This window comes from Glycine soja, unplaced genomic scaffold (genome assembly GCF_004193775.1).
Source record: "Glycine soja cultivar W05 unplaced genomic scaffold, ASM419377v2 tig00104729_1_pilon, whole genome shotgun sequence".
Classification (NCBI taxonomy): Eukaryota; Viridiplantae; Streptophyta; class Magnoliopsida; order Fabales; family Fabaceae; genus Glycine; species Glycine soja.
The window spans coordinates 42,650-186,828 of NW_021144463.1; the positions used below are offsets into that span (position 1 = coordinate 42,650).

The window sequence follows — 144,179 nt, forward strand, 5'->3', positions numbered from 1 at the left end:
TTCAAGTGAATCCCAGATACCAGGAGGGTTGAACGAATTTGCTCTGCCCTATTTCCCCTATTTATAGGGGAAAAGAGGGAGGTGGTTGCCGCCCAGCTCGCCCAGGCGAGTTGGGTTGCTTCCACCAGAAGGCACCGCCTTCTGTTGGAACACCCTGGAAGGTCCAGGTGGGCCTGGTTGTTATTTGCACACCCCTATTTACTAAATACAGCCCCCTTTGCCCTTTTTTGCTGATTCTTTTTCTGTAACGTTACGGAACTTTACGAATTATGTAACGATACTTGTTTTCTTTCCGTAATGTCACGAAACTCTACGGATTACGCAACCATCCCCTCTTTGACTTCTGGAATGTTACGGAACTTTATGGATAGCGCAATAATGCTTCCTTTCGACTCCCGACATGTCACGAAACTTCACGGATTGCCTAACGATGGGTGTCAAGTACCTCAAAGCGATCAAGCGAAGGTCGCATCCCACCAAACAAATGGTCCCCGGACGAAATTAGGGTATGACATTAGGCAATATATGTATATACATCAAGCATGGCCAACAAAAACATATCATCCAATGAAACATACCCCCCCCCCCCTTCACACTTATTCCCAAAACAATTCCAAAGCTCCAGAATTCCTTAATGGTAGGGTGAAATCATGGTTTTTCACTTAAGGCTTGTAATGAGCTTCAAAACAAAGAAAAGGGAACATAGGCTCAAAGGGGCTAGCAAGAAGTATCAACAAGAGTAAAACCAAGGCTATTGTGAAAGCAATCAATGGGGCAAAACATCGAATAAAATAGATGATGATGGCTCAAATTCTCACCAAGGGTAAATCTATCACTTTCAATTCGAGCTTTCAAAACTAACTCGACATGTAGAGAAAAACAAGGATTCAATTCACAAAATGCCAAGAAACTCCTATTTCAAAAACAATTACCCATTACCTGTACATAACCTATAATTCAAAGAGAACATGCAATGTTGTACACAAAACATAAAACCAAAATAACAAAATTAACCTAGAGAAAAAAAACTAATAAAATTAAACTAGAATACCCAACAAAATTAAAGAACAATCTCCCCCCCCCCCCCCTCACACTTAAACAACACATTGTCCTCAATGTAGCACAATCATAAGATCAAGAACAATCAATAAATTTGGACAAGTGCAATAAAAGTAAAGAAGGAGACAGAAAAAGAAAACTCCCTAAGACATGGCGGAAGAGAAGTAGGGTGAAGTAAGGAGGTCTCCTCCACCACTACATCCACTAAGGAGGGATTTGTGAGGAATGGTTTCAGCCAGTGTCCATTGACCTTGAAGCCCTTGTCTGTGGATTCACTTTTGATCTCAATTGTACCATAAGGAAAAACATTAGTCACCACAAAAGGACTAATCCACTTTGACCTCAACTTACCACTCATGAGTCCGAGCCTAGAGTTATACAATAAAACTTGTTCTCCAACCACAAAGTCCTTCTTAGCTATCAAACTATCATGGAACTTCTTGGTCTTCTCCTTGTCGAATTTGGAATTCTCATAGGCTTCTAAATGGATCTCATCTAGCTCACTTAGTTGCAACTTCCTTTCCTCTCCAGCCTGATCAATAGAGAAGTTGAAGGGTCTTTATAACCCAATAGGCTTTGTGCTCTATCTCTACAGGAAGATGACATGCCTTGCCAAAGACAACCCGATAAGGAGACATTCCTATGGGTGCTTTGTAGGCAGTCCTATGCGCCCAAAGAGCATCATCCAGCCTGGTGCTCCAATCCTTTCTGTTCAGGTGCACAATCTTCCAGATTTGTCAGGAATGGTTTCAATCGGTGTCCATTGACCTTGAAGCCCTTATCTGTGGATTAACTTTTGATCTCAACTGTACCATAAGGAAAAACATTAGTCACCACAAAAGGACCAATTCACTTTGACCTCAACTTACCACTCATGAGTCCGAGCCTAGAGTTATACAATAAAACTTGTTGTCCAACCACGAAGTCCTTCTTAGCTATCAAACTATCATGGAACTTCTTGGTCTTCTCCTTGTAGAATTTGGAATTCTCATAGGCTTCTAAACGGATTTCATCTAGCTCACTTAGTTGCAACTTCCTATCCTCTCCAGCCTGATCAATGGAAAAGTTGCAGGTCTTTACAGCCCAGTAGGCTTTGCGCTCTATCCCTACAGGAAGATGACACGCCTTGCCAAAGACAACCCGATAAGGAGACATTCCTATGGGTGCTTTGTAGGCAGTCCTATGTGCCCAAAGAGCATCATCCAGCCTGGTGCTCCAGTCCTTTCTGTTAGGCTGCATAATCTTCTCCAAGATCCTTTTTATCTCCCTGTTTGAAATCTCAGCCTGCCCATTAGTTTGGGGTGGTATGGAGTTGAAATTTTATGCACGACCCCATACTTTTTGAGCAAGGCATACATGGATCTATTACAAAAATGGGTGCCTTGATCACTAACGATGGCTCTAGGGACTCCAAACCTGCAAAACATATTAGATCTAACAAAATCCACAACAACCTTAGCATCGTTAGTTCTGGTGGGTTTGGCTTCCACCCATTTTGAAACATAATCAACAGCAAGGAGAATATAAACAAAACCAAAAGAGACAGGGAAAGGCCCCATAAAATCTATACCCCAGACATCAAACACCTCATAGAATAACATGGGTTGTTGAGGCATTTTCTGTCTCCATGAAGGTGAGTCGCCTGCTCTCTGACAAGGCTCACAAGTGCTACAGATTCTTCACGCATCCTTGAAGATGGTGGGCCAATAGAAACCGCAGTCAAGCACCTTGCAAGCTGTCCTCTATATGCTAAGATGGCCACCTGGTGCGGAAGAATGACAGAATTGCAGGACCGAGTCGATCTCATGGTATGGAATGCATCTCCTAATAAGCTGGCCACTGCTCCACAAATAGGGGTCATCCCAAATATAATGTTTAGCATCGCTCTTAATTTTATCATTTTGGGCTTTAGATGCTAAGGGAGGAAAAAGAGAAGCAACCAAATAATTCACAATATTAGTAAACCAGGGAGTGGGGAAGGAATCAGAAATACTATACAAAACGTACAAATGGTCATCCGGAAAATCATCCCGAATGGGTGTGTCCTCAGACACACGCTCAATCCTACTCAGATGATCAGCCACGAGGTTCTGCGCACCACTCCGATCATGGATCTCTAAATCAAACTCTTGGAGCCAAAGCATCGACTTGATCAATCTAGGCTTTGATTCAGCCTTCTTCAATAGGTACTTCATAGTTGCATGGTCAGTAAAAACAATAACACGAGTACCAAGTAAATATGAATGAAATTTTTCAAGAGCAAAAACTATCGCTAATAGCTCCTTCTCTGTGGTAGTGTAATTTGCTTGAGCAGCATCCAATGTTCTAGAGGCGTAGTAGATCACCTGAGGCAGCTTATCAATCTTTTGAGCAAGGACAGCCCCCAATGCGTGATTGGATGCATCGCAAATTAGCTCAAATGGGGCTGTCCAATCAAGTGCCTGAATGATAGGGGTTGTAGTCACCGCATACTTGAGGCAATCAAAAGCCTCTTTGTATTGGTCATCAAAATCAAACTCCACCTCCTTCATGAAGTGACATTTTTCAAAATTCAGCACAAGGTTAGTTTCAATGCATCTATTAAGAACTGTATCCAGACTATCCACACATACATCAAAAGAGGAACCATAAACAGTAAAATCATCCATAAACACATCTATGCAAGTCTCTAAAAAATCACTGAAAATGCTAAGCATACACTGCCGGAAGGTACCAGGGGCATTGCATAGGCCAAAGGGCATCCTCCTATAGGCAAAAGTGCCAAAGGGACAGGTGAACATGGTCTTTTCTTGATCCTCAAAAGCAATATGAATTTGTAAATAACCATAAAAGCCATCAAGAAAATAGTAATGAGACTTACCTGCCAAGCGCTCAAGCATTTGATCAATGAAAGGCAGGGGAAAATGATCTTTTTTGGTTACCTAGTTCAGTCTCCTATAATCAATGCAGACTCGCCAGCTGTTCTGCACTTTTGTGGGGATAAGCTCATCCTTTTCATTCTTGATCACTGTGAGGCCTGTCTTCTTAGGAACCACTTGGACTGGACTCACCCACTGGTTGTCAGAAATGGGGTAGATGATTCTAGCTTGTAAAAGCTTGGTCACTTCCTTTTTCACCACATCTAGAATGACGTGGTTGAGTCACCGCTGTGGCTGCCTCACTGGCTTAGCTCCATCCTCTAAAAGTATCCTATGCATGCAGGTAGATGGGCTAATACCAGGAATGTCTGCTAAAGTCCACCCAATGGCCTTCTTGTGCTTTTTGAGCACTAGCAACAACTTCTCCTCCTGCTCAGCAGCAAGGGAGGCAGAGATGATGACTGGAAATTTTTCCTTGTCCTCCAAGTAAGCATACTTGAAGTTTGCTGGTAAGGGCTTCAACTCTGGTGTGGGTGGTGGCTGAACAGTGGGAGGAACCAGGGTAGGAGAAGAAGAAGGTTCCTCAGCCTATACCTCATAAAGCAAGTAAGAAGTATATGTACTTCCTGCAACATGGTTAGTGCATTCTGACTCTAAAAAATCAACATCAAGAGGTACAACACCCAGAAAATCAGAACCAGACTCAAATTCAGATTCATTCTTAGCATAAAAATCAGATACATGATCAAATTCAAACTCAGATTCAAATTTAATGCATAAGGAATGACAAGTATGCAGATCAGATAAAAATGGATGTTTCCTACCATGAAGAACAGAATCAAAATCAAACATATAATCATCAACAATCTGATCAATTATCTCAGCACAAAAAACAGAATGATCCTTAGATGGATGTTTCATGGCATCAAGAATGTTAAAATGAGCAACAATATCACTAAATTCCATAGACAATGTGCCAGCATAAACATCTATCTTGGTTCGGGCTATTTTCATAAATGGCCTGCCTAAAATAATTGGAATTGAAGCATGGGAAAATCCCTCTTCCATATTAAGAACATAAAAATCAACGGGAAAAATAAGCTCACCAACCCGAACTAGTACATCCTCTATGAAACCTGTGGGGTAAGCAACACTTCTATTTTCCAAATGAATCACTACATTTGTAGATTGCAAAGGTCCAAGAGATAAAGAATTGAAAATGGACAGAGGCATGACACTAACTGATGCTCCTAGATCTAGCATGGCATTCTCAAATTTATTGTTCCCAATAATGCAAGGTATACAGAAAGTACATGGGTCCTTACATTTCTCAAGAATGTGAGGAATAGATTTACCTATCAATGTTGACACATTTCTACCCATGCTAATCCTTTCATTACCCTTGAACTTCCTTTTGTGGGTGCACAGCTCCTTTAGAAACTTGGCATATCTTGGAATCTGCTTGATGGCATCCAGCAGAGGTATGTTCACCTCTACTTTCCTGAAGGTCTCAAAGATCTCCTTTTCCGCTTCTTTCATCTTTTTGTTTGGAATTGCTCTAGGTGGGAATGGAAGAGAGATAGGAGGCTGTTGTAAGTCAGAATTTCTAGAAGAAGGTCCACCTGCATGAAAATTTTTGTTAGGAAGCTTTCTCTTTTGTGCAACTATCTTATCCTCTTTTTCAGTTGTAGAATGAAGCTTGACAGGTTCAGGTGCAGGTGCTGCTACTGATGGAGGCACTTGAATTTGGTTGCCAGAACTCAAGGTTATGGCACTCACATTTTTTGGATTCTACACAGTTTGTGAAGGCAATTTGTTAGAATTTTGGGACTGAGCTTGATTCATCTGAGTAGCCATCTACTCCATCTGATTTGTCAAACTCTGAATGGAAGCTCTTGTCTTTTGTGCAACTATCTCATCCTCTTTTTCAAGTGTAGAATGAAGCTTGACAGGTTCGGGTACAGGTGCTGCTACTGTTGGAGGCACTTTGAATTTGGTTGCCAGACCTCAAGGTTATGGCACTTACATTTTTCGGATTATGCACAGTTTGTGAAGGCAATTTGTCAGAATTTTGGGACTGAGCTTGATTCATCTGAGTAGCCATCTGCCCCATTTGATTTGTCAGACTATGAATGAAAGCTCTTGTCTCTTGCTGAAATTGCATATTCTGGATGGTCATTTGCCTCACTAACTCTTCTAAGGAAGGTTGAGGAGGGGCCTCAGTCGCTTGTTGTCTTTGTGGTGACTGCTGCTGTATTGGAGGAGGAACATATGGCTTGCTTAGACCAGCAACATTCTGAAAAGGAGGGACAGCCTGTTGTTGTTGTGTTGGAGGACTTGTCCATCTCAGATTTGGATGACTCCTCCAACCTGGATTGTATCTATTGCTTGAAAGGTCATAATTATTCTGTTGTTGTTGGTTTTGTTGCTGAGGAGGTCTATTATAAATGTTTGCAGCATAAGCTTCAGGTTGCTCATTGACTCCAAATTGCTGCAAAGAAGGACAGAGATATGTATGGTGATCTGCAGAAGAACATAGACCACAGACTCTTGCAACAGGTGCAGATTTCTGATTCATGGCAAGCTGGGTTACTAGGTTAACCAAGGCATCAAGTTTTCCTTCAAGCTTTTTATTTTTAGTAGATGAAGATGAATTTGTGGCTACCTCATGGACTCCTCTAAGGACAATAGCATGCTTTCTTGCACTGAATTGTTGGGAGTTGGAAGCCATCTTCTCAATCAAATTCCTAGCTTCAGCAAGGGTCATATCACCAAGATCTTCACCATTGGTAGTATCAATCATACTCCTCTCCATGTTGCTAAGTCCCTCATAGAAATATTGAAGAAGGAGTTGCTTAGAAATCTGGTGGTGGGGACAACTTGCACACAATTTCTTGAATCTTTCCCAGTACTCATACAAGCTTTCTCCACTAAGTTGCCTGATGCCTAAAATGTCTTTTCTGATGGCAGTGGTCCTAGATGCAGGGAAGAATTTCTCCAAGAACACCCTCTTAAGGTCATCCCAGCTGAAAATGGACCTGGGAGCAAGGTAGTATAGCCAATCTTTTGCCACTCTCTCCAGAGAATGAGGAAAAACCTTTAGAAAGATATGATCTTCTTGGACATCAGGGGGCTTCATGGTGGAACAAACAATATGGAACTCCTTAAGATGTTTATGAGGATCTTCACCTGCAAGACCATGAAACTTGGGCAGCAAATGTATTAGTCCAGTCTTGAGAACATATGGAACACCCTCACCAGGATATTGAATGTACAAGCTTTCATAAGTGAAATCAGGTGCAGCCATCTCCCTTAGAGTCCTCTCACGAGGTGGAGGTTGAGCCATGTTCTCAGTATAAAAATTAGTAGTGGAATGCTCAAAATCAGAATATTCAGAATCACCCTGAACATAATGCTCAAAATGCATAGAATGACCAGGATGCACACTATCCCTAACTAATCTATGAAAGGTTCTATCTATTTAAGGATCAAAGGGTTGTAAATCACCTGGATTGCCCCTAGTCATGCACTATATGCAGCAAATAATGTGTTTCTCAACAGCACCTAACAAGGGGGTAAAACTACAGCTATACTCAAACGATATCAAAATGAGCTGAAATTTTGTGAGGAACACCCTAAAATCATAAAAAGATAGCACAAAAATTTTCAAACAAAAATTCAAAGTCTAACTATGGAAACTACCTAAGCAAAGTTTAGAAAAATAAGACAATAATACTAAAAAAATAAAAAATAAAACTTAGTAAACGGCTGATTTTTGGAGTTTGGGAGACGACAACTAGCGTCACAGTATGGGAAATTTTTTTCTATCCCAAATGCATATACAATAATAGTTATTCTGATACCCAGAGCAAAAGTTATGGCCGTTTTAAGCTTCGCTAAAAACAAGTTCCAAAAATTTTTGTCTCTCTCAAATAATGTCACACCAAATGCTCCTGGTATTTTTCGCACAAAATATGGATCAAAAGAAGCTACCACACAAAAATTCAGCCAAAATTAACAACTCTAACTATCAAAACAAAAATCATTAATTAAATTGCAAAATTCGTCGCTAATCATTGTTCAGCACTGTTCACAGCAAAACAAAAGGCTGAATCAGTCGCTAAAACAGTCGCTAAACAGGGAATGCAACTGAATTGCAAAACAAAATAAGATAACTAAACACTATTATGAACCTTTGGCCCACTGCTCCCCGGCAACGGCACCAAATTGGATCGAGGTCGTACCCGAATCAAATAAACATTAAAAATGCAGTATCTAGGAAGTGATCCTAGGTCATCTCCCAACAAGCAATTGCAACCAAACGTTCATAACAGATTGTAATAAAACGGTAACGAATTGGGGGGGTTGTTTGTTTTGTAAATTAAACAGCAAGTAAATTTTAATTATAAAATATCAGAATTAAAACACGTTGTTTCCCCTTGATTCACAAGCAAGTCTCTTATCCTAGGTTACGAGGATTTATCCTTTATCAGTTCAACCACTTAATCCAACCCTAAATTAAATTACTAAGCGAAATTTAACATAAGGCATTCATTATGTGATTAACCAACACATACACCAATTAGTCATGAACGAAACTGATCATTAAGCATGAACGTAAATTAAGCACAGAGACAATTAATCAAGCACTAAGCATACATGGATTAATAGCAACAAATATAGAGTAATTGGTGAAGAGGAAAATTGAGCAGAATGCAATAGTAATAATAAAACCTCAAAGAGAGTTGTGCTTAATCCTTAAGAGAAAACAATGCTGGAGACTTAGTGATGCAATCCTACCCCGCAAGGGCATTGGATAGAAGACTCCAAGTAGATTGGGCCAGAGATCCAAGGGAAGGCCCTAGGGTTCTCATGAGCCTTAGGGTAGATTTTGAGCCCATGGGCTAAGTATGAGCCCGCTTATCTTTGTAAATATTAGAATAGGTTTTTCCTTTGTTTGGGCCTTGTATTTTGGCCATTCTAGTAGTATAGGGTTTTAGCCTTGTATTTCGAGGTATTTTGAGTAGTCTTTTGTAGTAGAGATTTTTTTTGTATTTTCATGTATTTTGCCATAGGGGTGAGCTTAGTTATTATAGGGGGTGTGTGGCTAAGCTCTAGCTTCTCATCTCAATGAGGTGAGCTTAGCTATTAGAGAGGTGTGTATAGCTAAGCTCTAGCTTCTTTAGGAATCTTCTTAAGGAAGCTTCTCAAGGAGGTGAGCTTAGTTATGAGAGGGGTGTGTGTAGCTAAGCTCTAGCTTCTCAAGGAAGTTTTCTCAAAGAAGTTTCTCAAGGAAGTTTTCTCAAGAAATCTTCTCAAGGAAGCTACCTAGTCTATAAATAGAAGCATGTGTAACACTTGTTGTAACTTTGATGAATGAGAGTCTTGTGAGACACAACTCAAAGTTCAACTTCTCTCCCTTTTTCTTCCTTCAATTTCGTGCTCCCCCCTCTCTCTTTCTCTTCCTCTTTCTTTTCCTCCATTGAAGCATCCTTCCCAGCTTTTTATCCAAGGCTCATCTTGGTGGTGAAGCTCCTTCTTCCATGGCTTATTCCCTAGTGGATGGCGCCTCCTCTCACCTCTTCTCCTTTGTCTTCCGCTGCATATCCATGGTGGAAAATCACCATTAAAGGACCTCATTGAAGCTCAAAGTTCCAGCCTCCATAGAAGCCCCACAAGCAAGCTTCTATCAAGTGGTAATTAGAGCACAAGAGCTTCAAGTAGGTGCTCCTTAAACCTCCATTAATTTTTTGCTTTACCTTCTCTTCCATCGTTGTTTCTTCATTTTTCTCCATGTATCTCCTCACATGTCTTGTGCTAAATGTTGCTAACATGATTCTTTAGAGTTTCCACCGATTAAAGTTGCTATCGAAGCTAGATTTGATTTTCTATGGTTCAAATTGTTTGTTCTTGTTCTTGAACCATGAATTGTGTTGAGTTTAGGTTCCTTTGAGTTTTGTCTTGTTATTTTTTGTGGCTAAAACCTAAACCATAAAATTCTTACAAAAACATTAAAGTAGAAGAAAACCTCAAAAATCTAGAGTGACTTGTTCACCTATTGTAGTTTTGTCATAGAAGTCATGTCTAGTCATGAAACTTGTCACATAAGATTTCTTATGTTGTGCTGAATTTTATTTTTCTTGTTTCTTTGTCTAACTCATTTTTTCATGAGTGTATCAAATTCTTTTATCCTATTAGTTGATTTGAGTCAAATCTTTCATGTTAATCCTTAACATGATCATGCAAAATTCTTAGAGAGTCTTTGATTGTGAACCTTTTCTTTAACTTTTAAGTTTCCTTATGATTGTGTCTATTGTGAATTTGAGTTTTGATGATTAAATTGCTGGCTGAAATGTTGATCCTAAGTGAATATTGAACTCCTAAAACCGTGGTAAAAAATCCTAGTGAGTTCAACATACGTAGGAAGGTTGAAAGTAAGCCCAAGGCAATCAATATACCATGCTTAAAAAAAATCGCTGGTGCTGGCAGCTTGGATATACAAACTTGTAAAAATTACTGAGAATTGGTTACTTCGAATTTTGAGCTGAAATGTTTACTGAATTTTCTAGACATCTGGAGAAAAGTTATACAAAAAGAGTCAAGTGACTTGGAGAAAATTAAAAAATAATAAAAATCATACAAGTTGGCAGAAAAAAAAATAGTATCCAGAAAAAAAAAAGTGAAAGGAAAGTGTGCTTGTTGTTTTGGCTCATAATTTATTCTATAATTGGTGCCTATTTTATGCCAATCTTAGTTCCTAAATTTCAATTGAAAATTAGTGTGAAAACAAGTTCCAAAGCTAGAGGTTTGTTGAGTCTTTTTTTTTCAGTTTTTTTTACTCTACTCTAGAGCCATTCTAAGTTTCTCTTTGAGTCCTAACTTGCTTCTATGTCTTTTTCATTGTTTTAATTGTTGAATAATCGTTGAAAAATTGTCTTGTTAAAACCCCATTGGTTTAGCTTTCATTTCTTTTTCTTTTTAGTCTTTGGTTATTGCTTGTCTCTTTGTTTCCTTATTTGTGAGTTGCCATATAGGGAATTGGAAAGGAGGATTGGTGCCATCCCTTGAAGAATTTGAGTCAAGAAGCAAGGGGCCAACCACCTTAAGAGCTATTGGACTAAGAAACACTCCAAATTGAGTGAATCACCAAAGAGAGAACAACCACCAAAATTGAGGACCGTTTTGTAATTTTGTAATTTGCAATTTACTTACCTTCATTGCTTTCAAGTTTTGTAACAAAAAGACCTTTCATTGGAAGTGTGTTAGGAGCCTCCAATAGGTTACCAAACTTCCATTTGTGTGTAATAATTTTATGCAATTTTTCCTTAGAATAGTGAGTGTTTTGTTGGGAACCTTGAACGTGGTCATCCAAACACTCTTAGGATTCGCCTATTTTACATTTCTTGCTTACTTTCATAGCTTACTTCCTTTACCTTCCATTGTCAAACTGCCTAGATAGCTTTCCTTTTACCAATTAGTGTTTTACCTTATCTTTCACACCTCTTTTAGTGTTTATTTGGCTAGTTTCAACCATAGTTTCTTTTACCTTTTGTTTTCAAACCTCCAACAAGAAAGAGCCACAACTTAGGAACCAACATGAGTCATCATTCATCTAGTGTTAATGGCAAGGGTACTAGTCATAAAGACCCTTTATCTAGAATCTTAGATGAGTTGAGTTCCCTCAAGTTATGGAAAGAAAAACAAGAGAGAAAAGAAAAAGGAAAAAAAAGAGTGGAAGAAATAAGTCAAGATGAAAGAAAGAAAATAAGAGAGGAAGAAAGAAGAAAAATAATGAAAGAAATGAAAAGAGAAAAACATGCCTCCTATAGTAGTCATAACTCTTGCAAGAGCCTAAGTGAAGAACTTCGTGACTATTACGAAGGAAGGCATAGGTCACATCTTAGACCTCACTCCCATAGAAGAGAAAAGGAAAGAAAGCCTCAAGAGGCTAACATTAACCTCCCATACTTCCATGGGAAGGACAATGTAGAGGCTAACTTAGATTGAGAAATAAGGGTAGAGCAACAACTTAAAAAGAAGTCTACTTTAAAATCTTATGGCTCTCACTCTTATCCAAAGAAAGACCAAGGTCAAGGCATCTTAGGGGTGACACCTTCTAATCCCAAAGATGATGAGGGGAAGACAATAGAAAAGCAAGCCCCTAAGGCTAGTATGCAAGAGAAAACTAGCTCTATAAAGTGCTTTAAATGTCTTGGAAGAGGACACATTACTTCTCAATGCCCCACCACAAAAACCATGATTATGAGGGGCCAAGACATTTATAGTAGCCAAGATGAGGCTACTACTTCACCTTCCTCTAGTGAAAGTGAAGAAGCAAAAGGGGAAGAATCTAGTGAAGAAATCTACACCCAAGAAGAAGGACAACCATTAGTGGTTAAAGAGAAGTGTAAGGAGGTAAGTGTCTCCTCCAAGAGTTTAGCTAAGAAGGAAACTCATTTTACAAAAAAGACAAACATTAAAGAAACTTTCCCTCTTAGACAACCTCCACATTTTCTCTTTTGCAAAAAGACACTTGCTAGCATTGCCACACCTCTTGGGCTTGAGTTTATTCCTCAAGTAAAGAAGTTGTTGGATGAGGGTTTGGTTCGCAAGAGCTTAAATCCTTGTGCTTTGTTGGTGCCCAAAATAGGTATTATTAGGCACCAAGTCCCTAAAATAGGTGATATGATGAATGTTTTGAGTGGTGCAACCCTCTTTTGTAAAATCACTCATACACCTAACATCTTCATGGTGTGTGTACATAGAGACCCATTAGGTAGGTTTGTTCTTATTTTTGGTTTTAATACAAACTTAGGTACTCATATGGGAAACCTTAGGTTTCTCATACTTTTTGGTAGGAATAATCCACATGAAAATACATAAAAAGGTATGTTTTATTGCATTACTTTTCTTAATTTTTCATATAGTGATCAAGGGGTTCCCATGAACCCTAAGAGAATAAAGGTCATTCCTGAGTGGCCCACTCCACCAAGTATAAGAAAAATTTGGGGCTTCCATGACTTAACAAACTTTTATAAAAGGTTTGTCCCATATTTTTCTATACTTGTAGCACCACTCATTGAGTTGGTGAGGAACCATGTTCCTTCATGGAAAGATGTCCATGAAAGGGGTTTTCAGACCTTACCTTACTTCAACATACCAAACACCACTAATACATATGTTTTTTTTCTTTTTACAGGTGTGGAGGGAAGGAGCCCAGAGTATGAAGAACCTCAAGATTTGAGGTCAAATCCTTTCCAAGGTGGAGGGAATGATGCAATCCTACCCCGCAAGGGCATTGGATAAAAGACTCCAAGTAGATTGGACCAGAGATCCAAGGGAAGGCCCTAGGGTTCTCATGAGCCTTAGGGTAGATTTTGAGTCCATGGGCTAAGTATGAGCCCGCTTATCTTTGTAAATATTAGAATAGGTTTTTCCTTTGTTTGGGCCTTGTATTTTGGCCATTCTAGTAGTATAGGGTTTTAGCATTGTATTTCGAGGTATTTTGAGTAGTCTTTGTAGTAGGGATTTTTTTTTTGTATTTTCATGTATTTTGCCATGGGGGTGAGCTTAGTTATTATAGGGGGTGTGTAGCTAAGCTCTAGCTTCTCATCTCAATGAGGTGAGCTTAGCTATTAGAGAGGTGTGTGTAGCTAAGCTCTAGCTTCTTTAGGAATCTTCTTAAGGAAGCTTCTCAAGGAGGTGATCTTAGTTATGAGAGGGGTGTGTGTAGCTAAGCTCTAGTTTCTCAAGGAAGTTTTCTCAAAGAAGTTTCTCAAGGAAGTTTTCTCAAGAAATCTTCTCAAGGAAGCTACCTAGTCTATAAATAGAAGCATGTGTAACACTTGTTGTAACTTTGATGAATGGGAGTCTTGTGAGACACAACTCAAAATTCAACTTCTCTCCCTTTTTCTTCCTTCAATTTCGTGCTCCCCCCTCTCTCTTTCTCTCCCTCTTTCTTTTCCTCCATTGAAGCATCCTTCCAAGCTTTTTATCCAAGGCTCATCTTGGTGGTGAAGCTCCTTCTTCCATGGCTTATTCCCTAGTGGATGGCGCCTCCTCTCACCTCTTCTCCTTTGTCTTCCGCTGCATCTCCATGGTGGAAAATCACCATTAAAGGACCTCATTGAAGCTCAAAGATCCAACCTCCATAGAAGCCCCACAAGCAAGCTTCCATCACTTAGCCCGCCATTAATCAATAGCAAACGAAATTGTAGTAGAAAACAAAGAAAACTAAAATTATTCTCCAAAACAAAAAAACTAAAACGAAAGAGAGAGAGCCTAAAACTAGAACCTTGGTGTTGTTATATAGTTCTCAGCCTCAAAGCTTACAAATCTGTTTTAAGTCCAAGCCCATAAATAAAACAGAATCTAGATAAGATAAGATAAGATAAAATCTAGATGAAATAATATCTAGATGAAATAAAATCTGGATAAGATAAGATAAGATCTAGATAAAATAATATCTAGATGAGATAAAATCTAGATATGATAAGATAAAATCTAGATGAAATAATATCTAGATGAGATAAAATCTAGATAAGATAAGATTTGGTAGAATAAAATTGTCTGCTCTCTTCAAGTCCAAGCCCAATTCCGGATTCAAGCCCAATTACTTATAATTCTCCTGAAATTAAATTAAAAACACAAAATCAATCCAGTAGGCCCAAATGATAAAAATGCATAATTAATTTGACAATTAAGTCTAATCAGTAATTAAAATCGTGACAAAAAGGGTTAAGAAATATGAGAAAATGATGACACATTACCTGCCTCCATGGGAACTATATCACAATTAACTTCATCCTTATATGTCCCAATGGAGAAAGGTACCTTCACTTGTTGGTTAACTATCATTTCCCCTTGCTCATTGAGCCATTGAAGTTTATAAGGTTTTTGGGTGGGGAATGATAGTGAGGTTCAACTTGGAAACTAATCTTGTGCTACAACAATTGCAACAAGATCCACTATTCACAATGAGAGAACAAGTTTTATCTAAAATTTTGCATCTTGTATGAAAGATGTTCTCTTTTTGGGATTGAGATAGATCACAAGATTGACCTCCAAGGATCCTTCTAACCATTAAGAGGTCACCTTCTTCATGGGGGTAGACTTCCTCACTAGACTCTTCACCCCTTACATCATCTTCACTTCCACTAGAGGAAGGGGAAGAAGTAGTCTCCTCTTGACTACTATAAATGTCTTGACCCCTCATAATCATGGTTTTCTTTGTGGGGCATTGAGAGGCAATTTAACCTCTCCCAAGACATTTAAAGCATTTAATGTTGCTAGTCCTTTCTTGGGAACTAGTCTTAGGGGTGGATTTCTCTATGGTCTTACCCCTATCTTCCTTAGGTTTTGAAGGTGCAGCCCCCAAAATTCCTTGGGCTTGGTCCTTCCTTGGATAAGAGTGAAAGCCATAAGATTTTGAAGAAGGCTTTCTTTTAAGTTGTTGCTCCACTCTTATACAAAGTTGTACTAGCTCATCTAGGTCCCTATATGGAAGGAGTTCAAACTTATCCCTCACTTCCATATTAAGCCCACTAATGAACCTAGCTATGCTTGTTCTTTCCTCCTCCCTAAGCCCACTAATGAACCTAGCTATGCTTGTTCTTTTCTAAGCCTTTGGATCTTGTCCATAAGCTCCCTTTCATAGTAGGAAGGAATGTGCCTCTTCCTAAGGGCACCCTTAAGATCATTCCAATACTCTACTAGAGGATCCCCATGAATCCTTCGTTCCCTAACAAGGGAAATCCACCAATAGAGGGAATACCCTTGAAAGCTATGGGTAGCCAATGGAACTTTTCTCTCTTCGCTAATATGATGGCAAGCAAAGAGTTGTTCAACCTTCATTTCCCAATCTAAGTAGGCCTCAACATTATCTTTTCCATCGAAATATGGGAGGCTAATGTTAACCTCTTCAGGCCTTCTATCCTTTTCTTTTCTTTGGTAATGATGTTTAGTATGTGAACTATGGCGCCCTCTATAATAGTCGCTAAGTTCTTCACTTAAACTCTTGCAAGATTCATGACTACTATAGGAGGCATGTTTTTCTCTTTTCATTTCTTTCATTATTTTTCTTCTTTCTTCCTCTCTTATTTTCTCTCTTTCATCTTGACTTATTTTTTCCACTCTTTTTTTACCTTTTTCTTTTCTCTCTTGTTTTTCTTTCCACAACTTAAGGGATCTCAACTCATCTAATATCTTATACAAGGGGTCCTTAGGAGTAGAACCCTCACCATTAACACTAGATGAAGAATGAAGACTCATGTTGGTTTCTAAGTGATGGTTCTTTCTTGTTGGGGGTTTGAAAAAAAGGTAAAAGAAAATATGGTTGAAACTAGCCAAAATAAACACTAAAAGAGGTGTGAAAGATAAGGTAAAAACTAATTGGTAAAAGGCAAGCTATCTAGGCGGTTTGACAATGGAGGGTAAAGGAAATAAGCTATGAAAGTAAGCAAGAAATTAAAGTGCAAGAAATGCAAACTAGGCAGATCCTAACCTAAGAGTGTTTGGATGACCTCATTTATGGTTCCCAACAAAACACTAACTATCCTAAGGGAAAATTGCCTAAAATTATTACACACAAATGGAAGTAGGGTGACCTATTGGAGGCTCCCAACTTACTTCCAATGAAAGGCCTTTTTGTTACAAAGTTTGAAAGCAAAGAAAATTGCCAATTACAAATTACAAAAAAAAAAGTCCTCAATTTTGGTGGCTTTTCTTTCTTTTGTGTTTCACTCAATTTGGAGTGCTTCTTATTCCAATAGCTCTTAAGGTGGTTGGCCCCTTGCTTCTTGACTCAAATTCTTCAAGGGATGACACCAATCCTCCTTTCCAATTCCCTATATGGCAACTCACAAACAAGGAAACAAAGAGACAAACAATAACCAAAGACCAAAAAATGAGATGAAAGCTAAACAAAAAGAGTTTTGAAACGACAAATTTTTAAGTATGATTCAACGATTAAAGCAATGAAAAGCACATAAAAGCAAGGTAGGACTCAAAGAGAAACTTAGAATGGCTCTAGAGTAGAGTAAAAAAAAACTAAAAAAAAAGACTCAAGAAGCCTCTAGTTTTGGTATTTGTATTCACAATAATTTTCAATTGAAATTTAAGAACTAGGATTGGTATAAAATAGGCACCAATTATAGAACAAATTTTGAGCCAAAACAACAAGCACACTTCCCTTTCACTTTTTTTTACTTGGACACTGATTTTTCTGCCAACTTGTGTGATTTTTCTTATTTTTCCTTTAATCCAAATCGCTTGGTTATTTTTTTTATAATTTTTTTCCAGATGTCTAGAATATTCAGTAAAAATTTCAGCTAAAAAAACGTAGTGACCAATTCCCAGTAATTTATACAAGTTTGTATGTTCAAGGTGCCAGCACCAGCAATTTCAACCTAGAAATCAAGAGTAGTGTTTATGTTGCTTAAGGCTTAGATAGTTACAATTTGTGTTTGCTTATGCTCAATTATCTTGAATAACACAATTCAAGAGAGCTTAAGACTTATTTGATTCACAAATCCAGCCACAACTCAGCACCACAACTCAACTTCATCATAGGCATCATGTAGGAATCTTAGAAAACAAAAAAGAGTTCAACAACAAGACTACTTCTTGGAATTGATTTAGAACATGTTATGAACTAAATAACATGCATGAATTAGACTCAAAATTCAAAAGATAGGCTAAGAATGACAAGAATACATGAACAAATGTATCTAGAATTCAATAAACAAAATAAAAATTCAACACAAACTTAGAGCATAATGTGACAATTACTATGACTAAACATGACTCTAAGACAACATGGATTAAGTGATTTACACTTAGATTTTTGTGTTTTTTTTTTCTAATCAATATTTTGTAAGAAAATTTAGATCTAAAGGTTCAGCACAAGAATATTATGAATGAGAAATGATAGAACCTAAAATCAACACAAAAACATGATTCAAGAGTAGATCTACAAAATTTGAACCATAGAAATGCAAGAACAAGTGTAGATATAAGATTTAATCGATTTTTTTTAATCTACTCTAAACAGCACCAAACCACAATAAAATGGAGGATGTACATGGATAATAAGATGAAGAACAAGGAATTAAAGAGAATTCACCGAACAAAAAGATAGAGGAAGCAAAAGAACATCACCTAGATGAAGATGCTCTGATACCACATGATGTAAACTCCATTGGAGCTTCTAGGCCTAGGATCTTCTTCATCAATGGATTCCTTTGCTTCTTGGAATATGAATGGCAGCGGAATGGAGAAGGAAGAGAGAGAGGAGATGCCAATTCAAGGAGAAGATGAGTCTAGAAGAAGCTCACCACCATAGGAGGCCATGGATAAGAGCTTGGAGGAAGAAGGAGATGAATGAAGGGAGAGGGAGAGAAGAGCACGAAATTTTGTGCTCTAAAAGAGCTCTGAAATCTGAAGTTTAATTTTCAAATGATCAAATTTCAAAAAAATGCACACACATGACCTCTATTTATAACCTAAGTGTCACACAAAATTGGAGGGAAATTTGAATTTCAATTCAAATTTCACTTGAATTTGAAATTGAATTTGTAGAGCCAAACTTTGGAGCCAAAATTTCACTAATTATGATTAGTGAATTTTATTTATTGTTTAGCCCACTAATCCAAGATCAATTCCAAGATTCTCCACTAAGTGTGCTTAGGTGTCATGAGGCATGTAAAGCATGAAGGACATGCATAAAGTGTGACTATATGATGTGGCAATGGGGTGTAGTAAGCAAATGCTCACCTCCCCCTCTAAAATTTAATTGGATTGGGCTACTACCAATTCAATTAAATTTATTTTCAACCACACACATCAAATATTCACTTAGTGCATGTGAAATTACAAAACTACCCCTAATACAAAAACTAGTCTAGGTGCCCTAAAATACAAGGGCTGAAAAATCCTATATTTCTAGGGTACCCTACCTACATTATGGAGCCCTAAATACAAGGACCAAAATTAATGAAACCTTAATCTAATATGTACAACGAAAAGTGGGCTCATACTTAGCCCATGGGCTCGAAATCTACCCTAAGGCTCATGAGAACCCTAGGGCCTTCTCTTGCATCTTTGGCCCAATCTTCTTGGAGTCTTCTATCCAATGTCCTTGAGGGTAGGATTGCATCAAGATGGTTCAAGGAAATTTTCCCTAAATTTGGGGGAGTTAACCGCGATGTAAAGTGGAAGGCAAAGCACATCAGCACACACAACAAATAAGTTGTGTTAAAAAAAAATAAAAAAAATAAAAAAGAAGAGGAAAAAAAAAAAGCAATCAAAGAAAGTGTGTGTTGTTGTAATAAGGTCAAATACAAGTTAAAGTGAAAGGCTAGTGAATAAGCTAATTGTATTGAAAAGACTACTTGGATAAGTTTGGGATTTGTGCTCTCTTAGAATCCAAGCCTTTCAATCCTAGAAAAACCAATTATTTTTGTAGCCAAGCCTCACTACAAGCTTGTGAAAGTCCTTCTGATTCTGTTTATGCATTTCTGACTTTATGGCTTGAGATGAAGTTCAAAGATTGGACCTCTTGCTAGTTGTTGTTGATGAATAACTTAAACACTTGTGCTTGAGTGAAACAGTAGCCGTGAGACTGTGGTTTAAGCTATCTTCCTTGATATCTGTCTTATGCCTAACTTCAATTAATTGTGGACATACATCATGTTCTTCTCTTTGAATAACTACATGCTTTGTGAAAGACAAGTGATGAGGGCATTTTGCTTCATTCTATTATCATGCAATCAATAGTTTTTGTTACATACACCTTTGTACATAGTCATTGCATATTCTTGTCACTTGGGGACCAGCGAGCAGTTCTTTATTTGCTTGAGGACAAGCAAAATTGTAAATTTGGGGGAGTTGTTAGTCGATGAATATGACTAACTTTTGTGTAATAAATTTGTGCAAATTGTATCTAAGTCCTCCCATTTATGGTTATTTTGTAGTGTTGTAATTACTTTTTGTTAAATATAGGTAATAAGTACTTAGTACTCCCATTTTGTGTATTTAATAATCATTTCCTTTCAATTTTAGGTTAATTAGGCAAGTTTATGAAGTGCTGATTTTTAGCTTCTCGCTAAGCCAATCTTTCGGTTTAGCGAGCCATCTGCTGAGCGCACCACTCTTGCGGCTGAGTGCGAGGAAGAATCTGGAAGAAGGATGAGCTGGACACATGCACTAAGCGAGAGCTCATCCTGCTAAGCACACCACTTGCATGCATCCGCTAAGCGAGAAGACGGACGCTAAGCCGAAATTCACTTATGCACTCTAAGCGAGCCAGAGTTGCGCTAAGCGCGCAAGCACCAACAAGGCCACCTATTTGAGCCTCAAATCAGAAATGGAAGGGGAGTTTGGGTTTTTTCCTTGAGCTTCTGTGTTTTTAGAGATTTCTAGAGAAAGAAAGGTCCTAGTTCCAGAGAGTTTTTAGAGCTTTTGTTGTGCGAAGACTGGCAGAGAACTGAGCTTGAAGAGGAAGCCATCCTGAGAGCATGAGATGAGTCTATGAGTGATTGTGAGGTTCTAGAGGTGGAGGAGACATCCCCACTACTTGTATTTCTTCAATCCTTCATTTTTCTCTTCTCTTTCTTGTAAAGGAAGCTTCCCAGATATGGAGAGCTAAATCCTCTGTTGATTCTTCCTCATAAGTACTTAATGTAAATACCTATATATCTATTTAATGATGTTTTATGTGTTCTCTATGTTATCAGTACGTCATTTCAGTGTACTTTTGCCTTGATCATGTACATGCATGCTTTGTTAGGATCATTCAATAGTGGAAACTGGTCTGATTCTTAGAACTTGATAGGACAGGGCAAGTTTATCATATTATCACGAGGGATCGGGGTACGGTAACCTAGTTGTTTGTATGTTTGTCTTAATGCGGTTCTGGTCGAGTTTAGTCCAACAACAGGAACCTGAGGTCGATGCTTGATCAGGGTTAGGCTAGACTATCACGAGGGATCAGAGTTTAGCATTTCAGGAGACACCATAGAACACATGAGCATTGTTAAGTAGAAAATATCCTTATAGCATCGGCATCTAATAGGAAGACCAACATGTTGTCTACTTGTCTTTACACATCATTACTCACGTGATTTTCCTTTTTAATAGTTAGTTTACATACCTGTTCATACTCCACACATATCTTTTCATACTAGACACCTATTCAATGAATATAGTTTTACCAAGTAACACAAGTTCCCCGAGAGTTTGATACTCGGTTCTTACCGTTTTATTCTACTTGCGCGATTCGATGCACTTGTCGGGCTCGACTAGTAATCGATTACAAACATTGAGTAATTGATTACAAGATTTAAAATTCAAATTTCAAAACCCTTTTGAAAAACTCATTTGAAAACTTGTCTTCTGGTAATCGATTACCATGATTTTGTGGAATATGTCTCCAATGAGCAAGGCTTCCAACTCCAAGAATCCAAAGCATCCCTTTGTACATGAGAATTTTCTAAACAGCTTTGTAATTGAAAAATAAGTTGTTTCTCCCACTTGAAAGTGTCTCTCCTCCATTGTAGCTTCCAACACCACATCGCATCCCTCCACTCATCGAAATCCCCTACAACTCCCTTTTTTTGTTCCGAGATTAGGAATAATATAAGGAACATAAATGCTAACTCATCTTATTCACCCACTCGTCTTTCCAAAATCTTATTATATCCTCATTCCCTATTTTTCATTCAATCCCATCTTGGAACCACCTAGAACTACTTCTTCTTCCACACACTTTCTTTAAGTCTATCCACCATATACAATCCAGCAAAAAAGCTCACTCAAGACCTTTCCATCTCTACTTCCCTATAAGTGTCTATCGCAACCTATCTCACGACGGGACGACGAAGGCAAAATGGATAAGCCAAAGCATTCGTCTCTATTAGTCGGTCAATACGACTAACTTTTGTGTAAAAAACTATTGTAAATTGTATACAACTCCTCCCATGTATAGTTGTTTCTGGTAGTATTGTAATTACTTTTTGATAATTTAGGTAGTAGGTACTTTGTATCCCAGTTTTGTGTATTTAATGATCATTCCACTTCAATTTCAGGTTAAATAGGCAAGATTGGTGAAGTGCAGATTTCTTGAACTCGCTAAGCCACTCATCTTCTGGCTAAGCGCATCATCCGCTAAGCGCCCCAACTGATGGCTAAGCGCATGGAAAATTCTGGAAGAAGAATGAGTTGTATAGAGGTGCTGAGTGAAAGCCAACTCGCTAAGCGCACCATCTTCACCTTCAGGCTGAGCGAGTATGGCTGGCGCTAAGCCAGAAGTCACTTACGTGTGCTAAGCAAGCTCATCTTCTGCTAAGCGTGCGCCACCGACAGGATTGCCTATTTACGCTGAAATCACAATTTCTGAGGGTGAGTTGGGTTTTTTGAGAGTTTTTGACTGTGGAGAGACTGGAAGAGAGCTGAGCTTGACAAGGAAGCCACCTTGCTGAGCTTTGGAGGAGATTTTGAGAGATTAAGAGGTTTCTAGAGGTGGAGGAGACATCCCCACTACTTGTATTTCTTCTATCTTTCATCCTTTCTTCTCATTGTTGTAAAGGAAGTTTCCCTGCTATGGAAAGCTAAATCCTCAGTTGGTTCTTCCTATGGGGTACTTGATGTAAATATTTGTATATCTATCTAATGATGTCTTATGTGTTCACTGTGCTATCAATACTTAATTCTAGTGTGCCTTTGCCTTGATCATGCACTTGCAAGCTTAGTTAGGGTCACTCAACATTGGGAAATGGTTTGATCTTTAGAACTTGATAGAACAGGGCTATCTTTAGAATAGGACTATTCGTTGCGGTAGAGGTTGGGCTAAGCGAGCCTAGTTGCTAAGCCCATATAACTTAGTCAAATTTTGTAAGTGTTGCTCGCGCTAAGCGTCGCCCCCGTGGGCTAAGCGCTATTCGTTGCGGCATGCATAAGGCTTAGCCAGCACTGCTCGCTAAGCCATTGTTTGAAATAAAAGTGCTCTGGGCTAAGCGAGTGCCTATCTCGCTAAGCCTATTATGCAAAGAAAATTTTTTTGTCATGACTGGCTAAGCGCAACCCTGTTGTGCTAAGCCAAGGTGTTATTTTTCCTAAGGCGAGCTAAGCGAGCTGCGTCTCACTAAGCGCACGTTGCCAATTTTAGTTTTTATTTTGTTTCAATTTTGATAACTTCTAGTCTAATAAACTAATGGGTTCTTTTTATTGTATATGGCATCCAGGAAGAGGAAGAGCACTACTTCCAGACCTCAAGCTTAGTACGATACCAGGCGATTCCATTCTTTGGATGCTTGGAATAGATACACCGATAACATTCTTGGCCAGAATATCCTTCTGGAGAAAAATGTGCAGATTTATCATACTAAGTTTGACGAGTTTAAAGTGGAATTGGAGAGGCGTAATCTACACAAATGCCTCGCCAATCTCCAAGATGGAAGCATAGATGTAGCTGTGGTGAAGGATTTTTATGCTAATTTATACACCACAGAGGATCAATCACCCAAGCAAGCCAGAGTACGAGGACACCTGATCAAAATAGATGCAGACAGCCTGAATGAGTTCCTTCAGACTCCAGTGGTATTAGAGGAGGGGGAATCTTTACCCACCTACACTAGATTTTGCAGGTTGAGGACTAATCCTCAGGAGATTGAAGCCAGGCTCTGTATTCCCCACAAGTGGTTTGTTTTGAATGCTGAGGGCCAGCCATGGAAGCTTCTCAGAAAAGATCTGATGACACTGGCCCAGACATGGAGTGTCTTCTCTTACTCTAACCTAGCTTCCACATCCCATACCTCATATTTAAATATAGATAGAGCTAGGTTGGTCTATGGCTTGGTGACCAACATGGACATGAACATCGGAGCCCTTATCTCAGGTCAGATTTCTTCTATTGCTCAGAGTAACTCCTCTAGGCTCGGATTTCCAGCCTTGATCACTGCCCTATGTAGAGCTAGAGGAGTTACCTCTGATAGTCTGACCTATGAGAGCCTGAGCCTGGCCATTAACTTGGCCTACATTAAGAAAAATTGTTGGAATGCGGATGATCTAATAGTAAACTTCAGAGGGGCAAGGAAGTCAAGGGTTCGACCAGCTGATGTTCCTTCTTCTTCTTCTACTCTACCAGCTCCTTCCACTTCTGCTACTCCTACACCAGCTCCTCCAGGCTCATCTACCCAGGACTCTTAGAGCTTTGAGTCCATGCTTCAGAGTCTTCATCAAGGACAGATTTTATTAATGCAGAGCTTGCAGGTTGTAGCTCCTCCATGATCCATTCTGACAATGGAGCAGTTTTTAGAGAAGATATCCTGGCCAGGAACCTTGCCTTCTTTTGTGAGGAAAGATGGAGGTCCCAGTGCTCAGGTACCTCAGCAGGTACAGGATGCATCTTCAGAGGCCACCATCCCTGAGCCATTCATTTTTTAGGCAAGCAAGTCACAGGTAAGGCAGGAGGTTGCTACTCCAGAGAGATCACCATAGATTTCAGCAGATCCACCCTCTCCAGTGGTGGATCAATCTTCTCTTTAGAAGCCAGTAGACCCTCCTACATCAGTGCATGAGATGCCATCAAATCCTTCTACTCCATTACTTGATATTCTAGAGAACCCTGCCACACCAGCCCTGGGACTGATGACCATTCCTCCAGCCACTCCTGTGCTACATTTGACAGATGAGGAGGATACTCAGGATCAAGAAACCCAGCAGGATGACCAGTCACTGGAGTTTTAAATTCATGTTCTTGTTTTTTTATAAATATTATAATTATGATGCTTTTATACACTTGTTTTTTTGTGTGATATGGGTTTATATTTATGTTTACATACTTTTTGATTATGGATAGTAGTATGCATGTCTTGAAGCATACTGAACAGTTTGACTTGATTATCTGAGTATGCAGTGCAAACATAATTATTTTTTTTGTGAAATTGGTGTTGTGAATTGATTGCATGAAAGGGTGAAGCATATGCTGAAATCATGAGTTTTGAATGAGCATGTATGTTAGATGACAAAGAACAAGAAAGTAGGCTCGCAATTAGAAATGTTACTCAGTAGACAGATTGATTGAGAAAGAAAATCTTGAACCATAACCCAGTGAGAGTGTGAACTTAATTATTGAGAGAACGACTAGCATAGAGCAATGACTTTTGTATCAATCTCTGAATTTTAGAATGAAATGCATAAATGTGGATATGATGAAGGCCATTATTGTTGTATATACAAGCCACTTGACCAAAAGCTTACCTGTTTATCAATGATGATATCATTTTCACCCATCTTTGGGCTGAATTGTAATTGTCAAATTCAACCTTGAGCTTTGAAATATCATCTCCATTTACCTTACTTTGGTTTTAGGAGAGCACATTGGTTTAAGACAATTTTGCCCCGAATTTGGGGGAGTTTGTTGGATGGATAACTTTAAAGGTAAGAAACTACAGCACACACAGCAAATTAATAAAATGTTATGTGTTTTAAAAAAAAAGACAAAAAAGAGAAATTCAAATAAGTGTGTGTGCTGTTAAAACAAAGTCAAGTGAAAGGCTGGTGAATGGGCTAAGTGGATTAAAAAGACAAATTGGGTAAGTCTAGGATATGTGCTCTCTTAGAACTCAAGCTTTTGCATCCTAGAAAAACCAATATTTTTGTAGCACAGCCTCATTACAAGCCAATAAAAGTCCTTCTGATTCAATTTGTGTATTTCTGACTTTATGGCATGAGATGAAGTAAAAAGATTGGACCTCTTGTTAGTTGTTATTTCTAAATAGCTTAAACACTTGTGCATGAGTGATACAGTGGCCGTGAGACTTTGGTTAAGCATCTTTTCATGAAATTTGTCTCTTGCCTAGCTTCATTTAGTTGTGTTTCTTACTAACATGTTCTCTTCTCTGAAAAATTGCATGCCTTGTGAAAAGCAATTGATAAAGACATTATGTTTCATTTGTTATCATATGATTAATATTTTGTGAACCACACACCTTTGTACATAATCACTACATGTTTTGATCACTTGGGGACCAATGAGCTATTCTTTATTTGCTTGAGGAAAAGCAAAACTGTAAATTTGGGAGAGTTTGTTAGTCGGTCAATACGACTAACTTTTGTGTAAAAAACTGTTGTAAATTGTATACAACTCCTCCCATGTATAGTTATTTCTAGTAGTATTGTAATTACTTTTTGATAATTTAGGTAATAGGTATTTGTATCCCAGTTCTGTGTATTTAATGATCATTTCACTTCAATTTCAGGTAAAATAGGCAAGATTGGTGAACTGCAGATTTCATGAACTCGCTAAGCCACTCATCTTCTGGCTAAGCGCATCATCCGCTAAGCGCCCCAACTGATGGCTAAGTGCATGAACAATTATGGAAGAAGGATGAGCTGTATAGAGGCGCTGAGCGAAAGCCAACTCGCTAAGCGCACCGTCCTCACCTTTAGGTTGAGCGAGTGTGACTGGCGCTAAGCCAGAAGTCACTTATGTGCACTAAGCGAGCTCATCTTCCGCAAAGCACACGTCCACCGACAAGATTGCCTATTTAAGCTGAAATCACAATTTCTGAGGGTGAGTTGAGTTTTTTGAGAGTTTTTGACTGTGGAGAGACTGGGAGAGAGCTGAGCTTGACAAGGAAGCCATCTTGCTGAGCTTTGGAGGAGATTTTGAGAGATTGTGAGGTTTCTAGAGGTGGAGGAGACATCCCCACTACTTGTATTTCTTCTATCTTTCATCTTCTCTTCTCATTGTTGTAAAGGAAGCTTCCCTACTATGGAAAACTAAATCCTCAGTTGGTTCTTCCTATGGGGTACTTGATGTAAATATTTGTATATCTATCTAATGATGTCTTATGTGTTCACTGTGCTATCAATACTTAATTCTAGTGTGCCTTTGCCTTGATCATGCACTTGCATGCTTAGTTAGGGTCACTCAACATTGGGAAATGGTTTGATCCATAGAACTTGATAGGACGGGGCTAGCTTATCATATTTTCACGAGACATCGGGGTACGGTGTAACATCCTGGAAATTTCTACCCGGAATTTTTTGAAAACAATGTATTTTAAATGATTATATATATGTAAGTATTATTCAGTGTATATGCATATATGTTCTTGATAGAAGTAGGAATAGTGGGGGCAAGATATGCGGGTTAGGCTAATTAAGGAAGAGAAATCCATAACTAGGAGGTTATGGGTTAGTTCTTAATTAATTAGTCTAAAAATCATTGTTTTGCGTGCGACTTAAAACTTAACAAAACCAACCTCTAAACCACGCTCGGGGTTTTATTCTGAGCGTTTTGGTATATATATTGCCTACTTTCGAAAACTGGCCCCGACGGACGCAGAGAAACGTGAGGAACTGGAACCAGAGAAATGGCACGCAAACCGAGGTAGGATTTTAGCGTTTCAAAGGTCAGATTTTTCTCACTTTCTGTGGCTGTGTATGAGTCACAATCAAAAGAGAAAGTGGGCCCTTTTTGCTCCACTCAAATGGAGACATGTGGCATAGCTTAAATAAAATAATAGGAAAAGAGAAAACTTTTTTTTAAAACCAAAAAGTTGTATTCTCTCTCCTCACTCAGCCCCAAAATTTCAGAAGCCTTTTTCCTCTCTCTCTCACGTTGCCATTCTCTTCTCCTTCATTCTCCATTGAAGCTCCAAACAAAGCTTCAACCTTTGGTGCCCATTTCTGCTCCAAATCGTGAAAGGAGGGCATTTTCGGAGTCGCGAAGCGCATCTCTACGTGTGAGACTTTGAAATTTCAGGTTTGGGTAGACTTCTTTCCCTCTTGAATTTCGTGGATATGGGGTTTTGGGAGATATGATGGGTAGTCTTGCTAGGTTTCTGCTTCGTGATAGTTATTTGTGAAGAAATTTGTTGAAAGCATGTTGAACTTGCCATGTTTGGATGAGTTAAGCTTACCCATTCAGTTTTAGGGTTTTTATGATGATGCTTGTGATGTTTATGTGCTGAAATTGCTTATGGAAAACTGTTAGAGATGAAGGGTAGAGTTAACCTAGGGTTAGAAAGTGAGAATGTGGTGTTATGGGTGGAAAAAGAGTGAGGCTTTGAGAGTTGGAAGGTTAAATCTGGATTCTGTGATAAATGGAGGTTAAAATGAGTTAATCCTAGCTTGAAATGTCATTTAGGACTTATGAGAAAGCTTGGGTTGTGCTAGAGAGAAAAACAAATGACCAAAGTGAACAAAGAGCCATTTCTAGGGTAAATTTGGGTGTTGAGGAGTCAAATTTTGATTCGGTGAAATTTTAGGTGTAAATCCAGTTGGCACAAGTTTAAATTGATGTTATGGACTTGTGTGAGGTGAGAGTTTGCTTCAAATTTACCTCATTCTCAATTTCACTTCTCAAACCTAGAAAATCCATTAAATTGAGGGGTATTGGACACCTAGATTTTGTGTTGCTGTGTTTTGAAGCTTGACTTTGGTTTAGACATGATTGATACATGATTTGGGACTTGTAGGATTTGATTTGGGCAAGATTGGATGAGGGGAAGTGTGGTTTTCGAAATCTGCACTTTATGCAGAATTTTGTTGTGAAATTGTGCAGCAGAATTTTGCATAAGTGCAGAAAAATGCTATGTTTTGCTGGTTATGGAAAGAGTAGTGCAGAATCTGTTCTGGATGTTTGCTAGCAGATCCCAACGGTCAAAATGTATGCATATGTACTAGAGACTTCCAGTAAAATTTTCGAGTCGCTCCAACGGTTAACGAATTGGAACGAAGGAAATGTTACTGGGGTCTTTAAGTGGGAAAAGCTGTGATTTTGGTTGGTGTTTTGGGCAGAGTTTTCTGCCTTTGCCCTGTTTTCTTGGCTGTGATAGTTTGTGTTGTTTGAATGTTGAATTACTTGGATGTTGGGGAAGCTTGGGAGGATTGATGTGGACCCGGTGTTGAGAGAAACGAGGATATGGGCTACGTGGGAGTACGTGAGCTCAGTTGGAGGTGGGCAACAGGGGATGGTGGGTTTATGCGCGATTTGTGGATGTGGAAAACTTGTTGTGCACCATCGCCCGACCGCCACCTAGTACCACATGTGATGGGTACCCCATAATCCTACAAGCTTGAGATGAGGAAGTGTAGAAGAGTGAAACTTCCTGCTTTTATTTCGTTGACCACAGAGTGGTACCTGGAGATATGTCGCGGGGGTCAGGAGACCTTGGGGACGTCAGGTGGGGTGCTATTGCCCAAAACCAAGCTTGAACAATCCCGACCCAACCCGGGCATAGTCAGTCAGTGAGAACCTGTGATGTACCTAAACAGGCGAGCTCCTGGCAGTCAACAGATAAAAGGAACAAAACCACAAAGCAAGGAGGCTTGTGTGGTGGCTGGCCAGCTGTGAACTTTGATTGATATATGGGATATGGGCTCTGGTAATCGATTACCAAGGGTGGGTAATCGATTACAAGGCTTAAAAATGAAGACAGGAGGCTAAGATGGTCTCTGGTAATCGATTACCACGGGGTGTAATCGATTACCAGGCTTGAAAACGAGGTCAGAAAGCTATGAGGGCTTCTGGTAATCGATTACCAAGGGGGTGTAATCGATTACCAGGCTTAGAAATGAAGGTAGCAGGTTGTGGAGGCCTCTGGTAATCGATTACCAGTCTGTGTAATCGATTACACAGAGGAATGGGTCACTGGTAATCGATTACCAGGTATGTGTAATCGATTACACAGTGCCTTTTTCAGGTTTTCATGTCCTGAAGCTGTGTGATTCGAGTTTGGCCTCTGGTAATTGATTACCAAGGCTGTGTAATCGATTACCAGGGATGAAAAACCTTGAGATACCCCTTTTACTTGCATGTAGTGGTTAAGAGAAGCATTGTGCGGCGGCATAGTTAGATTCTTGTGAAAGAGTCTACCCCTTTCTTTTCTTTCTTGTAGATCGTGATGGCGGCGCAGCTAATCCATGATCGAGTGGAGATGGAGTGCCTAGAGGGAGCTTGGGAGACCCTCGAAGGCAACACGAGGTGCCGATTTCGGGGCACGATTCTATTTACGGCTACTTCATTGGTGCATCCAGACGAACCCGCGCGTACGCTTCAGCGCACTGTGGAGTGGATACTACCCACGCCTACACCATATCGTCTAGTGGAGCCAGTCCAAGTGATCGAGGTGACGTCATCCGAGGAAGACCCCGAGGAGGATCTTGAGGAGCTACCTCTTGAGCCTGCTGTGGATGCTCTTGACTTTCTAGAGGGTGATGAGGATCCCCTTCCTGAGGTGGATTCTCCCGAGGACGTCATGTCGGCATTTGAGGCAGACTCTACGGAGGATAGTGGCCCTGGAGAGATGGCAATCAGCGGAGGCTCTTCATCCTAGTGGACAGCTCTTCGGACTAGTTTTATATACTTTTTGAGGGTGGGTGTATCTAGGACTGACTGTTAGGTTTACTCTTTTGTTTTGTATGGGTAGACCTGTTGTATAGGAATTTGATAATTGTATACATGTGGCTGAAGCCACCACTGTGGACACCTTTGCTCTGGATGACACTATGTATTTTGTAAAACTCTCATATTTTGGACAGCTTTAAATGATGAATGTGTTTATGATCAATCTTGTTACTCGAAAAGAAAGCATTAGCAAATTTATTTGTAAAAGAGTTTATCGACCGTATTTTATTCTTTTATTTTCACGTGACGACCTAAAGTAATAGCTGGTACATTCTTCCTTTTGAAACAGCAAAATAGTTTAGAGATTATGAGCGGTAAGAAAGAAATGACTCCGAATAGAGTTGTGAACTGGCCATTCAGGACTCTATAGTGAGGATTTTCCTTCTAAACCTAGTTATGGTGAAAAGAGAAAGGAATGAAAAAGAAAAAGAAGAAAAAAAAATTACCATGGTTTTGTTAATTAAATCATTACTATTAAACCAATCATTATTTTGGGGACGCCACATACGGTAACCTAGATTTTGTTATGTTATGTCTTAATGTGATTCTAGTTAAGTAGTCCAACAAGAGGGATTTGAAGACGACGCTTGATTAGGATTAGGCTAAACATGCACGAGACATCAGGTTTTAGTAGTCCAGGAGACAACATAGAACAGAGGAATATTGTTAGGTAGAGAACATCCTTAATAACATTAGTCCACCCTGTAGGAAGACCAACAAGTTGTCTATCTGTCTTCCCACACCACTACTCACGTGATTTACTTTTGAATAGTTTAGTTTGCATACTTGTCCATACTAGACACCAAACTTTCATCCAAAGACACTTATTTACTGAATCACAGCTTTACCAAGTAAAACAAGTTCCCTGAGAGTTTGATACTTGGTATTCACTTACCGTTTTATACTACTTGCGCGATCCGGTGCACTTGCCGGCCGTCGAACAGTCTCCAAGGGAGAAAATGAGCGGATTCACCACCAATGTTTATTCAAGGAAAACGTTAGAAAACCTAAAAAAACAGGTCTGCGAATTTTGAAAATAAGGCGGTTCGGGAGTTGTTTATGCATAGGGAAGGTATTAGCACCCCACGCGCCCGTCAGAAGGGATGGCAGCCTTTAATCGAGTGTGTGCAACGTGACTTCAGAATTATTTACTTTTCCCTTTTTATATTTTTTTAGGGGGTCGACAAGGGTGTTGCCCTTGCTCCTACAATTCCTCAGGTGCGATGAGAAATTTAGACCAACGTAGTTATTTAAGTCTGAAAGCTTGTGTCTTGAGTTGGTTTTATGCTTTAGAAAGATTCATTTTAATTACGAACAAAGAGTTGTTTAAGGCGTTGGACCTTGAAACGATGTTTTAAATTTTGAAAAGCAGAGAGAATCGTTAAGGCATTGGACCTTGGAATGATCTCTAGTGATATTTGATGAAATGAAGTTGGTTATGAGTTGGTTTTATCTTGGTTTTGTTTATTGACTTTCAATCTTTTTAAGGACAATTTTACTGCACTAGTGATCGGTTAAGATTGATCTTTACAAAGAAAAAGAGATTGTCGATGATAGACGAAGAAGATGAATGTGCACATAATAACAAGGAAGACCCCTAAGGGTACATAGATCACATTCAAGTCTTAAAATAAAACTAACCGACGGTCGCACGAAGAACACCAAACAAGGAACGATGTAGGGATCGGTCACAGTCGTGATTCGGTAGCGCCTCGGCTTTGTTTCCTCTTCTTTCTTCTTCTTCTTTCTCTCTTCTCTCAATTCTCTCAACTTTTGAGCCATGGACCCCTTAAAACACCCCTAGGAAGCCTATTTATAGGCAAAGGGTCACTTTGGGGCAATTACAGCTCGCCCAGGCGAGCTGAAACTTAACCCTGAAGAAGTGAGCTCACCCAAGCGAGCTGGTTTCTTCACCATGAAGCTATTTGGTGGCTCAGGCGAGCCATAGGCTAGCCTGGGCGAGCTAGGGTCTAGGAAAACTAAGGAAAAGACCCTTTTGCCCCATTTTTTTTTTGTATTTTTTGCATTTTTAATCAAAACACTGAATGATCATCTACTTCGCACTATAACTGGCATTCAACGTCATAAGTCGACTAGCAAGGATCAAAAGATCAACGAACGATAGTCCCCGGATGAAATTAGGGTATTACAGTGTCTCATTAAACCTATATAAGTTTTTCACTCCCAAACCTCCCATCTCCTTACTTTTACAAATATCCTCCCAATGTCCCCATGGGATTTTTTTACTCTCATCATCCCCTCCCCACAAGAACCTTATTTGGATTTCCACAAGAATTTTCCACATTTCTTTTGGCATTTTATAAAAGGAGAAGTAAAAAAACATAGAGATGACAACACATAATTGATTAGGCAAATCCTTCCCACAAAAGAAATATGGTTGTGTTTCCAAATAGACAATTTCTTAGAGAAATTTTGAATAACGGGTTGCAACATCTCCTTCCTCCTTGGATTTTCCCCAATGGGTAAGCCAAAATATGTGAATGGTAGATTAAGACCCTTGTGACATTTAAATTCTTGTGTGGGGCTCCCTTTCACCAACATCGATGCCCAAGAAGACTCTAGACATCCCTTTATCCACATAATTCACCTCTCTTAGAAACTTAATCTATGAAACATGTAAAGAAGAAAATCCCATGCTACGGAATCGTATGCCTTTTCAAAATCAACCTTGAAAAGAAAGCTAGGTTTTTCCTCCTTTTTGCATCATCTACTACTTCATTTGCCATGAACACACTTTGTAAAAGTTGTCTCCCCTCGAGGAAGGCACTTTGGCACAGATCTATTACCTTCCCAAGTACTTCCTCATCCTATTTGCTAGGACCTTTGCCAAAATTTTATATAAACATCCCTCCAACGATATAGGTCTAAATTGGCCTAAACTTTAGGCGAAATCACACTTAGCTACCAAAGCTATGAAGGAAGAGTTAATACCTCTTGGAAGTCACACATGAATCTCAAAATATCTTCAGCTACTCTCAAAACTCCTTGATAAAGTAAAAGTTGAAACAGTTGGGATTGGGAGTACTCTTTGAACCATCACAACCCTAAATAGCTTTTTACACCTCTTCTTCCTCAAACACCGCCTCTAACAAAGAATTATCTTCTATTAAGATTTGTTTGAAAGCAACTCCATCAACCTTGGGTCTATATAAATTGTCCTCCTTGAATCTTTTTTCAAAAAAAACATTCTCCACTTCCTCTTTTACTCTCCCCGGGTCTTCCACCCCCTCCTCATCAACATCCATACCTTTCAACAAACTCTTCCTTCTTCTCCAATTTATTATAGAGCGAAATAGCTTTGAATTGCAATCTCCCTCCTTGATCCATCTCACCCTTGACTTTTTAAGAAGCAAAGATTCATTGAATTTTTCGACCTTCCAAAGATCTTCTTGAAGTTGGAGTCTCCTCTTGGAACTTTCCTCATCCAAGCTTCCAAGTTCTTCCAAAATGTCTAGCTCATTCATTTCTTTCACTATTAATTGTTGCTTCCTTTGTGTCATACCAAACTCCTCCAAATTCCATTTTCTCAAGGAAACTTTAACCCCTTTTAATTTCTCTTTAAACACATATGCTCCTCCCCCTCTACATTTTGGCTCCTCCAGGCTTCCATCACAATCTCTTTAAGGCCACCATCATCAAACCAACCATTGAGGACCTTAAATGGTTTAATTCCGCAATCAATAAGGTTGTCCTTAACCAAAATCAAACAATGATTTGAGAGGATAAGACATTCTGAACTAGCAAAACTCTCCACCAATTTCGTCCCAAGTCACACATATATATAGGCCTTTGATGGCCATTCAAAATCCAAATGATAAGATGTGACTGTTGGCTATATTCCTTGAAAATCCTCTCTGGTAATCGATTACACAGTTATTTTTCTTGAATAGTTGTGACTCTTCATTTAAAATTTGAATTCCCAACGTTCAGAGTCTCTGGTAATCGATTACATATGATGTGTAATCGATTACACACTTTCATGTGCCTTGGTAATCATTACATGTATTGGTAATCGATTACATGTGCCTTGGATGACTTGAAACCTTTTCATTTTGAGGAAAGTCTTGATCTTGAAGAAATATTGAATAAAGGCTTTGTTTGTTGAAACAATCTTGTATTAATCTTGAAGCAAATGAGCCTTGTTTGATTCTTCTTTTGACATCATCAAAAATCATGTATACATACATTCACACTTTCGACAACTCACTTAGCGAGACATGCGCGCTAAGCGCAATTCCAACCCGAGAAGGAAATTCGCTTAGCGAGACAAGCACGTTAAGCGCAATTCCAACCCGAGGAGGTAATTTGCTCAAGCGCGTTAACCCTTTCTTTTGTGGTTTCTTTGAGGTAACCATGATTTCTATGCCTTTCTCCGAGTTAGTTTGAGTTTTTATTAGTATCTCTTGTGATTTGGGCACTCTAATAGGATGTTTTTACGCTTCCTTTGAAAAATCCTTGAAAATGAGACGTTGTAAAAGTTACCATTTTATAAAATTGATGTTGTTTTCGTGACTTTCGTTGAGCCCCGATCATATTGGCGAGATCGGAATTTCAAAATGACGTCTTTGTGATGTAGACCCCAAAACACCCCTTAGCCCCTTTTTAAGTTGACAAGGGTATTCGATCCTAGATGTTGATATTAACCTTGTTTTTAAAATCTATACTAAATTGTCTTCGATTTGGTATATCAAGCACTGCGTTTGGACCGACGGATGTGAATAGGAGAGACCTCCGAGCAACGCTGAAAGGAGCTGACGAAGAGATATCAATAAGTAAGAGGAGTTTATTTTGGTTTACCGCTTTGATATCGTAGTTGAGGTCAGGGAACCCAACTATGAGGATGTATGTTTGTCCCTGTTGCATCCTGGTTTTCAAGAAAAATTGTGTTTTTGACTAATGGGATGTGGTTTATTTGTTATTGATGATTGAAATTGTGAATGATATTGTTGTTGTATGAGACTTATGTTGTTTGAGGACCTAAATAATGAGTGTGAATCCCATGCATGAAACTTATATGTATATATGTGGAATGCGATTACTAATGATATTGATGTCTATGGTAATGATGATATAAGATGATGTTAATGTTTATGGTAATGTTAATATGAAATGATATTGATAATGATGATGATATTATTAGATGATGTCGATGTTGATAATATCATCGAGATAAGATGATGTTGATGTTGATAATATCATTGAGATGAGATGATGTTAATGTTGATGATGATATTGAGATAAGATGATGTTGATGTGATAATAACATTAACATGGGATGATGTTGATGTTGATAATGTCATTGTGATGGATGTATGTTGTGTATGTACATGGGGGATACAATGACCAAGTTGGATATCCCTGGTGGGGGAAATAGAGTGGTTAAAGAGTTTTAAGCATCCATGGTAAGAGAAGGGCATGACTTAGAATATTTAATTATCTACAGTCAGTGCATTGATGGTGCCAATGTTTCATACTTCATACTGCATGGAAATAGTATAAACTTTGTCAGTAAGTACTTGTAGTTTTTCATGAGGAAAAATACTTGTAGTTGGGGGCATGTCACTCAGTTTGGATCTTCCTTGAGACTCAAGCTGATCACCATGGGGAAGAAGTTGCCTGTGCACGACAGGGTGACCTCGACACTTGTTGCCTAGTTTTCCTAAGTGAGAGTGTCGCATGGATACGCTTAGGCTATTTCTTGACGAATGGTACCACATTACATTTGAGAGTTGAGGTCAGATGCATGCATCATATTGAGCATAATTGATTGGATTTGCGGAAAAGTTGATGACTAGTTGTTAAGTATATGTTGAACTGATGGATTATTGAGTATGATTTTGATTATTGATATAGTTTCCTGGCTAATTATTGTCTTCTTATACTTATTGATCTCTTTTATAATAAACTCACCCTTGAAATTTTGTACCATGTGGTTGGTACCTGTGATGATCATGAACCTTCGTTCGTGGGAGCAAATGAACAATAGTAGATGATATGGAGGAAGGTTCTTTTGTCAGAGTTGCCAAGCCAATGTGATGACGTTGGAATTATTTTGAGAGAGAATTGTGGTTTGTTATCAATTCCGTAGTTGGTTCCTTGATTCTATTTTGATTTGGACGTGTAAATTATAGACTTAGATACATTTATAAACTAAATTACTTTCTTTCTTGTAAATGATGTGTAATGGTTTAATACATACATACATATATATATATATATATTGCGAAAAATTTACCCCCGTTTTTCATAATCAAATTAATGGAGTTTCCACTTAAAAATTAAAATTACGTGTTTTAGAGTTATTGATATCATAGCAATGGTGCGGGTTGTTTCATTCCCCAGCCAACACTCCAACCATTCTCTTGATATTAGAACTCTATCAATCTGGCTTTTAGCTTTTCTATTCGATCGGTACCATGTGAAGTTTCTCCCTACCATCGAGATGTTAATGAGCTTCGTCTCTTCAATGAATTGATTGAACTCTATTATCTCTCTAGCTACTTGTGGATTGGCACTTATACCTTGTCTTTCTTCACTCCTTTGAACAATATTGAAATCCCCAAAGCACACCACTAGGGCACAATGATCTTTGTTTATACTCTTTCAACTTTTCCCAGAGCCTCTTATTCCCTTCCAAGTCACATGGTGAATATATATATCATTAATGTGATTTCTCAATCCCCTTCTTTCCATACTCGTTATAAAGCAAGAAATCTAAAGCCACTTACCGAATTATTTAGGTGAAAAGCCTCTGTACTCCACAAGCAAAGCATCCCTCCCGCCATATTTAAAGATAGGGACATCACCAAAGCTACTTCAAAGTCACCCCATAAAGTGTAACATAATTCCTTATGTAGCACTTCTTTTTAGTTTCTTGTAAAATAATAATTGTACCTCCTCTTTTTGTATCAACTCTTGCACCTCCTTCACCCTTAGCCTTCCTCCAAGGCCTCAAATGTTGAAAGTCATTATCTTCATAAACACTTTTTATTGTTCCCCTTCCTTTTATGGCCATATGTATCCTTTTTTAATATAACATCTCTATGCTCCAGGTTAGCAAGTTATTGTACCATAATTTCCTCCTTCCCAATCAAAGACACCCCTAAACCAATCCCCATATCCACTATATTCCTTGCTTCTGAAACATCATTCTTTCTCCAAAAATACTTTTACTATTTCTATCAGACCCTTTCAACATAGAGTTACTAGAAAGATTCACACCTTGTGTTGCACTATTCTTCCTCATCTTCACACTGCTATTTTTTAGACTTCCATCCTTCCTCCCTTCTGAGTTGTTCGCCCCATTTGATAAGTCAGACTAGCTTTGTTTCAAGCTCCCCTTAAAACCCATAACTGACTTAGAACCTCTCCCCAAGTCATTTTTACTAATCTCCCCCTGTGAATTTTGGGAAGAATTACTTGAACCACCTCTTAAAAATATTTGAAACTTGTTAGAAACAAGGAAGTCCTCTATTAAGCATGCCTTAGGTTTGGAAGGATTTAATTTGTTCACCTTTTCAATTGTAAGGCCCACCCTTTTTTCAACTTTGAGACTTCCTTGTAGGGCCAAACTATTACTTTCTACCTCTTTAGCTTTGGGCCCATAATAATATTTGTTTCCCCCTTCCAACGATCAAGTTGGTTGACTCCACTTTTGAATTCATAAAAACATCCCTCTAGTCCATGATAGCCTTCTTCAAATCTTTCTTTCTATTTGTGCCCCTCTTATCAGATGACTTGAGTAGCTCTAGGTTATGCCCTTCCATGCTACCTTCTGGTTGTTGTACTTCATCCGCTGAATTTTACTACCTTTTGCACTCACCACTCTCTTTCACCATCCTTGCTTTACTGTCCTATGGCTTTTCTACCAAAAAAGGAAGAGCAACATTGTTTGACTCTTCCTTCTTTGTATTGTCACTAGCCATATTCTCCTATTAATGACCAACAGATTTTGTAGCGTCTCTTCCTCCTGTTGCTTCCCTGGTTGCCAAAAACCTCCATTGCGCTACTATCCTGCATCTTCTTCATTACCAAGTTCCTCAGCATTGTCAAGAGAGAATTTCGACATATGCGATCTAATATCCATTCCTACTTTGCTTCCACATATACTATCGTCTTCTCCATCTGATTTGCTTACCCGCCAACTGTATCTACAATGTTTAACCTTCAAGATACTTTCCTCCAACATACTCACAGAACAAACTTTATCATTTATCATAATATACTCAGCTGCCGAGATGCTCTTGAAGGATGGAGTAGACACAAAGAGATGTGCATAGTTCACTCGAGAAAGCATTTTTGTTTCTTCATTAGTGATGTGCCATCATTTTCTTCTATTTTCTAAACCCTTTTTGCACCATTTTAATTATTGATTGGTCTTAATTGTCAATTAATTAGGCAGTTTTATTATTTGGGCTCATTTAGCTAATTTGATGTTTTTAATCTAATTTCAGGAATTAATGAAACATTGGGCTTAATCCGGATTTTGGTTGTGGACTTGAAGAGGGCAAATAAAGAAGCGCTTACCTTAGTTAATTTCTAATTAGGAAATTTTGCAAATTTATTTTATGTTGTTCAGTGTTTATTTCGTTTTGGGCCAGAGTATTGTAATAGGGCACAGTGACTTTGAGTGACTCTTTTTAAATAGCTGCCTTGGGATTCGTGCAAGGCATTCTGTTATGTTATTTTCATTATTCAGAGTTTGGGTTTTAGGTTTTCACGTTTTTCTGTTCCCTTGTTACGATTTTCGTTCTTAATGCAAATTTCCGTTTTCTGCTTCTAATTACGAATTCATTCTTGCTTCTTCTTCTACTTTCATTTACGTTTCCGTCTCATTTACGTTTCTGTTCATTTACGTTTCTGCTTCATGTTTGATTTGCATTTTCTGTTTGAATCCATGGAAGGCTAGATTTTCTGGTGTTGTTTCCTTTTGAAGGTGAAGCCCAACTCTCTTTGAGGTTTCTCTTGTAATGTGGTTTCCTGGCAGTTTTCCCTTCACCAGTTATCCCAAATTCGTGAATATTAATCAGTGCACGCTTCGTGTTCGATTAATTGCCTCTGAGCCTAACTTGCGTTCATGCTTAATGGACGAAGGGCTAACTGGTGTATGTGGTGCCTAATCACGTATTGACAACCCTAAGTTGATTTTCGCTTAGTAAATTGAAATAGGGTTGGATTAAGTGGTTGACTGTTAGGGACGAATTCTCCATAACCCAGGATAAGAGAATGACTTTTGAATCAAAGGAAACAACCCGTTTTTAATATTAGTAGTTTCGTATTCCAGTTTACTTGTTCTACTCTTTAATCACAAAACAAACAACCCCCCCCCCAATCGTTACTGTTACTGCAAGTATATTATGAACAATTGGTGTGTCACTGCTCGTTGGGAAACGACCTAGGATCACTTCCTAGTTACTGCATTTTCATGTTTATTTGATTCGGATACGGCCTCGATCAAAGTTGGCGCCGTTGCTGGGGAGCAGTGTCCAAAGGTTCATAATAGTTAGCTAGTGTTGTGTGTTTAATCCTTTCGTGTTTTATGTTTAAATTGTTAGTATTGTGTTAGTATGTGTGTTAGTGTTGTTTAGTGTCCTGGTATTTTGTTTAATGTGTGTTCTGTTTTAGTTTTCCCATTAAGCGTTTCCCCTGTTTCAGTCTTGGGTGTTTTGCTGTGAAGATTGTGCTTGCGGCAAAACAGAGTAGTAGTAGAAATCAATTAGAGACGGATTTTAGCGACCACCCATGCTGAATTATTTGAGATTTTTTGTTTTAGTAGCTAGGGTTGTTATTTTTGGCTGAATTTTGTTGTGGTAACTTCTTTTAATCCATATTTTGTGGGAAAAATAGCTAGAGCCTTTAGTTTGGTCAGATTTGAAAGTTCCAAAAAACTAGCAAATTTTGTGTTTGTCAAAACTTCAAACGGCCATAACTTTTGCTCTGGTTATCAGAAACGCAATTATTATATAGGCCGGCTGAGGTCTCCATCGTCCAAAAAAGCGATTCTGTCAAAAGTTTTTTATTTTTCAAGTTTAATTCACTTATTTTTCTTAACTTACCATTTTTAGCTTTCATAGTTAGACTTTGAATTTTTGTCTGAAATTTTTTGTGCTATCTTCTCATCATTTTATAAGGTTGCTCACAAAATCTCAAGTCATTTGGATATCATTTGAGGGTAGCTGTAGTTCAAACCTACACCTTTATTTACATGATAAGGCAACTAGTTGTGTGCATGCTGAATGTAGTGTATAACTAGAGGCAATCCATCTGACTTACAACCCTTTGATCCTGAGATAGATAGGACATTTCATAGATTAGTTAGGCATCATTTTATACCTTTTGATCATTCTGAGCATTCCATTACTGGTGAATCTGTGCATTCTGTTATTGGTGATTTTGAACATCCTGATCTTGAGCATTATAATTTTGAGCATTCTGATTCTGAGCATTCTAATTTTGCACATTCTGAGAACATGGCACAGCCTCCACCCCGTGAGAGGACTCTAAGGGAAATGGCTGCACCTGATTTCACCTACGAAAGCTTGTGCATCCAATACCCTGATGAGGATGTCCCATATGTTCTTAAAACTGGACTGATTCATTTGCTTCCAAAGTTTCATGGCCTTGCAGGTGAAGACCCGCACAAACATTTGAAGGAATTTCATATTGTCTGCTCCACCATGAAACCCCCAGATGTCCAAGAGGATCACATATTTCTGAAGGCTTTTCCTCATTCATTAGAGGGAGTGGCAAAGGACTGGCTGTATTATCTTGCTCCAAGGTCCATCACGAGCTGGGATGACCTTAAGAGAGTATTCTTAGAAAAAAATTTCCCTGCTTCCAGGACCACAACCATCAGGAAAGATATCTCAGGTATTAGACAACTCAGTGGAGAGAGCCTGTATGAGTACTGGGAGCGATTTAAGGAACTATGTGCCACTTGCCCTCACCATTAGATTTCGGAGCAGCTTCTTCTCCAATATTTTTATGAAGGACTCAACAATATGGAGAGAAGTATGATAGATGCTGCCAGTGGTGGAGCCCTTGGAGACATGACTCCTGCTGAAGCCAGAAATTTAATTAAGAAGATGGCTTCCAACTCCCAACAGTTTAGCGCCAGAAATGATGCCATAGTCATTAGAGGAGTGCATGAGGTAGCTACAAGCCCATCTGCATCATCTGAAACTAAGAAGCTTGAAGGCAAACTGGATGCATTGGTTAACTTGGTAACCCAGCTGGCCTTGAATCAGAAATATGTACCTATCGCAAGGGTTTGTGGTTTGTGCTCCTCTGCTGACCACCATACAGACCTTTGCCCTTCCATGCAGCAACCTGGAGCAATTGAGCAGCCTGAAGCTTATGCTGCAAATATTTACAATAGACCTCCTCAACCTCAGCAGCAAAATCAACCACAACAGAACAATTATGACCTCTCCAGCAACAGATACAACCCTGGATGGAGGAATCACCCTAATCTCAGATGGTCCAGCCCTCAGCAACAACAATAGCAGCCTGCTCCTTCCTTCCAAAATGTTGCTGGCCCAAGCAGACCATACATTCCTCCACCAATCCAACAACAGCAACAACCCCAGAAACAACCAACAGTTGAGGCCCCTCCACAACCTTCCCTCGAAGAACTTGTGAGGCAAATGACTATGCAGAACATGCAATTTCAGCAAGAGACCAGAGCCTCCATTCAGAGCTTAACCAATCAGATGGGACAATTGGCTACCCAATTGAATCAACAACAGTCCCAGAATTCTGACAAGCTGCCTTCTCAAGTTGTCCAAAATCCCAAAAATGTCAGTGCCATTTCATTGAGGTCGGGAAAGCAGTGTCAAGGACCTCAACCCGTAGCACCTTCCTCATCTGCAAATGAACCTGCCAAACTTCACTCTACTCCAGAAAAAGGTGATGATAAAAATTTACCTAACAATTTCTGTGCAGGTGAATCTTCTTCCACAGGTAATTCTGATTTGCAGAAGCAGCACATTCCCCCTCTTCAGTTCCCTCCAAGAGCAGTTTCTAACAAAAAATGGAAGAGGCAGAGAAAGAGATCTTGGAAACGTTTAGAAAAGTAGAGGTAAACATACCTCTGTTGGATGCAATAAAGCAAATTCCAAGATATGCCAAATTCTTGAAGGAGTTGTGCATTAATAAGCGGAAGCTTAAAGGAAGTGAACAAATTAGCATGGGCAGAAATGTCTCCGCATTGATTGGTAAATCTGTTCCTCAAATTCCTGAAAAATGCAAAGATCCAGGTACATTCAACATACCTTGTATTATAGGGAATAGTAAGTTTGACAATGCCATGCTAGACCTAGGAGCTTCTATTAGTGTTATGCCTCTTTCTATTTTTAATTCTCTATCTCTAGGTCCCTTACAGTCAACTGATGTGGTAATTCATTTAGCTAATAGAAGTGTTGCCTACCGTGTTGGTTTCATAGAAGATGTCTTAGTTAGAGTTGGTGAACTGATTTTCCCTGTTGATTTTTATATTTTGAATATGGAAGATGGATTTTCTCAAGGATCAGTTCCCATCATTCTAGGCAGACCCTTTATGAAAACTGCTAGAACTAAGATAGATGTTTATGCAGGCACACTATCCATGGAGTTTGGTGATATAACTGTTCATTTTAATATTATGGATGCTATGAAATACCCATCTGAAGATCTTTCTGTATTTCGTGCTGAAATAATTGACCATGTTGTTGATGAATACATGACTGATCTTTATTCTAATCTGCATGCCTCTCACTCTTCATGCATTGAGTCTGAAATTGTACTTGATCATATGTCTGAATTTGATGCTGAGAGTGAATATGAGAGTGATATTGATTGCATGTCTGGTGGTGGTGTTTTACCTCTCGAGATTGATTTTATAGAGTCAGATAGGACTAACCATGTTTCAGGAAGTACACATACCTCTGACTTTCTTTATGAGGTAAAGGCTGAGAAACCATCTCCTTCTACCACTGTCCAGCCGACCACACCAGAATTGAAGCCTCAGCCATCAAATTTAAAATACGCTTACTTGGATGATAGCAAGAGTTTTCCAGTGATTATATTTGCCTCCCTTGCTGATGAGCAAGAGGAGAAGTTGTTGTTAGTCCTCAAGAAGCATAAGAAGGCTATAGGCTGGACCCTGGCGGACATTCCTGGTATTAGCCCATCCACATGTATGCATCGAATAAATTTAGAGGATGGAGCTAAACCAATAAGACAGCCACAGAGAAGACTCAACCCGGTGATTCTTGATGTAGTGAAGAAGGAGATAACCAAGCTTTTGCAAGCTGAAATCATTTATCCTATCTCCGATAGCCAATGGGTGAGTCCCGTCCAGGTAGTCCCGAAGAAGACCGGCCTCACAGTGATAAAAAATGAGAAGGAAGAGTTGATTCCTACTCGGGTGCAGAACAGTTGGAGAGTCTGCATTGACTACAGGAGGCTGAACCAGGTTACCAAAAAGGACCATTTTCCCCTGCCATTCATTGATCAGATGCTTGAACGCCTGGCAGGTAAATCTCACTACTGTTTCCTTGATGGTTTTTCTGGTTATATGCAAATTACTATTACTCCTGAGGATCAGGAAAAAACCACATTCACCTGCCCCTTCGGCACTTTTGCTTATAGGAGGATGCCTTTCGGCTTGTGCAATGCCCCTGGTACCTTCCAACGGTGCATGATTAGTATTTTCAGTGATTTTTTAGAAAATTGCATAGAGGTGTTTATGGATGATTTCACTGTATATGGATCCTCTTTTGATGGTTGTTTGGATAGTTTAGAAAAAGTTTTAAATAGATGCATTGAAACTAACCTTGTTCTAAATTTTGAAAAATGTCATTTTATGGTTGAGCAAGGTATAGTTTTAGGGCACATTATTTCCAATAAAGGTATTGAAGTAGATCCTGCAAAAAATTTTGTTATTTCACAATTGCCTTACCCCTCTTGTGTGCGAGAGGTGCGATCTTTTCTTGGTCATGCAGGGTTCTACAGGCGCTTTATAAGGGATTTTAGCAAAGTGGCCCTTCCGCTGTCCAACTTGTTGCAAAAGGAGGTGGAGTTTGACTTTAATGACAGATGCAAAGAGGCTTTTGATTGCCTCAAAAGAGCGCTGACTACCACCCCCATCATCCAGGCACCCGATTGGACAGCCCCTTTTAAGCTTATGTGTGATGCATCAAATTATGCATTGGGGGCTGTCCTTGCTCAGAAAATTGATAAATTGCCCAGGGTGATATATTATGCTTCTAGGACTTTAGATGCTGCCCAAGCGAATTATACTACTACTGAGAAAGAGCTTCTAGCCATAGTTTTTGCTCTTGAAAAATTTCGATCTTATTTGCTTGGTACCCGCATTATTGTTTACACTGACCATGCAGCTCTAAAATACTTGTTGAAGAAGGCTGATTCTAAGCCTAGGTTGATCCGATGGATGCTCTGGCTCCAAGAGTTTGACTTGGAGATCCGTGATAGGAGCGGAGCACAAAATCTAGTTGCTGATCATTTGAGTCGGATCGAACGTGTATCTGATGCAGATTCACCTATTCGGGATGATTTCCCGGATGATCATTTGTATATACTGTATAGTATTTCTGACTCTCTTTCTACTCCCTGGTTTGCTAACATTGTCAATTATTTAGTTGCTTCTGTTTTTCCTCCCTTAACATCAAAGGCCCAAAAAGATAAAATTAAAAGTGATGCTAAGCATTTTATTTGGGATGACCCCTACTTGTGTAAATTGTGCAGTGATCAGGTCATTAGACGGTGCATTCCAGATCATGAGACTGACTCAGTCCTGCAGTTTTGTCATTCTTCCGCACCGGGAGATCATCTGGGTGTTCAAAGGACAGCTCGCAAAGTGCTTGATTGTGGCTTTTATTGGCCCACCATCTTTAAAGATGCGTGGAAGATCCGTAGCACTTGTGAGCAGTGTCAGAGAGCAGGAAATACACCTACATGGCGACAACAAATGCCTCAGCAACCTATGCTATTCTGTGAGGTGTTTGATGTCTGGGGTATAGATTTCATGGGCCCTTTTCCTGTCTCTTTTGGTTATGTTAACATTCTCCTTGCAGTTGACTATGTTTCAAAATGGGTGGAAGCCAAACCCACTAGAACTAATGATGCTAAAGTTGTTGCAGATTTTGTCAGGTCTAATCTGTTCTGTAGGTTTGGAGTACCTAAAGCAATTGTTAGTGATCAAGGAACCCATTTTTGCAACAGAACAATGCATGCCCTGCTTAAAAAGTACGGGGTGGTACACAGGGTATCCACACCATACCACCCCCAGATCAATGGACAGGCAAAAATTTCTAACAGGGAAATCAAGAGAATTCTAGAGAAGATTGTGCAGCCAAGCAGGAAAGATTGGAGTACCAGGCTTGATGATGCTCTCTGGGCACATCGGACTGCCTACAAAGCACCCATAGGAATGTCTCCTTATCGGGTTGTCTTTGGAAAGGCATGTCATCTTCCAGTGGAAATTGAGCACAAAGCATACTGGGCAGTGAAGACTTGCAACTTCTCTATGGATCAAGCTGGTGAGGAAAGGAAGTTGCAACTGAGTGAGTTAGATGAAATCCGCCTAGAAGCCTACGAGAATGCCAAGTTCTACAAAGAAAAGACCAAGAAGTTCCATGATAGCATGATAGTTAAAAAGGACTTCATGGTTGGGCAAAAAGTGTTATTGTATAATTCTAGGCTTGGACTCATGAGTGGTAAGTTGAGGTCTAAGTGGATTGGTCCTTTTGTTGTTACTAATGTTTTTCCATATGGTACAGTTGAGATCAAAAGCGACTCCACAAACAAGAGCTTCAAGGTCAACGGACATCGACTTAAGCCATTCCTCACGAACCCTTCTCTAGTGGACGTAGTGGTGGAAAAAACTTCCTTACTCCACCCTACTCTTCCTCCACCATGACTTAGGGAGTTTTTCTTTTCCTATCTCCTTCTTTGCTTTTACTACACTTGTCCGATTCTATTTGATGATTTAATTATTTTTAATCTTTTAATTGCGCTACATTGAGGACAATGTGTTGTTTAAGTAGGGGGGGAGTGTTCTTTGGTTTTGCTAGTTTTGTTGGTTTTGTTAATTTGTTAATGTTGTTAGTTTCGTTGGATTGTTAGTTTAATCTTTTGGGTCAATTTTGTGTGCATGTACGACTTTGCATGTTTTTCTTTGAATTATAGGATATGTTCAAGAAATGGGTAATTGTTTTGAAAATAAAAGTTCTTGACATTTTGTGACTTGAAATCCTTGATTCTTCTCTACATGTCATGATAGTTTTGAAAGCTCAATTTGAAAGTGATGAGTTTACCTTTGTGAGAATTTGAGCCATCCATCATCATAATCATTTGGTGTGTTTTGCCCCATTGATTGCTTGCACAATAGCCTTGGCTTGATTCTTGTTGATGCTTCCTAATTCACATGCATATTTGGAAATGATTGAGGCAATTTTGTTCTTATAAGCTTCTAGCCAAATGGACTTACCTTGAATTAATTCCTTTGATAGCCCTTTTGAGCCTTGTTTCCCTTTCCTTGTTTTGAAGCTCACTACAAGCCTTAAATGAAAAACCATGATATCACCATATCCTTAAGGAATTCTGGAGCTTTGGAATTGTTTTGGGAATAAGTGTGGGGGGTTTTTGTTTCATTGGATAACTTGTTTTGTTGGCTATGCTTCATGATGTATTTTGGGCCATACTTGATGTACATTGTATATTGGTTAAATGTTGGACATGCTGAATGAAATGTTGTTTCTCAAAGGCTATAGAGTAAAAAAAAAATTCGAAAAAAGAAAAAGAAAAGCAATAAAGTTGAGTGAATAAGATCTTAAATGGCACAAGAATGATGAAACTCTTGGTTCTACTCTTCATGTTTAAATTTTATCTTTACTTCTTTTTATTTTCTTAATATGCACTTATTCCCCATTGCTCCTCTATTCCTTTGGGATTTAGCCACTTATTCCATATTTCTCCATACCTTGTCCTTGGCCCCATTACAACCTTAAAAGACCTTTTGATCCTCATGTGCTTGTGTTTGTGGGTTGATTGTCAATTTTAGAATCTTGCCAAGTCTATGTTATTTTCATTATTCAGAGTTTGGGTTTTAGGTTTTCATGTTTTTCTGTTCCCTTGTTACAATTAATTAGGCAGTTTTATTATTTGGGCTCATTTAGGTTTTCATGTTTTTCTGTTCCCTTGGGATTCGTGCAAGGCATTCTGTTATGTTATTTTCATTATTCAGAGTTTGGGTTTTAGGTTTTCATGTTTTTCTGTTCCCTTGTTACGATTTTCGTTCTTAATGCAAATTTCCGTTTTCTGCTTCTAATTACGAATTCATTCTTGCTTCTTCTTCTACTTTCATTTACGTTTCCGTCTCATTTACGTTTCTGTTCATCTACGTTTCTGTTCATTTACGTTTCTGCTTCATGTTTCATTTGCGTTTTCTGTTTGAATCCATGGAAGGCTAGATTTTCTGGTGTTATTTCCTTTTGAGGACGAAGCCCAACTCTCTTTGAGGTTTCGCTTGTAATGTGGTTTCCTGGCAGTTTTCCCTTCACCAGTTATCCCAAATTTCTGAATATTAATCAGTGCACGCTTCGTGTTCGATTAATTGCCTCTGAGCCTAACTTGCGTTCATGCTTAATGGATGAAGGGCTAACTGGTGTATGTTGTGCCTAATCACGTATTGACAACCCTAAGTTGATTTTCGCTTAGTAAATTGAAATAGGGTTGGATTAAGTGGTTGACTGTTAGGGACGAATTCTCCATAACCCAGAATAAAAGAATGGCTTCTGAATCAAAGGAAACAACCCGTTTTTAATATTAGTAGTTTCATATTCCAGTTTACTTGTTCTACTCTTTAATCACAAAACAAACAACCCCCCCCCCCCAATCGTTACTGTTACTGCAAGTATATTATGAACAATTGGTGTGTCACTGCTCGTTGGGAAACGACCTAGGATCACTTCCTAGTTACTGCATTTTCATGTTTATTTGATTCGGGTACGGCCTCGATCAATTAGTATCCACCAAGATGCCAAAACTACTAACAAGGCATGGAAAATAAGCTTCTCCTCATGCCATGAGGGGAATTCCATAACATCTAACCCTAACAAGCCTACTCGTTACCATTTGGTTCTCATCCCACTTATTTATTGATTTGAATATCGACAAAAAAGTCTCCTTTATAGAGTTGGTTAGTTCATGTGCTCTATCTTCGTTAAGACCCAATATAAGAACCAACTCCCCCCCTCCCTTATATACTTTATTCACTTCCCTCAGTCTATCCATGGTGTAAACCTCTTTTAGCTTCTCCACCAACAAGTCAGACAATACTCCCTACCAAGCAATCTTGTAGCCAACTGTTTGCTTCTTTCTTTACTGTGATCACTGACCCTTTCGAGGATATTACCCCTACTTGTACACATCTTCCTTTTTCTTCCATTGTCTTCTAATATTTTGAAATTGTTGTCTCCCAGGATAGGGGGTCCTCTTCTGGAAAAACCTGTTTTGGCCATAGTTAACATTGTTGTAGGTTCTTGAGTTAGATGAGCTTTCTAAGATGTCTCATGACAAGACATTCCTATGGGACAAGCCTTTTTCTTTCCTTTGTAAGGGTGATGGTACTATTGATAGAGCTCTCTATGCTGGAACTTCGGTAGGTTGACATGGATTTTGTAGTTATCGATACGTATGTTGCCTAGCACTTTTTCTAGAGAATTTGAAACTTCCACCCCCGTGAAATGCACAAAACCGTATTGTTTTCCTTATTTAGTTCTTTTTTTTGCCTAGAAGATCTCCTTAACCTTGTTGTGCCTTCCAAAAATATGACCAAGTTGTTCCTTACGAATCGTTTCTAAAAAATTTGTGAAGTAGAAAGAGACAAAATGCTGCTTGTCATGTTTCCTATGTTTCACTTGCACCCACCCCTCCTCCTCCATTCCACCCCTTTGTTTTTCCCTTTCCTCCCCGCATGTTTCCCTACTCTTTTTATGTTTAATTTGATGTAGCTCCTTGTAGAACTTGTAGACCTTGGATTTTCTTCATCAATGGAGTTCTTTGCTTCTTGAAGATCAATGGCAGCGGAATGGACAAGGAGGAAAGGTGATTAAAGACATCACTTCAAGGAAAAGATGAGTCAAGAACAAGCTCACCACCATAGGAGGCCATGGATAAACTTGAAGTAGGATAAGATGAATGGAGGGAAGGGAGAGTGGGGGGCACAAATTTTATGCCTCAAATGAGGTCTGAACTTTGAAGTCTAATTTCTCAAATGATCGAAGTTGAAAAAATGCACACACAAGGCCTCTATTTATAGCCTAAGTGTCACACAAAATTGGAGGGAAATTTGAATTTCTATTCAAATTTCACTTGAATTTGAATTTAAATTTGTGGAGACAAATTTGGAGCCAAAATTTCACTAATTATGATTAGTAAATTTTAGCTATGGTTCAGCTCACTAATCCAATATTAAGTCCAAGATTCTCCACTAAGTGTGCTTAGGTGTCATGAGGCATGTAAAGCATGAAGGACATGCACAAAGTGTGACTATATGATGTGGTAATGGGGTGTAGCAAGCAAATGCTCACCTCCCCCTTAGGATGGTCCAAAATTTAATTGGATTGGGCTTCTCCCAATTCAATTAAATTTCTCTCCCAACACACACACATCAAATAGTGCACTTAATGCATGTGAAATTACAAAACTATCCATAATACAAAAACTAGTCTAGGTGTCCTAAAATACAAGGGCTGAAAAATCCTACATTTCTAGGGTACCCTCCTTACACTATGGAGCCCTAAATATAGACCCAAAAATAATGAAATGCTAATCTAATATATACAAAGATAAGTGAGTTCATACTTAGCACAATGACCCAAAATCTACCCTAAGGTTCATAAGAACCCTATGGCCTTCTCCTGCATCTCTAGTCCAATCTTCTTGGAGTCTTCTATCCAATGCCCTTGGGGGTAGGATTGCATCATACTTCTCTTTCCTTCTCTCACACATCCCCTCATTCCTCCCTTGTCACATGGTTCTTCCTAACCACAAATGTCCACTACCTATAGCCTAGAATAGGAATCTTCCATGCATTCTCCATTTTGAAAGAAACATAGTAACCCTATATTATCATCTTATTAAGTTGAGATACACACACTCAAAGTATTTACAAGATTTATAGAGAATTTTCAAATGATTGAAAACAAATAAACTTAGGTCACACATTATTTCTTGTATGGTTGGTATTTATTTATTTTTATTCGAAATACTATTTCTTAAATATAATTTCAATTTTAAATATTAATACACTATATCTAATTATTTTTTCCCTTTCTATATAAACAAAAATTTAAAATAATTATGATATTCTAATTTGATTTTTTTAAATATTTTGACACATTATATTAATGCAAATGATGTGTCTCAATTTTAATAATTTTATTAATAATTTCTCCCTTAATTTATTTTTTTTGTCTTCTCAATTTATTTTATTTAATAAAATAGAATAGTTTTTTTAGCATGAATATAATAGAATAGTTATTATTATTAATAATATAACTATTTATTATTCTCTTTGATGTATATTTTTTTGTGTATCTTTGATTTATGTTTATTAATAAATATTACTTAAATTTTTAAAAATATTTGAAAATTTATGAGAAACTTATTAGTACATTTAAATTGCTGGGTTAATTATTGTTAAGGTGCTGTGTTTATTTTTTTTAAAAAAGTTATTGTCATTTCATTTTTTCATATTATTTTAGTAAAAAGTTATTTTTTAAAAGGTAAGTGAATCAGTAAGTAAACTTACTAAAATGTATAGAAGTTCAAGTTTTTTTTTTTTTTTTTATGTTTTAACAAATCCAGTGTGACTTATGAGAGTCTGATTTTCCGTTTGTTTGATTTGACGGCCAATAAAGATGTTGATTTCACTGGTTATAAATATTTCAAATCAAATTTATTTTGTACAAGGTTAGCAAGTGCGTTTCTGCATGTTTTAAGCAAAATATTCTAATTTTTAAGAACAAATTATGATGTTTTGGACACTTACAGATAATAGATTGTTTATCACCACTAGACCTTGCCGACAAAATAAAAGGGCACAATTTGTTAGAAGTTAGAACGTCTTTCATAGATTTGATATGTAGAAACAAACATAAAGGTAAATTTTTCTTTTGTGAATAGAATAATATTACAAAATAAACAAGGGTAAAGTAATTTTGGTGGGTGGAATACTGACATCATTTAAACAGTAGAATTGACTTTATTTCTGGATCATTTTGTGTTCCAAATTAAACAAAGGGCAAGAGGGCTTCAACTCAAATTTAATGACTCCATTGAATTCTTTTTGTCAAAATTTATCCAACTTTGTTTTAAGGGCAATGGACGAGTGAGACATAGCTTTCAATATTTTTGCCCCACCCTTGAAGGTCCTAATAAGCACATTTTCTTTAGGATATCAAATAACTCAAATCGAGTGGTCCTTCGAAGTTGGTACACCACAAGAAGAACTTCATCCACCATCACCCATTCAAGTAAAGTTCCCTTAAATCTATTTCAACCCTTGTTCCATGTCAATTCATTTTTTTCTCTCTTTATTTTCTTTCAACTTTTGAACTCAACAGCACATGTTACCATAAATACATGACATTATTGGTGTTGCATATGACTCCAATGAAAACAAATTTTGAGGCGTTGTCCTTTGATGAAGTTCACTCTCTTGGGAATGATACAAGTGCATTTCATAATTGTGGTCGATCCAGTCGTATTCTTACGGGCACAAAAAAGAATTTGGATTGAATGATTATATAGGCTATATATACAATTGAGAACTCTAATCATGATTTTTTTTTTCTATTATTATTATTATTATTATTATTATTATTATTATTATTATTATTATTATTATTTCTGCCATCAGAATCATATCATTATTATTATTATTATTACTTCTGCCATCAGAATCAACACATGTAGTATTTTTCAACATTATATCGACACATATAATATAATATAAGAAACCATAATTTCCTATTCAGATGAGGTTGATTATATTGAACATTTTTTTAATATATTCCTATAATATATTTAATATTAAATTGTAGGTAATAAACAAATGTACCTAATAATTTTTTTAAAATCTATAACTTTTATAAAAATGTTAAATATTTATAAATTTGATATGCTACCAATATCTCATCAAAGTATATAACATTATCCACATTTGAAAATCTATTCTTATTTTGAAAATAAGATAATTTCTTTATGCAATTTTTTTAATCATATATATATAATTTTAAAAAATTAAGAAATTGTTTTGATACAAAAAATTTGTATAAAAACTAAAAAATTTATGTAATAAAAGGAGAGATAGGAAAAGAAAAAGAGAAATATATATGAAATAAAACAGTTGATTTGTTTTTTATGGGAAAATAAAAGAGTTGATATGATAAAGAAAAATATAAAAAATATTATAAAATACTAGTATATTGTATGAATTTATTATATGAATAAATAACTTCTTAAAAAGCTTGTCATTTGTTTTTACTAAATTATTATGATTATCATATGTGTGTAAAGTTTCAATTTTATGCAATATGAATATATGAATTATCACCGTCAGGCTCAAGCAATGGGGATGAAAGGCAAAGATCCAATAATCCAGGGGCATGTGCAAATGACATCACGCGCACATCTTTTGAACAATTGCATCAAGTGTCAACTCATCTTTATACATAAGTATGTTTAGTTGAGATTATTTTTAATAATTATATATTTAAATTAATTTGCATACCATCAATAGTAAATTAATATCTTAATAAAAACATTTATAAATTTTATAATATATCGAGGTCCATTTAATCATGTAAATATTCATTATGGCACACTTTATCATGAATTGAAAATATTGAAAAATAAAATTATATACTTGATAGTCGATACTAGAAAATATTCATTTCTTTTAAAACCTTTTACTAGGAAATGATATACTGAGAATGCTTATCCTCTTTATGACAAATATTCATTTTTTATTCACTTATGGAAAAAAGTTATTGAATGAGAAACAAATTTTATAATCACATCAAATGAGAGAGTATATGTTTTTTTTTTCAACGGACAATCAGATGCTATATGATTAAACTAATAATTTCATTAATTGATATACATAATAATAAATTTAAATATTTTATATTAATAATTGATTAATATTAATTCACAAATAAATAGTCAACGAATCATGGATATAATTAATTTTTATATTTTATATTTAATTTTTATTTATACTTTAATATATATTCTTTAATTTATTAATTATTTAACTTTAATCAAATATATTGAATTTATGTTTTTAAAATCCTATTGAATTAGTCGTTTATAATGTTTTATAATATTAAATAATTTTCTTATATATTCCTAGTTCACATTTTAATTTTTATTTATTTTTTAAGAATACTAGTGCAATACACAAATACTTACTAATTTGTAAATATTCCAGAGATATAAATTTTAATAGAAACAAATAAACATATAAGGTTTTTCTTGGTTAAATGTTCCCACATATTTTGCATCTGGGTAAATGTTACACATTTGTAATTGGATATATAAAATAGAAGATATTCTGAGCAAAATGGCTACTTAAAGGTAATAAAATGATTCCTTAAAAACATGAACAAATATAAGACTAAATCATATATATTCTCATCCAAATTTTGCATTCACCGTCCCGGGCCATGCAATCAGGTAATCAGCATCTTAAAGGCATAGCGCACAAAGCCGAACCGATCCGGTTCCGTTCGACCCGCTTCACTGCACTTAATGCACGTGCCGGTCGACCCGGTTCCCACATTACTATTTACTGCTCACACACTAAATTATTGATGGAACCCCACATGTCTCTGTTTCCCAGAATTCTTGTCGGAGAATGACACGAATCCGCCACGTGTTATCATCCTGCAACCTACGTGTACAACATCATTAACTCCGCCACTTGTAAATGCGGGTACAGAATTCGACCACCTTACCCCAGCGTAGGGGAACAAAACCCGGTGGAGCGAGAAACCTACAGATTAAAGATATTCATAAACTGATCCAATTCTATATGAATTAAAAAAATATAAAAAAACCTAGAGTTCAATCTATGCATGCTTAAAAAATAAAAAAGTCTTAATTACACATTACACACTCTAATCATATTCATCGTATTTTCCAAAAAAATAATAAAAAATATTTATTTTCTTTACAATCTTGAATTCATATCCTCAAAAAAAAAAGTAAAAAATATTTTTTCTTTACAATTTTGAATTATTTTTTTCTGGTATCCAATTGAATTGGAATATGGAATATCATAATAATAATAAAAATGGCATGTATTTTTTATATTCCATAAAATAAAAAAATCTTGAAATCTAGGTCAAATTTTTTAATTCATTTTCATTTTATATTAGAATTTAGATTTTATTTGTTTGTTTTGTTACAAGTTCCTTCAAAATTAATTAATTGAGTATAAAATTATATTTTATGTATTCCCCTTCATATACGGGATTAGTTAAAATTTCATGTAATTTTGTATAAAGAATAGAAATTCTAATATTGCTTAATTGAATAAAATAAAAATTAAACGAATCAAGAAATTAAAAAATCAAATTTTTTATTAGATTCAAATTTGATTTTAGAAACCAATTCAAAACAAATTTATACATGTGAATATATTTTTATTCATAAATTTACAATATCAATTATTTCTATTTTATTTTTTATAGATTTCTAAAATTATCATATAATTTATAGTTATTTATAGAAAATATATATAATTAAGGATGTTTTTAGTCATTATTGGAGTTAATATACATAAATATTCTATTATTAATTATATATATGCATATAAATAAAATATTTGATATTTTAAGTCATTTTTTTATTATATATCTTACCTTTTATTTAATATTTGCTAAAAAAAGTTAAAAGTAGGATTAAAATTGAAATTTAATTCATTCAAACCACTTTAAATTTGATCGAATTGGATTAAAAATTTAAACAAAATAAATTAATGATAAATTACCAAAATTAAAATAATTAAATAAGATATTTTTTTTCTCTAATCGATCTAACGTGATCATGGGTACAGTATTTTAGCGTAGTACCGGGTGCAGCAGATCCTACCCCGTGGCTGAGACAAGTACAAAACAAGTTTTACCCACGCGGCGTGCCAGCTGTAAGGGCCGTGGAGTCCGTGATTGCGTGCAGGATGGACCATGAGGGTCCCACCTATTTCCTCAGTCTCGCTACACTACACACTTCCCATCTCATTAATCATATGCTAATTTATCTAATGTTCTAAGTATTATTACTATGTTTTTAAAATATGAATTTTGTATGTGAATGGATGAACCATCACTTATCTGTCATGCTGGCCAGTACCCACTTCCTTCTTGTCAGCAATCTCACTCAATAATACTACCTTCAAATTTTCCTTTATAATATGCAAATGTTACCTGTTTTTATATTTTGTTCGGTTTTATATGTTCAAGGGAAAATTAATTATTTTTCCAATCAAAACATGATTTAACTCAAATGTCTTGTTTGCTTTAGCATGGGATTTTTTTATAATAAAAACATGTTTTAATATAAATTTATGAAAAAATTAGTTTATATTGTCATTAAAGGCATCAATTAACTAATATGCCAATATTTCATCTTAATCAATAATGTTAAAATTTGAGTCCTAAATACATTAAACATTTGAAAGGCAAATTTTATTGTTCATAGTATTTCTATAAGGATCAAATCTAATAAAAAATAATCCTGTTCTATAACAGAAAAATATGGTTTGAATTCAATGTTCTATTCAAGTTTTGCATGTGAACATTTGTGTATCTTCGTATGCAGGGTTTTAGATTTTCTTCGACAACCATGCTGGCTGAATGAACTTTCATTAATTTTTTTGTTAAAACTAATTTATACTTAATGTTCTATTCAACTTTTGTTGGTGAACATTTCTGTATATTCATATGCAGGGTATACATTTTTCTTTGACAGCCATGCTTGCTGAATGAACTTTCATTAACGCCAACATAGTAGTTGAATAACATCTCCTATGTTTCGACAAGACGTTATATATGTTACCGACACCATTAGCTAGTAGTCACTGTAAGAGTAAAGCTATTTTTCCAGAAGCCATTGTGCATAAAAATATATATTTTCATATTTGCACAATGTAGTAAACAAAACATACTCCTTAAAAAACATATTCCATTCCTTTAAGCAAGAAAAGCTTTCCATTTATAATAATGTCTCTATTAATTTCTATATCCAATAGTGTGCTTTTTTTTTTTTTTTTTACAGAACCAATAGTGTTATACTTATATTTTATTTTATAGGGCCATTTAACAATATAGTTACTAACTAAATTGTGAGGTAAATTGAGAAAGAAAATGAAATATCTGTACTACGAATCAATCGCTTAGTTATTGGGTTGTTATCAATTGATTGATTAAAAATTATGTAATAAATGTTGGTGTACGTTTTTCAGTTTTATTTGAAGTTGAGACTTCTGCCACAGTACATTAATTTATTGAACAATACGCGTTCCATTCGAAAATCAACTTTTTTTTATACTAGCATATAATTATAATTATATTAATGAATATTAAAATAGTCAATAAAACAATTTAATGATATGGAATTTATGTAAATTGTATAAAAATTCATTCTTTGTTAATTAATTATCAGTCAATTAGTAGTATATAATAAAATTTAAATATTTATTATAAAATTAAAAGTTGATAAAAAGATTTTTTACTGCCGTTAATGTAAGAATTAAACTCTCAACTTATGTATTTTTTTTATTGGTACGAAATATTTCTCTTGAAAGCGATAATTGCGCAAAAAAGTGGATATTCCCTCTCAGATTATTTTTATATTTATTAGGTATCCAAATTAACTTTTTTCATAATTATAGTTTAAATTTTACTACTGCAGTAGTATTTGAACACACCATGAGAATGCAATATCACAACTCAAATATTTATAAAAAAAAGTCCAAAACTATTTATTACACTTCATTTATTATTTTGACAGATCGCCAGTTAAAAAATTAATTGTGACATCAACTTTTATATGAAGTCAAACTTGATGATATATATTAAATTAGCTTTTTCCAAAAGAATTTAAGAATAATGGACTAAAACATATTTTTATTGTATAAAAATTATCAGTTTAAATATAATTTATATTTAAAATTATAAAAGATGTATAAAAAATTATTTTAGATGGAATTTAAAATTAATTTTTCTTATTAATAAGTAGTATTTTGTTTGAGTCTCCTTAAATAATTTGGGTCCACTTTCTCTTGTTTAATTAATTATCATAACATATAGAGTATTAAAAGTAAAAATGCGTTCTTGACATTCTGTCTGTCAATCGTAAGAATAAATACGCGAAAACCTTTGGAAAAAAAAATACTTCTTTTAAACATATGATAAGAATGAATTATAGATAACAACAAATTATAATTAAACTCTTTCACTCTATAATCTTGAAGTAAAAATTAAAACACCTTGTAATTAAACTAAGATTCCAACCTATAATTAATTTACAATATTTCATCTTTTTTATTGAGTAAAAATATAATTTGTGTAATTTCAATCCCTAGAAATGTTTGTTTATATAAACTAACTTTTCAATGAGATGAGCAAGTTGATAACTTCGAAAGAAGAATTTCTTGGTAAAATAATAATTGAGAGTCAATTTGCATAAAGAAACTATAATCTAGATGACCAAATAGTACAATTGCACTTTCTAAGAGGCCAAATTACACATTTTTTTAATTATTTTAATCTATAACACACATGATCATTTTTAACTAGTAAATTAAAATAAAATTGAGAGATGAAAATATGTTTGATATCTTTAGTTTAGAAAAAAAATAATTTAATTTATTTTGAAGAATTTTTTATTTATTTTAAAATATTATTTAGATTTAAAAATATTATAAATTTATTTAGATAAAGATAAGAAATTAATTTTATGTTTTTAGGAGATTAATAGTTTGATTTTGCAATTAAGATAATGCTAGTATTTAAATTTAGTGTTACACTTTTTCTCTATATACAAAGTTCATGAATAAAATATAATATTATAAATGAATATATTTTCTTCTTTTACAAATATATTTCACCACAAATAAAAAAACCCATCAAAACTTGCGGGATAAGCCTAGGAGAATATTGCCACTTTTTTCTCTCTCTAACTCTCACATCTTGGAGTGAATGACTTGCGGATCAATTATGCCAATGCCCAAACCAAGGAAGTGAGACATTAGTAGTATTAAATAAGGAGCATAAAGTCTAGTGAGAGAGAGGGGGGAAAAAAAAAACCAAGGTGGAGTTTATGAGCTTGTGTCTTTATGGTAATGTCCTTGTTTTCCTCTCAGCAGTTAAAAGTTAATGAGAATAGAAGCCAGCAGAATAATAAAAGCCAGCAGAATAATAAAAGCCAGCCAAACCGGCACATAGAGAGAAGAGAGAGAGACTCACTCTTACACACAAAACACAAACACACAAATTTCCTTTCTTTTAAAAAAGAGAAGCAATGCGTAAAGAAGAGATAGAAAAGAGAAAGAAGAGAAGATGAAACATAGTGCTTCCTCCTCTGATATTCTCTGCTTCTCCATTCCCTGAACCAAAATTTTCAATTTTTAATACATATAAACTTCTGGGGTTGTTGTAAAAGTTGAAGGCTTTTGGGGGTATCTGATCCATTGGGATCATCATCATCATCATCATTCATCAGCACATGGCCAAGCCTGGGGTGTTGGAGTCTGATCCAGGGGTGATGGTGAAGAAGGCCATAGAGTTGAAGAGAGAGCTTCAGAGGTTGGTGAAGTCCATTGTGGATGATGAGGATTGCAGCACTGAGACCATTGATCAGGCCAAAGAGACTCTCTGTGTTCTCAAGGAGTTGAAGCTCAGAAAGAGGTCTTCACTGTCTCTGAAGCTTCAAAACAAGAGTGTCACTTCTTCTTTCCCTGATGAATTCAAGTGCCCTCTTTCCAAGGAATTGATGAGAGATCCTGTCATTTTGGCTTCTGGTCAGGTTAGTATCACAATTTCAACTGTATAACAAGAATTCTGAATCTTCCAACAATTTTGTTTTTCTTTCTATTAATACTCTTATTTTAGCAGAAAAACAAAGTCTAGGAAGGTTTTAGTTTTTTAAGACATTAAATGTATTTGTTTTTTTCATTTAATACTAGTACCTTTTTGATAAAATATTAGAAAGATTGGTACAAAAAGTAATTGTAAAGAGTAATAGTAATAATCATGACAATTTTGCTGTGTTTGTGGTTTCTGAGAAAATGTTGGAAACAGACGGAAAGTCAAACTACAATAAAAATGGGGTGTTGTTATTATTGTTATTAATTTTAATAAATAGCTGGGCACCTAGAAAAATGAGTTGATGAATTTTCCTGGTGTGGCATAAAGGGGTAGAAAGTTCTTAACAAAATTGTTTTTTTTTTTAATTTTAATTTTCATTTGTTTTGGAATTAAGTTTAACTAACGTGAAGATATATATTCTGGTTTTGGCCTTTTGTCCATCTCTCTTTTGCTGGAATTTCTGTACTTTATTCCATGTTAAGTGACTAAAAAGGTATGGAAAAGATAGAAAAGGAATATATTCAGTTCTTTCCTAGTCCAGTGCAGAACCTTTGAGATTTTTTTTTTAATTTATTTAATGAAGTTAATAATATAGTTCATATTATCTATTTTAATAAATGTGAAGATAAATCGTTTCAGCATTTGGAATTGTAGTTTTATCTTTGTCTTTCTGTTTTTTCTCGTTTATTTTTTCTTCTCAATCAAAACAGTTTTTAACCTGTTGAACTGTTTTGCTTTTACATTTTGCTGTTCAATGTGAGTGGGACTTGCTGGATTTTACTTGGAATTATTTTGCATTTGCTGTCAATGGAAGTGCAATGCCAAGTGCTTTTTGTTTGATTTGCGGAATTTCTGTGATCTTCCCTCTATTTATGTTGTTAGCTTTACTGCATTCATGTTTCAAATGTACGTTTCAAGAAACAAAAAAGAGGGAAAAGAAAAAGTAAAAGGGCAATTTGATGATATGCCTATGATAGCCATTGTGGATGGAAAGAGAAAGAGTGGGGAGGTGAAAAATGAATAATATTCTCTGTCCATAAATGTGATTCTTGTGAGTGAGTGAGTGAGTGGCGGTGGTGATTGTATCTTTGTGTAGAACTTTTGACTGGTTTTCTCAAAAGGGAATAATTAAATTCTAGTGTTCTCGGCCTTTTTCTTTTTCCAAATTACTACAGTGATGTCTTCCTCCTCCACCCCAACTACCTTTGTTTTTTCTTTCTTTCTTTCCTAAGCCTTTTTCTGTGCAATGATACTTCTGATTGGTTTTGAGTGAACCAGTGATGGCTTGGAACAAATTTGAGGTTGTGCAGATATTTTCCCTGTCTAATTATGAACAGTGATTCATTTTGTTTCCCTCTTTTGGTTGTTAATATGTAGCATCTTTTGGTGTCAATTATGCAGACATATGATAGACCTTTCATTCAAAAATGGCTAAATGCTGGAAATAGGACTTGCCCTCGGACACATCAAGTCCTTTCACACACTGTGCTTACACCAAATCATCTAATAAGGGAAATGATAGAACAATGGTCTAAAAACCAAGGGATTGAATTTTCAAATACTGTTCAATATATTGACGAGGAAGGTTTAAACAAAGCTGACTGCGAGCATTTTCTTTGTTTGCTTAAGAAAATGTCATCAACACTTTCTGATCAGAAGACGGCTGCAAAAGAACTGCGCTTGTTGACAAAGAAGCATCCTTGTTTCCGGGTACTTTTTTGTGATTCAGCAGACGCCATTCCCCAATTGCTTAAGCCAATTTGTGGGAGTGATTCCTTTGGTAGTGTTCACCCTGATCTACAAGAAGATGTAATCACAACACTCCTCAACATCTCTATTCATGATAACAATAAAAAGCTAGTGGCTGAAACTCCTATGGTAATTCCTCTCCTTATGAGAGCATTGAGATCAGGAACAATTGAAACGAGAAGCAACGCTGCAGCTGCACTTTTCACTTTGTCAGCTCTTGACTCAAACAAGGAACTCATAGGGAAATCTGGAGCCTTGAAGCCGTTAATTGACCTCTTGGAAGAAGGGCATCCCTTAGCTATGAAGGATGTTGCTTCAGCAATTTTTAACATATGTGTAATGCATGAGAACAAGGCAAGAGCCGTGAAGGATGGTGCAGTGAGGGTGATTTTGGCAAAGATAAATAAGCAGATTCATGTTGCTGAGTTACTAGCTATCCTTGCACTGCTTTCAAGTCACCAGAGGGCTGTTCATGACATGGGAGATCTTGGAGCTGTTCCTAGCTTGCTAAGGATCATTAAAGAGAGCTCGTGCGAACGCAACAAGGAGAATTGTGTAGCAATCCTTCAAACCATTTGTCTGTATGATAGATCAAAGTTGAAGGAAATAAGGGAAGAGGAGAACGGCCACAAAACAATCTCTGAGCTAGCAAAAAATGGAACATCTAGGGCTAAGAGGAAAGCTAGTGGAATTCTTGAGAGATTGAATAGGGTTGTTCACATCACACACACTGCATAATGTCTCTTGAGCCCTCTCTCTAGGTACATTACATCGTATATTCTGCATCTGTCTCCAGAACTTTAAGTTGTTTAAAGTTAAAATCAGTCTGAAATTCTGTCTCTTCACCAATTTTTGTACATTCTTTTTTCTTAACAAAGTCATTCTCATGTTCATCAGTTAGTGACTGAATAAAGTTATGTGCTCTGCCTCCAAATTGTTCAAAACGGCAAATGGGAAAAGGAAAGATCTTTTATAATTCCTATTCCAAATAAATTGTTAATGATTGTTGTCGAACAATTTTCTTTTCCTCAAAGAGATTAAATTTTCGGTTACTTACATTAACGATTAACATGCATTAAACACAGACTATATTAACATTGTCTCTTAAAAGCACGTGGATCCGCAGGTCGTATATATAGAAAAATATCTATAAGAAAAAATAAACATTCTAAATGCGTCTTAATATCTTAAGAGATTAATCTTAGGACACCATGAATTAAAAAAATGATTTAACTTTTAAAATAGTAAAACAAAATTTAGACCACGGATATTTTTTTATGGACAACAATACTTAACTAAAATAATTTTAGGTCAGTTGATTTACATGCATTCAGTTATTAAAAATAGTATAAATCATTAAATGCTATATATTTATACGAATTGAAGGGATTTGTCTAAGAACATTGGTCTTAAATCAAATTGCAAATATCATAAGACAACTTGTTGTGACGACCACGAAATAAATCATGGCTCCTACGTAGGTAGTTGGCTGAAATTAGAAAGGTATCTCGTATTCCTCTTTCCATTGGTAATGGATGTAAAAAGAACGGGAGGAAAGACCCATACGTAGCAAGCAACATAGTAAAAGATAAAAAAAATGCGAAAATGAATGGAATCTTTTCCTTTTGGTCTTAGTTCATGTACAGGACATAATGTAGAACTCATCCAATCAATGGGTACAGGAATAATTGACATCCCTCACTTAAGTCCAAGTCAGATTTATGTGTGGATGTAAATTATACTATAAACTTGTTGCAGTCTTCATCTTTATTTATTTTTTTAAAAGGGGAATTCACCATTGAAATAGATTTGGAAGAAGCTCACGAGGAGGGGGAAAACAAGAAAATGGAAAAAGAGAGAATATAATGCGGAGTTTAAAATTCAAAGGTAGAAGAAAAGATTAAAAAGAAATAAATTAGAGTGAGAATAAGATAAAATAAGCATGATGAAGATTGTGGAGTGGGATGTGATGGATAGAGTTTTTTTTTTTTAATGGGTATGAGACATTGGACTGGAGAATTTTTTTCGTGGAAGATATATGTTGTGTATGAGCCATATTTCACGTGCAGATAGATGCTGGAGCGGAGTCTGTAGTACGAAACATGGGTGATATGATAAATCTGTCTGGTAGGTTTATATCACATATATTGATGTAATCCTATTTGGTTATTAATAATAGAAATAACCACTTTACTTCGGATGATGTAAGTACACTAGTCAAATTTCTTTAAATCTTGTGTTTGTGTGTGTTGTTGCTCTTTTTAGAATTTTGGTTACTATTACTAATAATAAATAATACATAAATTGTGGTATGAAAGAAAAGTTGTGCTAAATGTTGGATTAAGTGGGATTGTATCTCTTTTACTTTCAATAGTCAAAATATTGATTCATAATTTGCAATTACTTTATTCTTGAATGAGGATTTCCATTATAGTATAAAACAAGAAAACTTTTTTTTTTGTTTATAAACAGAAGAAAGTAAGACAAACGAAATAAAAAAAAAAAAGACTATCTATTCCTGGTGAAGAAAACACCAAGAGCATCTGTCATTAGAGATGTTGAGAGGTTGGACGGAGCATCTTCCAAAATTAGAAACTAATTGTCCTCAGAAGCACCTTGCTTTGCAAGGGAGTTGATAAACGTTAAATTTATCGAATTTTTATATTTATTGTGTCATTTATTTGATATTTTAGTTAACTTTAAGTCTTGCTTTGAATCAAATTAGTTTTAAATTTAGTTTTTATTTTATCTTAGGTAGAATTTATGTTTTAGTTATTTTTAATGAATTTTTGATAGTTTTTTTTTTAGCAAAAATTGATCATTCTGGCCAAAGCTCTAGAGACTCAAATCAAACAGAAAATTCTAGAAGGAGAAATTGCAAACATTGAAGATAAAAGCTACGAAAATCAAGAACAATATATTTTTCAAGGATAAATCAACCGAAGAAGAAGATAATTACTTGAATTAATTAGAGATATTATTTTTGTTTATAATTTATTGTGATTATCTCTTTAATTAAACCTAATTACAATTTTATAAATAGGAGGCTAAGCATTCGTTGTGTGCGTAGAAGTCCCAAATAGTTCTTAGAATTATATTTTAGACTTCCACCTACTAGACGCCTCCATTATTCCATTAGACACTCTAGGTTTCATTGGGTTATTTTTACGAGTGTAATTCCTTTCACCTAAGAGAGGAAATGATGAACCTTATTTCGCTTTAATTCTATCAACTCAATACTTCATCTTAAGTTCTTTATTTGTTTTCGTACTTAATGCTTTTATTTGATTGGCCATCTAGATGAATTCAGGAATTGACTTGTGCTTTGGCGAACCTTGTTGAAACCTGAATCAAGTACATAATTGGGATTATCTCTAGGAATAAAATAATCATGGTTAAGTCTCACTATTTCTCGACCATTAATGTTGATTGCTTGTGTCGATATGTCCAAGGGATTGACTATTAGACAAGTAATTTAGAATTTGCAACCATGCGGGAGCTGGGATAGAATACATTAATGAATTGGGATGGACAAAAGAGATGAGTATAAAATTATGAAGTTACAGTGGATTGAGCAAATTCCAAGTCCAAACCTAGACATTCATTCATCAAGATCGACGTCTCCATCAAAGTTTAGTATTTCTATCTTTACTCAATTATTTTATTGTCATTTAATTTTTATTGCAATTTATTTTAAGTTATTTATTTCGTGATAATCACAAAACAAAAATATAAAAACCTAATTTTTAGTTAAATAATTACATGAAATCCCTCCTTTATTCCTTTGGGAAATGACCTTAATGATAGTTTAATTACTACATCATGATTAGGTAGCACTGGCCTATAAGTTGAATCTAACGTGAAATAAAACCCTAACAGGAGTCTGCACAACTATTAGCTTCACGCAATGTGTGAGAAAAAACAATGTTTCCAATAAAGGGGAGATTGAAACTTAGGATTTTCTAAACAAGCAGATAATAGGGATGAGATTGAACCACACTACCTGCAATGAATTGAAGGGCCATGGTAAAGTCAGAGTCACATTCAAGTTTTTAAATGCCTTCAAGCCTAGCAAGACTAAGGCCATGATAAATTGCTTGAAGTTTCGCATTGGTGTTTGTTGAAATACCATAGGATCCATAAAAACCAACCACCCAATGATCATGTGTATAATGAATTAGACCTCTAAATCCTGATTGTCCTGGATTGCCAAACGCGTTGTTGTAATGCCCTGTAACACGTTGTTTAATGTATTTCTCGTGTTATTTGATTTTGTGGTTGATTTGGATGAGTTGAGGTATCGTGTGAATTAGCCATGTGTGATTTGCTTGATGTGGATGTTGAGTTATGTGGATTTTTATTGACTTAGGTTGAAATTATGAGATTTCAAGTTTTACCCAAACCTATTTCAGTAAAACTGTTATCCTGGACTCGTTAAACGTTAAATCGCCTTTAAATTTGGACTGTAGGTTCATAACCCAAGTTTCCATGTTTTGATTGTTGGGATTCATAAAATAATACTTTTCAATATCTCAACTCGAGAGGAATTGCGCTTAGCGCGAAATGTCACGCTCAGTGCAAATCCCAACCCGAGAGGAATTGTGCTCAGCGTAAATAGTCGAGCTTAGTGTTGGACAAGTGGCCTCAGATATCTTAAGAAGGGGGGGTTGAATTAAGATATCACAAACTATTCCCCAACTAAAAATTCTACTTTGATTTTAGCCCAAGTCCCAAGATTCCTTTTAAAATGAATTCCTAAATAATAATTCAAATTAAACTTACTGAATAGAAACAATAAGCAACAATAAATAAAAGAGTTTAAGGGAAGAGAAAGTGAAAACACAGTTTTTATATTGGTTTGGCAAAGTCCGTTGCCTACGTCCAGTCCCCCAAAAATCCTCTTTGAGTTCCACTATCTCACAAATCCTTTACACCTTTTGAAACACACAAGGACAACCCTTCCTTTGTGCTCAGATGCTTTACAACAAGAGACTCACAGTCTCTTAGCCCTTTATTTCAGAAGTAAGAAGAAGAAGAAGAAATGATCTCTCTTGAAAGAGATAGATGTTACAATGAAGCCCTCAATTCCTTATTGAATAACACAAGTGTTTGGCCAAGGAATTTTTGAAGATAAGAGATTTTTGTTTGACAGGATTATGCCTTTTGTGAACAGTGAAAACTCTAAAGAAAATTCGTGCCCAAGTCACCTATTTAAATTCCTTTGATGGCCATTAAAAAATCCAATGAAAAGTTGTGACTGTTGGCAGATTTTCTCGAAAATCTTCTCTGGTAATCGATTACAGCATTGGCGTAATCGATTACACAGTTAATTTTATTCAAAATTCAAATGTCCAACGTTCAAAAGCTCTGGTAATTGATTACATATGATGTGTAATTGATTACACACTTACAAAATCATTTTTAACCGTTTTAAAGCATTGGTAATCGATTGCAGCTTTGAAAACTTTGAAAATAACTTTGAAAACATTTACAGAAAGCTTTATGGCCACTGGTAATCGATTACAACCTCTGGTAATCGATTACCAGAGAGTAAAATGCTTGGAAAAGTTTTTGTTAAGATAGAAACTCACTTGGCCAATCATTTGTGCTTTTCAAAAACTTTTCTAAGAGTCTATCTTAATTCTTTTCTTGAGATCTTTGCTTTGCTTGACATCTTGCTTTCTTCATCCTTGAAATTCATCTTTAATGATCTTTGAAATTCCTTGGCATCATCAAAATAATTCTTGAAGCTTTGCTTCTACACTTAGCACCAAAAGTGGATTCCCGCTTAGCGAGACGAACTCGCTAAGTGAGATCTGCAGATTATAAATACGTTCTTCAGCATGAAAAACATGATTTTCATGCCTCCCTCTCTCAAAACTCCGCCAAACCACCTTAGAAACTCCTCCTCCACCACCCATGACCATCAGTAGCCACCACGAGCCATTGTTGCTTGCCGTCGAACCACCATATGGAGAGGAACATTTTAATCGGAGCGAAATCTTCAAAAATCCACCTCAAGGATTTGGTGGAGAACAAGCTCTCAATCCTTTCTTTTGTAGTTTCTCTAAGGTAATATTGACTTCTATGTTTTTCTCCTAGTTAGTTTAAGCTTGTCTTAGTGTCTCTTGTGTTTTAGGTACCGTAAGTTTTTACACTTCCTTTGAAAAACCCTTGAAAATGAGAGGTTGTAAAAGCTATCTTTTATAAATTTGATGTTGTTTTCATGACCTTTGTTGAACCCCAGTCACATTGGTGTGGTCGGAATTTCAAAATGGTATCTCTCTGTAGTAGAATCCGAAACACCCCTTAGCCCTTTTTGTTTTGACAAGGGTAATTGACCCCAAATGTTATAATTAAACTTGTTTTTGAAATTTATACTAAATTTCCTTTGATTTGGTATATATAACTTTGCATTTAGACTGAAAAACGAGAACGAGAGAAGCCTCTGAGCGGCGTAGAGAGGAGCTAATGGAGAGCTCACGATAGGTGATAGGAGTTTATTTTGGTTTACTGCTTTGATACCATAGTTAGGGTCAGGGAACCCAACTATGGGGATGTATGACTATCCTTATTGCATGTTGATTTTCAAGAAAAAAAATGTGTTTTTGACTAATGGGATGTGATATATTTGTTATTGATGAATGAAATTGTGAATGATGTTGTTATTGTAACGATTGGAATTTTTGGGAAAATTCTTAATTACAGAGGAGACTCTGCCTAAAATTTCATATTTGTTCTTCTATTTACTCCTTTATTAAATTTTAAATGGGCATGTGAGTTTGTGTTGTAAACCATAGTTCTCCTCTTTAATTTAGAATTTCCCCTTAAAATACCAGTCTTATGATAACATGGATTATTGTTGTATTAGACTTATGTTGTTTGAAGACCTGTGAAGTGTGAATCTCAGGCATGAAATTTATATGTATGTATTTGTGGGGTGTGCTTACTGACGATGTTGTTATCGATGATAATGTTTATATAAGGTGATGGTGTTATTGATGATAATATTGATAAAGAATGATGTTGTTATTGGTGATAATATTGATATGAGAATGTTGTTGTTATTGATGATAATGTGACATGAGGTGATGTTATTATTCACGATAATATTGAACTAAGATGATGTTGATGTTGGTAACGCCATTGAGATGAGATGATGTTGATGATAATGTCATTGAGATGAGATGATGTTGATGTTGAAAATGACATTGAGATGAGATGATATTGATGTTGATAATGACATTGAGATGAGATGTTGTTGATGTATGTTGTGTATGTACATGGGGGTGCAGTGGCCGTGACGGATATCCCTGGTGGGGGATGACTTAGAATCTTTAATTTTCTATGGTCAGTGCATTGATGGTGCCCATGTTTCATACTTCATATTACATGGAAATAGTAAAAACTTTGTTAGTAAGTACTTGTAGTTTCTCATGAGGCAAAATACTTGTACTTGGGGGCATGCCACTCAGTTCGAAACTCCCTTGAGACTCAGGTTGATCACCATTGGGGGGGGGGTGATGTAGCTCCATGTGGAGCTTGTAGGCCTTGGATCTTCTTCATCAATGGAGTCCTTTGTTTCTTGAAGATAAATGGCAGTGGAATTGGAGATGGAAGAAAGATGATTGGAGACGCCACTTCAAGGAGAAGATGAGTCAAGAAGAAGCTCACCACCATAGGAAGCCATGGATAAGAGCTTGAAGGTAGGAGAAGATGAGTGGAGAGAGAGGGAGAGAAGGAGCACAAAATTTTATGCCTCAAAAGAGGTCTGAACTTTGAAGTGTAATTCTCAAATGATCAAAGTTGAAAAAATTCACACACATGACCTCTATGTATAGCCTAAATGTCACACAAAATTGGAGGGAAATTTGAATTTCTATTTGAAATTGAATTTGTGGAGCCAAATTTTGGAGCCAAAATTTCACTAATTATGATTAGTGAATTTTAGCTATGGTTCAGCCCACTAATCCAAGATCAAGTCCAGGATTCTCCACTAAGTGTGCTTAGGTGTCATGAGGCATGTAAAACATGAAGGACACGCACAAAGTGTGACTATATGATGTGACAATGGGGTGTAGCAAGCAAATGCTCACCTCCCCCTCTAAAATTTAATTGAATTGGGCTCCCAATTCAATTAAATTTATTTCCCAACACACACATCAAATATTCACGTAATGCATGTGAAATTACAAAACTGCCCCTAATACAAAAACTAGCTTAGATGCCCTAAAATACAAGGGCTGAAAAATCCTACATTTCTATGGTACCATACTTATATTATGGAGCCCTAAATAAAAGACCCAAATATAATGAAACCTTAATCTAATATGTACAAAGATAAGTGGGCTCATACTTAGCCCATGGGCCCAAAATCTACCCTAAGGCTCATGAGAATCCTAGGGTCTTCTCTTGCATCTCTGGCCCAATCTTCTTGGAGTCTTCTATCCAATGCCCTTGGGGGGTAGGATTGCATCATTCCCCCCTTTGAAAAAGATTTGACCTCAAATCCAGAGGTTCTTGAAACTCTGGGCTTCTACCCTCAACACCTGTAAAAAGAATAAAAATATATATATTAGTGGTATTTGGCATGTTGGAGTAAGGTAAGATCTGAAAACCCATTTCTTGGGAAACTTCCCATGAGGGAACATGGTTCCTCACCAACTCAATGAGTGGTGCTACAAGTATAGAAAAATATGGGACAAACCTTTTGTAAAAGTTTGTTAAGTCATGGAAGCCACAAATTTTCCTTATACTTGGTGGAGTGGGTCACTCATGAGTGACCTTTATTCTCTTAGAGTTCGTGGGAACCCCTTGATGACTATTTAAAAAATTAAGGAAAGTAATGCAATAAAACATACCTTTTTCTATATTTTCATGTTGATTATTCCTACCAAAAAGTATGACAAACCTAAGGTGTCCCATATGAGCCCCTAAGTTTGTATTGAAACTAAAAATAAGAACAAATCTACCTAATGAGTCCCTATGTATGTGAATCATGAAGATGTTGGATGCATGGGTGATTTTACAAAAGAGGGTTGCACCACTCAACACATTCATCATACCACCTATCATGGGGATTCGGTGCGTCATAATACCTATTTTGGACACCAACAAAGCACAAGGAGTTAAGCTCTTATGAACCAAACCCTCATCCAACAACTCCTTTACTTGAGGAATAACCTCAAGCTCAAGAGGTATGACAGTGCTAAGGGATGTTTCCCTTGATAGGAGAAGGTAGAAAGATTGTTTAAGAAGGAGTGCTCTTTTGATATCACCTTTTGTTGCAAAATGATTTTCCTTCTTAATAATCTTCATGGAGGAATCCTTTTCCTCTTTTTCCATCCCCATGGCCTCTGAAGACAAGGCCTTACTATCATTCTCTTTCTTTTGTTTTTCTAGTTTTTCTTCCTCATCCCTCTTATCTTTCATAGTTAGTTGATCTTTGGCCATTTGTGAAGGTGTTTGAGGATGCAACACAAATTTAGTGTCAAGATGGGTGAGGGTAAGCTCATTAGTTAGGCCATTGTAAATGATCTTCCTAAAAAATTGCCATGGCCTTCCTAAAAGAATATGCCCTGCCTCCATGGGAACTATATCACAATTAACTTCATCCTTACATGTCCCAATGGAGAAAGCTACCTTCACTTGTTGGTTAACTATCATTTCCCCTTTCTCATTGAGCCATTGAAGTTTATAAGGTTTTGGGTGGGGAATGATAGTGAGGTTCAACTTGGAAACTAATCTTGTGCTACAACAATTGCAACAATTGCAACAAGATCCACTATCCACAATCAGAGAACAAGTTTTATCTAAAATTTTGCATCTTGTATGAAAGATGTTCTCTCTTTGGGATTGAGATAGATCACAAGATTGACCTCCAAGGAGCCTTCTAACCATTAGGTGGTCACCTTCTGTTAGTTGATGAATACGACTAACTTTTGTGTATAGAACCTGTGTATTTTGTATCAAACTTTCCCAATTTATGGTTGTTTTGTTATATTATAATTACTTTTTGTTAAATATAGGTAATAGATAATTTATACTTTTGTTTTGTGTGTTTAATAATCAATTTATCTCAATTTCAGGTTAATTAGGCAAATTGGCAAAAGTGTTGTTTTCACCTTCTCGCTAAGCCAATGCTGGCTTAGCGAGCATTCGCTAAGCGCGACATTCAGTGGCTAAACGTGAGGAAGAATCCAGAAGAAGATGAGCTGTCAAGTTTGCTAAGCGCACCGCTCCAGGTCATCAAGCGCACTGCTTCAGCTCATCAGCTAAGTGAAACAAGCTCACTAAGCCAAAATCCACTTAGGCACGCTAAGCAATCCAGATCTGCGCTAAGCGCACGAGCGCGAACAAGGCCACCTATTTAAGCTTGAAATCAAATTTGCAAAGGGAGTTTGGAGTTTTTCTTGAAGAAGCCTCTACATGCATGAGAATCTGGCCCTGGCTTGAAGCTTTTGCATGTTTAGGAAGTTCTAGAGAGAGAAAGATCCAAGTTCCAAAGAGTTCTGAGAGATTTTGCTGTGTAAAGATCTACAGAGATGCGAGTTCGAAGCGGAAGCCGTTCTGAGAACTTGAGATGAGTTTGTGAGTGATTGTGAGATCCTAGAGGTAAAGGAGACATCCTCACCACTTGTGTTTTTGCAGTCTTTCATCTTGTCTTCTCTTTGTTGTAAAGGAGGTTTCCAGACTATGGAAAGCTAAATCCTCTATTGGATCTTCCCTGTAGGTACCTAATGTAAATATATTTCTATCTATGTAATGATGTTTTGTGTGTTCTCTATGCTATCTGCTTTTCATTCCAGTGTGCTTTTACCTTGATCACGTAGATGCATGCTTTGTTAGGGTCATTCAACAGTGGGAACTGGTTTGATTCTAAAGTCCTTGGTAGTATGGGACTAAGATGTTGTGCTATCACGAGGGATCAGGGTACAAGAACTTAGTTGTGTATGTGTGTCTTAATGCGGTCTTGGTTGAGTTTAGTCTTACAAGAGGGATCTGCGGACGAGGCTTGATCAGGACTAGGCTAGGCTATCATGAGGAATCGGGGTCTAGCAGTCCAAGAGACAACATAGGAACGCATGAGCATTGTTAAATAGAGAACATCCTTTTTAGCATCACGAACCTATGAGGAAGACCAACGCTTTCTCTACTTGCTTTTTACACAGTATTTCTCTTGCGTGATTTTCTTTCTTTTTGCCTAGATAGTTTAAATACCTGTCCATAACCACAATTATATTTTCATACCAGATGCCTATTTATCAAAATAGCTTTCCAGATAACACAAGTTCCCCGAGAGTTTGATACTTGATTCTTACTGTTTTATACTACTTGTGCGATCCGGTGCACTTGTCGGCTGCGAACAAGTTTTTGGCGCCATTGCCGGGGAACTTCTTTTTATTGGGGAAGTTAGCTCATTTTTAGGTGTCTATTCTTTATTTGTTATTCTTTGATTGTTTCTGTGAATATTTGTTCTTTAATTTATATTTATCTTCTATAATTGAACTAGATAACTGTTGCCTGTTAGTATTCTACGTATATAGACTCTTGTATAGGTGATTTAGTACTCCTCACTAAGGCAACTACTTCACTGCTATATCATGAAGATTATTATCTCAATCCCATTAATGAACTGTGATTTAGCCAGAGGAGAGCAACATAAAGACAGTTGTTATTTTTATTCTGTAAATAACCATGATTGGAGACAGGAACCGGTCATTTATGAATATCTTGAAGAGGAAAGAGTCCCTGATCTTGAGAGTATTTTGGCAGACTTCATGACATACCAAGCCAGCTCTAAAGGATCTTGTTATGGAATGCAACAGCAGGGAACTCAATTTCAAAGGAACCAGTCTTCTACAGGCTATCACTGGGAGTCATGCTGGCAACCAAATTATGATGATAAAGCAGAAGGAGTTATTAATCTGGATGACCTGCTAATGCAATTTAAAGATACAATAGAGTCAATGCAACAGGCTTTTAGAAGAACTGCAACTCTAATTAGTAAGTTGGTGGATGACATGGCTAACACTGCGGCCAGAGAAGAGGAAGAGTGTATAGAGATTGAAACGTATCAAGAAAGCATTTTTCAAGTTACCTCCCATCCATCATCAGAAGACCACTGAAGAGGAAACGTCTATAATCTCCAGTACTCCAGAATACTCCTGCTCGACCACTGCTGGCTATGTTAGAGGAACAGAGAAAGGTAGATTGGAACTCAATGTAGAGGATCAAATGTGGAAGCAAAGCTTCATGATGAATCAAAAGTGATTCAAAGGTGTTTTGATGATAACAATGATGAAAACAAAAGATGATGACAAAGGTGATGAACAAAAAGCTCAAAAGATCAAAGAACAACTCAAGTGAATCAAAGAACAACTCAAGTGAATCAAAGAACATCTCAAGTGAATCAAGAACAAGTCAAGAGTTCAAGAATCAAGAAGAATTCAAGACTCAAGAAGAAAGCCTACAATCAAGAATCAAGATCAAGATTCAAGACTCAAGATTCAAGAATGAAGAAAAGACTCAATCAAGATAAGTATTAAAAAGTTTTTTTTCAAAACTTTGAATAGCACATGAGTTTTTGACAAAACCTTTACCAAAGAGTTTTTACTCTCTGGTAATTGATTACCATATTGTTGTAATCGATTACCAGTAGCAAAATGAGTTTGAAAAAGTTTTTAAACTGAATTTACAACGTTCCAAATATTTTCAAAAGGCTGTAATCGATTACAATGTTTTGGTAATCGATTACCAGTGTCCTTGTGATGCAATCCTCCCTAGGAAAGGACCAGTTACCAGAGCCATGAGCAAGAGGCTCCAAGAGGATTGGGCTAGAGTTGATAAAGAAGGCCTTAGGGTTCTCATGAACCTTAGGGTAGATTTTTGAGCCCATGGGCCAAGGTTGGGTCCACTCTTCTTTGTAAATAGTAGAATAGGTTGTTTTCTTATTTTGGGCCTTGTATTTTGGCCATTCTAGTAGTATAGGGTTTTAGCCTTGTATTTCAGGGCATTTTGAGTAGTCTTTGTAGTAGGATTTTTTTTGTATTTTCATGTTTTTTTGTCATGGGGGTGAGCTTAGCTATTATAGGGGTGTGTAGCTAAGCTCTAGCTTCTCAAGAAAGCTTCTCAAGGAGGTGAGCTTAGTTTTTAGATGGGTGTGTGTAGCTAAGCTCTAGCTTCTCAAGGAAGCTTCTCAAGGAGGTGAGCTTAGTTTTTAGATGGGTGTGTGTAGCTAAACTCTAGCTTCTCAAGGAAGTTTTCTCAAAGAAACTTCTCAAGGAAGTTTTCTTAAGAAAGCTTCTCAAGGAAGTTTTCTTAAGAAAGCTTCTCAAGGAAGCTACCTAGTCTATAAATAGAAGCATGTGTAACACTTGTTGTAACTTTGATGAATGAAAGTCTTATGAGATACACTTCAAAGTTCCACTTCTTTCCTTCTTTTATTCCTTCAATTTCGTGCTCCCCCCTTCTCTCTTTCTTTTCCTCCATTAAAGCATCCTCTTCAAGCTTCTTATCCAAGGCAATTCTTGGTGGTGAAGCTCCTTCTTCCTTGGCTTATTCCCTAGTGGATGGTGCCTCCCCTATCCTCTTCTCCTTTGCCTTCCGCTGCATCTCCATGGTGAAAAATCACCATTGAAGGACCTCATTGAAGCTCAAAGATCCAGCCTCCATCCACAAGCAAGCTTCCATCAAGTGGTAATCAGAGCACAAGAGCTTCAAGTAGGTGCTCCTTAAACCTCCATTATTTTTTTTGCTTTACCTTCTCTTCCATTGTTGTTTCTTCATTTTTCTCCATGTATCTCCTCACATGTCTTGTTCTAAATGTTGTTAACATGATTCTTTAGAGTTTCCACCGATTAAACTTGCTATAGAAGTTAGATTTGATTTTCTATGGTTCAAATTTCTTGTTCTTGTTCTTGAACCATGAATTGTGTTGAGTTTAGGTTCCTTTGAGTTTTGTCTTGTTATTTTTTGTGGCTGAAACCTAAACCATAAAATTCTTACAAAAATATTAAAGTAGAAGAAAACCTCAAAAATCTAGAGTGACTTGTTCACCTATTGTAGTTTTGTCATAGAAGTCATGTCTAGTCATGAAACTTGTCACATAAGATTTCTTATGTTGTGCTGAATTTTATTTTCTTGTTTCTTTGTCTAACTCATTTGTTCATGAGTGTATGAAATTCTTTTAGCCTATTATTTGATTTGAGTCAAATCTTTCATGTTAATTAGTCCTTAACATGTTCATGCAAAATTCTTAGAGAGTCTTTGATTGTGAACCTTTTCTTGAACTTTTAGGTTTCTTTATGATTGTGTCTATTGTGAATTTGAGTTTTGGTGATTGAATTGCTGGCTGAAATGTTGATCCTAAGTGAATATTGAACTCCGAAAACTGTGGTAAAAAATCCTAGTGAGTTCAACATACATAGGAAGGTTGAAAGTAAGCCCAAGGCAATCAATATACAATGCTTAAAGAAACAAATCGCTGGTGCTGGCAGCTTGGGCATACAAACTTGTAAAAATTACTGAGAATTGGTTACTTGGAATTTTGAGCTGAAATTTTTACTGAATTTTCTAGACATCTGGAAAAAAGTTATAAAAAAAGAAACAAGTGATTTGGATAAAAGGAAAAAATACGAAAAATCGCACAAGTTGGCAGGAAAATCAGTATCCAGAAAAAAAAGGTGAAAGGGAAGGGTGCTTGTTGTTTTGGCTCAAAATTTATTCTATAATTGGAAATTTCAATTCAAAATTAGTGTGAAGACAAGTGCCAAAGCTAGAGTTTTGTTGAGTCTTTTTTTTTTCCAGTTTTTTTTTACTCTACTCTAGAGCCATTCTAAGTTTCTCTTTGAGTCCTAGCTTGCTTCTATGTCCTTTTCATTGCTTTAATTGTTGAATAATCCTTGAAAAATTGTCTTGTTAAAACTCCATTGGTTTAGCTTTCATTTCATTTTTTTTTGGTCTTTGGTTATTGCTTGTCTCTTTGTTTCCTTGTTTGTGGGTTGCCATATAGGGAATTGGAAGGAGGATTGGTGCCATCCCTTGAAGAATTTGAGTCCAGAAGCAAGGGGCCAACCACCTTAAGAGCTATTGGACTAAGAAGCACTCCAAATTGAGTGAATCACCAAAGAGAGAACAACCACCAAAATTGAAGACCGTTTTGTAATTTTGTAATTTGCAATTTACTTACCTTCATTGCTTTCAAGTTTTTGTAACAAAAAGGCCTTTCATTGGAAGTGTGTTGGGAGCCTCCAATAGGTTACCAAACTTCCATTTGTGTGTAATAATTTTAGGCAATTTTTACTTAGGATAGTGAGTTCTTTGTTGGGAACCTTGAATGTGGTCATCCAAACACTCTTAGGATTCACCTAGTTTACATTTCTTGCTTACTTTCATAGCTTATTTCTTTTACCTTCCATTGTCAAATCGCCTAGATAGCTTGCATTTTACCAATTAGTTTTTTTTTACCTTATCTTTCACACCTCTTTTAGTGTTTATTTTGGCTAGTTTCAACCATAGTTTCTTTTACCTTTTGTTTTCAAACCTCCAACAAGAAAGAACCACAACTTAGAAACCAACATGAGTCATCATTCAACTAGTGTTAATGATGAGGGTACTAGTCATAAGGACCCTCTATCTAGAATCTTAGATGAGTTGAGTTCTCTCAAGTTATGGAAAGAAAAACAAGAGAGAAAAGAAAAAGGAAAAAAAGAGTGGAAGAAACAAGTCAAGATGAAAGAGAGAAAATAAGAGAGGAAGAAAGAAGAAAAATAATAAAAGAAATGAAAAGAGAAAAACATGCCTCCTATAGTAGTCATGACTCTTGCAAGAGTTTAAGTGAAGAACTTAGTGACTATTATAGAGGGCGCCATAGTTCACATACTAAACATCACTCCCAAAGAAGGGAAAGGGATAGAAGGCCTCAAGAGGTTAACATTAGTCTTCCATATTTCCATGGAAAAGATAATGTTGAGGCCTACTTAGATTGGGAAATGAAGGTTGAACAACTCTTTGCTTGCCATCATATTAGCGAAGAGAGAAAAGTTCCATTGGCTACCCTTAGCTTTCAAGGGTATGCCCTCTATTGGTGGACTTCCCTTGTTAGGGAACGAAGGATTCATGGGGATCCTCCAGTAGAGTATTGGAATGATCTTAAGAGTGCCCTTAGGAAGAGGCACATTCCTCCCTACTATGAAAGGGAGCTTATGGACAAGCTCCAAAGGCTTAAACAAGGGAGTATGAGTATTGAAGAATACAGACAACAAATGGAACTACTCTTTTTAAGAGCTGGACTTAGGGAGGAGGAAAGGACAAGCATAGCGAGGTTCCTTAGTGGGCTTAATATGGAAGTAAGGGACAAGGTTGAACTCCTTCCATATAGGGACCTAGATGAACTAGTCCAATTTTGTATAAGAGTGGAACAACAACTAAAAAGAAAGCCTTCTTCAAAATCTTATGGCTTTCACTCTTATCCAAGGAAGGACCAAGCCCAAGGAGTTTTGGGGGCTACACCTTCAAAACCCAAGGAAGAAAAGGGTAAGACCATAGAGAAATACACCCCTAAGACTAGTTCCCAAGAAAGGACTAGCAACATTAAATGCTTCAAATGTCTTGGGAGAGGTCACATTGCCTCTCAATGCCCCACCAAGAAAACCATGATTATGAGGGGTCAAGACATTTATAGTAGTCAAGAAGAAACTACTTCTTGCCCTTCCTCTAGTGGAAGTGAAGATGAAGTAAGGGGTGAAGAGTCTAGTGAGGAAGTCTACCCCCATGAAGAAGGTGACCTCTTAATGGTTAGAAGGCTCCTTGGAGGTCAATCTTGTGATCTATCTCAATCCCAAAGAGTGAACATATTTCATACAAGATGCAAAATTTTAGATAAAACTTGTTCTCTCATTGTGGATAGTGGATCTTGTTGCAATTGTTGTAGCACAAGATTAGTTTCCAAGTTGAACCTCACTATCATTCCCCACCCAAAACCTTATAAACTTCAATGGCTCAATGAGCAAGGGGAAATGATAGTTAACCAACAAGTGAAGGTACCTTTCTCCATTGGGACATATAAGGATGAAGTTAATTGTGATATAGTTCCCATGGAGGCAGGACATATTCTTTTAGGAAGGCCGTGGCAATTTGATAGGAAGATCATTTACAATGGCCTAACTAATGAGATTACCCTCACCCATCTTGGCACTAAATTTGTGTTGCATCCTCAAACACCTTCACAGGTGGCCAGAGATCAACTAACTATGAAAGATAAGAGGGATGAGGAAGAAAAACTAGAAAAACAAAATAAAAAGAAGGATAGTAAGGCCTTGTCTTCAAAGGCCAAGGGGAAGGAAAAAGAGGAAAAGGATTCCTCCAAGAAGATTGTTAAGAAGGAAAATCATTTTGCAACAAAAGGTGATATTAAAAGAGCACTCCTTCTTAAACAATCTTTCTACCTTTTCCTATCAAGGGAAACATCCCTTAGCACTGCCACAATTCCTACATTTGAGACCTTACCCCCAAAGGTCCAAGAACTCTTACATGAATTTGGTGATATATTTCCCAAAGAGATACCCCCTGGGCTACCTCCTTTAAGGGGAATAGAACACAAAATAGATTTAGTCCCAGGAGCAAGCCTTCCTAATAGGCCAGCCTATAGGACTAATCCTCAGGAGACTAAGGAGATAGAGTCTCAGGTAAAAGAATTGTTGAAGAAGGGCTGGGTCCAAGAGAGCCTAAGCCCATGTGCTGTGCCAGTGTTGTTGGTGCCCAAAAAGGATGGTACGTGGAGAATGTGTACAGATTGCAGGGCCATCAACAACATCACTGTAAAGTATAGGCACCCCATTCCTAGACTTGATGATTTGCTTGATGAGTTGCATGGTGCCAATATCTTTTCAAAAATTGATCTTAAAAGTGGGTATCACCAAATCAGGATGAAAAAGGGTGATGAGTGGAAAACCGCTTTCAAGACCAAGTTTGGTTTGTATGAATGGCTAGTGATGCCTTTTGGGCTCACTAATGCACCAAGCACCTTTATGAGGCTTATGCATCATGTCTTAAGGGATTTCATAGGTAGATTTGTAGTTGTTTATTTTGATGATATTTTAGTGTACAGTAGGAGCCTAGATGATCACTTAGGACATCTCAGGCAAGTTCTTTCAGTCCTTAGGAAAAACACCCTCTATGCAAATATAGAGAAGTGTACTTTTTGTGTAGATAATATAGTTTTCTTAGGGTTTGTAGTTGGTAGAAATGGGGTCCAAGTGGACCCTGAGAAAATCAAGGCCATCCAAGAATGGCCCACCCCAAAAAGTGTGGGAGATATTAGGAGCTTCCATGGGTTGGCAAGCTTCTATAGAAGGTTCGTTCCTAATTTCTCTACAATTGCATCACCTCTCAATGAGCTAGTGAAGAAGAATGTGGCATTTACCTGGGGTGAAAAACAAGAGCAAGCCTTTGCTTTGCTCAAAGAAAAGCTTACTAAGGCACCTGTTCTAGCTCTTCCTGACTTTTCTAAAACTTTTGAGCTAGAATGTGATGCTTCTGGAGTGGGAGTTGGAGCTGTTTTGTTGCAAGGTGGGCACCCTATTGCTTATTTTAGTGAAAAACTTCATGGTGCGACCCTTAACTACCCCACCTATGATAAAGAGCTTTATGCCTTAATAAGAGCACTCAGAACTTGGGAACATTACCTTGTTTCCAAGGAATTTGTCATTCATAGTGATCATCAATCACTTAAGTTCATTAGAGTGCAAAGCAAGTTAAACAAAAGGCATGCAAAATGGGTAGAGTACCTAGAGCAATTTCCATATGTTATCAAATACAAAAAGGGAAAACAAATGTGGTAGTTGATGCCCTCTCTAGGAGACACACATTGTTTTGCTCACTAGGAGCTCAAATTTTAGGATTTGATAACATTAGGGATTTGTATGCTTTAGATGAACATTTCTCTCCCATTTACAAGAGTTGTGGGAAAAAGGCCCAAGATGGATACTATTTGGCTGAGGGGTATTTGTTCAAAGAGGGAAAGCTTTGCATACCCCAAGGAACCATCAGGAAATTACTTGTGAAGGAGAGCCATGAGGGTGGGCTCATGGGCCACTTTGGGATAGACAAGACCCTTGTCTTACTCAAAGAAAAGTTCTATTGGCCCCATATGAAGAAAGATGTCCATAAGCATTGCACTAGGTGTGTGGCTTGTTTACAAGCCAAGTCTAGGGTGATGCCTCATGGGCTATACACACCTTTACCCATTCCATCTGCACCTTGGGTAGACATTAGTATGGACTTTGTCCTTGGGCTCCCTAGAACCCAAAGAGGTGTAGACTCTATCTTTGTAGTGGTGGATAGGTTTAGCAAGATGGCACACTTTATACCATGCCACAAGGTGGATGATGCTTCCCATATCTCAAAACTCTTTTTTAGGGAAGTTGTGAGACTCCATGGTTTGCCTAGGACCATTGTGTCAGATAGAGATGCTAAGTTCCTTAGCCACTTCTGGAAAACATTATGGGCTAAGCTAGGAACTAAGCTTTTTTTCTCTACCACTTGTCATCCACAAACTGATGGGCAAACAGAGGTAGTGAATAGGTCTTTATCCACTCTTTTAAGGGCTCTTCTAAAAGGCAACCATAAGTCTTGGGATGAGTATCTTCCTCATGTAGAATTTGCCTACAATAGGGGGGTTCATAGAACCACCAAGCAATCCCCTTTTGAGGTTGTCTATGGGTTCAATCCCTTAACACCCTTAGACCTCATTCCCCTCCCACTTGACATTTCTTTTATACATAAAGAAGGGGAATCTAGGTCAGAGTTTGTAAAGAAGTTGCATGAGAGGGTTAAGACCCAAATAGAGAACCAAACAAAGGTGTATTCAACTAAGGGCAATAGAGGAAGAAAGGAGCTAGTTCTTAATGAGGGGGACTGGGTTTGGCTCCATCTTAGGAAGGAAAGATTCCCTACTAAAAGGAAATCCAAGCTTAGCCCAAGAGGGGATGGACCTTTTCAGGTCTTGGAGAGGATCAATAATAATGCCTATAGGTTGGACCTCCCAAGAAAGTATGGAGTCAGCACCACTTTTAATATTTCTGATTTAATTCCTTTTGCAGGTGGAGCTGATATAGAGGAGGAGGAACCAACAGATTTGAGGTCAAATCCTCTTCAAGGGGGAGGGGATGATGCAATCCTCCCTAGGAAAGGACCAGTTACCAGAGCCATGAGCAAGAGGCTCCAAGAGGATTGGGCTAGAGTTGATAAAGAAGGCCTTAGGGTTCTCATGAACCTTAGGGTAGATTTTTGAGCCCATGGGCCAAGGTTGGGTCCACTCTTCTTTGTAAATAGTAGAATAGGTTGTTTTCTTATTTTACGCCTTGTATTTTGGCCATTCTAGTAGTATAGGGTTTTAGCCTTGTATTTCAGGGCATTTTGAGTAGTCTTTGTAGTAGGATTTTTTTTGTATTTTCATGTTTTTTTGTCATGGGGGTGAGCTTAGCTATTATAGGGGTGTGTAGCTAAGCTCTAGCTTCTCAAGAAAGCTTCTCAAGGAGGTGAGCTTAGTTTTTAGATGGGTGTGTGTAGCTAAGCTCTAGCTTCTCAAGGAAGCTTCTCAAGGAGGTGAGCTTAGTTTTTAGATGGGTGTGTGTAGCTAAACTCTAGCTTCTCAAGGAAGTTTTCTCAAAGAAACTTCTCAAGGAAGTTTTCTTAAGAAAGCTTCTCAAGGAAGTTTTCTTAAGAAAGCTTCTCAAGGAAGCTACCTAGTCTATAAATAGAAGCATGTGTAACACTTGTTGTAACTTTGATGAATGAAAGTCTTATGAGATACACTTCAAAGTTCCACTTCTTTCCTTCTTTTATTCCTTCAATTTCGTGCTCCCCCACTTCTTTCCTTCTTTTATTCCTTCAATTTCATGCTCCCCCCTTCTCTCTTTCTTTTCCTCCATTAAAGCATCCTCTTCAAGCTTCTTATCCAAGGCAATTCTTGGTGGTGAAGCTCCTTCTTCCTTGGCTTATTCCCTAGTGGATGGTGCCTCCCCTATCCTCTTCTCCTTTGCCTTCCGCTGCATCTCCATGGTGAAAAATCACCATTGAAGGACCTCATTGAAGCTCAAAGATCCAGCCTCCATAGAAGCTCCACAAGCAAGCTTCCATCACCTTGAACGTTGAAATTCAAATTCAAATGTGAAGAGTCACATTGTTTCACTTAAAAGCCTTGTGTAATCGATTACACTAATTTGGTAATCGATTACCAGTGACTGTTTCTGAAAAAATCAAAAGATGTAACTCTTCAAAAAGGTTTTGACTTTTTCAAATGGTTTTTAAGTTTTTCTAAAAGTTATAACTCTTCTGAATGGTCTTCTTGACCAGACATGGAGAGTCTATAAAAGCAAGGCTTTGTTTTGCATTTTCTATCAATCTTTCTAACAACAATCTTGAACAATTATTCATACAATCCTTTACAAGCCTTGAATCTCTTTGAATCTCTTTGAACTTCTTCTTCTTCTTTGTACCAAAAGCTTTATAAAGTTTTCTGGTTTTCTAAACCTTGAAAACTTGTGCTATTCATCTTTTCATTCGCCAAGGACTAACCGCCTGAATTCTTTTTGTGTCTCTCTTCTCCCTTTTCCAAAAGAACAAAGGACTAACCGCCTGAATTCTTTTGTGTCTCCCTTCTCCCTTGTCAAAGAATTCAACACGACATAGTCTGAGAATTCTTTTGATTCTTCCCATTCCCTAATACAAAAGCATTCAAAGGTTTAACCGCTTGAGAATTCTTTTGTATCCCCATTCACAAAGTATCAAAGGTTTAACAGCATGAGATCTTTGTCTTAATGCATTGGAGGGTACATCCTTTGTGGTACAAGTAGAGGGTACATCTACTTGGGTTTGACTGAGAACAAGAGAGGGTACATCTCTTGTGGAGGGTACATCCACTAGGGTTTCAAAGAGAACAAGGGAGGGTACATCCCTTGTGGATCTTTGCTTGTAAAAGGATTTTTACAAGGTTGAAAGAAATCTCAAGGACTGCAAGTCGCTTGGGGACTGGAGGTAGGCACGGGTTGTTGCCGAACCAGTATAAAAACTCTTGTGTGTTTGTTTCCTTCTTCCCTACTCTTTTACTTTCCGCTGTGCATTTAATTTTCACTTTTACTTTTTGTTAAGTTTCTCTTCTACTCCATATTCTCTTAAGAACATAAGTAAAAGCCTTAGAAGAGTAATTTTTTAATTAGTAAAGGTTTAGGAATAATTAATTCAACCCCCCTTCTTAATTATTCTAAGGCCACTCGATCCAACATCAAAAAGACTCTTTTGACCTCTTTGAGGCCATGAAACATTCAGATATGGGTGATGCTTGTTCTGAGGAGGAAGAGGTGGAACAGGAAATAGTATTAACAACTTCAACCATGATACAACATTTTCCTTTGGAAAAAGAATTGGGTGATGAGATAGATAACTTAGTCGATAATGAAGAGTGTGATGATCCGAAAGACAATTGTGTTGATCATGTGGTTTTCGAAAAATTGGAGAAAATAAGACCACCAGTAAAGCCCAAAGCAGAATTAAAAACCCTTCCAGCACATCTAAAGTATATATTCTTGGAAGATGACAAGACTAAATCGGTCATAATTAGTAACTCTTTAAAGAAGGAAGAGGAGGATCAACTGGTGCAGATTCTAAAACATCGTAAAGCGGCTATTGGTTGGCACATTTCAGATCTGAAGGGAATCAACCCATCATATTGTATGCATAAAATCAATTTGGAAACTAATTTTAAACCAGTGCGACAGCCTCAGAGAAGGTTGAATCCTATAATGAAGGAAGAGGTAAGAAAAGAGGTGCTCAAATTACTAGAGGCGGGCCTCATTTATCCAATTTCAGATAGCTCATGGGTTAGTCCTGTTCAAGTTGTTTCAAAAAAAGGAGGAATGACAGTAGTGAAGAATGATCAAAATGAACTAATTCCTACCAGAATAGTCACAGGATGGCGTATGTGTATCGACTATAGAAAGCTTAATGAAGCCACAAGAAAAGATCACTACCTGCTTCCCTTTATGGATCAAATGCTTGAAAGACTTGCAGGGCAGTCTTTCTACTGTTTTTTGGATGGATATTCAGGTTATAATCAGATTGTTGTAGACCCCCAAGACCAAGAAAAGACAGCTTTCACATGTCCCTTCGGTGTTTTTGCTTATCGCCGCATGCCATTCGGGTTATGTAACGCTCCTGCTATGTTTCAAAGATGTATGATGGCTATCTTTGCTGACATGGTAGAGAAATGCATTGAAGTCCTTATGGATGATTTTTCAGTCTTTGGTGCATCTTTTGAGAATTGTTTAGCAAACCTAGACAAGGTGTTACCGCGGTGTGAAGAATCCAATCTGGTACTTAATTGGGAGAAATGCCATTTAATGGTTCAAGAAGGTATCATGTTGGGACACAAGATTTCAAAAAAAGGAATCGAGGTGGACAAAGCAAAACTAGATGTTATTGATAAACTTCCACCTCCAGTCAATGTGAAAGGCATCTGCAGTTTTTTGGGTCATGCAGGATTTTATCGATGGTTCATTAAAGACTTCTCCAAAATTGCGAAACCTCTCAGCAACCTGTTGAACAAGGAGGCCGTGTTTGTGTTTGATGACGAATGTTTAGAAGCCTTTAACACCCTCAAAGCTAAATTGGCTTCTGCTCCTGTGATCACATCACCAGACTGGGGACAAGAATTTGAATTAATGTGCGATGCAAGTGATTACGCAGTAGGTGCTGTCCTCGGGCAGAGGAAAGGCAGAGTATTTCATACCATCTACTATGCTAACAAAGTATTGAATGATTGATGTGTCAGTATTTTCTCCTATTTCTTACCCCTTTCTGTCACCATTTTAATTACTGATTAGCCTTAATTGTCAAATTAATTATGTAGTTTTATCATTTGGGCCTACTTGACTAATTTTGTGTTTTAATTTAATTTCAGGAGAATTATAAGCAATTCGACTTGAATCCGGAATTGGGCTGAACCGGCTTGGACTCAAAGAGAGTAGACAATTTTATTTGTCGTCCAGTTTTGTTTTATTTCGTTTTTGGGCTGTATTTTTGTAATTGGGCCACCAGACCTTATTGGGCCCAATAATCAGATTTGTAAGCTTTGGGGCCTAGTGACCTTTAGTGAGCCCAGCTGCTAGGGTTTTAGGTGGCCGGTTACTGTTCACGTAGAGAGGGATCATAGGGTTTAATTTTAAATTTTTCGTGTTACTGCTCATGCGCATGGTACAGTTCACGTAGCAACTCCATTTTCATTTTCTGCTTCCAATTCCAGTTTCATTTTAATTTCTGTCTTCTAATTTCAATTCATTTTCTACCTTTGATTTCCTATTCGTTTTTGCTGTTAATGGAAGGCTGGATCTCTAATGTTGTTTTCTCTTGAGGATTAAGCATAACCCTCTTTGAGGTTTTGTTATTAATATTAAATTCTGATCAGTTTTTCCCTTTCACCAATTATTTTGTATTTGTTGCTGATATTAATCCATGCATGCTTAATGCTTGATTAATTGTCTCTATGCTTAATTAACGTTCATGCTTAATGGACATGTGAGAGGGATTAATTGGTGTATGTGTTGCTTAATCACATAATGACAGCCTTGTGTTAATTTTCGCTTAGTAAATTAATTTTGGGTTGGATTAAGTGGTTGAATTGATTAGGGATAAATTCTCGTAACCTAGGATAAGAGACTTGCTTTTGAATCAAGGGGAAACAACATGTTTTAGTTATGTTATTTTTTAAATTCAAGTTTTCTAGCTGTTTAAATTACAAAAACAAACAATCCCCCCATTTCGTTACTGTTTTATTATTATATGTTATGAACGTTTGTTTGATCATTGCTCACTGGGAGACGACCTAGGATCACTTCCTAGATACTGCATTTTAATGTTTATTTGATTCGGATATGGCTCCGATCAAATTTGGCGGTGTTGCCGGGAAGTAGTGGTCCAAAGGTTCATAATTATGTTTTTGTGTCTTTGTGTTTGTTTCTGTGTGTTTTTATAAAATCTGTGTTATGTGATTAATTTGCAGTGTTTAGTTGTTTTGTGTGTAGTTCTATTGTTTAGTGTTGTTTGTGTGTGTTTCAGGTGTGTAGTGTTCTGTTTTGTTTTTCAGTCTTGTCCCCTGTTTAGGGGTAAAATTTTGTGGTCCCCCCCTGTTCAGAGGTGAAAAGTGCTGTGAATAGTGCTATGAACAGTGTCGAATTTTGCTAATTAATTGACGATTTTTGTTTTGATAGCTTGAGTTTTTATTTTCGGCTGATTTTTTGTGTGGTAGTTTCTTTTGATCCATATTTTGTGTGAAAAATACCAGAAGCACTTGGTGTGGCTGAATTTGAGAGATACAAAAAATTTGGGAACTTGTTTTTAGCAAAACTCAAAACGGCCATAACTTTTGCTCCGGTTATCAGAATGACTATTATTATATATGAATTTGGGGTAGAAAAAAATTTCCCATGCAGCCCCAACTTGCTAGCCCCGGTTGCAGTTCTCAGCGCTTAAGAAATCAACTGTTTACTAAGGTTTTTATTTTTTAAGTATTATTGTCCTATTTTTCTAAACTTTTCTTAGGCAGTTTTCATAGTTAGACTTTGAATTTTTGTCTAAAAATTTTGTGCTATCTTTTCATGATTTTAGGGTGTTGCTCACAAATTTTCAGCTTATTTGGATATTGTTTGAGTATAGTTGAAGTTTTACCCCTAGCTTTTTACCCCTGGTGCTTGTTTGAGAAAGACATGATTTGCTGCATATAGTGCATGACTAGGGGCAATCCAGGTGATTTACAACCCTTTGACCCTAAAACAGATAGAACCTTTCATAGATTAGTTAGGCATAGTGTGCATCTTGATCATTCTGTGCATTTTGAGCATTCTGAGCATTCCGTGCATTCTGAGCATTCTGTTGCTGGTGATTCTGAACATTCTAATTTTGAGCATTCGACTGCTAATTTTCATACTGAGAACATGGCTCAATCTCCACCTTGTGAGAGGACTCTTAGGGAGATGGATGCACCTGACTTCTCTTATGAAAGCTTGTGCATTCAATATCCTGATGAGGATGTTCCATATGTTCTCAAGACTGGACTAATACATTTGCTGCCCAAGTTTCATGGTCTTGCAGGTGAAGATCCTCATAAGCATCTTAAGGAGTTCCATATTGTCTATTCCACCATGAAACCCCCTGATGTCCAGGAATATCATATCTTTCTAAAGGCTTTTCCTCATTCTCTGAAGGGAGTGGCAAAAGATTGGCTATACTACCTTGCTCCCAGGTCCATTACCAGCTGGGATGACCTTAAGAGGGTGTTCTTGGAGAAATTCTTCCCTGCATCTAGGACCACTACCATCAGAAAAGACATTTCAGGCATCAGATAACTTAGTGGAGAGAGCTTGTATGAGTACTGGGAAAGATTCAAGAAATTGTGTGCAAGCTGTCCTCACCACCAGATTTCTGAGCAACTCCTTCTGCAATATTTCTATGAGGGACTTAGCAACATGAAGAGGAGTATGATTGATGCTGCCAATGGTGGAGCTCTTGGTGATATGACTCCTGTTGAGGCTAGGAATCTGATTGATAAGATGGCTTCCAACTCCCAACAATTCAGTGCAAGAAATGATGCTATTGTCCTTAGAGGAGTCCATGATGTGGCCATGGATTCATCTTCATCTGCTGAAAATAAGAAGCTTGAGGGAAAACTTGATACCTTGGTCAACCTAGTAACTCAGCTTGCCATAAATCAGAAATCTGCATATGCACCTACACCTGTTACTGTTGCAAAAGTCTGTGATCTATGTTCTTCTGTTGATCACCATACAGATCTCTGTCCTTCTTTGCAGTAATCTGGAGTCAATGAGCAACCTGAAGCCTATGCTGCAAACATTTATAATAGACCCCCTCAACAGCAAAACCAACAACAACAAAATAATTATGATCTTTCAAGCAATAGATACAATTCAGGTTGGAGGAATCATCCAAATCTGAGACGGGAAAATCCTCCACAACAACAACAATAGCAACAACAGCCTGTCCCTCCCTTCCAGAATGCTGCTGGTCCAAGCAGGCCATACGTTCCTCCTCCAATGTAGCAGCAACAACAAAGAAAACAAGCAACTGAGGCCCCTTCTCAACCTTCCTTAAAGGAGTTAGTGAGGCAAATGACCATCTAGAATATGCAATTTCAGCAAGAGACAAGAGCCTCCATTCAGAGCCTGACAAATCAGATGGGGCAGATGGCTACTCAGTTGAACCAAGCTCAGTCCCAAAATTCTGACAAATTGCCTTCACAAACTGTGCAGAATCCAAAGAATGTGAGTGCCATCACCTTGAGGTCTGGCAAGCAAATTGAAGTCCCTCCGCTAGTAGCAGCACCTGCACTTGAACCTGTCAAGCTTCATTCTACACCTGCACAAAGGAGAAAGCTTCCCGATCGTGAGGGAGCTAACAAAAAATTTCATGTAGGTGGACCTTCTTCTAGTAGTTCTGACTTGCAGCAGCCTCTTATCCCTCTTCCATTTCCACCTAGAGCAATTCAAAACAAAAAGATGGAAGAAGTGGATAAGGAGATCTTGGAGACCTTCAGGAAAGTAGAGGTGAACATACCTCTGCTAGATGCCATCAAGCAAATTCTAGGATATGCCAAGTTTCTAAAGGAGCTGTGCACCCACAAAAGGAGGCTCAAAGGCAATGAAAGGATTAGCATGGACAAAAATGTGTCAGCATTGATAGGTAAATCTGTTCCTTACATTCCTGAGAAATGTAAGGACCCATGTACTTTCTGTATACCTTGCATTATTGGGAACAACAAATTTGAGAATACCATGCTTGATCTAGGAGCATCAGTTAATGTCATGCCTCTGTCCATTTTCAATTCTTTATCTCTTGGACCTTTACAGATGTGGTGATTCAATTGGCAAATAGAATTGTTGCTCACCCCACAGGTTTCATAGAGGATGTGTTGGTTCAGGTTGGTGAACTTATTTTTCTTGCTAATTTTTATATTCTTGATATGGGAGAGGGATTTTCCCATGCTTCAATTCCATTTATTTTAGGTAGGCCATTTATGAAAACAGCCCGAACCAAGATAGATGTTTATGCTGACACATTGTCTATGGAATTTGGTGATATTGTTGTTCATTTTAACATTCTTGATGCCATGAAACATCTATCTGAGGATCATTCTATTTTTCGTGCTGAGATACTTGATCAGATTGTTGATGATTATATGTTTGATTTTGATTCTCTTCATGGTAGGAAACATCCATTTTTATCTGATCTGCATACTTGTCATTCCTCATGCATTGAATCTGAATCTGAGTTTGAATTTGATCCTGTATCTGATTTTTATGCTGAGAGTAAATTTGAATTTGAGTCTGGTTCTGATTTTCTGGATGTTGTACCTCTTGATGTTGATTTTTTAGAGTCAGAATGCACTAACTATGTTGCAGGAAGTACATATACTTCTGACTTGCTTTATCAGGTACAGGCTGAGGAACCCTCATCTTCTTCTCCTACCCTGGTTCCTCCCATTGTTCAGCCACCACCCACACTAGAGTTGAAGCCCTTACTAGTAAACCTCAAGTATGCTTACTTGGTGGACAAGGAAAAATTTCCAGTGATCATCTCTGCCTCCCTTGCTGCTGAACAAGAGGAGAAGTTGTTGCTAGTGCTCAAGAAGCACAAGAAAGCCATTAGATGGACTTTAGCAGACATTCCTGGTATTAGCCCATCTACCTGCATGCATAGGATACTTTTAGAGGATGGAGCAAAGCCAGTGAGGCAGCCACAACGGTGACTCAACCCCATCATTCTAGATGTGGTGAAAAAGGAGGTGACCAAGCTCTTGCAAGCTGGAATCATCTACCCCATTTCTGATAGCCAGTGGGTGAGTTCAGTCCAAGTGGTTCCTAAGAAGACAAGCCTCACAGTGATTAAGAATGAGAGGAATGAGCTTATCCCCACAAGAGTGTAGAACAGTTGGCGAGTCTGCATTGATTATAGGAGGCTGAACCAGGCAACCAGAAAAGATCATTTTCCCCTGCCATTCATTGATCAAATGCTTGAGCGCTTGACAGGTAAGTCTCACTACTATTTTCTTGATGGTTTTTCTGGTTATTTACAAATTCATATTGCTCCTGAGGATCAAGAAAAGACCACATTCACCTGTCCCTTTGGCACTTTTGCCTATAGGAGGATGACCTTTGGCCTATGCAACGCCCCTGGTACCTTCCAGCGGTGTATGCTTAGCATTTTCAGTGACTTTTTAGAGAGTTGCATAGAGGTGTTTATGGATGATTTTACTGTTTATGGATCCTCTTTTGATGCATGTTTGGATAGTTTGGATAGAGTTCTTAATAGATGCATTGAATCTAACCTTGTGCTGAATTTTGAAAAATGTCACTTCATGGTAGAACAAGGTATAGTTTTAGGGCATATCATTTCCAGTAGGGGCATAGAGGTAGACCCTACAAAGATAGCTGTTATTTCACAATTACCTTATCCCTCTTGCGAGCGAGAAGTCCGTTCTTTTCTTGGCCATGCAGGGTTTTATAGGTGCTTTATCAAGGACTTTAGCAAAGTGGCCCTTCCACTATCCAATTTGCTGCAAAAGGAGGTGGAGTTTGATTTTGATGACCGGTGCAAAGAGGCTTTTGATTGCCTCAAGCGTGCATTGACTACCACCCCTATCATTCAGGCACCTGATTGGACAACCCCATTTAAGTTGATGTGTGATGCATCCAATTATGCATTGGGGGCTGTCCTTGCTCAAAAGATTGACAAGCTGCCTCGGGTGATCTACTACGCTTCCAAAACTTTGGATGCTACCCAAGCAAATTACACTACCATAGAGAAGGAGCTATTAGCGATAGATTTTGCTCTTGAGAAATTTCGTTCATATTTGCTTGGTACTCGTGTTATTGTTTATATTGACCATGAAGCTCTGAAGTACCTATTGAAGAAGGCTGAATCAAAGCCTAGATTGATCAGGTGGATGCTTTGGCTCCAAGAGTTTGATTTGGAGATCCATGATCGGAGCGGTGCACAGAACCTCATGGATGACCACTTGAGTAGGATTGAGCGTGCGTATGAGGACTCACCCATTCGAGATGATTTTCTGGATGACCATTTGTACATTCTGTATAATATTTTTGATTCCTTCCCCACTCCTTGGTTTGCTAATATTGTGAATTATTTGATTGCTTCTGTTTTTCCTCCCTTAGCATCTAAAGCTCAAACTGATAAAATTAAAAGCAATGCTGTGCATTATATTTGGGATGACCCCTATTTGTGGAAGTTGTGCAGTGACCAGGTTATTAGGAGATGCATTCCAGACCATGAGATTGACTCGGTCCTGGAATTCTGTCATTCTTCTGCACCAGGTGACCATCTTGGCATACAGAGGACAACTCACAAGGTGCTTGACTGCGGTTTCTATTGGCCCACCATCTTCAAGGATGTGTGGAGAATCTGTAGCACTTGTGAGCCTTGTCAGAGAGCAGGCGACTCACTTTCATGGAGACAACAAATGCCTCAACAACCCATGTTGTTCTATGAGTTGTTTGGTGTCTGGGGTATAGACTTTATGGGGCCTTTCCCTGTCTCTTTTGGTTTTGTTTATATTCTCCTTGCTGTTGATTATGTTTCAAAATGGGTGGAAGCCAAAGCCACTAGAACTAACGATGCTAAGGTTGTTGTGGATTTTGTTAGATCTAATCTATTTTGCAGGTGTGGAGCCCCTAGAGCCATCGTTAGTGATCAAAGAACCCATTTTTGTAACAGATCCATGTATGCATTGCTCATAAAGTATGGGGTCGTGCACATAATTTCCACACCCTACCACCCCCAAACTAATGGGTAGGCTGAGATTTCAAACAGGGAGATAAAAAGGATCTTGGAGAAGATTGTGCAGCCGAGCAGAAAGGATTGGAGCACCAGGCTGGATAATGCTTTGTGGACGCATAGGACTGCCTACAAAGCACCCATAGGAATGTCTCCTTATCAGGTTGTCTTTGGCAAGGCATGTCATCTTCCTATAGAGATAGAGCATAGAGTCTACTGGGCTATAAAGACCTGCAACTTCTCTATTGATCAGGCTGAAGATGAAAGGAAGTTGCAACAAAGTGAGCTAGATGAGATCCGTTTAGAAGCCTATGATAATTCCAAATTCTACAAGGAGAAGACCAAGAAGTTCCATGACAGCTTGATAGCTAAGAAGGACTTCGTGGTTGGCATAAAATTTTATTGTATAACTCTAGGCTCGGACTCATGAGTGGTAAGTTTGGATTGGTCCTTTTGTGGTGACTAATGTTTTTCCTTATGGTACAATTGAGATCAAAAGTGAATCCACAAATAAGAGCTTCAAGGTCAATGGACACCGACTGAAACCATTCCTCACAAATCCTTCCTTGGTGGATGTAGTGGTGGAGGAGACCTCCTTACTTCACCCTACTTTTCTTCCGCCATGACTTAGGGAGTTTTATTTTTCTGTCTCCTTCTTTACTTTTATTGCACTTGTCCAAATTTATTGATTGTTCTGATTGCTCTTGATCTTATGATTGTGCTACATTGAGGACAATGTGTTGTTTAAGTGTGGGGGGGGGGGGGGTAAATTGTTCTTTGTTTGAGGTTTTCTAGGTTAATTTTGTTATTTTGGTTTTATGTTTAGTGTACAACATTGCATGTTTCTCTTTGGTGAGATTTTGAGCCATTATCATCTATTTTATTCGGTGTGTTTTGCCCTATTGATTGCTTGCACAATAGCCTTGGCTTGACTTTTGTTGATACTTCTTGGTTCACATGCATGTTGGGAGATGATTTAGGCATTTTGTTCTTATAAGCCTCTAGCCAAATGAGCCTACCTTGAATTAATTCCTTTGATAGCCCTTTTGAGCCTATGTTCCCCTTTCTTTGTTTTGAAGCTCATTACAAGCCTTAAGTGAAAAACCATGATCTCACCCTACCCTTAAGGAATTTTGGAGCTTTGGAATTGTTTTGGGAATAAGTGTGTGGGGGGGGGGGGGGTATGTTTCATTGGAAGATATGTTTTTTTTTGCCATGCTTGATGATGTATTTTTGCCATGCTTGATGTATATACATATGTTGCCTAATTGTTGCTTTATTTTTCAAATATTCAAAATGCTTTCAAATGCTAATGTTCAATAAAAAAAATAAAAAATATGTAAACAGAAAAAGAATGAAGTTGAATAAATGAGGTCTTGTTTTGAGGACTTGGACTGGTTTGAGGACTTGGTTGATTTTGTTGATATGGAGGTTTTGGGTTTACTTTTTATGCTTAATTTTTAATTTTGGTTTTGGGTTTATTACTTTTGCTTAATTTCCACTTATTCCCCATTGCTCCTCTATTCCTTTGGGTTTTAGCTACTTATCCCATACTTTCCTCTACCTTGTCCCTGGCCCTATTACAACCTTAAAAGACCTTTTCATCCTCATGTGCATGTGTTTGTGGTGTTTGGTTGTCGATTTTAGAGTCTTGCCAAGTCTATGTGGTGTTTGTTTTCATGGGTGCTCTGAGAGTAAATAGTAGCCTAGACACTTGAGAGATAGAGTGCATATCTTGTGAGGCTTTATCGCTTTTCATTCAATTCTTGAGCTGATTGACTACCTTGCCATGTTTGAGGTGCTTGGATGATTTTCATGACTGTCTTGATTCTTTAACTCTTTACGTGTTGGATGTTGCCCATTCCTTTCATTCCTTGAGATTCATTGAGAAATATGTAAATGTTTTTGTGTTTGTTTGTCTCTCTTTAATGTCTCTGAATTTGTTCCTTGCTCTGCTTTTTGATTTTGCCCAGGAGTACAAAAGGCTAAGTGTGGGGGAATTTGATGTGTCATTAATTTCTCCTATTTCTTACCCTTTTCTGTCACCATTTTAATTACTGATTAGCCTTAATTGTCAAATTAATTATTCAGTTTTATCATTTGGGCCTACTTGACTAATTATGTGTTTTAATTTAATTTCAGGAGAATTATAAGCAATTGGGCTTGGATCCGGAATTGGGCTGAACTGGCTTGGACTCGAAGAGAGCAGACAATTTTATTTGTCATCCAATTTTATTTTGTTTTTGGGCTGTATTATTGTAATTGGGCCACCAGACCTTATTGGGCCCAATAATCAGATTTGTAAGCTTTGGGGCCTAGTGATCTTTAGTGAGCCCAGCTGCTAGGGTTTTAGGTGGCCAGTTACTGTTCACGTAGAGAGGGATTGTAGGGTTTCATTTTCAGTTTTTCGTGTTACTGTTCACGCGCATGGTACTGTTCACGTAGCAACTCCATTTTTGTTTTCTGCTTCAAATTCCAGTTTTGTTTTCTGCTTTTAATTCCAGTTTCGTTTTCATTTCTATCTTCTAATTTCAATTCATTTTCTGCCTTTGATTTCCTATTCATTTTTGCTGTTAATGGAAGGCTGAATCTCTAGTGTTGTTTTCTCTAGAGGATTAAGCATAGCTCTCTTTGAGGTTTTGTTTTTAATATTAACTTCTAATCAGTTTTTTCCCATCACCAATTATTCTGTATTTGTTGCTGATATTAATCCATGCATTCTTAATGCTTGATTAATTGTCTCTGTGCTTAATTAACGTTCATGCTTAATGGACATGTAAGAGGGATTAATTGGTGTATGTGTTGCTTAATCACATAATGATAGCCTTGTGTTAATTTTCGCTTAGTAAATTAATTTTGGGTTGGATTAAGTGGTTGAACTGATTAGGGATAAATTCTCGTAACCTAGGATAAGAGACTTGCTTTTGAATCAAGGGGAAACAACATGTTTTAGTTCTGTTATTTTTTAAATTCAAGTTTTCTTGCTGTTTAAATTACAAAAACAAAAAATCCCCCCATTTCGTTACTGTTTTATTATTATATGTTATGAACGTTTGTTTGATCATTGCTCACTGGGAAACGACCTAGGATCACTTCCTAGATACTGTATTTTAATGTTTATTTGATTTGGGTACGACTCCGATCAATGATGCGCAGGTTAACTATGCCACTACTGAGAAGGAATTACTGGCAATTGTGTTCGCACTTGAGAAATTCTGATCGTATTTGGTAGGATCAAGGATAGTGATCTACACTGATCATGTTGCAATCAAATATTTGTTGCGCAAAGCTGATTCTAAGACACGATTGATTAGATGGATATTGCTGCTTCAAGATTTTGATTCGGTCATCAAGGACAAAAAAGGATCTGAAAATGTGGTAGCTGATCACCTATCCAGATTGGTGAATGAGGATGTCACCTCAAAGGAAGCTGAAATAAGAGATAAGTTCCTAGACGAATCTTTGTTTTTGATTGAAGGGAGACCCTGGTTTGCTGACATGGCTAATTTTAAGGCAATCGGGGTCATTCCTAAAGACCTCAATTGGCAACAGAGAAAAAGATTTTTCTCTGATGCGCGACATTATGTTTGGGATGACCCCCACTTGTTCAAAATGGGTGCAGATAACCTCCATAGGAGACTGTGGCACTGTCACAATTCACCATGTGGTGGGCATTATGGCAGAAGCAAAACAACAGCCAAGGTCTTACAATCAGGATTTTTTTGGCCAACAATTTTCAAAGACGCCCATCATCATGTCTTAAAATGTGACCAATGTTAGAGAATGGGGGGAATTTCTCGAAGAAATGAGTGCCTCTGCAAAACATTATGGAAGTTGAAGTTTTGGATTGCTGGGGTATTGATTTCATGGGTCCTTTTCCTTCATCAGCAGGGAATGAGTATATTCTAGTGGCTGTTGATTACGTATCTAAATGGGTGGAAGCTATGGCCATTGCAAGGAATGATGCTAAAATTATGGTGAAATTTATCAAGAAAAATATTTTTTCTCGATTTGGAGTACCTCGAATACTGATCAGTGATGGTGGTTCGCACTTCTGTAATACTCAATTCCAAAGGTATTGGGACAATACCATGTGAATCATAGAGTGGCGTCCCCTTACCATCCACAAACTAATGGGCAAGTCGAAGTCTCTAACCGAGAATTAAAGAAAATACTAGAAAAAACAGTGGCATCAACTAGAAAAGACTGGTCATCCAAATTGGAAGATGCATTGTGGGCCTATAGAACTGCAAACAAAACTCTAATTGGGCTGTCTCCGTTTCAATTGGTATATGGAAAATCATGTCATTTACCAGTTGAAATGGAGCATAAGGCATATTGGGCTCTAAAATTTCTAAACATTGATGAGAAGGCATCCAGAGAGTAGAGAAAGATCTAGTTACTGGAACTAGAATAAATGCGATTAACAACTTATGAATCTTCACGACTTTACAAAGAAAAGGTGAAGACGTATCACGATAAGAAGTTGTTGAAGAGAGAATTCAAACCGGGACAAGAAGTACTACTGTTTAATTCAAGATTGAAATTATTTCCTGGTAAGATGAAATTCAAATGGTCTGGACCCTTTGTTATTAAGAAAGTTTGATCTTACGGTGCAATAGAGTTGTATGACCCACAATCTCAGGATCCTGAAAGGACATGGGTTGTCAATGGCCAAAGGCTAAAACTGTATCATGGAAAAGAATTTAGCAGGACACAGGACACTGTTCATTTGATCGCCAAGTGAGGTAAAAGCGTCAAGCTAATGACGTTAAAGAAGCGCTTCCTGGGAGGCAACCCAGTTTTAAGCTTTGTTGTGTTTGTTTTTCATGCATTTCATCATTAGGAACTTGCTTAATAATCTTTACATGGAGCATATCAACCTCTCTTTGAATGTGAAATTAAGGGTTTTAATTTCTTGGGAAAGGACTAAGTTATAACTTAGAAAAATCTTTTTGAAAATTAGTCCTTTTGCTAAGCACTTGCTTCTCGCTAAGCACAAAATCACTCATGCGCTAAGCCACGAGTTCAAGCGCTTAGCGCACCACCCTAGCACCTGAGATTGATTATTTTCGCTAAGCAATGACCTGATCGCTCAGTGATGGCTTCCCCATTGCAGTCAGAATTGAGGGCCATGGGGCTGAGTGCATAATCTGCTGACTAAGCAGATATTCTTGTGGTTTAAATTGGATTTAAATTAGCTTAGCTCCATTCATATCCGCTAAGCTTAATTTCTTGCGGCAGTTCATGCGCTAAGCGGATCTCTTAACCACTCAGCGCTAGCTTCACGTCACATAAAATACATGATTTCTGCTAAGTGGGCTCAGATCTCGGCTTAGCGAGAGCTACAGGTTTTCTGATCTGCAGATCTCGCTAAGCAGTAGATTTAACTCGCTAAGCTAAGTATTTATGTGCTAAAAAAAAAACCCAAACGACTCTTCCGCTTAGCGCAAGCCCCACTAAGCGGCTGGCCTTGGAAAATCAAACGACTCTCCCGCTTAGCGAAGCGATCGCTAAGTGGGAGCATCGAAAACAGCATTGGTTAAGTGTAACTTCAGCACAATGACAAGTGCTGAGTGTAGGGATAGCTGGAGAATTCTGCATAAACCATACCATCTCTTTCTCTCTCTCTCATCTAATCTAGCATCTGCATTGGGTCAATTGTATCATCAATTCAAGTAAGTTCCTCATGATCCTTATTGTTGTTATTTTGCTTAACCTTAGGATAGACAACTTTTAAAACTAGCTTTAGGAATTATAGGATTGTAGTATGTGTAGGAGTAGCTTAAGTTTAGGTGTCTATATAGGGTGTCTGTTGATAGGTATGTTGGAAACCTTGCTTGCGAAATCTGACTGTTAGAGGCTTCAATTTTAGAAGAATATAAATTGCGTTTTCTGTTGTTTTCTGGAAATTTGCAATGAATGCGCTCAGCGACCTTGCAGCGCTCAGCGAGTTCATCTATACTCATCGCATACATGCATTTCTGGTAGAACTTGCTGAGCTCACCTACCACGCTAAGTGATTGGATCTATAGAGGATGAATATTCATCTTCTGGATAAGTACTTGTGGCTAAGCGAGGCTGATTCACCAAGCCCAAGTAACTTGTCATGATAGCCGCGCACTGAGCCAGTATCCTTGCGCCAAGCGAAGTTCTTTACGGCAGTGACTGAGTTGAGCGACCCATTTCGCTAAGCTCCCATAACTTAGTAGAATTTGTGAAAATTTTACTATGTAATACCGCTAAGCGTGGCTCAGGGAGAGCTAAGCACACATAATTGCGGCAAGTTATAGGCTTAGCGGGAGCTATACGCCAAGCAGGTATAGTGTTTTCTGAGAAGACTCGCTAAGCGGTCTATATTGTTTTGTAAGGACCACTAAGCGAATGCTGTTTTGCTAAGTGACCTTTATCTTTCGTCTAAATTAATTTTCTTTCCAATGTTCACATTCTTTTCTAATAGATGGCCTCAAGAAAGAGAGCAAGAGCTGAAGACATCCCTTCATCATCTGTTGGATCGAGTGGCCTCAGAATAATTAAGAAGGGGGGGGGTTGAATTAATTATTCCTAAACCTTTACTAATTAAAAAATTACTCTTCTAAGGCTCTTACTTATGTTGTGAACAGAATATGGAGTAGAAGAGAAATTTAATAGAAAGTAAAAGCGGAAATTAAAATGCACAGCGGAAAGTAAAAGAGTAGGGAAGAAGAAGACAAACACACAAGAGTTTTTATACTAGTTCGGCAATAAGCCGTGCCTACATCCAATCCCCAAGCGACCTGCGGTCCTTGAGATTTCTTTCAACCTTGTAAAAATCTTTTTACAAGCCAAGATCCACAAGGGATGTACCCTCCCTTGTTCTCTTTGAAACCCTAGTGGATGTACCCTCCACTAGAACTGATCCACAAGAGATGTACCCTCTATTGTTCTCAGTCAAACCCAAGTAGATGTACCCTCTACTTGTACCACAAAGGATGTACCCTCCAATGTGTGAGACAAAGATCTCAGGCTGTTAAACCTTTGATACTTTGTGAATGGGGATACAAAAGAATTCTCAGGCGGTTAGTCCTTTGAACATTTTTGTATTAGGGAAAGGGAAGAATCAAAAGAATTCTCAGACTGTGTCGTTTTGAATTCTTTGACAAGGGAGAAGGGAGACACAAAAGAATTCAGGCAGTTAGTCCTTTGTTCTTTTGGAAAAGGGAGAAGAGAGACACAAAAAGAATTCAGGCGATTAGCCCTTGGCGAATTCTTTTTGGCAAAGGGAGAAGAGAATGAAGAGGATGAATAGCACAAGTTTTCAAGGTTTAGAAAACCAGAAAACTTCAGAAAGCTTTTTGGTACAAAGAAGAAGAAAAAGTTCAAAGAGATTCAAGGCTTGTAAAGGATTGATTGAATAAGTGTAAAAGTGTATTGAAAAACAAATCAAAACCTTGCTTTTATAGACTCTTCATGTCTGGCCAAGAGGACCATTTAGAGGAGTTATAACTTTTAGAAAAACTTAAAACCAATTTGAAAAAGTCAAAAACCTTTTAAAGAGTTACATCTTTTGACTTATTCAGAAACAAACACTGGTAATCGATTACCAAATTGGTGTAATCGATTACACAAAGCTTTTGTGTGAAAGGATGTGACTCTTCACATTTGAATTTGAATTTCAATGTTCAAAGGCACTGGTAATCGATTACGAAAACATTGTAATCGATTACAGCTTTTTGAAATTAATTGGAACGTTGTAAATTCAATTTGAAAACTTTTTCAAATCCATTTTGCTACTGGTAATCGATTACAACAACCTGGTAATCGATTACCAGAGAGTAAAAACTCTTTGGTAAACATGTTTTGAGAAAAACCATGTGCTATTCAATTTTTGAGAAAAACCTTTTCATACTTATCTTGATTAAGCCTTCTCTTGATTCTTGAATCTTGATCTTGATTCTTGAGATCTTGAACCTTGAATCTTGATTCTTGACTCTAAACTTTCTTCTTGAGTCTTAAATTCTTCTTGATTCTCAACTTGAACTCTTGAATTGTTCTTGATTTACTTGAGTTGTTCTTTGATTGATCTTTGAGCTTTTTGTCATCACCTTTGTCATCATCTTTTGTTATCATCATTGTTATCATCAAAACACCTTTGAATCACTTTTGATTCACCATGAAGCTTTGCTTCTACATCATCCAACCCACCTCCTCCAACAGCAACCATGGAACCAAATGGCCTACAAGCACAACCTATAGTTCCTATGTTGTAGAGCCTATTCCGGGGGCAACTGATTATTGTCCACAACCAGCAGCAGTTGGCTCATAACAGGCCAATAGTATCCATGGAGCAATTTTTAGATAAAGTGACCTGGCCTGAGGCTCAGCTACCGTTAGGAAGATCTTCCGAGGTTGTGCCCCCCAGTCCCATACCAACAAGGATAGAGCCTGCACCAGCTGAGTCGCGACCACCAGTAGTAGACCCACCGGCTTCCCCGGAGGTTGAGATTATACCACCTCCACCAGCTCCACCGGCACCACCTTCGATACTCATTCCCGATGACTCAGATAATGAAGTTGTAGCTCCTCCTGACTCACCAGCCTACTACCTAGAGGATGGTTCAGACTTTTCTGACTGGATGGACTAGTGAGGAAGTTGTGGTCCATCTTGACACGAATGTGGATATTTCTGGAGATTTTATGCTTCTTTTTGTGATTTTGAATTATTAATATAACTTTGATGTTAGTACATTAGTTACTTTTTGTTAGTTTTGTGCATGAGTAGTATAGTTGCTCATCTTAATGCATCATGAACAATTTAACTTAACTCTTGATGGTATGGTATTGAAGTAGTTTATTTATTTTGCGAAAATGGGTGTATGACTTTGTTTTAAATTGAAATCATGCTTAAGATGAGATTTGTGTTTCCATTCATGAATTTGAGCAAATGTGCATGACGAACAAAGAAAGAACAAGAATGTGAACTTGCATTTAGAATTGTTAGTCAGTAGACAGATTGATTGTGAAAGAAAAGCTTGAACCAAAAAATGGTGAGAGTGTGACCTTAAACTGTGAGTGAACGACTAGCTGTGAGTGATAATCTTTGCATGAATCTCTGAATTTTAGAATGAAATGTATAAATGAGGACATGATGAAGGCCATGATTGTACATACACAAGCTCTCTGACCAAATAGCTTACCTTGAATGATACTTGTATCTTTTGCTCCTGTGTATAAAGCTTATTGATTTGTCATTAACTGAACCCTAAACTTTAAATGATTATCTCCTAATACCTTGTTTAGATTCTAGGAGAGCATATGGTTCAAGACAAATTTAATCTAAATTTGGGGGAGAAAAGTTGAAAAGAATGAAAAGAAAAAGGTTAAGCATCAACACACACAACAAATAAGTTGTAGGTTAAAAATAAAAAAAAAGTTGTGCTGTTACAATAAGGTTGACGTGCCATTATTCTCTCCTATTTCTTAACCCTTTTTGCACCATTTTAATTATTGATTAGTCTTTGTCAAATTAATTATGCAGTTTTATCATTTGGGCCTACTAGATTAATTTTGTGTTTTTAATTTAATTTCAGGAGAATTATAAGCAATTGGGCTTGAATGCAAAATTGGGCTTGGGCTTGAATCCAAAATTGGGCTTGGACTCGAAGAGAGCAGACTATTTTATCCTACCAAATTTTATCTTATCTAGATATTATTTAGATTTGATCTCATCTAGATATTATTTCATCTAGATCTTATCTTATCTTATCTAGATTTTATTTTATTTATGGGCTTGGATTTAAAACAAATTTATAAGCTTTGGGACTGGAAACTATATAACAGCACCAAGGTTCTAGTTTAGGCTCTTCTCTTCTCTCTCTCCTCCCCTCTCTCTCTTTTTTCGTTTTATTTTTAGAGTGCTACTCTGTTTTTTTCATTTTAGTCACTTTTCATTTTAGCAATAAAATTTCATTCTTGCTTCAATCTACAATTTCATTCTCTATTGATTAATGGAAGGCTAAGTCTCCAGTGTTGTTTTCTCTTGAGGATCAAGCACAGTTCTCTTTGAGGTTCTATTATTACTATTAAATTCTGATCAGTTTTTCCTCTTCACCAATTACTCTGTATTTGTTGCTCTTAATCCATGCATGCTTAGTGCTTGGTTAATTGTCTCTGCGCTTAATTTACGTTCATGCTTAATGATCATTCATGATTAATTGGTGTATGTGTTGCTTAATCACATAATGAATGCCTTATGTTAAATTTCGCTTAGTAATTTAATTTAGGGTTGGATTAAGTGGTTGAACTGATAAAGGATAAATTCTCGTAACCTAGGATAAGGGACTTGCTTGTGAATCAGAGGGAAGCAACGTGTTTTAATTATGATATTTTCTAATTCAAATTTATTAACTGTTTAATTTACAAAAACAAACAACCCCCCCAATTCGTTACTATTTTCCTACTATATGTTATGAACGTTTGGTTGACCATTTCTCGTTGGGAGTCGACCTAGGATCACTTCCTAGATACTGCATTTTTAATGTTTATTTGATTCGGGTACGACCTCGATCAAATTTGGCGCCGTTGCCAGGGAGCAATGTCCAAAGGTTCATAATAGCTAGTGATTCGTGTTTTATGTTTAGTTGTTTTATGCTATCGTGTTGTGTTAGTGTCTTGTTATTTTGTTTAGTGTGCTGTTTTATTTTAGTTTTTCTGTTCAGCACTTCCCCTGTTTCAGTTTTTGTGTTTTGTTGTGAATAGTGCTTTGTAACGGATTTAGCGACCACTTTTGCTGACCTAGGAAACAGAGTAGTAGTGCAAATCCATTAGTGACTGTCGCCGACAATTTAATTGGTGATTTTTTGTTGTGATAGTTAGGGTTGTTATTTTTGGCTGAATTTTGGTGTGGTAGGTTCTTTTGACTCATATTTTATGTGAAAAATACCAGGAACACTTGTTGTGGCCAAATTTGAGGATTCAAAAAAAATTTGAGAACTTGTGTTTACCAAAACTTCAAACAGCCATAACTTTTGCTCCGGGTATCAGAATGACTATTATTATATATGTATTTGGGGTAGAAAAAAATTTCCCATACCGTGGTAGCAAGCCAAAGGCTGGCTGAGGTCTCTAGCTAGCCAGAATCGCCTGTCTACTTTTTTTTCAAGTTTTATTGTTTTATTTTTCTAAACTTTCCTTAGGTAGTTTCCATAGTTAGAATTTGAATTTTTGCCTGAAAATTTTTGTACCATCTTTTCATGATTTTAGGGTGTTGTTCACAAAATTTCAAGTCATTTAGATATCATTTGAGGGTAGCTGTAGTTCAAACCTACACTATTACTTGCATAAGAAGGCAACTAGTTGTGCATGCTGAATGTAGTGTATGACTAGAGGCAATCCATCCGACTTACAATCCTTTGATTCTGAGATAGATAGGACATTTCATAGATTAGTTAGGCATCATTTTGTGCCTTTTCAGCATCCTGAGCATTCTGTTATTGGTGAGTTTGAGCATTCTATGGTTGGTAATTTAGAACATCCTGATTTTGACCATTATAGTTTTGAACATTCTGATTTTGAACATTCTGAGAACATGGAACAACCTCCATCCCGTGAGAGGACTCTAAGGGAAATGGCTGCACCTGATTTCACTTATGAAAGCTTGGGCATCCAATACCCTAATGAGGATGTCCCATATGTTCTTTAAAACTGGACTGATCCATTTTCTTCCAAAGTTTCATGGCCTTGCAGGTGAAGACCTGCACAAACATCTGAAAGAATTCCATATTGTCTGCTCCACCATGAAACCCTCAGATGTCCAGGAGGATCACATATTTCTGAAGGCTTTTCCTCATTCTTTAGAGGGAGTGGCAAAGGACTGGCTATATTGTAGACAAAGGATCAAGCTGAATGTTTTGATGATGCCAAAGTTTCACATGCGTCTCAAAGCTTTATTCAAGACAAAGAATTTAAAGATATTCAAGATGGATGATCAAGACAGTCTCTAGATTCTTAGAAAGGGTATATTAAATAGGAAGGGAATTCCAATTGAAGTAGCAAAAGGTTTGGCCAAGAAATTTAAGTTAAAAAGTCTTTTTCAACAAATTTACTCTCTGGTAATCGATTACCAGAGGATGTAATCGATTACCAGTGGCCAAAACTGATTTACAACAGCTATTAAAATTTGAATTCAAAATTTGCACTGTGTAATCGATTACACATATATGGTAATCAATTACCAGCAGTTTTTGAACGTTTTAATTCAAATTTTAAAGCTTGTAATCGATTACACACATACTGTAATTGATTACCAGAGGAGTTTTTCAGAAAACATTCTCAACAGTCACATCTTTTTATCTGATTCTTAAGTGGCCATCAAAGGTAATGTAAGCTCCATTGGAGCTTGTAAGCCTAGGATCTTCTTCATCAATGGATTCATTTGCTTCTTGGAAGATAAATGGCAGCGGAATGGAGAAGGAAGAGAGAGAGGAGACGCCACTTCAAGGAGAAGATGAGTCTAGAAGAAGCTCACCACCATAGGAGGCCATGGATAAGAGCTTGGAGGAAGAAGGAGATGAATGAAGGGAGAGGGAGAGAAGAGCACGAATTTTTGTGCTCTAAATGAGCTTTGAAATCTGAAGTTTAATATTCAAATCATCAAAGTTAAAAAAAATGCACACACATGACCTCTATTTATAGCCAAAGTGTCACACAAAATTGGAGGGAAATTCAAATTTCACTTGAATTTGAAATTGAATTTGAGGAGCCAAACTTTGGAGCCAAAATTTCACTAATTATGATTAGTGAATTTTAGTTATGGTTCAGCCCACTAATCCAAGATCAATTCCAAGATTCTCCACTAAGTGTGCTTAGGTGTCATGAGGCATGAAAAGCATGAAGGACATGCACAAAGTGTGACTATATGATGTGGCAATGGGGTGTAGTAAGCAAACGCTCACCTCCCCCTCTAAAATTTAATTGGATTGGGCTTCTACCAATTCAATAAAATTTATTTCCAACCACACACATCAAATATCCACTTAGTGCATGTGAAATTACAAAACTACCCCTAATACAAAAACTAGTCTAGGTGCCCTAAAATACAAGGGCTGAAAAATCCTATATTTCTAGGGTACCCTACCTACATTATGGAGCCCTAAATACAAGGCCTAAAAATAATGAAACCTTAATCTAATATTTACAAAGATAAGTGGGCTCATACTTAGCCCATGGGCCCGAAATCTACCCTAAGGCTCATAAGAACCCTAGGGCCTTCTCTTGCATCTTTGGCCCAATCTACTTGGAGTTTTCTATCCAATGCCCTTGCGGGGTAGGATTGCATCATTCCCTCCCCCTTGAAAAGGATTTGACCTCAAATCCCGAGGTTCTTGAAACTCTGGGCTTTTTTCCTCAACACCTTTTTCTGTATTTTCATGTTGATTATTCCTACCAAAAAGTATGACAAACCTAAGGTGTCCCATATGAGTGACTAAGTTTGTATTGAAACTAAAAATAAGAACAAACCTACCTAATGAGTCCCTATGTACACAAATCATGAAGATGTTGGGTGCACGAGTGATTTTACAAAAGAGTGTTGCACCACCCAAAGCATTCATCACATCACCTATTTTAGGGATTTGGTGCCTAATAATACCTATTTTGGGCACCAACAAAGCACAAGGATTTAATCTCTTGCGAACCAAACCCTCATCCAACAACTCCTTTACTTGAGGAATAAACTCAAGCCTAAGAGATGTGGCAATGCTAACAAGTGTCTTTTTACAAAGGAGAAAATGTGGAGGTTGTCTAAGAAGGGAAATTTCTTTAATATTTGTCTTTATTTCAAAATGTCTTTCCTTCATAGCTAACCTCTTGGAGGAGACACTTACCTCCTTACACTCCTCCTTAACCATTAAAGGTTGTCCTTCTTCTTGGGGGTAGATCTCTTCACTAGATTCTTCCCCTTTTGCTTCTTCACTTTTACTAGAGGAAGGTGAAGTAGTAGCCTCATCTTGGCTACTATAAATGTCTTGGCCCCTCATAATCATGGTTTTCTTGGTGGGGCATTGAGAAGTAATGTGTCCTCTTCCAAGACATTTAAAGCACTTCATGGAGCTAGTCTTCTCTTGCATACTAGCCTTAAGGGGTTGCTTTTCTATTGTCTTCCCCTTATCATCTTTGGGCTTAGAAGGTCTCACCCCTAAGATTCCTTGACCTTGGTCTTTCTTTGGATAAGAGTGAGAGCCATAAGATTTTGAAGTAGACTTCCTTTTAAGTTGTTGCTCTACCCTTATTTCCCAATCTAAATTAGCCTCTACATTGTCCTTCCCATGGAAGTATGGGAGTTTAATGTTAACCTCTTGAGGCTTTCTTTCATTTTCTCTCCTATGGGAGTGAGATCTAAGATGTGACCTATGTCTTCCTTCATAATAGTCACGAAGTTCTTCACTTAGGCTCTTGCAAGAGTTATGACTACTATAGGAGGCATGTTTTTCTTTTCTTAACTCTTTTAGTATTTTCCTTCTTTCATCTTCCCTTATTTTCTCCTTTTCATCTTGACTTATTTCTTTCGCTCTTTTTTTTCCTTTTTCTTTTCTCTCTTGTTTTTCTTTCCACAACTTAAGGGATATCAACTCATCGAATATCTTATACAAGGGGTCCTTAGGAGTAGAACTCTCACCATTAACACTAGATGAAGAATGAAGACTCATGTTGGTTCCTAAGTTATGGTTCTTTCTTGTTGGGGGTTTGAAAAAAAGGTAAAAGAAACTATGGTTGGAACTAGCCAAAATAAACACTAAAAAAGGTGTGAAAGATAAGGTAAAAACTAATTGGTAAAAGGAAAGCTATCTAGGCGGTTTGACAATGGAAGTAAAGGAAATAAGCTATGAAAGTAAGCAAGAAATTAAAGTGCAAGAAATGCAAACTAGGCGGATCCTAAGAGTGTTTGGATGACCTCATTTAAGGTTCCCAACAAAACACTCACTATCCTAAGGGAAAATTGCCTAATATTATTACACACAAATGGAAGTAGGGTGACCTAGCGGAGGCTCCCAACTTACTTCCAATGAAAGGCCTTTTTGTTACAAAATTTGAAAGCAAAGCAAATTGCCAATTACAAAATTACAAAGAACTTTTAAATTGAAGAACAAAATTTTATTGCTACTGGAATTGCAACACGAAAAAATGTCTCAAAGAAAGGCCTAAAACTAAAAAACGAAAAATAGGGGAGAGAGAAGAGAGAGAAGAGAGAGAGCCTAAACTAGAACCTTGGTGTTGTTATATAGTTTTTCCAGCCCCAAAGCTTACAAATCTGTTTTAAATCCAAGCCCATAAATAAAATAAAATCAAATCAAATATAGATAAGATAAGATAAGATCTAGATGAAATAATATCTAGATGAGATCAAATCTAAATAATATCTAGATAAGATAAGATAAGATCTAATTTTGTAGAATAAAATAGTCTGCCCTCTTCAAGTCCAAGCCCAATTCTGGATTCAAGCACAATGTTTCATTAATTTCTGAAATTAGATTAAAAACATCAAATTAGCTGAATGGGCCCAAATAATAAAATTGCCTAATTAATTTGACAATTAAGATTAATCAGTACTTAAAATGGTGCAAAAAGGGTTAAGAAATAGGAGAAAATAATGGCACATCAATCATACTGAGCATGATTGATTGGAACTATGGACGAATGATGATTATTTATTGAGTGTGTGTTGGATTAATGAATATTTGTGTAAGCTTATGATATTTGTTAATGTTTTCTTACTAATTATGGTTATTTAATTTTAGTATTAATTCCTTTTATAATGAACTCACCCTTGTAATTTTTGTATCGTGTGGTTGATACCTGTGATGATCGTGAACCCTTGTTCGTGGGAGCAGAATGACAGCAGTAGAGTACAGGTAGTGAGATTCTTTTGTGGAGCCGTCGAGCCAATGTGATGACTTTGGGATTATTTTGGGAGAGAGTTGTGTTTTGTTAATCAACTCCTCCATAGCTGGTTCCATAATTCTTTTGTTGAATTGAGGATGTAAATCGCAAACTTAATTATATGTACGAACAAATTTACTTTTCATTATGTGAATGATGTGTACTGGGTTACTATACTAATATATATGTATTCACTTAAGTAATGGTGCGTTGTTTGGGAATGTATATCATGAAATTAAAATTTCACTTTAATTTTTCATAAGCAAATTAACAGAATTTTCATTTAAGAATTAAAATTCTCGTGGTTTAGAGTGGTGATATCATAGCGACGAAGCAAGTCATTACAACAGTGGAGCCCATTACAAACTTGTCATGCATTAACTCATCGTCCTTAAAGGATCTTTGTTCGCAGCCGGCAAGTGCACCGGATCGCACAAGTAGTGTAAAACGGTAAGAACCGAGTATCAAACTCTCGGGGAACTTGTGTTATCTGGCAAGCTATTTCGATAAATAGGTGTATGGTATGAAAATATAACTGTGGTTATGGACAAGTATTTAAACTATCTAGGCAAAAAGAAAGAAAATCACGCAAGAGAAATACTGTGTAAAAACAAGTAGAGAAAGCGTTAGTCTTCCTCATAGGTTCCTGATGCTAAAAAGGATGTTCTCTATTTAACAATGCTCATGCGTTCCTATGTTGTCTCCTGGACTGCTAGGCCCCGATTCCTCATGATAGCCTAGCCTAGTTCTGATCAAGCCTCGTTCTCAGATCCCGCTTGTAAGACTAAACTCAACCGAGACCGCATTAAGATACACATACACAACTAAGTTTTTGTACCCCGATCCCTCGTGATAGCACAACAACTTAGTCCCGTACTACCAAGGACTTTAGAATCAGACCAGTTCCCACTGTTGAATGACCCTAACAAAGCATGCATCTAGGTGATCAAGGTACAAGCACACTGGAATGAAAAGCAGATAGCACAGAGAACACACAAAACATCATTACATAGATAGAAATGTATTTACATCAGGTACCTATAGGGAAGATCCAACAGAGGATTTAGCTTTCCATAGTCCGGAAACCTCCTTTACAACAAAGAGAAGAACAAGATGAAAGACTGCAAAAACACAAGTGGTGAGGATGTCTCCTTCACCTCTAGGATCTCACAATCACTCACAAACTCATCTCAAGTTCTCAGAATGGCTTTCGCTTCGAACTCGCATCTCTGCAGATCTTCACACAGAAAAATCTCTCAGAACTCTTTGGAACTTGGACATTTCTCTCTCTAGAACTTCCTAAACATGCAAAAGCTGCAAGCCAGGGCCAGACTCTCGTGCATGTAGAGGCTTCTTCAAGAAAAACTCCAAACTCCTTTTGCAAATCTGATTTCAGGCTTAAATAGGTGGCCTTGTTCGTGCTCGTGCGCTTAGCACACATATGGACCGCTTAGCGCACGTTAGTGATTTTTGGCTCAGCGCGCTTCTCTCGCTTAGCGGATGAGCTGAAGCGGTGCGCTTGATGACCTGGAGCGGTGCGCTCAATGAACCTGACAGCTCATCTTCTTTTAGATTCTTCCTCGCGCTTAGCCACTGAGTGTCGCGCTTAGTGAATGCTCACTAAGCCAACATATTGGCTTAGCGAGATGGTGAAAACAACATTTTTGCCAATTTGCCTAATTAACCTGAAATTGAGAGAAATTGATTATTAAACACACACACACAAAAAAAGTATAAATTATCTATTACCTATACTTAACAAAAAGTACTTATAATATTAAAAAACAACCATAAATTGGGAAAGTTTGATACAAAATACATATGCTTTATACACAAAAGTTAGTCATATTCATCGACTAACAACTCCCCCAAATTTATAGTTTTGCTTGTCCTCAAGCAAAAGAGAACAACTCACTTGTCCTCAAGTGGTAATACATGCAGTGTTTATGTATAAAGGTGTATGCATCAAAATTTATTGATTGCATGATGAGAAAGATGAAGCAATGTGTACCTATCACTTGTTTTCACAGAATATGCAGTCAGACAAAGAGGAGAACAAAATGTGAACTATACAGTTGGATGAAGTTAATCATAAGACAAATATCAAGGAAAGTAGCTCAAACCACAGTCTCACGACTATTGTTTCACTCAAGCACAAGTGTTTAAGCTATTCATTGATAACAACTAACAGGAGGTCCAATCTTTGCATTTCATCTCATGCCATCAAGTCAGAAATGTATAAACAGAACCAGAAGGACTTTCTCAAGCTTGTAGTGAGGCTTGGCTACAAAAATTCATTGGTTTTTCTAGGATTCAAAGGTTTAGATTCTAAGAGAGCACAAGTCCTAGACTAATCCCAATGATCTTTTCTTGTTTTGTAAAAAATAGCCTTCTCACTATTCCTTTTTCTTAATTTGCTTTTGACCTTATTGTAACAACACAACTTATTTTTTTTTCTTTTTTTTAACTTACAACTTATTTGTTGTGTGTGCTGATGCTTAACCTTTTTCTTTTCATTCTTTTAAAATTTTCTCCCCCAAATTTAGAGTAAATTTGTCTTGAACCATATGCTCTCCTAGAATCTACACAAGGTATTAGGAGATAATCATTTAAAGTTCAGGGTTCAGTTAATGACAAATCAATAAGCTTTATACACGGGAGCAAAAGATACAAGTATCATTCAAGGTAAGCTATTTGGTCAGAGAGCTTGTGTATGTACAATCATGGCCTTCATCATGTCCTCATTTATACGTTTCATTCTAAAATTTAGAGATTCATGCAAAGATTATTACTCACAGCTAGTCGTTCACTCACAATTTAAGGTCACACTCTCACCGGTTTTTGGTTCAAGCTTTTCTTTCACAATCAATCTGTCTACTGACTAACAATTCTAAATGCAAGTTCACATTCTTGTTCTTTCTTTGTTCGCATGCACATTTTCTCAATTTCATGAAAGGAAACACAAATTCCCTCAAAATCATGCATTCAATTTAAAATAAAGTCATACACCCATTTTTAACAAAAAGATAAAGTGTTTCACTGCCATGTCATCTAAAATAAGTTAAACTGTTCAAAATGCTTCAAGATACACATACTAACTATTCATATATAAAACTAACAGTATATATAGACATAAAGGAAATATTATACGAAAACCAAAATTATAATAATAATAAATCAAAAAGCGAAAAGTGTCATCGGGAATTAAAATTCCTGTGATTGGTCCTAATTGTCCTTTATCTGAACATTCTTCTCATCTGTTATATGCCATACTGGAGTAGCTGGAGGAGAAGTGTCCAAAGGCAAACCTGGTATGGTCTGGCCCTCATGTATCTCTAAGACAGGAATGGAAGAGTCTACTACGTGCTGAGGTGGAGATGGATCCACTCCTAGAAATGGTGCATCAGCTGACGCTGGCATTGGTCCATGATGAGCAGCCTCATTGGATCTTGTTTCTAATCTTCTTTTTTTACAATCAACAGCTCCAGAGATGGTGGCTTCAGATGAGTGATCATTTTCTGGTTCTGGCTCATGCTGTTGAGGTGCCTGGGCTGTAAAACTTTCATTATCCCCCACAAAAGAAGGTCAAGCCCCAGGCCAGGCCACCTTCTCAATGAACTGCTCTACACTCATAATTGGCCTTTGCTAGCTAGTTCCTGCAAGCTTTGTACAATGAGAATATGTCCTTCAAACAAGCTTTGCAATTTGGCATTTGAAGTCTGAGAGCTCTGGGCAGATAAGTCTGCTAAAGCTGGGAGTGGGGTTGAAGTAGAGGATGCAGGAATGCTAGCTATTGGCATAAAGGAAGAGGGAGCATCAGCTGCTCTAAGCTTGGTCTTCCTTGCCTCTGGAAATTTAACTGTTTGGTCTACCTGGAGCGGTGCGCTCAGTGAACCTGAAAGCTCATCTTCTTCTGGATTCTTCCTCGCGTTTAGCCATTGAGTGTCGTGCTTAGCGAATGCTTGCTAAGCCAACATATTGGCTTAGCGAGAAGGTGAAAACAACACTTTTTCCAATTTGCCTAATTAGCCTGAAATTGAGAGAAATTGATTATTAAACACACAAAACAAAAGTATAAATGATCTATTACCTATATTTAATAAAAAGTACTTATAATATTACAAAACAACCATAAATTGGGAAAGTTTGATACAAAATACACAGGTTTTATACACAAAAGTTAGTCGTATTCATCGACTAACAGTCTTACAGTTGTGTGATTGCAGAGTTCATAGTTCACAACTCAATACATACAACATCTCAATACACATGTATCTCACAATTCATTACATACTCAATTTATCACTTACACACAATCTCAATCACCATTTCATAATCCCAATATAACAATTTATCATGCTTCATGAATCATATACACATCCCACAGTAGTAATATTTACATGACTCAAAACCTATATCTATTAAATTGAACTATATTTTCAATTAAAAAGAGCCTCTACAACAATTAAATTAAAGTGTAGTAGAAATAATTATTATTAAGCAATAATTTCTATAACTTTATTTAATTTTTTTATTACTTTACTTTTTTATATGTTTCTAGAATACACACACACATTTAAAAGAACAGATACAATGGTACATAGAATTTAGATTGCAAGCCATAGGAATAGAATACATTTGTGCCAAACATTTAGTTTGAGTGGTAACAATTCAGTGACAATTTGAAAACAATGGTCAACCCACAAAGCGTAAAACAAAAAAAAAATCGTAAACGTTAATATACACCAAAAAAATTGAGTGATAACAATCTGACAATTCAAAAACCACAAAAAAATCGTGATAACACCATGCTGCTTCAACAAAAAATATTATGTCAATATACAGTAAAACAAAATCATAAATGTTTACGGTGGTAGATATTACACTCAATTTAGCGTAAGAAATCTTCGATTAGAAATGCTTCGTGAATTGAAAGTTCATAAAACAACCCAAAATTGCTCCTCTAGGGATCCCTACACGTATTCTAATCCCCAAGCGCGAGTAACTCATCCTTTATCTCGATGTAATCGCTCAATCATTCTCCATTAGCAATGGTGGCGTTTCTGGTGCTCTCTAGAGCTCCTCCTCCAGTTGCTCTATTAGGGTTCTTGAGTGTCAGAGAAAAAGGAACAAAAAATGTTTTGTAACAATGCTCTAGGTTAAAAGTTCCTTTATAAAGTGAGAAATATGATGACCTAATTCTTATTTTTTTTATTTATTATTTAAAAAAAAAAACAAAGGAAACGGGTTGTTACAATAGTTACCTTAATATGCATGTCATCTTCTGCAACTTTATTAAACACTTTTCCTAAAACCTCTAGTTGTTCCAAATGTGAGAATTTGAAAAAATGTTTTTCCTTTAGAACAAACTCACAAGCTTCTATGAAACAAACACATATTTTATGATAATAACTCAACATGATGATTATCCTCTAACCAATAAATAAATTACACTACAAGAAAAGCAATAATTCATAAAATAACACAAATAAGATAATGACAAAGATCACTAAGTATTAACAAATGAACTATGTTAATAGGTTCAACAATCAACATACAAATATACTTCAGGTTTTGTAGTTTCCATGATTGCTTAGTACATGAATGAGCACCACACCAAATATTTTGATTTTGCAAGCTCTTGTCATATTTCCTCTATCTTTTAGCCCTTAGGAGTTAGGATGGACACCTTTATCAAGCTCCAAAGCCTATAAATGACCATAATAAATGAGAAACTTGTCATGCATAAAAAAGGAGGAAAAAATCTGTTTTAATTTTAATATTTAATTCAAAATAATTTTCTTAAAAAATAAATTTAATTAAATGGACAGTTATGACATTTAAATTCAAAATTTGAAATTCAAATTTCTTATTAATGCCAATAAAAGTGGGGTGACAATGGCAATTATAGGCTCATAATTGGTGATAAAAAAAAAGAAAAAAAAGTTGGCTGATGATTTTGAACTTGATTTTGAAAGGAGATGAGGTCAATTGTTTTCTTGCTTCTCTTTTCTTGTATTAAGCTTTTTCCCCCTTTACTCTTGGGTCAATTATTTCTCTTTTTGAGTTCTGTAACCTTAGCTCTACTAAGATGTTCTTGTTGTATCCTAGAAGGTATGCGTGGGACACCGCGGATAAACCTTTTAGGTCAGTGACTGCCACGTCTTAGGAAGTTCAACAACAATCTAAAAGGTTTATATCATGTTTGAAGTTGCAAAACCTGCCAATAATGCTGACGCTTCCAACCACCCCACGCCACCAACTACAACCTTTGCCAAGCTGGCATGAACACGTTTATACCTTGCTAGACATGCATGGAGTTGTCTTCGCTCCTTCCACTCTCGAACCTGATGTCATTGATGATGCTAGTCAACTTCAACAAATGGTTCATGTAACGACCCGCCTCGTCGCTACGGTATCCACACTCTAATATTCGATAATTTCAATTTTTATAAAAAGAACTCCCTTAATTTTTTTATTATGAAAATAGAAGTGATTTTGTCACAACATAAATTCACCCAACAACACGCCATTACTTAAGTGATTATGCATAATTACATAGAAACAATAATTCGGTACATGTCATACACATAACGAAAATTAAATATATTCATATATATATATATATATAAAATTAAAATTCCAGTTTTACATCTTTAACTCAACAAAATAAAACTTAAAAACCAACTACGGAGGAGTTGATTACAAAACACAACTCTCTCCCAAAATAACGCCAACGTCATCACGTCGGCTCGGCGGCTCCTCACCAGAATCTTACTCCCTACACCCTGCCACTGTCATTCTGCTCCCACGAACAAGGTTCGTGATCATCACAGGTATCAACCACACGATACAAAATTGCAAGGGTGAGTTTATTATAAAAGAACCAATACCAATTCCAAATAACCACAATTAGCAAGGAACATAGGCAAACATGATAAGCATACACAACAATCATTATTCAACACTCATATCCAACAAATATTCGTCATTCACATCCAACGATTACTCATCATCCATCCATGGACCCAATCAAGACTGCACAGAATGATGCATGCACCTAACTCAACACTCAGATGCAATGTGGTACGTACCAACAACAACCAAACCTCAGGAAATAGCCTAAGCGTGTCCACACGACACTCTCACTTAGGGAACTGTGCTGAGTTTGTCGAGACCACCCGGTTGTGCACGTAACAGCCCCCCTCCCATAGGTGATCAGCCTGGGAGCCCAAAGGTGTTCCCTACCAGGTGACAGCCCCCTAGTACAAAGTACACTTGGCCACAGTTACTCTATTTCCTATGTCGTATGAGCTATGATCACGACCAAAAGTAAATGCCAAAGACCATGGACCAATTAAAGCACCTAAGCATCCCCTCAGGAATGCTTAGATTCTCTAACCACGCTAGTTACCCACGTCTGGGCCATCCGACAAGGTCAGTGCACTCTACCCCCCATGACATACACTTCATACGACGTATGATCGTGGCCAAAAGCTAGTGCCAAAGACCCTGGAAAGTCAGTGCACAGTGCCCCCCACGATCATACACAACATCCAACGTATGAACGTGGCCAAAAGCTAGTGCCAAAGACCCTGAAAGGTCAGTGCACAGTGCCCCCCACGAACATACGCAACATGCACATGCCAATGCATTTCCAACATCAATGAACAAATCATATTTCCATGTCATTCACAACATAAATATCATCTCATCTCAATGACGTTATCAACAACAACAACAACCTCATTTCATATTCACATATTCATCAATAATAACAATTCATGTTGACATGATCTTTATTAACAACGTCATCTCAAATCAATATCATCATAATTATCATTATCATCACATATCAATTAAAATCCTCAATAGCAACATCAACAACAATTCAAACAAACACAACAATATCATTTCCACACGCACAATCTTCAAACAGCCAAAATAATATCATTCATCACAATACATATATATATCGCATCCCATTAGTTAAAACGTGATTTTCTTTGAAGAAAAATCAGCATGCAACAGGGACAGGCAGATATCCTCATAGCTAGGTTCCCTGACCCTAATTATGGTGTTAAAATGGTAAATTTTATAATAAACTCCCCTTACCTATAGTGAGCTACCCCATGGATTCCTCGTCGTGTCACTTGAAGATTCCTTTTTGTCCTTGCTTGTCGATTCCACACAAGCCACTACCATGCCAAAACGAAGGAGACTTAGTATGGATTTAAGAAAACAAAGCTAGTAACAGTGCTCTGGGTCAAACACCCACATCACTACATGAAAGAGCTGAGAGTATTTCGGGTTTTACAAAGGAACGTAATTTGGAAATTCCGACCACGCCAATGTGACCGGGGTTCAGTGTAGGTTACGAAAATAACATGCATTTCATGAAAGGATAATGTTTACAAAGTCTCTTTCTCTAAGGTTTTTCAAAGGAAGCATAAGACATGCAATGGCGGTTGCAAAGTTAGAAAAGATGGAAAGACAAGATGAAACTAACAAGAAACAGGCATAGAACCATGGTTACCTCGAAATAAAATGAAAGGTCAGATTAGGGTTTTCGTTCTCTACCGGAACCGCAAGCCAAGTTGGAAGATTCCGCTTCGATTGAAGGGTTCCTCTCGGTGTGGGTTTTCAATGGAGAACAATGATGGTTTGTGGTGGCTAATGGTGGATGTGGGTGATGGAGAAAGTTCTTGGAACTTTAGAAATGGCTTTGGAAGAAAGAAAGAAGAAGAAATGGCGTTTTTCCTAAGTTACAAGAAAGTAAAGGCTGAAATGCTTAAATAAGAGATGCTCTCGGGAACGGAAGCTTCTAGCACACTCCAAATATTTTCTCAAAGATCCCAGCGGTTAAATCATGGTAAATTGTCTTGTGAAGTTGCAAACCAAATTTCGAGAAGATCCAATGGTTAACAAAGGCTGGGAAGCGTTTCTACCGAGGCAGCTTCATGTAGTTTTCTCTAGAAGCTTCATTAAGAGGCTTCCTCCAGAAGCTTCATTAAGAGGCTTCTAGAACACTCCAGACATCTTCTCAAAGATCCCAACGGTCAGATCATGGAAAAGTGTTTTGTGAAGTTGCAGACCAAATTTCGAGAAGATCCAACGGTTAATGAAGGCTGGACAGCGTTTTTACCGAGGCAGCTTCATGTAGCTTTCTCTAGAAGCTTCCTCGTGGCTTCTTTGAGAAGCTTTCTCAAGAGGCTTCTTTGAGAAGCTTTCTCAAGAGGCTTCTTTGACAAGCTAGATCCTTATCTATCCACCCCTCTATTAACTAAATTAACTTCCTTAAAAATAATTACGGATGAAAATAACGCAACAAATAATCAAACACCAAACATAATTACTAATAATATATAGATATATATATATATCAGGGTGTTACAATTCAAGTCAATAAGGTATGTTGTCACACTTTGTTAAGTGCCTTGTCTAATGACCTTTTCGATGTCTACTGCTCCTATAAGGAATCCAAAGAGATATGAGACTCTCTCCTACTCAAATACATTGTCAAGGACATGATCAGACTGAGATTCATCATCGCCAACTACTACTGTTGGATCATGAACGAAGAAAAAGACATCAAGGTACAAATCAACGAATACCACAAGTTACTGGAAGACCTAAAGACTGAAAACATCTATTTTCCTAACGAGTTCATTTTTGAACTTCTGATTAAGAAGCTGTCGGAGTCCTGGACAGACTATAAACAATAGTTAAAGCACATGCACAAACAAATGTCACTGCCAGACCTTATCACCCACATTATCATTGAAGATACAAATAGGAAGGAAAGTGTTGCAGCAAGGACCAAAGCAATGTCTGCCAAGGCAAACATGGTACAAGAAAAACCATTTCATAAGAGGTATGGCAACAAAATTGATCATAATAAGAAGAATAAGAACAAATATAATAACCCACATGCTGCTCATTCTAATCCCATCCCACGTGCTCTTGCTTCTAATCCTTTTTTGAAGAAAAAAGGGAGCCGGTTTTGTTTGTGGGAAGCCAAGACATTTTGCTCCTCAGTTTAGGCACAAAGTTGTGAGAAATGACAATCCTCCTAAGCCTAGGACTAACCTAGTTAAAGGATATGACATTATTGTTGCGGTCATTTCTCAAGTGAATGTTGTTACCAATGTGAACAAATGGGTGGTAGACTTGGGGGCTACTAGGCACATTTGTGCTAATAAGAGTATGTTTACCTCCTACATTACTGTGGGGGATGTAGAAGAACAAGTTTATCTTGGTGATTTGAAAACTACTCCGGTTCAAGGAAAGGGGAAAGTTCTTCTTAAGCTCACATTTGGGAAACACTTGCTTTGAATGATGTGCTACATGTTCCCTCTATAAGAGTTAACCTTGTTTATGTAGCATTGTTGGGAAAGGTTGGGATAAATATATCCTTTGAGTTTGATAAGATAGTTATGACTAAGAATAATGTATTTATGGGGAAGGATTATTGAGATCAGGGTCTCTTTGTACTTAATGTTTCTGAAGTGATTAATGAGAATGCATCTTCTTCTGCTTACTTGATTGATTCTTATGATATATGGCATGCTAGATTAGGACATGCTAATCCAACATATGTTATGAAATTGCAACAACTAGGTTTAATTAATAAGCATGATAAACAAAGCAAGAAATGTGAAATATGTGTTGAATCAAAATTAACTAAGAAATCATGTCATTCTGTACAACATGAAACTGAACTGCTAGGCTTAATTCGTTCTGATCTTGTTGATTTAAAACAAACTATGACAGGAGGAGGTAGTAAAATGCTACAAAGGCAATTGATTGGATATTTTATATTTCAATTGTGCTATTACTATTGAAAAAATTGGATATTTCATAATGTTTCATTTGCAACAAGTTTCAATTGTTTTATTGAATAGCTGACCAACTAATGTTAGCTTGTTATAGTGAAAGAATATGATTTTTTTAACTTCATATAATGCAAATATTAATGTGAACATTTATTTACAATTATCATTCAATTGCTACTTTTAATTGTTATATATTTATATATATTAATATTCACTTGTGACATGAAATCATGTATTTGAATTTCAAGTTTTTTTAAGAGATTGAATTTCAATTGTTAATGTAACTTGAATTGTGTTACATTGTGATTTTGTTATATCGATTGGTACTAGTGATGTTGATAACACGCTACTTGATTCTAATAATAAAACTTTAATTGACACTGTTATGTGAATTTTCCTAATTGGTTGCCAAATTCAATTGGTAGAATAAATGTTGATTGGTTACACTATTATAAAATGATTTTGCTAAGTGATGAGATTAAGAATTATGAACATGCTATCTTCTGAAAGTACAAGTGTGAGTGTTTTAAAAGCATAATGTGGTAGTGTTAGGTGCAGTATTAAGAATTAAATCCCTCATACTTTCATAACTTATCTTTGTGGTTTTGAAATTTGCTAGAGAAGTTATTGAAATTTTTGAGATCATGGGGGAACCTTTGATGTGTTCTAATTAGCTAGGATTGATCAATGTGGGGGGTTATAAGTGATTTTTGATTGACTTTACATTAACAATAAAATGATTGGATTGTAAGAAAAATATTTACATGGAATATTTGAGAATGTGATTTTTTTCTCTTTAAAGTAACTATCTTTTGTGACATGAGACATGGGTGAAATAAATGTTATTTTGGGAGTTAAAATTACAAGGAAGGGAGATAATATATTACTATCCCAAGAGCATTATGTTGAGAAACTTCTTAGGAAGTATAAATATGACTTTAAGTCAATGAGTTGCCCTTATGATGCTAACTCTCATTTAAAGAAAAATAGAGGAGAATCAATTGTGCAAACTCAATATATGCCCAAATCATTGAGAGCTTATTGCATTTGATGAACTTTTCTAGACCTGATATTGAATATGTAGTAGGCAGATTGAGTAGATATACACACAGTCCTAATCAGGACTATTGGGATGTACTTGTTAGACTCATGAGATATCTGAGAAGTACCATGGATTATGGTATTGAATACAATGTATTTCCTGCAATACTTAAAGGGTATAGCAATTCTAAATGGATCTTTGATCAGATGAGACAAAATCTACTAGTGGTTATGTGTTTACTCTTGGTGGTGGTGTGGTAGCTTGGAGATCAACCAGACAAACTATTATTCCTAGATCAACAATGGAGTCAGAATTTGTTGCTCTAGAAATGGTTGACAGTGAGGCTAAGTGATTGAAAAACTTTTTAGCTAACATTCCTTTGGGAATGAAACCGACCCCATCAATATCTATGCATTGTGATTCCCAATCAGCAATAGTTGTGGCTAAGAATAAAACATTCATGGGAAAAATAGACATATACAACTGAGACATAAGGTGGCTAATCAACTACTAAAAGATGGAACAATTTCCATAGATTATGTGAAGTCGGAAGGAAACTTAGCAGATCCTTCAACAATACCCTTAGGGAGGAATATGATATTAGAAATATCGAGGGGAATGGGACTTAAGCCACTTGAAAACAAACAAGTGATGGTAACCCAACCTTTGTGATTGGAGATCCCATGAAGAAGGTTCATATGGGTAAAAACAAGTCACTTGTCAGTTCTGCTAACACTCAAATTGATTTCTATAAGTTGCTTTTAGTCTCTTCCTATGTTGTAAGAAAGTGTTAGAGCTGCATCAATGAGAGGATAAACTTTATAGTATACTTTACATGTTTGAGAAAGCTTTACATCTTATAAAGTTTTTAATGATTTTCATATCCCTTATGGGTGGTGTATAATTTGCAGCATGCACTTGATAAAATCACTTATATGAGTGTCAAGTGAGGCCGCTTGCATGAGATCTTGGCGAGATCTCTAGAGAACTCATGAATACCGGGCACGCGCATGGCCTATAGTAGTGTAACACAACGATAATATCAAAGACTATGGAGATGTCTTGTGATTGGTAGACCACTATCACACGCCAAGTGTTTTTTGGTTCATATAGCTTGCTACACTGACTACACTGTGTGTTAAGTCCTATCAGTCTAGGTTTGGTTCATATAGCTTGCTATACTAGGTCTAATGCATTACACCTCATGTTGACCCAGAAATACTAAAAAGGTTGTTTAAAACCAAAGTATCAACAACCAAACGATATCTAATTGAGATTAAAGATGCTCATTCAAAAATAGTTCTTGCATAAAATATGATTTAATTTCTTTTATTGGGGATTTGAGTTTAAACAATGCATCTGTTAAATTAATTCACAACATGTGAGAATTTCTCAAGAAACATATGAAATTTAGGCGGCATCAATGGACAATGGTTACAAACCTTCTCCCATTCTAAGAAGAAGTAACAACTATTAGATAAAAATGCATATGTATATAGAATATGAAAAGATACAAGGCATTGTAAATAGAATATGATAAATATTAAGCAAAGTTCTATATATTCTTGGCTCTCGCATGGTAGTTTTATTCTTATTCATCATCTATTTTCAAATGTAAAATATAGAGAGGAAAAACTGAAGGAAGGGGTAACAATGAAAACAAACACAGGAGGGACAATGTTTAAAAGAGATGAAAAAAGAAAAGAGAAATGAAAATCTAACACTGCTGAATATAATTAAACCTCATATGATTTAGGAAAAAGTAAATATAAATAAAAAGTAGTATGAGATATTGTACTTGAATGAAGTTGTCAAAAGTCTCCTCCTTTAAAATCATGATTTTCATCTATCTTGAACAAAGAGAGAAGAATACTGAAATAGTATCATATAAACACATGACATGTTCTTTATATTTTTTTGTAAATATAAAGAACATTTCAACGACAATTTTTGTAAAATTACAATTGAAACCGCAAATGATGATTTTTGTCGTCGAAATTGAATATTCAAAAGGCATTATTTTCAAAAACCGTTTTTCAATGGGAACCAATTTTCAAAAACATTTTTGTTTAAAACTTCCTCTACACCTCCGCTCACTCATTTTCACTCAAAGGGTTCTAGAAAGAGAGTACAGAGGAAAAGTCATACTAGAGTTCAACTTCTCTCTCCGATCCCAAAGCCACCCGCGTTGTCAAGTCCCTCGATGTTTGCGATGCCATCACCCTCAACCTTGACGTCGTCAAAAACTAGCAACCAGTTGGAGGAGCGCTTGTTCCCATCGAGTCCAAATCGCTCTTAACCTCAAAGGTACTCTTTTATTTTCTTTTTTCTTTCATCTCATTTTCACTCACCTTTGCATTGCATCCAGGGCTCAAATACGAGTACCAGCCCCTCAATCTGTTGAAGGAAGAGTAATCTCGTCCTGGTTTGTTTTTTAACCCTAACTTTTTCAATTTGTAAATTATTCATTCATCAATTTTCCTCTTTTTCAGAGTTTCACTAGCTCAATCCTGTTGATTGTGTTCCCGTTCTAGTGGATGGCATCCACATTGTTCTCTATGACTCTTTCGCCATTGGTCACTCCTCTCTTTCACTTTTCCAAAATCTTAACATAACATGTCTTCGCTGTTTCTTCGTTCTCTGAAATTTTTTAACAATATTGTTGCAGTATTTATTTAAAATACACCCTCCAAAGAAGGCCTACACCGATATCATCCTGAACACAACGAAGGAGGCGATGGCGCGTATCATGGTATCGGAGCGGAAAGCCACGTGCTTTCAGCAGGAACTTATTTCCACTAAGGAAGAGGCGCTTCGTAAGCTTCTCAGACTCAAACAAATGTTCGATTCTAAGGTTTGACAATCCCTGTCTCCCAAAGAGGTCTTTTTTGAAAGAAAAAAAAACATATCTTTTTGCCCCTTTTCGCTTCGTTTTTGTTTTTCTTGGAGTTGTGTGTTTGATTCAGAGTTTATTACCCTACTTGTGCTTTCAGATGGCCCCTATGCATGTTAATCATGCGCGCGAAGTCCCAGAGTATGAAATCAATCCTAAAGAGCTTGATTTAACCAACAGTGTGGAGATAATGAAGGTAAACTTTATTCTGATTTATTGTTTTTGTTATTTTTATGGTCAATTTGGTCAGTCTTCAGATTGTTTTATTTTATAAACCTTAAGGATTTAATAAAAAAGTCTATAACCACTTCGTCCATCATTAGATTTATAACACAAACATTATGTTTTTTTTAGTTTCTTTATTTCCCCTTTCAATTAATATGCTGAGTTTTAGTTAATAATTTATATAAGTTTTATTAATAGATGTGATGTGAATTTTTATGATAATTTTTTTTTATTGACATGTCTTAGGAACACAATTGTTGTGAAACTTGCTTTTATGGCCGAGATTATGGCTGCCATCATTGCCATTGAAAAAGCAGTTGAGGAACATTGGAACTGGTTATGCGACTCGAAATAGCCAGCCTCCACAAACATATCCACCATTTTGGAGGCAAGAGTCTAGCGATTTCCACCAATACACACTCTTATATTTTCCTAATATACACGAGTTTATGTATTATTACCTAATATATATAACTTTTTTTCACTTTGGAGAAGTCGAAATTGACTACTCCAACTTGCGTGCCCTTTTAAATTTAATTTTCATTTTATTTTTAAATTTATGTTTTAATTTAAATTATTAAAATAATATAAATATTATATTATATAAAAATATTTTTAATTGATTTTAAAAATAATTTTTTATTAAAATAATTTTTATTTGTTTAAAAAAATAATGATATTAAGTATAATTATTTTTCTTATATTATTTAATTTATATAAAACTTAATTGATAATAGACTTTATTTGATAATATTTAATTTATATAAGACTTTTGAATAAATTAAAACTCTCAAATAAGAATTGAAAATAATAAAATGAATTTGAAACATAATAAACATAACAAAATAAAATGAAAATAATGCAATATAATAACAATAATAATTTCAACAGGAAAATGACAAAAGTAATCTTAATTTGAAAAGTATTGTATAACAGACATGTCTTCTTGCAATAGTTGAATTATTGATTTGTTAAAAGTAGTTAAAAAATTTATTGGACAAAAACACTTCCAATAGTTGGATCCTATTAGCACCTTTAACATGTCTTCATTGGTTATCAACTCTATTATTTGATACTTGATTAATTTTTCTGAATATTCTATATGTTCTAGCTGTGGAAAGAACAATTGTCTGACCAATTGTGATTCGTGAATTCCATAAGGGGAAACCCCTATAGGTGCAACTTGCTTGATGACATCCTTGAATTTTTTTATGCTACATCTTGAAGGAATTTGAAGTTTTATTGGGTTTGTTTTAGTGAAGGAGTAACCCAAAAAAAAAAATTGTAATTTTGTGTTGCGAATTCGGGTCCCTCAAACCCGAATTCTCAACATGGTTTTTTGTTTTTTTTTAAAAAAAAACTTTTATTTTTATTTTTTAGAGATATATATAGACAAAGGAAAATAATAAAATTGGAGAAAATTATAGTATAATTTTTTAGTTACGATGTATGTATTTCTTAGCTAAATTTATGTGTCATTGATGATTTTGTTTTGTTATGTACGTTAATTAAAAAATGAGAAAAATAGTTAGTAGTATTAAAACAAATTAAAAAACACAATGAATAAAGGTTGAGGAGACGTACTTCAAGATCGCAAAACTCTTTGCTATTAGAGGCTGACAAACTCAGGCAATGATCAACTCTGACTCACAATATTCTGAAGTCGTCTTCGAGACATTGAATAAGGGTCAACAAGAATCAAATACACAGGTTGTAAACGAATTCGACAGACACAACCACATTTATTGTAACAGAGGCACAATCCTCACTTCCAACATCCAGACCATCTGGAAGGTTTAGGGTTATGTTACAATCCCAAAAGTGTGATTATAGTGAATATCAGGTTAAACACTTACCATGTTCTCACCTAAAACGGACTTTTTAATGTACTTTATCCGCCCGCTGGGTTATTGGTGGGTATTTTACTAGAGGTTTTGATTGTATCAAATCTACCCCTGTGTGATTCTTGTTGAAGCATACACTCCTCGGGGGTGAACCCGAAGCTAGAGCACAGGTAGAGACTGTTGATTCTGGAGCGGATAGTGGATTCTGCAGATTTATAGTAAGTTTGTTCTCGTCCCCACATAAAGAGAAACAAAGGGCAGACGATTTCAAAATATATTATCTATCAATGTTGATCTCATGAACTATGTGCTGCCGCTATTCACTTTACAATACATTTTGCACGTCTTTAAGTCCTTTGTTTTACTATAACACAAATTAATGTTGACAAGAATATAAAGGAGATCAGTGGGGTCCTGATACAAGAGAAAAAGGACTGAAAGGCTCGTCCGATTTCAACTCACATTCCTACTGAGATGGACCAAGAAGAAAATGAACAGGAAAGTAGAAAAAAAATGTGGAATTTGTCGGCAGCCAGACCATGACCATAATAGAAACCATTGTCTCGACATGCCTTCATCTTCAATTTTTTTTCCCTAAGACAAATGTGATTGTTTAAGTATTTTATTTATAATGTAAATATAATGTTCTTCTATAAATAAATTGTTAAACAAAAAGTATTATCATTTAAAAAAAATCTAATGACATAAACAAACAAATTATATTTAGTAAAATAATAATATTAAAATTTTTAATTTTTTTTATTAAAGCAAAAATATTATTAGAGAAAATTTAGATTTTTTTTAAAATTAAAATATTAACTTAAAAAAGTCTTGTATAAATTAAATAATATAAGAAAAATAATTATACTTAATAACATCATTTTCTTAAACAAATAAAATTATTTTAATAAATTTTTTTTAAAATCAATTAAAAATACTTTTATATAATATAATATTTGTATCATTTTAATAAATTAAATTAAAACATAAATTTAAAATAAAATAAAAATTAATTAAAAAATAGCGCATCTTACAGAAGTTTGGGTGGCCAGTCCTGACTTGTCAAAAGTGAGAAGAAGTGGTATATATTGGGTAATAATATACAAACTAGTGTATATTAGGAAAATATGGGAGAGAGAGTGTATTGGTGGAAAAAAACCAGAGTCTAGCTCTTCGACCATACCTTCTTTTCAGGTTTGAAGATTACTTTCTGACAAAAAGTGTTGAAAAATGAATACTACTTCAAATATTTGACTTGACAGAACAAATAAATTTTTATTCCTGCATGTCAAGTTAGTTTGGTTATGGTTTTTTTTTTAATTCCAATTCTATTCAAATTTTTGGATATTGGTTATTTAATCTTGTTTGGCTTCAATTTTATAAGGTTGTTGCTTTTGGTTGGTTAGTTTTTTTTGGTAGTCTGGCTTAGTTAACTTACTAATTTCATGTTTTTTTGATATGGTCAGCCTGCGCAATAAATAGTGGTGATCATGAAGGTTACTGGAAACATAGGGCCCAAAGTTCTTAGATATAACAAATTAATCCTACTCAACCAGTTCAACACCAAAACCTGCGTAGATTGTTGTTTCGATACTAAAGCCAAGTGAGAAAGTATCATTTAATGTTGCTAATTCTATACTTAAGGTGAGACTCTAGAAAAAGTTCCTTTCACTTGTAGGTCCTGGCTTTCTAGTCTCCTTGATCTGGGAAACAGTAACTCTCTCACTCTGTAATATATATGTGTTTTCCTTTATGACATGACATATATGTGTGTTTCTGTGCTTATTGGTTATTTGCCATCTACGCAATGGAAACTGATCTACATGTAAAAAATTTAATGGTTCCCTAGATTAATAATGATAGGAAACCAATAGGATCTTGAAACCTATAATTCTCACAAATAATATATAAACAATAATGTGTACCTTTCTCCATAACGAGGCTTCTCCTTGGTGTATTTTGATTTCTTGAAAAATGAGGGAAATAAGATTTCACTTCCTTGATAATTCTTTCTATCTCTCTATGTTTGTGATGGTTATAGGTTAGAGAGAACACTTTTCTGTAAGAAAGGGGACTTTATTTCACATTAGTGGGTATTAACCCCTTTTATAATCACCACTCTCATCAAGTAGCAGTTACCTTTAAAAACTTCTCATATTTAACCAAATAACAATTTAGTCCTTAATTATTAATTATTTATTTATTAGACTCTACATAAGTCACATGTCTCTCACATGAGACATTAATTCTAACATTCTCCCACTTGGCTCATGTGACATTACTAAACATTATGGATTAAATAAATAAATAGATTAAACTAACATAATATGCATTAAAATGACTAAATAGGTCTATACATTGGGTACATCATATGAAAGAGAAGACTACAAATTAGTCTTCTTCTTAATATGACCATTAGTTAGGAGTACATAATTGGTCCAACATAATGTCTTTATTCAAGAAAAACTTGTTAACATTACTCTAACACAAACATGCAAGCAAACATAGAGAATATGTAATAAAAAACATATCATAATTGAGCTCAAAGTGTCACTAAAATGCATAAGATAAATTATACTTAATGATCATAAATAACAATAATGCTCATACTTTCAACATGTTATGTAAATGTCTCGGGCAGTAATCCCTTTGTCAAAGGGTCAACTATCATAAAGTTTGTGCTAATATGCTCTATTGACACTCTTTGTTTCTAAACTTCTTCCTTCACGACAAAGTACTTCAATTCCATATGCTTAGCACCCTTAGAGTACTTGTCGTTCTTACAAAAATACTGCTACAGAGTTATCACAATACATTTTCAGCAGCCTAGCAATATTGTCGACAATTCCAGGCCCTGAAATAAAGTTCTGCATCATTTAGCTTCCATGGCAGATGCAGCAACAACTGATGCATACAGAATTTCTTCCATTTGTTTTCATTCCATATCATTTCTAGAACATTGTGTAAGACTAAATTTGTCTCATTTCTAAATTAGAATAGGTGATGCTAAACACCTTTTCATTCTGAAGCTCTCTAGTACTTTATCGATATATGTTTTCTAAGATATGCCTAACAATTCTTGTGATCTATTACAGAATATTTCTATCCTTATCACATAGCTTACCTCACCCATATCTTTCACTTCAAAGTTGCTAGAGAGAATTTCTTAGTTTCATAATGAAGACCAAGATTATTAGTTGCAAGCAAGATATCATCAACATACAAAATTAGAAAAAATAACCTTACTCCCACTAACCTTTAGATATATACACTGATCAACAGTATTTTCCTTAAATCTAAAGGAAACAATGGTATCATTAAACCTCAAATACCATTGGTAGGAAGCATGCTTAAGATTGTATATTGATTTCTTTAATTTGCACACTATGTGTTCTTTTCCTTCAACTGAGAACCCCATTGGTTGGTCCATATAAACATTTTCCTCTAATTCTTCATTAAGAAAGATAGTTTTCACAACTCCAAGTCATAATGGGCTACTAGTGCCATGATAATCCTGAAAGAATCCTTTCGTGAGATTGATGGAAACGTCTCTTTATAATCAATGTCATCTTTCTGAGTAAATCCTTTAGCAACAAGTATAGCATTGTAACATTCAAGGTTGCCATGAGAGTCACGCTTAGTCTTGAAGACCCATTTACAACCAACTCTCTTACAACCCTTTGGCAATTCTACAAGGTCCCCAAACACCAATATGTTCCATGGAATTTATCTCTTCTTTCATGGCATTTAACTACTTCTCAGAATTATCACAGCTTAAAGCTTGTGAAAATGAAACTGGATCATTACCATTAATGCTTAAGTCTATTTCTGTTTCATGTAGGTATACCACATAGTCATTTGAAATAGTTGATCTCCTTTCTCTTTGAGACCTCCTTAATGCTACTTCTTGTGGTTCTTCCACAATAGGTTCATTATGTATCATGGGCTCATTATTGTGCTGCTCCTCTTCATTATTTTTTTTGAACAACAACTAAAGGAGCAATCATCTTACAGCTAGAGGCACAAGCTAAAGGAACGTACACTCTAACTTCTTTAATTTCCACTTCTCATGAAACTGTACTCTCACCAATTTCATCATTTTCAATGAACCTTGCATTTCTAGTTTTGACAATTCTCAATATGATTAGGGCAATAAAACATATACCCCTTTGACTTTTCTGAATAACCAATGAAATATCCACTGATTGTTCTTGCAACCAATTTTCTTTCTTGCAGATTATAAATCCTTATTTCTACCTGGCAACCCTAAACATGCAGGTGCCTTATACTAGGTCTTCTATTTGTCCACAATTCAAAATGTGTCTTTGGAGCTGCCTTACTAGGAACCCTATTCAACAAATACATGGCAGTTTTCAAGGCATACATCCACAAAGAAATGGGTAAAATTGAATTAGTTAACATACTTGTAATCATATCCATTTAAGTTCTATTACGCCTTTTTGAGACACAAATGTCACGTTTCTGAATAAGCTTAGCAAATGGACCTGGGTGTTTTCTGTAATACTCACTACCTCTATCACATCTAATAACTTTCACCTTTCTGTCTAATTGTCTTTCTACTTCATTCAAGTAAATTTCTAAGGCATCCACTGCCTGAGATTTCGCATGCAGTAAGTAGACATAACCGTAATATGAGAATTAGCATCAAAATTTCCACAAATACCAGTATGCATAATTTCAAGAAGCTGAGTGCTTCTTGTATCTCCTTTCTTTGTATGTTTTATTTGTTTTCCCTTAATACAATCCATACAAATATTTAGATCCGTAAAATCTAGATCAGGAAGAATTTCATTCTTTATTAACCTTTCCATTTTTTCTCTCGAAATACTACCTAAATGTTTATGCCACAAGAAAGCAAATCGTTCGTGCACTAAATTATGCTTAGTGCCAACATTATGACGCAAAGTTAAAACGGTTTCAGCATATAGACCATCTAATTTCAATTTATATTAACCATTACAAAGAACACCAATACAAATGAGATGATTATGCTTAAATAAACTGAACATCTATTACTAAAATTGAAAGAGTATCCAATAACAACAAGTTTAAATAATGAAACTAAATTCCTAGATAAAATAGGTACATAAAGAGTTTCATGTAAATCTAAATGATGTCTAGTGTCGAGTTTTAAATGATAAGTCCTGACTGCTTCCACTGGAGCTTTCACTTTGTTCCCCATGAAGACGAACTTCTCATTTGGGCTTATGGTTTGGATTGTAAGGAATCCTTGTATAGTATTAGAAACACGAGTCGTACATCCAGAATCAATCCACCATGTATTATGGAAAACTTCAGTTAAGTTTGATTCAAAACATACATGAGCATTAAGCTCACCCTTCTTTTCGAACCAAAACTTACGCTTTAGGCAATCCTTCTAGAAATGTCTAGATTTCCCACAAAATTGACAATTATTGCCCTTTGATACCTTCTTCTGGATTTGCAAAGAGTCATCATTGATCTTTAATGACCCTTTTCCTTTATCATGCTTCTTACAAAATTTCTGACTAACAAATTTTAACCCCCTTTTAAATGATATATGATAGGCTCAGAATACAGAAGAAGAAGAAGCAATCAATTTAACAATGTTCTTTTAAATGCATAAGACAAAGTAAACTGCAATACAATAATTGAGATAAGGGAAGAGAGAATTGCAAACTCGATTTATACTGGTTCGGCCACTTCTCGTGCCTATGTCCAGTCCTTAAGCAACTCACTTGAGATTTTCCACTATCTCTGTAAATCCTTTATAGACTTTGAACACACCTTGGGATCCCTCACCCTTGTGTTCAATATTCTCACAATCCAAGAGACAACCAGTCTCTTCATTACAACTGAGTTTATGAGATGAACAAAAAGATTTCTTTCCTTTAGAGTAGATGATACAAATTGAAGATCTTAGAAGAATTCTCAATAGATTTGCAAGTGTTTGGCCAATAGTTGTTTAGAGAGCATTTGACAATTAAGTTCTCTTAGAACACCTCTCTCTCTCTCTTGCTTTTCGAAGTCAGACACACATATATATAGGCTCATTGTGCCTTTTCAAAATGGTTTGAAGAGATGTGTCTTTTCGAAAATCTTTAATGAAATTTTCTCACTGGTAATCGATTAAAGGATTCTGGTAATCGATTACACAGTTATATTTTGAAGGGTCGTGACTTTTTAAAGTGTTTTTTGAAGTGTCGTTACTGGTAATCGATTACAAACATCTGGTAATCGATTACAAGATTCAAAATTAAAATTTCAAAACCCTTTTTGAAAAGTCCATTTGCAATCTAACTCTAATTGATTACAATGCCTGGTAATTGATTACCAGTGCCTTGAGTTGTTGAAAATAATTTATTTGAGGTCAAAACTTATCAATCAGTGAGATTCTTTTAACAAATAAACTAAGGCCTTATCTTTTTCTTGATCTTGTTTGCTTGACCTTGAATTAATCTTGAAGCAGTCTCTCTTTGCTTAACCTTGAATGTTTATTGAAGCAATCTTGTTTGATTATACTTTGACATCATCAAAACCTGTATTCATACATTTAGATTCTCCCTCTTTTTGATGATGGCAACTATTATCAAGTAAATTCTTTCAAGCATCATCAAAACTTGCATGATTCACACTCGTTTCTTCTTGAACTAACATACTATGCAATTCATGCACATTTCATTTATCTTTCATGGTATTATAGCTCATTTGGAATGTGTCATACTCAGACAATAATGAGTTTAGAATAAGCTGAACAAGAAAGTTCTCATTCACAACCATTTCCAAGGTCTTAAGTCTTGCTGCAATGATTGTCATCTCAATGACATGTTCATGCATAGTACACGAACCATAAAACTTCATGGTGGTTAGTGTACTCATTAATGTCCCAGCAACAGACATATCAATTGTTTGAGAGCGTTCTTCCACTAACCCCGTAAACTTTTTAGCACTTTCAATTTTAGGGAGAGTTGTCTTAGTACTATCTATAACAGTCATTCTCATCAATATTAGGCTGAGTCTGTTAGATCTTTCCCAAGCTTTATAATGAACTTTTTCTTCATAATAAAATCCACATAAGTGTTTTGAGACATAAAACACATGTCGTACATATGATTCATTCAGATAACTGTCAATGTATATTGATGCTCTCCTTTGGGTAATACACCAACACACAACATACAAACATGATGATGCAAATAAAATTCTTAACATTATTTTGCAATTAAATATGCACCAATTAGTAGTACCTATTACCTTTAGGTAAATAAATAAAACCAATGATACACACAAATCGCCTATAATTATATTCATTAATTATAAGAACAACTAATCAACCTTTGGGCGATCCATAAATGCCTTACAATAATGAATTTCAATTACTCATAAATCAATAATCATATAATTTAGCATCCATTATTTTATGAGTAATTGAAATAATAATTAATTTGAAATTAAATAACCTTATAAATTTGGCCACTTTGGTGACTAACAAATTCATCATACATTTAATTCCAACCAAATATATGGCCTGCACATATTTATTGCTATTAACAATTCATAATCATTTTATTAATTTCATTCCAGGCCAAATAAATACCATACATTCATATTATAACTAATTAAATAATAGAAACTCAATCACATTGAAGCAAATGTATAACATATACATATTTATTGCTACTGAGAATTTTAAAGCATTCACGTTAATTTATTTAATTGCAAGGCATAAAATTTCAATTCTTTAATCACGTTTAATAATAATATTCGAAAAAAAGTAAGCAAGTGAGATTGAGAATAGCAAACAGTGGGTTGCAAATAACAATTCTAAAGAATTCTCTCCAAAGAAGGAAAAAGAACATCGTACAAGACTTTCGCTACCCACTTTCTTTCTTGAATATTATACTTTTTCAGGAAAAAAAATCAACAATCTCCCTTTTTATTTATTTACAAAATATCATATTTGCAGTAGAAAAATAAAATTCCTAAATTTCATAATTAGGGTTCATGCATAATTGGGAGAAAATAAATCATTCTTGGAGAATTATAAATTTCATAACACATGGCTCTGATACCAATTGTAAAAATTTAAATGGTTCCCTAGATTAACAATGATAGGAAACCAATAGGATCTTGAAACCCATGATTCTCACAAATAATATATAAATAATAATGCGTACCCTTCTCCATAACGGGGCTTCTCCCGGTGTATTTTGATTTCTTGGAAAATGAGGGAAACAAGATTTCACTCCTTTTACAATTTTTTCTATCTCTCTACGTTTGTGATAGCTATAGGTTAGAGATAACACTTTTTTGTCAAGAAGGGGACCTTATTTCACATTAGTGGGTATTAATCCCTTTTATAACCACTATTCCCATCAAGTAGCAGATACCTTTAGAAACTTCTTCTATTTAACCCAATAACAATTTAATCCTTAATCCTTAATTATTTATTTATTAGACCCTACATAAGTCGCATGCCTCTCACACGAGACATTAATTCTAACATCAAGTTGGAGCTGACCACAAATATGAGGTATAGAAATTAAGCAACGAACTAAGAAAACAAACCAAATTACAGGAAATATGAATGTAGAAACCATAACATATACATGCACAAAATCAAAGATGTATTGATATGAGGTTTTGTTAAATAAAAAAATATAAGCTATAAAATTGAAATTATATGTTGTGTTGTATTCAGCTGTTGTGGGTAATGCAAAATGCATGTGTGATTGGGTGCTTCAGTGAACTTAAATGGCCAAAGCATAGATTAATATATACACACACACACACACACACACTCTATTCTCCCATGTTAACTCTAGGGTGGAAATAATCCCCATATTTTTTGCTTGCAAAAGTTTGATCCCTAAACCTAAGAACTAGGAGGATATAGGCTAACACCACAACTTTTTGAGTTTTGGCAAGGACAGAAATCTCGCTTGTGTGACAGGTGGTTGCTACACTATTTGTGATAGGTTACGTGTTTTTAATTTTTTTAATGGACCAAGCCAGCCAAACTATATGCACATAATATTTTTTAGTGACATATATTGGGTTTTCAAGCCATGGTTTAGGTTCAAGATCCATGTTGTTTGCCTATTAATTTGAGTTGATCTATATCCTAGGCTAGGTGCTTGGTTACGATAACGTTATAAAATAGTCTGCCATGTCTACATTAATGACATATTTACTTTATTTACCCCCCTTCCCAATTGAGTTACTCAAATAGGTTTGAGGTTTATATTCAAAATTAACACTTACAAGCTTTTGCTGCATCTTTCTTCCCTCATTAGTCATCCAAACATAGCCTATATTGAACCTTTAGATTGCTTAAAATTTGGATATACTTATTCTTGATGGGCAATTTTGATTTGGAACTCTATAAATAAATTATATATGCTCAAACTAATAGAATCATGGTACATTATTACGAAGAAATGTTTATGAAACCCAATTACAAAGATAAAGCATTGCCTTTGTTCCTTCTTTGAAATTGTTTAACCACGTGCTTCTCCACCATATCTAGCATAGTATTTTTTTTCCCATTGTCCTCACTACTACAAAGCGCGCTTTTTACATCGGTCAAAAACCACATTCTACATCGGTGGTCAACCGATGTAGAATACGACGTCGTTGTTAGTGTTATGTTTTAACATCGTTCCAAAATCCACCGTTGTAGAAATACAACATTTTCTACATCGGTCCTAAGCCCACCACTGTCTTTGAAAAGTATTTATTGAAGATGTTGATGGATTCAAAATGACTTAGAAAGTGTTTAATCTACATCGTTGCGAAATTTATGCACGTTGTTGAAGGTCGCATTTTTACATCGGTGCTATCTAGGCCATCGATGTAGAAATTACATCTTCTAAGTCGGTCGTCCCTTGGTAAACGATGTAGAATATGTCTGTTTTCACATCGGTGCTAACATCAGGAAAGATGTAGAAATATGGAGTTTTTAAGACAGTGCTGACGCGTTTCTAAGACGGTGATGACGTCAGCACCGTCTTAGAAACTCCATATTTCTACATCGTTCATGACGTCGGCACCGATGTTAAATGTTGAATTACCTGCAAATAAATTTTAGGTAAATTAAATCAATATTACGATATTATCAATATTGCTAATAATCAATAAATTTTATTATATAATATTAAAATCAATATTTATAATTAGAAAACTTTTTTTATGTTACTAATAATCAATATTTCTAATTATAAATATTGATTTTAATATGAAAAGCTGCGTATTTATAATTACAATATCATCTAAGTAATAATCAACAAATATAAATAAACATTCATGAAACTAAGTATATAGTTGCTCAATTGAAAGATCCAAATAAAGTGTTTAATTACTAGTTTACATTTTAGTAAGGATACATGTATCAGCCCCCCAATATTAACTTTAGCAGCATGCAACTTGAGTTCCCCATCATAATGCATCACAATACACTTCAATGTATGCAAAATTTATGATAATATTACATAGGAAAACAATAATAAAGTCAGATAACTTTATAATTACCAACTGGAGGTGTTCAGAATACTGCAAGAGCAACTGTATCATTGACCCAACGAATCACAAATCCATGATCCTTGAAGTTCTCAAAAAGCTTCTCTAGCTCTGTTGTCCTGGTACTTGGTGAAAAGTCAGCCAAAACAAGAACATGACTGGTCCCATAGTTTGCTGAATTGAAGAAACAATAATTATAACTCAAGTGTTTCAATACAATATCTTGTACAAACAAAACCTAGCAGAAAGAATAGAGATGTTCACTTCAAAATCAGAGTATGAATTGAATGCAATGTAGAGAAAATCATGCACGTTCCTATGTATGCCTAAAAGGAAGAGAAGAAAAAGGGTACTATGGTTGGGCTAGTGAATGTCTAGAATATGGCATGGGGCAGTATATGTTGTGTCCTCGAATAAATAAAGACCCAAGAACCATAGACATCTCAAGGTTGGGGTTGCATGAATGTCAAGATTGGGTTGATACATATAGAGTTGGGAAAGGGGATCTTCACTCTGGCATTTGCCAAAGAAAAAACAGAATGCTTAAACATACATGATGTGATAGAATAGTACGAAGAGAGAGATACAAAATTTGGACATGACATTATGTGCATTAGGATCCACTCCCCTTTCACATTGATATTCATTTTTTTAGAAGCAAATATGCTCCTTGGCAAGTTAAATATACTCACACAAAAATCCCACATGCCAGAGGAATAAAATCATTTGAAGGAAAGTGATTCCAATCACAATCACAATCTAATTCTGTTGATTTGAAGGAATAATGTTTGGAGTGTTTGTCTATAAAAGTCAACCTACAAGACTTGTTCTATAAGATATGGACTTTGGGTGTTCTCATCCTAACCACTGACTAAACCTTTTGTTAGGACCCCCTATCATATCATATTATATATAAGATAAAGGGACATTGTCTCATCTCTAATCTCTAATTTAAACAATCATAATAATAAAAATCAATTAGAGAGAAAGGTACCGTCAAAGAGAAATGAAGTATACCGAAATGTTTCATGTAGTACTAGCTTGTAGGACAAAGCTATCTTGGAACGAAGTCATGAAATTAAGAAATTAAAGTTTTCTAAAATAAAAATTCTCTGAATGAAACAAATGAGAGCAAAAAGAATTTTTCTATTTTCTGCATGAAGCACAAGCTGGTCACACCCTCCAAGCAATAAACAATGAGTTTGACTAAATAGGAAGCAGATCGTGGTCCTTGTCTTTAGGCATTATCTTCTAATTTTCAAAGACATTATAAAAGAAGTCAATAACTGGCATATGCAAAGCAGCTCTAGGCTAATTAAGAGAGAAAATTTAAGTGCACTTACCTACATATTACCAATCAGCAATCCGAAAAGAACCAATCCAAGGGTTGAAACAACAATGACGAACATTATTTCTCTAACAAAAGTGCTAGTAAGAAGACCTTGTCCCAAAGAACTACAACCAACATCATCAATCAAATCAATCAAATTAGAGAAGTATGGTATTTTTTTTTAATAATCAAGTATGATATTAGTAAGTATAGTTTTAGATAATAAAAATTAATAACCATTTATCTTTAAAATTAATTGGAAATTTTACAGTGCTTGCTTGTAAACATTAAAATTTTGCAATGTACACCTGCAACTTTTTTCATTTCCAAAATAGTTTACAATTAAAACTTTATTAAAAGAAATTACAAAGGAAAAAGCTTATCAAAATATATTTTTTCTAAACTCCTTAAAAAACAATGAAAGCTAAGCATGCACTAATCGAAGGCCCATTTGTTAGTGTTTTCTTAAGAAAAAATTACTTTTTTAACTAATTAATAAAATTATATTAAAAATATCCATAAAATTTTTGTTGTTTTTCTTATCAAAATTAAAAAAATTATACTCAACGACGGCCATTGATAATGAGCGTTGTTGAATCCTCATAAGCCTTCTTGGCAGCCTCAGCCTCCTTGAAAGTCACCTTTTATATATATATATATATATATATTTACCACAAAGATTACAACTATAGCTAGCTAGCTTTCAATATATGAATCATGAATTAATTAATTTAATTACTTACAAAGTCATAGCCTTTGGATTTGCCCGTGTTTTGCCTCTCTAATTCTGCACCATTCAGTGTAGCTAGCTGGAATTAGATAAAAACAGGGCAACCCAATGGCTGATGTGTCCCCATGATAGCCCTGCAATCCATACATATCTTTACATTTCATTCACCAAATTAAAGCTTAAAATTTAGAAATATCAAAAGATGTAATTGGAAAACAAATAAGGACGGGAAACAATTGATCTTTAATGCAACATGCTCAACTACATAAATTAAAATTCAGACAAAATTGATACAGTACCGAGTTAAAAAAAAAAAGAAGTAAGAAACTGAATTATATGTGTATAAGTATAATAAATAATTCCTAGCCTCCATCCCCCCAAACAATATACAAGAGGACATTAACATCGTAAACAGGGATATTTATAATATCATCACGCTAGCTTAACCAAAAAAATTGTAATGGGGACATGCCAAGTATATGGTAAATGAAATTTAATTTCATGGCTATTTAATTCTCACCACACAAAAGCAAAATCAGCCGCCATCACCCTCTGCCCCGGAAAAAAAAAACACTTAAATTTAGATTAACACTAACATCAGTGTTGACTATATCACCATCCTATAAAAAAGAATGCATCAACAAATTTTTTCACACAGGATATGCTTGATCTTCAGTTTGATCTGATTTTCACATGTTGAGTTAAAAATCATTAACTTAGTGATCAGTTTCACTTCACATGCTAAGTTAAAAATCTATTAACTTAAGAATTGTTGCTCGGGCCTCAAAAAACAAAGAGAGAAGAAAATCAGATAATATTATAGAAAAAGAAAGAACCAAAAATCAGACAATATGCTTGATTTAATATCTCGATGTACAACTTTTGGCTCAATTGCCTCGGGCAAGTAAGCTAGCCTGCAATAGAGTAATAATAAATCAGTAAAAGGGAACTCAAAAAAAAATAAGGAAATTAAAAAAAGGGGACTAAACAAGCATGGTGGAAACACGGTGAAGTTGAGAATGATGCCCCTCACCAATGAAAGAATCAGGATCACCAAAAATGAGAAAGAATAACTCTATAAAGGAAAGCAAAATATTAGCTTTGGCATCAATTTATCACTAAATAAAATATGACCCAGCTATGCCATATCAGCAAATACATGCAAATTTTTAGCTTTTCCAAAATATGTTGCAAGCTTTGGCTCTAGTTGTCAACCATCACAAGGAAGTTTTATGATCCTTGAATTATTCTCACAAAATGATCACTAAGAAATATACTTTGCCAGCACTTTAATTTATTAGAATTAAAGAAACTGAATCAAGTATCAGAAAAATGAAATTGACAAATATATAATTTTGAGAATCAATATACTGAGAAAAATTAAAGTATCAGAAATCATTCACAGATATGTAAAATTAAATACACAAAGCAAAACAGTATTTAAAATGGATTCACTGGGGATGAATGTTGCCTACATAACTGCATATCCGCCAGAAAAGTGATTAGATATTTAAAATTAAATACACAAAGCAAAACGGTAAGTTAATAAGCACAGGGGACAAAAAAAATGGATTCACTTACTATATAAAAATAAAGACCAACAGATAAAATTAAAATATTTCTAACTAAGGATTATCTTAGAGACAATGAAGTCAACAAGTGACTTAATGAAGCTAAACTGGAAGAAAAAAATGACTAAATCAAAATAAACAAAGAACAGTCGAATATGTTAATTTTAAAAAAATGAAAATAAAATATCTATTAACACTCACACTGCGGCATGAACTTGAATCAAATGGTTTAGGGATGTCCCAGTATAGCTCTAACAGAACCCCATAGTGATGTAGGAGAGCCTCTTGCAAAGTCAATGCCATCGAGGGCGTCCTTCTAAAGCCATGGCATTGTTTCAAAGGAAGAATGAAGTAACATAAAGGAAAAGAACAAAAAAAAAATAGATGCATTGCTAGACATTGGTCATTGAGGTACCAAATGTAGACTTATTGTTAAAAAAAACAAAAAATTCATATCATATGGCTCCTTTGTACAGGGCCTGAGTGACTCAGTAGCCAGCAACAAGCAAGCCTCAATGATATCATGTGAGGAACAAATATCTACCAACAAAAAAAAAAAAGAAATATGGTAATAGGCGACACTCACTATCCTAACAACTACTTACATATTAAACTAACTAAAAACTGTTTTTACCAATCAGAGTTCTTGCTCCTATAAGGTGCGGCTAGAGGATATTGGCCATCATTTGATTCTACAAGTGTACTGTAACTGACGTGTTTGGAAGGTCAGTGCTTTGCCTCTCAATTAAGAATGGATTAGTAGCAGTATGTGAATAGCTCGTTGAATGTCAAATATAATGCATAAGCATGTTGGAATAGTTCAAATAATTTTACCAAAGGTCATGGCAAATATAATGCATGGCAGTAGCATAAGTTTGTTGGAATATATAGGATCATGAAACTACCTTTACTTACTTTTAATTCAGAGATCACAATAGAATACGCCAAGTTACCTACGAGTCAAAAGACATCTATACTTGGAAGAATGAACATAGTTAAGGTAAAAATGAACTCATTTCACCTGAAGCAAGCAAGTCCTTCCATCTATTAGAAGGCCTTTGTGCAAGACCTGTTTCTGCAGCGGAATAGCTTCGACGAGATGGTAACACTGGCTGAGCAAGTTGTACACCTATGGCATATGGCTTCGAGGCACTTCACTGCTTTCCCTATTTCTCATAGCCCCTCTCGTGGTACTTTGCGAGTCCCCATAGCCCCTCTGTCACCGCTTCCATCCAAACATGGTTCTGCTTCCATCCAAATGCGTAGCTCTTTCTCCATGGAGTGGAACGTGGGGGAAAGGAACAAACGGGGTGACATGGAGAAGAGGAAAAGGCGCGAGGAGAAAGAGGAAAGAGGAACAGACGCGAGGAGAAATGAATGTGAGGGAAAGGAATGAATGCGGGAATTAAAAATTTGAAAATAAAAAATATTAAGAAGACGAACAGACGCAAAGAGAAAGAGGGAAAGAGGAATGCACAGACAAATATTTTCTCGACAAGGATGGGCTTTTTGTAAAACAACGTTAAAATTTAATTTCAAAGACGGTGATAAAAACACCCGTCTTTGAAAAGTTTCAATTAATTACAAAAAAGCCATCGCTATTTAACAAAGACGGTGTATTGATAACCGTTTTTAATTACATGTCGTAAAAAACACATTTTTTAGTAGTGCCTCCTTTGCTACAATTTTGGTTTTTGATCTTCAATCCTTCATTTTCCCTTTTGTCTTGCTCTCGAGATTTCTCTTCCCCTCCTTCTTCATGTCAAAGTGCTGTTGGATTTCAATCAACCATATGGGTCTTGCAAAATAGAAACTAGAGAGTGGGCCAAGGTTTTTCAATGGGACTCATAAAATATACTCAATAAAAGACTACCGTCAATAATCATGCATTGATTTGTTTTGCTTGAGCTTTCTATTTCTAGTTTGTCCGAAATTCAGAATGCACATGGTATTATGGATCTTCTTGCAGAAATGCTCGATGCATTAGACCCTAGTCACAAAGAAGTAAGTTGTTCAATCCAAACTTTCACTATTAGAAAATACACTTTCAACATCGGTTATTTAGAACATTCTACATCGGTTCTAAAACTGATGTTGAAAGTGCCGATGTTGAATGTATCAATGTTAACATCGGTTTTGGAGAACCGATGTTAACATGTATATGACAACATCGGTTCTCTAAATACACGATGTTAAACACAATGAACAACAGCAAAAAAACTGTACGCATGATGAACGTTGACATCGGTTTTCCAGTAAAACCGATGTTAATATATTCCATTAACATCGGTTTTGCTAGAAAACCGATGTCAACGTTGATGATGCATACACTTATTTGGTGTAGTTCTTTGTGTATAACATCAGTTATGTGTACATAACCGATGTTAATATTCAAATGTTCACATCGGTTATTTATAACTAACCGATGTTAATGTACAAGAGTTGACATCAGTTATCGACAGATAACCTGATGCAAGCTCCATTGGAGCTTGTAGGCCTAGGATCTTCTTCATCAATGGATTCCTTTGCTTCTTGGAAGATAAATGGCAGCGGAATGGAGAAGGAAGAGAGAGAGGAGACACCACTTCAAGAAGAAGATGAGTCTAGAAGAAGCTCACCACCATAGGAGACCATGGATAAGAGCTTGGAGGAAGAAGGAGATGAATGAAAGGAGAGGGAGAGAAGAGCACGAAATTTTGTGCTCAAAAGGAGCTCTGAAATCTGAAGTTAATATTCAAATGATCAAAGTTGAAAAAAATACACTCACATGACCTCTATTTATAGCCTAAGTGTCACACAAAATTGGAGGGAAATTCAAATTTCACTTGAATTTGAAATTGAATTTGTGGAGCCAAACTTTGGAGCCAAAATTTCACTAATTATGATTAGTGAATTTTAGTTATGGTTCAGCCCACTAATCCAAGATCAATTACAAGATTCTCTACTAAGTGTGCTTAGGTTTCATGAGGCATGAAAAGCATGAAGGACATGCACAAAGTGTGACTATATGATGTGGCAATGGGGTGTAGTAAGCAAATGCTCACCTCCCCCTCTAAAATTTAATTGGATTGGGCTTCTACCAATTCAATTAAATTTATTTCCAACCACACACATCAAATATCCACTTAGTGCATGTGAAATTACAAAACTACCCCTAATACAAAAACTAGTCTAGGTGCCCAAAAAATACAAGGGCTGAAAAATCCTATATTTCTAGGGTACCCTACCTACAATATGGAGCCCTATATACAAGGACCAAATATAATGACATCCTAGTCTAATATGTACAAAGATAATTGGACCCAACCTTGGCCCATGGGCTCAGAAATCTACCCTAAGGTTCATGAGAACCCTAGGGCCTTCTTCAGCAGCTCTAGCCCAATCTTCTTGGAGCCTCTTGCTCATGGTTCTAGTGATTGGTCCCTTCCTAGGGAGGATTGCATCATAACCGATGTTAAAATACAAACCCTGACATTGGTTATACACAAATAACCGATGTTAATATACATACATTAACATCGGTTTTCTATTACAACCGATGTTAAGGTTCATATCGACATCGGTTTTTGTAAATAACCGATGTTGTTTATGATATTAACATCGGTTTTTGTTAATAACCGATGTTGTTTTCATGTATTTTTTTATATATATACTTTTTGTTATTATAGTAAACCCAAAATTGCACCTGTCAAATGCAATTTCAGGCCCAATTCACAGCAAATAAACATTTTATTCTGCTTTCAAACAGTTTTAATGATAATAAACATCAAATAATTAATTTATCATAAAGAACAATCATCAAATGAAGTCAATGTTCATGTTACATAGAAAATGTAAAAAATGTTAAACCAAAGTAAACTAAAGCTAAAGATAATGTCCCTAAATCCTAGGCCTGATCTCTAACTCGGAGATAAAACTGTGCCCACTAGATCCGCAATGCTTTTAATCTCTCTGGCTCCAATGGTCTAGGATCGTTAAAATACTACATGATGAAATAAATCATAATAAGTTAATAATGTAATACAAATTATAAATAAATCGATTTTGTTTGAAATAAACTTACCGCTTCCCAATTATTCCTAAAAGTTCCTAAAATGATGGTGGACATCCAGTGCATCACATAGTAGCCGCACTCAGTACTTCCTTTTTGTCTATTACACTAATACATAATGAAATTTGGATATTAATTAAACAACTAGTGTACAGGCACATAAAGAAATATATATAAGTGGAAGTTTTATGTAAATGACGTACCTTGATGACAATCCACCTAGCAGAAGCCTTTGATTTAGGCTGTGGAGCATCATCAAGACCCTTGATAGCACTGTTTCATATGAGTAACAATTAAAAACTGGTGTTGTACATTGAGGTATTACAATGCAAATGTATTGAAAAGAACACTAACCTATTAATAATCCCCTTAAGGTAGTTGTCTGGCCTGTTATGCAACTAGGTGTTCCTTGGGCAGGATGACCACCATTTGCCAGTGTCCGATGCAGTGGAACCTAAAATGGGTTAGTACATTAGTAAACATTAATTAAATTTAGTTATTTTGTGACTTACCCATTTAGGTAGGCTCCAAGATAGACATCACTTTGTGAACTCTGCATCCAACTCTTTATGTAACTTTCAGACTCAAAATGCGATTGCCCAGACCTCTGAATGGACTGTGGCTCGAGGAATCCATAGATATCAGAATTCCCCACTCGTATACATGTTTCAGTGAGATGTCTGTTTATGTTTAGTCAAAGTGAAATATTTATGAATTGAAAGCCATAACTTAGGTAATTAAAAGCCTTTTATATAATGACTTACAGAATCCACAATTGTAACACTGATATGCTGAGACATTGACCACCGTGTGCGATTTCGGAGAGGTCTTCATGCTTTATGTAGAGGGGGAAATCTGGATTAAAGACCCCGAACATGGTGGCATCCCATCTAACCTGATAAGGCCTCAAGAAAAGCTCTGGGATGGTCAAGGAAGGTGACAGTAACACTGCCTTTTTTCATAAATCCATAAATTTCCCAAGGAGTTTGGGGGTCTTGGGATTAAGGATATTACTAGTTTTAATGTAGCTTTGTTGGGTAAATGGCTATGGGATTTAGCCTCTAATCAAAACCAACTATGGGTTAGAATTCTAACATCCAAATAT

At 36.3% G+C, this 144,179-nt stretch overlaps 3 protein-coding genes and 2 non-coding genes across 5 annotated transcripts; 3 read left to right on the forward strand and 2 right to left on the reverse strand.

The window, feature by feature from the left end:
* Positions 1-41,198: 41,198 nt before the first annotated feature.
* Positions 41,199-41,305, reverse strand: LOC114404603. The gene has a single exon (XR_003665050.1). It is a non-coding gene; the product is annotated as a small nucleolar RNA R71 (small nucleolar RNA).
* Positions 41,306-44,761: 3,456 nt separating this feature from the next.
* LOC114404601 lies at positions 44,762-91,257 on the forward strand (the record flags this gene model as incomplete). Its single annotated transcript, XM_028367491.1, has 4 exons — positions 44,762-45,142; positions 45,260-46,018; positions 84,335-85,066; positions 90,361-91,257. Coding segments are annotated over 4 exons (2,769 nt in total), but the record flags the coding sequence as incomplete, so codon positions are not given.
* On the forward strand, positions 58,709-62,210 carry LOC114404602 (U-box domain-containing protein 9-like). The gene is made up of 2 exons (XM_028367492.1): positions 58,709-59,448; positions 60,912-62,210. Exons 1-2 carry the CDS (start codon positions 59,149-59,151, stop codon positions 61,995-61,997), a joined length of 1,386 nt encoding a protein of 461 aa, XP_028223293.1. The 5' UTR covers positions 58,709-59,148; the 3' UTR covers positions 61,998-62,210.
* On the reverse strand, positions 87,626-87,732 carry LOC114404604. The gene has a single exon (XR_003665052.1). It is a non-coding gene; the product is annotated as a small nucleolar RNA R71 (small nucleolar RNA).
* A 30,802-nt stretch (positions 91,258-122,059) lies between the features above and the next one.
* LOC114404599 lies at positions 122,060-123,549 on the forward strand. The gene is made up of 6 exons (XM_028367490.1): positions 122,060-122,219; positions 122,281-122,337; positions 122,405-122,488; positions 122,581-122,766; positions 122,906-123,001; positions 123,277-123,549. The coding sequence occupies exons 3-6, from the start codon at positions 122,450-122,452 to the stop codon at positions 123,337-123,339; spliced, it is 384 nt and encodes a 127-aa protein (XP_028223291.1). The 5' UTR covers positions 122,060-122,219; positions 122,281-122,337; positions 122,405-122,449; the 3' UTR covers positions 123,340-123,549.
* The last annotated feature ends 20,630 nt before the right edge of the window (positions 123,550-144,179 follow it).

Excerpts from the sequence above, each read along its gene's own strand:
- LOC114404599 (XM_028367490.1), top strand. The coding sequence starts at position 122,450 with ATGGCATCCACATTGTTCTCTATGACTCTTTCGCCATTG. Across the intron at positions 122,489-122,580 it reads CTATGACTCTTTCGCCATTG|TATTTATTTAAAATACACCC; the intron begins GTCACTCCTCTC and ends ATATTGTTGCAG. Across the intron at positions 122,767-122,905 it reads AACAAATGTTCGATTCTAAG|ATGGCCCCTATGCATGTTAA; the intron begins GTTTGACAATCC and ends TTGTGCTTTCAG.
- LOC114404602 (XM_028367492.1), top strand. The coding sequence starts at position 59,149 with ATGGCCAAGCCTGGGGTGTTGGAGTCTGATCCAGGGGTGATGGTGAAG. Across the intron at positions 59,449-60,911 it reads TCATTTTGGCTTCTGGTCAG|ACATATGATAGACCTTTCAT; the intron begins GTTAGTATCACA and ends TCAATTATGCAG.